The 144,179-nt window shown below is 42.3% G+C and overlaps 5 protein-coding genes across 6 annotated transcripts in view; 1 reads left to right on the plus strand and 4 right to left on the minus strand.

Moving 5' to 3' along the window:
• ccne2 (cyclin E2) overlaps positions 1–2,954 on the minus strand; it is a 10,576-nt gene extending 7,622 nt beyond the window's left edge. The window contains exons 1-2 of the mRNA XM_033640141.2: positions 2,749–2,954; positions 1,180–1,218 (exon numbers count right to left, since the gene is read on the minus strand). Of these exons, the coding sequence (XP_033496032.1) occupies positions 1,180–1,193 (14 nt within the window). The 5' untranslated portion in view covers positions 1,194–1,218; positions 2,749–2,954. The remainder of the gene's footprint in view (positions 1–1,179; positions 1,219–2,748) is intronic.
• A 6,056-nt stretch (positions 2,955–9,010) lies between these two features.
• Positions 9,011–19,147, minus strand: tp53inp1 (tumor protein p53 inducible nuclear protein 1). The gene is made up of 4 exons (XM_033640605.2): positions 18,947–19,147; positions 14,521–14,897; positions 10,037–10,556; positions 9,011–9,874 (listed from the first exon to the last, which is right to left on the minus strand). The coding sequence occupies exons 2-4, from the start codon at positions 14,642–14,644 to the stop codon at positions 9,649–9,651; spliced, it is 870 nt and encodes a 289-aa protein (XP_033496496.2). The 5' UTR covers positions 14,645–14,897; positions 18,947–19,147; the 3' UTR covers positions 9,011–9,648.
• A 19,541-nt stretch (positions 19,148–38,688) lies between these two features.
• Positions 38,689–65,214, minus strand: nagpa (N-acetylglucosamine-1-phosphodiester alpha-N-acetylglucosaminidase). Its single transcript, XM_033639844.2, has 11 exons — positions 65,048–65,214; positions 61,261–61,466; positions 58,302–58,569; positions 52,266–52,405; positions 49,051–49,159; positions 46,686–46,814; positions 46,312–46,517; positions 46,101–46,148; positions 45,744–45,875; positions 42,730–42,811; positions 38,689–40,283 (listed from the first exon to the last, which is right to left on the minus strand). Exons 1-11 carry the CDS (start codon positions 65,128–65,130, stop codon positions 40,028–40,030), a joined length of 1,659 nt encoding a protein of 552 aa, XP_033495735.1. The 5' UTR covers positions 65,131–65,214; the 3' UTR covers positions 38,689–40,027.
• Positions 65,215–68,381: 3,167 nt separating this feature from the next.
• Positions 68,382–92,624, plus strand: ndufaf6 (NADH:ubiquinone oxidoreductase complex assembly factor 6). 2 transcript variants are annotated; one of them, XM_033639739.2, is made up of 9 exons: positions 68,382–68,788; positions 70,908–71,007; positions 71,291–71,413; positions 71,705–71,761; positions 72,142–72,244; positions 72,621–72,754; positions 78,508–78,609; positions 84,447–84,503; positions 91,278–92,624. In XM_033639739.2, exons 1-9 carry the CDS (start codon positions 68,601–68,603, stop codon positions 91,404–91,406), a joined length of 993 nt encoding a protein of 330 aa, XP_033495630.2. In that variant the 5' UTR covers positions 68,382–68,600; the 3' UTR covers positions 91,407–92,624. The 2 variants fall into 2 exon arrangements, with proteins under 2 accessions (XP_033495630.2, XP_033495631.1); XM_033639740.2 differs by having other exon boundaries at positions 68,649–68,788; positions 70,908–71,011.
• Positions 92,625–129,127: 36,503 nt separating this feature from the next.
• On the minus strand, positions 129,128–132,312 carry LOC117266299 (5-hydroxytryptamine receptor 1B). The gene is made up of 2 exons (XM_033641417.2): positions 132,067–132,312; positions 129,128–130,443 (listed from the first exon to the last, which is right to left on the minus strand). The coding sequence occupies exon 2, from the start codon at positions 130,400–130,402 to the stop codon at positions 129,368–129,370; it is 1,035 nt and encodes a 344-aa protein (XP_033497308.1). The 5' UTR covers positions 130,403–130,443; positions 132,067–132,312; the 3' UTR covers positions 129,128–129,367.
• Positions 132,313–144,179: the final 11,867 nt, after the last annotated feature.

Below are 144,179 nucleotides of genomic sequence, written 5' to 3' on the forward strand. Positions count from 1 at the left end.
CCAGTTTTGAGGGAACGAGGCTTCAGTGATATTTCATCGAAGCATCAGAGGAGAAACTGGACGTCAGCTTTCAGTCATTGCACCTTGAATAAAGTCACAACTTGCCACCTTGTTAGCATGCAGGCTGCACATTAGCAGCTAGAAGCTAGAAAATAAAGAATACTTGGTTGTATATTTGTAATATGCCAGTTTTGTTTGGCAGATCTGGCACTCAACATTTTGGGGGTTTTTGAAACCATTTGACATCTTGCTAGCGAATCTGTCAGCCTATCACACGGGGGTTAAACGGTCGGAGTCACAAAGCTAGGTCTGTCACCAAGTTTAAATGTCCTTGCCTCATTTGGGGATGTTAGACCACTGTTTCTCAATTTATGGGGCTATTCTGGGTAAAACGGCACATTTGAGTACTGATTTGAAGATCCATTACCATGGCAATGATCAAAGCATTCAGATCAGTCGTACATATTGGAGACAATGTGATCCTTGAGTTATCATTCTACAAATGTCTACTGTTCTGGATCAAGATCAAGTGAAAACTGACAAAGTCATGTTCTCTGACAGTGCACGCATATGGCATTATCGATATCAGAGGATACAACTATAATTAAGATTTCCTTTGTTTATCACTTTCACTGCGCACTTCACTGGTGGGTCACGGGTCCATTCTGAATGGACCACAAGTGACTCACGAATGTGTCAAGTTTGTAAAAACACTTTATTTTAAAGTACAGTAAATTTCCAGGACAAAGTCATTTTTTGAAGTGCAGTTTCTTGTCTCCTCAAAGGAGACAGCAAACTAGCTCCACAACATAGCAAAATGAAAGTATGACCCTCAATGTATTAAACTGTGTGGACCTTGAACTGATGACTAAGGAGAAATCTGGACCTGTGGCTGGACCAGTTGGAAACCACTGCTCTACAAGACTTAAACAGTGCAAGTCAAAAATAAAATGGCTGCATAACAATAAGTAGATAAAAGTCATAATTCAATAAAGTTATAAGCATCCGTAATTAAAATCTATAAAGTGCATGATACTGTAACGTTGTAATTTCTGCCCCATCACCCAACAGATCAAGTTAAGACTAGGACTATTCCTCTCTCCCCTGAGGCCCCCTGTTGGCCCCCACACCCCAGTCTGAGAACCCCCACCACCACCAGCAGCAGCAGCAGCTGCTTACCTGCGTCTGGACATTGTGTCAACTGTATTTATGGCTCCGCTGTAAAGAAAAAGACAACAGGTGAGATTCTGATGTAAAAACTGCACATGTACAGACACTCAGACACATGGACCACAGATAGGATGAGACTTTAGGAAGCTTATAGATATATAATTAACCCTGGAGCCATTTCATGATCTCTTAGTGGGTCCTGGGGCCAAGCTGTGAAGCCCCTGGGGCCCAGTAATCACCAGTACACACCATGTTAGAGGTCACTGGTGTGTGCTCCCCTGGTGAGGATGTGTAAGCCTCAACAGGCCACAATGTGTTATATCAAGTTAAAGTAGCTCCTGGAAAGTCCTGGAGGAACCACAAAGGCTCTTGGAGGCCCCCAGACCCCCAACATGTAACAGACTCAGTTTGAACCTGATGTAAGTTAGCTTGAGACAACAGACACAGGTTAGCTTGTGACCACCAGTGAGGAGAACCAAAGTAGCTTAAATCACACACACATGCTCCACTAACAGAGCCACAGCTCCACATGTGAAGATGATGATGAGTTTAATTTCATATTAAATGAGTGAAACAGATGAAACTGAGACTACAGAGCCAGACTCGCCATTCAGGCTCTGTGAGCTAGTGTGGTGACTGCAGCTAAAAAGGAGGGGGGCTGCTTGCTCCCTCGATTTCAAACAAAAAAAGCTCAAAAATGCTTCATTTAAACCAAAGTTTATCCTCTCCGGTGATTAAACAAACATCTCCAGGCGACATTAGCGCACTTTGACTGTATGAAAACGGTCAAATATGGACTTTATTTCAGGATTGAAACTCAAAGACGCGCCAATTTCCGCAGCTCAGAAGCGGGAGGATTTGAGCCCTGCCTCCGCTGAACCTCCTCCAGGTCTGGGGGGGAAACTGGGACAAATGGCCGCTAAATATGAACCATACTGACTTTAAACTACCGCCAACTGCTGCAACACACTCCTGAGGACCACAAATCTGAACACACACATTTAGAAAGTGCATTAAAGTTGGATAAACTGAGACCACCGCTAGGCTAAGCTGTGGAGGGGGAGCTACAGTAATTAGCAAACCTAGCCGGGTAACTGCTAACTAGGTCAACAATAACCAGCTCAGACCGATGTGCCCATAAACCGCTGCTCTCCTGCTTTTACACACCAACTGATCAATATGTGCTTGATTCAGGGAAACAGGCAACACAGAGAGGGACGAACAGAAAAAGCACCTTTCTGAGAGTTTTAAAGTTACAAGAGTAGCCTCAGTGTTCGCAGATTAACTCCATTAAAACCACTAATTCTCCTTAAAACACCTCCAGGATAACATGCAGCAGTTAAAACGAGGTACAGCAGCTCACACTAGCAGAGGAAGCTCCTTAAAATAAGGTGGAACATAAGTAAAATCTAAATATGGCTGCAGTGGTTCACTCGCCCAGGCTTGAATCTGGACCAAACTACGTCGGTAAAACAGATATTTAAGATGGAAACATAAGAAACAAACTCCATGAAGATACAAACAGAGATAAAATGACATATATAAGTGTAAATGTGCTCTCCGGCTCGGTGGTCTTACCTCCTCTGTGGTCAATGAATGAATGCATCAGCTGTGGCGCCGGCGCCAATCCTTATATCCGCATAGGCCTGCCGCTGCCTACTGCGCATGCTCGTTCCCGGTTCACAGAAACGCGCTAAATGTTCAAATTTCCACCGAGATTTTGACGAATGGAAAACACCGGCGGCTTTAACGGTGATTTATTTACTCCTCTCTTGCGTATAACGGCTTATTGGAATCATCAGGACGCATTTAACGGGGTTATTCGCCGCGTTTCACCGGAGCTTACATTCATTTCTAACGGACACCCAGTCCCCGCGAGGTTTTTTAAAGCAAACACCGATTTCCGGTTATTCCGGTTGAACTTAAACGACTCGGTACACGCTCACACATCACCCCGCGTCAGAAACGCTCGGTAACTTTAACACATTATGGAGTTTTTAACGTTTATTTCGCGGCATCCAAACTGCTTCCGCGTTTGAGTCCCGCCCGTAGGTGGGTGCTCCGTGACGTCGAGCCAATGGAGAGCGAGCGCGTGCTTCTGCTGCAGAATGTAAACAGAGAGAGCACGTGGAGCTGCTGTCAGAAAGCTGACAGAGAAACAGTGCTTCTCACATCAGCTGTGTTTCACGTTATTAACTGAAACCTGAGATATTTAATGACACAGTGGCACTATATGAATACTACACTATATTAACACGCATAGGAGCCGTTTATAAACACTGTGACGTAATAATAATAATAGTAAACTTTATATATATATATATATATATATATATATATATATATTTATATGCAGCTTTCATACAAGAAATGCAGCAGAAGTGCTTTACAATAAGGGCAGTATAAGTCATAATGGAGATAAAACAGACAAAGCAGTTCAATATTAAAGGACATTTAAAATCAGTTTCAAACATGAATTAACTGATTCATAAAATTACAGCGTTGTAAAACTATAAATCATAAAATCAAGTAAGATTTTAAGAGAGTTGCAGCAGCGTGAAGCATACAAAGAAAGTTTAAGTGTAAAAAAGAACAATAAAATAAGAAAACCAAAAACTCTATTAAAGTATGTCAGAATCAGAAATGTGACTTTATTGTGATTCGTTGCAGTTGCTCTGATGTTACAGAAGTAGAAATAAGAAGGATGATCAATCATTTTTAATCTTAATCTATATTCACTGAAATACAGATGAGCATCTCTTTGGAACAACCTTCCTCCATCTCTACAATCATCATCTACATTATCATTATTCAAAAGACATCTGAAAAGGACTCTGATGTGCAACGACTCTGAACACTTAATTGATTTATTTGTAATTATTTATCTATTTATTTATTTATTTATTGTAAATTGTGCAGCTTTAACAATTTTGTAGTGCCTCTTAGTCTGGAGCTCTTGTTCAACTAAGCAGTTGTCATTTTTATCCTTTGCTTTTTATAAGTGTTGTTAATTTCTTTTTTAAAACATATTTTAAAATATAAAACATGTATAATGTGCTGAGTATGTAAAGTGTGTAATGCCTTGTGCTACATTACAGTGTGTAAAACTAGGATGTAAAGTTATAAATATAAAGTATGTGTATACTGTTACAGTGTGCAGCACAATATGTAAATAATAAGTAAGAATAACACATACAATAGGTGCTGTAGTTAAGATAATTAAGATAGTACGATAACAGTACAGATATTATTGTAACATTACTGTGGATTAAGAAGAGCTACAGTATTAAATACTGTTAATGCAACAGTAATAATCTAACAATGTGTCGTACAAATACACTACTGAACTATTTTTGATATTTTAAGTGCTTCTATATGGAGAACTTTTACTGATAAAAGAGATTTTTTTAATATTGGGACTTTTACCAAAGGATGTTAATACTCAGTCTCCACCACTGGCAACAGCTAACACTAAGTCATAAGGTGAACATGGTGCAACAGTAGAAGACATGATTATGTGCTCTTTGTGTTGGATGTGTATTTTCTTCATTTGAATGTTTTGTATAGATATGATTTTTTTTTTTTTTTTGTTTATGAAATGTTTTGCCCACATCTGGCCAGCAGCTTCAAGGCGTAACATCCTGCCTCAAATGTCAAGTACTACTGAAACTGAAACTCTGCTAAAACTGTCACATGATCAAACCGCTGTTCATTGATGAAGACGGTGAGATGCTGTTTTATGTCATCGTCTATAGAGGGCTGAAGAAACAGAAACAGAGAGCGACAGGAGAGCTGTGTATGAAAACATTTATTATAGGCTAATAAGAGATCACATGTATTAACTATTACAGTTCGAAAACAGATGACCCCACTTTTTAATTAGCATTTGTTTTGACATCAGAACAGAGTGAATTGATCTGTCATACATCCAAAATACAAAGATGGAGACCAGTCGTGTCGATAAATAAAAAGTTAACCCTAAAATTCCTACACCTTTTTTTTCCTTTTTGGCAAAGTGCTGTATTATTCCAGTAAACTACACAAAAACAAAAAACAACAAAAAAAGTCTAACACTTGGTGAAAAATAAAAAATGCCACAAAATATTCGTCACACTTTTTTTCTTAAAATAAACAAGGAGAAAGGAGGTTTTGCTACATCATTCTGTCTGGTTTGTTGAGTCATTATAAAAAGCTGGGCGGGCGGTGGCGAGGGCGAACAAGCGTCCTCCGAGTGGTGCATAGTTGGTTTCTGATGTCCGTTTGTTTGTTTTTATTTATTACGTCCACTCGGTGAGTTCAAGTTCTTCATTGATGCATTGTCATTACAACATTTCAACCTGGAAGGCACGAGATCCACAAATTTCAAGGCATTGAACAAAAACATTACAAATCCCTGTTAGTCTGATGATGGAGAGATGATCTGAGAAGTAAAAAACAAAACAACAAAAGGCTCCTGACAGCAGGAGGACACGAACATCGCCGTCCGTCCCCTCTGATCCCTTCTGTCTTTAAGTTTGCCTTTTTTAAAACACAAAATAACATCGTCCATGATTGCAAAGCTCGATAGCTGAAAGGGAGAAACATTCGAGAAGTAAAAGAAAATCTTAAATACACCAGATTGAACCACTCAACTATCGTATACGATTATTTACAGCAAAACCTTACAGACGCCTAACAAACATTTGTTAGTGCTTTCTTAATAATGCTACCGTTCCATCAACACGACCGCAGAGACAAACTGAAGTCAGACGTGACTGAAGATTCAGGATCAGCACTGCAGAGAGTGATTAGATCTTCACTGAGCTTTAAAATCTAAGTGTGTTTATACTACAAAGACTGCTGTATTTTGTGTCTGTGTATCTTCAAACAGGATTCACTCCCCTTTAAAAGTGAAATCATTTACTGCTGATGTGTTTTATGTCTGATTTGACCGATAAAATCAGCTGACCTGACCTTTACAGCAAAGTGTAAAGGTCTAGTCTTTAACCTGTTTTAACATTATCACCAGATTTTTCATACATCTTCAGAAAAGTTTAAGATTTAAAGGTTCAACATGAGATCCTCTATGGAAGCTCATTTTTGCTAGGAAAAGAAAAATAAGGAAGAAACGTCTGGAATAAAAAATAAAAATACTCACAGTAAATCAAAATCATGAGATACAAAGGCAAGTCAAATAACCTTAAAAAGATTCACTTAATTTTAACTCAAAATTTCATGCAGTAATTAAAATTTTAATTCTAAGTTAATAAATTAAAAATGCAAAATAGTTTGACATAAATCAAAATCATGAGATAGTAAATTAAATTTTTGCTGTTTAAAGTAATAAGCCGCTTTTACACAGCCTCTTCAAGATGGGAATTTCACGCCTCTGGAGCAGAGGTAGTAACAGCGCCGAAATTACCTCTGTATGAACGGGACATTTTCAACATGTAGTTCAACATGTGCACGTTTGGCACACGTAAAGAGTTTCAGTTAGTTGCAATCTGCAACCTCACCACTAGATGCCACTAAGTCCTACACACTGGACCTTTAAAGTAACATTTTTGTCTTTCCATCTCATAACTTCGACTCACCATGCCTGTTTTTATCTTTTTAATCCCAACTTTTCATCTATTATTTTGTTTTCCTGACAGAAATGTGCTTCACCTGATTCAGTCACTCTGTACGATGGATCGTTTGTTGTCTCCTGCAGCGTGGTGACTCAGCCTGGGCTCTACTTTCCCAACAGCAGACGCGTTAAACATCACAGTCCACCATTTCAGAGCACCAAGACCGAGAACTGCCAACAAACAGTTAAAAGTTAAACAACGACGTCGACAACAACAACAAAAAAATCAGTATTACAACAGGTTAAAGGTTAAAGATCATTGCTACTTTTTTGGTTTAAATATTTTAACAGTTTAGCAAAATGTAACTAAGTTAACATGGAAAATAGAATAGTTAAAAAGCATAAAGTACATTTCTAAAACCATGTTAGGTAAAATATAAACATAGCTGAAAAAGACCAACAGCTTCTCTCCATCTTGATGGATTTCCAACAGTCGACTGAGAGCGTCTAAAGTTCATTTTCACAATCCTGGGACCGAGATAAACTAAAACTAAAAGTCGATTAATTCTCACAAGCATTTTCACGAGGGAAAGCTCGCTGGGACAGAACTGGAAAAAGTCCGAGCACGCACAAAGAATCATCAGCCGTCAAGTAAATCTGCATTTTTTTCCTAAAGAGTAAAGGTGATTGGTTGTGACCCTGAGAAGTAGACTGCAGATTCATTTAAGAACAAACAAAATAATAATAATAATAATAGTAAAAAGAAATAAAATCTTTTTCCATTTTCATTTTTTCCACCGTTGTCACACTAACACAACTCTACAACCATGCAACAGATTGCACACTAACATAACCAAACATACCTAAGCAAGAAACCATATACGCATATATACCAACTTCATACTGATATGTAATTTGTTTTTTTCTTTTCAAAAAATATTTTGGAAGTTTTTTTTTTAAATACATTTTTGTTTTTACATTTCTATTCATCTCAAAGCTACCGTTAAAACAAGGCGTTTAGTGATATTTAACCCAGTAATTTTTACCGTCTTTTTTCTTTTTTTTTCTTTCCAAAAAAATATTGTGAAAAGTACTGAATTACAAAGTCAGCGGCAGGTTCAGGCCGGCGGTGCAGGACGAACAGAGAGGCGCCGTCGTATCTAACAACAAAGTGATGCTACAGGACTTCAGATCATTTAATTTACAAACTTCATGGCAGGAAACTTTTTTAAAAATCCTGTTAAGCACTCAAACACTGAGGGGGAAACAGCGAGCCATGATGTGTTTTCATTTCTGTGGATATCTGACCAGATGAACATGAGGTCATGTCATGAGGTCAGTTCCCTCAGAATCAAGGAGTGAAGTAAACAAATATCTAAATCTGCAAGAGCAGAAAATAAACAGCCAAAGCAGCTACAGTACAAGTTTGTGTTTGAGCCAGAAGTGACTCATGAAACTCTCCATTCTGTATCTCAGTTTTCGGTTACTACACCCTCCAGTTTCACAGGGAAAAAAAAAAACTCTGAGTGCAGCATGTTCACACACGTTTCACTCTCCCAAAATGTCACAAAACGTTTGCGTTACATGGACCTGGAGTAAATGTCTTGTTGCAAACTGCTCGTGTTAGTTGCTGCTACAGCAAGAAATAATTTTCCTTTTTAAAAACAAAAAAATATAATGTTTTATATTTAAAAGGAGCACAACAGTGATGCAGGATCACACTTGTGTAAAACTGGAGGACTGACAACACAGAGAGTTAAAAACAACAGCGATATCAAACTATCAGAGGCCGACATGCCCAGACTTTTTAGTCACCTCTGTAGGTTAATCTACTAAAACACTGGATCCTACAGTTCCCATAATGCAACTCAACACCCCCAGCTTGTAACAGAGACTTTCTGATAAAAATAAATGTATTGTCTCCAAGCCCAAGCTGAGAAAACACTCATCATACACCTGTTTCCACAGACAGCGTACACTGACTTCGACAGGTTAACTCAGTGGAACGTCCCTTTAATTGACCTGTTCTCTTGTGACGGTCATCAAAAGGCATCCTGGGAAACGACTGCTGTCTTGAGCCAGACGGACATAACTACAGACTGCAAATTCTAACAGATTATTTGAGGGGATTTTTCCTTTAAAGTTTCGACTCATTGTTTTATAACTTTCCTGCCGAATCCCGACGAGCACAACCGTCACTGCTGGCAACTTTTTTGGGCAACGCTGTGAGGCAACTATCACAACTCTCCTGCACTGATTAAATGGCACCGTTGTGCTGCTGCACTGTTTGTGTTCAAGTGATTTGTGATCTGAAATGTCTTCTGAATGTGTCCTGTCAAGTTGCCCAAAAAGTTGCCAGATGGTGAGGACACTGTGACATCACCATGACATCACCACAACATCATCTGGGCATCCTGCCACGCTGCGAACCTGCCGCTGAGTAAAGTGACCTACAGCATTGATTCTACACATTAAGTTGTCCGTAAAGAACATGAAGAAGAAAAAAAGAGATAGAAAGGAGAAGAGGACGTCACTGTGACGACTCTTCTTCTCTGTGATTGGACAAACTGGTCCAGCGGAGGGGAAACGATGATGGGAGGAGATCGGGGGACACATGCTGACCTTTTCTATTCATAACACTTCTTCTCAGCATCAATACAAAGAAGGGAGCATGGATGGATGGATGGATGGATGAATGGATGGATGAATGGATGGATGAGGAGGAGAGAAACTTTTCTCCCACCGGCCACATGAGCTGATAAAATTAAAAAAGCGTCCAATCAGATTTCAGAACAGACCGGGGTGTGACTGATGGCTGATGACATGTTGCTGGTGTTGATTTCTTGAGGTGGCCACTGTTTGTCTCCCATACTGCTAAAAGGACAGGGTTTGATGATGATGATGGTGATGATGAAGGTGATCAGGACGCCTCAGAAGTTGAGGTGTCTCTGGCTCGGCTGGTGCAGGTGCACGGTGCTGGCCTTCGGGGGGCGCAGCAGATTGAGGCGTCGCAGGGCGTTGCGGGACAGCGGTTGGGTGCGCTGGGCGGTGGTGCTCGCTGTCCGCTGCTGCAGGATGCCGGCGCGGGTGGAGAGCGCCGCAGCGTAGCAGGCTGAGTGGAGGCTGGAGCGACGCTGGACGACCGCCACCTCTGGCCTGTAGGGGGCGACAGAGAGACAGAAAGGTGTTAGATGGAGCTGAACTGAACAAATGTGTTGTGGTGCTCAGTGGTGACACTCCAGCACCATGAACCCCCTGACATCAGTTAATGTTGAACATAAGCTCTAACAGATGTTGCTGCTGCTCTCAGGACTTTACCTGTGACGAGAGCCGTCCAGAGTGTGTCTGCTCTTCTCCTTCCCAGCGGAGGGTGTCAGGGCAGCGGGCACATTTCCAGGCAACAAGCCCAGCTCCAGGTCAAGGGAGCGTGGCAGGGGGTCGAGGCTCAGCCTGGGGGGGCTGTGGTGGGCGTAGACGGACATGCTGGGGTGTTCGATCAGCAGGTTCTCCAGAGGGCTGGTCTCCAGGAGGACGGGCTGGCTGCCGCGGCCAGTGAAGCAGGGCGGCGGGGTAACAAACCAGCTCTCCTCCAGAGAGCAGGCGTCCAGACGGAGGAAGCCGCTCTCCTCCTCTTCGTCGTCTTCGTCCTCCTCCTCAGCCCCGCCATCTGGGTCGGTGTCGGCCGTGGAGTTGAGGGAGGTGCAGGAGGCGTAGCGGATTGGGGGGCTGGCCATGGGGGAGGGGATCATTACCAGGTCCTCCTCCTCGTCCTCCTCTTCCTCAGGACCGACGGTGGATCCAGAGAGGCCGTCACCACACTGACCGGAGCAGGCTTCAGCTGCAGGGAGAGAAACAGCTGGATAAGTGCTTTGATACATCACAAAGGGATTTTTACTTTACACGTGTATGATGCATTTAAAATGTAGTCATGTCTGAGTGACTGATCCCTGATATGCACTCCAAACTGGATGTGGATGGTGGCGCAGACAGCAGACATGCACATGGTTCCCTACATTTGACACTGGTTGTTTGTGCATGCGCTGCACACGCAGTCCATGTAGCCATAAATCTCGGGCAGCACACGTGTGTCCATATGAACAACTGGACGTCAGCAGCTGACTCATTTTACCTCCCCTTTTCTGGATAATAAATGTATGTCTCTTGTCACCAGTTTTCACCGGGACCATTTAGAAAGTAGTTCCTGTGAGTAACATTTAGTGCTCAGTTTTAGCTGATCACAATTATATCAGTATTTGTGTGTTTGATGGCCAAGACAATTTGTGATGAAGGTAAAATGTGTCACACACACTGTTATAAATCACATCATTATTTTTACATTCTTTTCTTAAGTGCAATTTAAATGCAAAAACTACCATTTCCAGTAAAATCACAACTCATATTGCAATCATAACACCTGTCAAATTAATGTTTATGATTTTTTGCAAGTTGTGCAGCCCTAAATTGCAGTCAAAAAATGTTTAAGGTCAGTATCTCAATCTCAGTTAGTTTATTTTTACACTGTAAAATGTCCTGCTCAGAGTATATCTTGGTCACTGTATCCATGCTGTCTTTGGTGAAAGTGCTTTTAATGTTTTGGCTCTGTCAACTTTGTGTCACCTACAAGTCTCCGTAAACTAGATTCTATTATAAGCATGAGAGATTTAAAAATTCTTGATTCTAGTTAAATGTCTTTCAGGCTCTTAATCGGACCAGCTGTTGTTTTGCTGCTGGAGGTGAAACTCCAGTGTAGTATCTTCAGTGTGTCAGCAGGTGGCACTGTGACCCGTCTGTGCTGCAGCAGCTGTGACATGTAAACAATCATTTTCCTGATGCGTAGCAGCCAGAGATCTAAAAAAAAAAAAAAAGAAAGAAAAAAAAAGCAGCCAGAGATCTGCAGGCAGGCGAGCTGACAGCCCAGCATCACATGTCCAACTGAAACCGCAGCCTGCACGCATGTTTCTGTTTGTGCATCTACAGACACGTCTGCAGGCTGCTAAACCCGTCTCACACTATCAGAGCTGCTTAATCTGCTCACCTGATCCTTTCACTGCGTCCGTCCTCTGCATCAAACTGCAGGAACAACCACTGCACATTTGTTCGCATTGAAATCATCATGCACAGTAAATGTGTCGACATCCTGCACGTCTAACAAACAGACGTTAGCGTGCCAAAATCTGGGAGTCAGGCTCTTGTTTTGATCCAAAAATGAGCTTCTAATGATTCACAGAGACGCAGGAAGTTATGAAAGGAAACGTGATCTCAAGCTGGCAGACTGGAAACTAAAAATAACTGTGTTGACGAAGCAGACGTCTCCATCTGATTTCAGTTCTGTTTAAGGATCTGATGTTTTCTCCAGCCTCTGAATTACAACATGCAATTTTAACTCTTAAACCCTGCAGTGTTTCAGTTTTTACCCAAACACACAGCTGGAGGAGTGAAGGTTATGAACTTATCCCCCTTCATCACATGACCTCTGTGCCCTCACTGTTTACAGTATGCATTGAACTTGTTTGTTGCATGAGAGCCAGCGTTTGGAGTTCATTTCCACACGTGACAGGAACAGCAGCCGGTGGCTCTCTCTCCCAGGAGTTCACAGAGGAATCCTTGTTTACCCACAACAGGCCCGAGAGGCTGCAGAGTGCTGACTCAGCGCCTGCCAGCTGATCTGCACACTTTATCCTCTCAGCAGCGGGACAACCCCTCGCCGTCCGAGCCCATCGGCAGCTGATCTCTTCCTCCAGAGGCTGCAGGAAACCGAGGAGGTTCAGGAGTGTGCTAACAGCTCCCGACAGCAGCAGTGGAGCTCTGCTGTTAGCGAGGACCAGTAGTGTTCTGGAGAGTTTGGCAGGCTGTGTGTCGGGTTAATGGGGTCAGTGTGGATTATGAACGAACCGGCTGACCTTCCACATGACTCAGTCTCCTCTAGGAAACACAAAGGCTCAGAGTCTGCAGAGTTTTAGTCCACACAAACATATCATTTCACTTTCAGCCACAAATCAGCTGTTTCACCAAATTTACAACATGCAAGCTGAGATTTCCAACATGACATCATGGATCAAAACCAGCCTCATACATGTGACACATGCATGAACATGTGAGAGCGCTGCAGGACATTTATCTGCGCTTAAAGAGCAACAGTCATCTGTGAAATGTTTTTAATGCCACGCTTTGCTGTTCCCTAAATCTCCTCTGTAAACAGGCCCTCTGGCTCGCAGGCCTTCAGGTCGTGACACAGTCCAAAACACAAACATGCATACAGGTGGACATGGTTACACCTGTGCAGCAGGTGTGTATGGACATATATTTTGGGATGGCCGTGCAAACTTCCATCAAACCATCTCAGAATCATTATCCCTGCAGAGGAGAAGCAGCCTGAGCGCTCATTAGTCTTGTGCAGAGCTCAGCACACTTTATAAACAGTCTGTAACTTTATGATGCACCTGGGAGAAACTCAACACTGCATCCAGGTGTGTGATGGAGTGTGTTAAACTGGGACGCTGCTCTGTGCCCATACATGTCCACCTCCATGGGCCCAGAATGGGAACTCCTGCTCCACCAGGGTCTATTTTTACCTCCTCTGGTTCCTCAGGCGCTTTTGTTTCGCGTGTTTACAGGTTGACTACCATAAACTGCCTGATGCCAGCCTGCATCACCCCCCACCCCCACCCCCAGCCGGCCTCTGTTTGTCCCCCCTCCCACCTGAAATATTCACACGGCTGTGGAATCGGAGACGACAAGTCCAGTTGGGACCGGCAGCGGGTGAACGATGGGCCAAACCACAGCTTCACTTTCAGAGCCTTCTGGAAGTCACTGCAGTGTGTCATGTTCCTGTATACAGTGTGTGTGTGTGTGTGTATGTTTTGACTGGGATCTTTTTTTGATCTCAGACAGCTCAGGAAACTTGGCTCATCTCTGACCTGCCATTAAACCAGTCTAAAGTTATACAGTATCTATGTATCTGTCCTGACTCATGTTGGTTTATTTTCACTCTGTGCAGCTTGTTAGCAGATGTTGAGCTTTAAGATTTCAGGGTTTTCATTTTCTTTATTTCTTCCTGAAATTGGTCTAATTTTTATAGGTGGCACGAGTGTAACATTTTGTGTTGTGTGTGCAACCCACTGCTGGGACATTTAAAACATAGCTGTTAGTGGTTAGCAGCTAACTCAAAGAAGAAGAACAGCAGCCTAAAATGTCCGCCAATTGAGAAAACAATGGGGTCAAGGAGAGATAAAGAGATAAATTCAAACTTGATTTACGGCGTTGAAGCGAGACAGCAGACGTCACGTGACAGCTAAACCTAGTTGAACAAGGATGTTTCTTGATGGCGAGACAGATCTGTCTGAGGTTTGTCTCAAAGTTATCACAAAACAAACATCTGCAGGTCGGCGAGTCGACGGCTGATGTGTTAACTGTGTCATCTATGCTCAAACACGTGAGCTGGATTACAACTGTCAATGTGTGCATTTACTTAATACATTGTGTCAAGCCACCACTGAGTGCGTTCAGTGTTATGGGAGGTGGTAGCAGGTTTTTTGCCTGCATTGAATTCTGCCCAGATAAAAAGAACGAAGTTAAACGAATGCTGACTATTTTCTCAGGTGACGGGAGGGTTAAGACTCTGCAGAGCTTTGTGCTTTGAAGTGATAGAATAATTAATAAAAGTGCTAATCTGATGGATGATGGTGTGATGAAACCACAAAGTGTCAGTGTGATGCAAAGTTCATTATGTGAACCAGCTGGAACAGAATATTTTACTGGTTGTAAATCAGCAGGTGAACACAGGTGAGTGCAGTGCTACATACCCAGGTAGTTGACCAGGATCCAGTCTTCGTCCTCCTCTTCCTCCTTGCCGCCTCCAGGTCTGCTGCATCGACTCAGCTCCTCCACGTCGTCCCCGAACAGAGCGCTGGCGAACCTCTGGAACATCCCTGTACGTCCTGCGGGGGCGTGAGGCTGAGGGAGGGGCTGGGAGAGGCGCGTGGCTCGGGGCGACGGCGGGGAGGCGTGGCGCGCACTTTGGTCATCAGCTGCGGGGTTCACGGCGGGGGGAAGGCTCCGGAAAGGTGCTAAAGTGCATCAATATGGTGTGGTCATGGATCATCTGCGGGCCAGCAGGCACTGGCTGGACATCGCTCAACGTCAGGGTCAATTTGACAAGTGCAAAAGTACAAAATAAGCCCTGAGAGGAGGAAAGAAAAGAGACGTTAAATCAACAGTGTGCTGCTGCGTCTGTGACGGTGTTTACTTCCTCCTGTTTTGATCTGAGGTGACCTGTAACTGACACACACTGTATAATGACATCTTTATTTACAGTGTATGTGCAGCTATAAAATAGAATATGGGTCAGACGCATATAAAGGAAGCAGCGAGTCAGGCCAAGTGATTATTAGGTTGCCTGTAACTTAATTTAGCTGCCCTCACAGTACATACTGTGAACACTTAAAAATGCATCTACTGGCTCTTTGATGCTCAGCTGTACGTTCCTCGTCTTTATGTTTTCCTCCTTCTGTCAGTGAACTTTGGCTCTGTGCCTGTGCTGCCATTTTTATTTAAATAGACATACAGATCTCCAGAGAGCATCCTTCATGATCCTCTTTAAATAAAGGTTTTGTCGTGTTTGATGAGAAAAGATCGGCTTAGACACCAGTCCATGTGTATGGAAGAGTCAAACTGCCACGCCAGAAAAAAAACAGAACACAAGATAACAAGATGTTTTCATGATATAACAAGAAAAGCATCCCGTTATAACATGAAACTTTTCGTGTTATTACCTGATACTGATCAGATGTACACAAACCTGCAACACCACCAGAAAAAAATATTAAATATATTTTTACTCCGTTGTCTATTATTAAATGTGTATTTAAAGGCCTGACGATTGATGTGTGGGTGATAGCAGGTGACAGAAGGTGTAAAGAGGCCGGGTTCATGAGCGGCCGTCAGTGAGGCAGGACTGACTTCCCGTCTGGCCTGACGGAGGCGAGCAGCAGTTGCAGGTTGTGATGGAGGCAAGCAGCAGAGAACAGCCATCCTGTCTGTGTTTTATTCAACAGTAAATAAAGAGATGTGCTGTATTCAGACACAGCTGGCTGGCAGCCCCTTGGCTGGTCTCAGCACAGTCTTTCATGGAAAGTATTAGAATAAGAAGTGATCGGTGTCGGCGTCCCGCTGCAGCTGCTGTATAAAGGGGAAGGGGGGCCTTTGGCACAATATTACTGGATTAAAGCCAAGGGTGCTTTGGGCTTTTTTTGCCCCGTGTTGTGCTTCGCAGGCTACATTTAACCCTCTGGTTGGAGGAGCAGCCAGACAAGAAACTGCAGAAACAAGACACAGCTGAAGAACTACTGTAACACCTCTACATGTTGTTTTGTTGTGTGAAGTGCAACATTAAATCCATGTGTGTGCATTAATGATACCACGGTGGTGTTTTCCTTTAGTTTCCCAAAAATAAACAGGTGAAAGTCTATTATAAACTTGTGCACAGCTTTCTCTGCCCATTTAAGCCCGGCCCTCAGCAACCACCCTCGACCCACTGGCACAGCCACGCCCAAAATAAACAGAATTTGACGATCATAAATAGGTAAAAGGGGGAAAGAGAGACATTTTTTTTACATGGTTTGATTGGCATTTTGATGGTAAGCAAGTTGCGCCATATTGTGTTAGTTGTTGTGTCATTTGCAGTGGAAAGCTAAACATTGCCATATATGGTCACAGACAACAAATGCATTATAATGCAGTATATCAACCAATAATAATGATCATTTTCTCTAACTCAGTGGTTCCCTAACTGGTCCAGCCACAGGCTACAGATTTCTCGAATTAGTTTGTGGTCTCTGTTAATCCATAGCAGGAAGCGGCACTTCAAAATAAAAACTCTGAGCTGGAAATTCAATGTACTTAAAATAAAATGTGTTTTTTACAATCTGATATGTTAGTGAGTCACTTGCGGTCCAATCAGAATGGACACACAACCTACTTTTGGACCGTGACCCACCAGTTGGGAACCACTGATACAACTAATACACACACAGAACCACTCAACTGTTGACATTAACTTTAACTATAATACTATATACTATACTACTACTATATATATAATGATATGTTAACTGTAACTATAACGATGAAAACTCAAAAAACTAGAGTAACAGGTATTGAAACAAGATAAATATATATAATTAAATACACGATCAGTCATTTTCGACATTATAAATCAGTATAAATTGATGGATGACACTAAATGTTTCGTTTCACACCTTTGTTTACAATAAGACTGATGTAAACAAACCTGTAACAATATTAGAAAACATTAAAAAAAAATGTATTCTTAGTCGCTGTCTAATTATTAAAATTGTTCTAACGCATTTCAATCCCGTGTTTTTAATCTTATTAAAGGGCGATGGTTTGGTTTGAACAACACACTGTTCCTTTAATATTTAAAGTAGCTGTTAAAATAATCACCACTAGGAGGCAGACATGAACGGGTTAAAAAAATGAGCAGGCATGAACGCCTCATCAGCGTCACACAACTTAAGGAAAGCCAAATATTGGATTTTTTCACTGGCACCTGAACGCACACCGCCTTCTAAAGGAATGCATCGACTCCAGGCTGTGATGCGTTCACACCCTCACTTGCTAGCTCGTATTTTTTTGTCATATTTGTTACACGCAGGAAAAAATAAACTGAAGCGCTCTTCTTCTTCTTCTTCTTCTGCAAAATCAAAAGCGGAAACTCCTCCGCCCTGTAAACACCGAGCGACAGACAGAAAACAGAAGGAAAAAAAAAGCTCTGAGCGAAGAAGCGTCAACAACAGCAGGCTGATAATCTGCTGCACCTGTTCCTCCTCCATCCTCCTCCACCCTGCCAGGACATCTCAGGGATAAATGCTCTGCATATTTAGATCATGATAATCATCACCGAGCACAAAGCAAAGCTCCTCTGGGTGTGTTTTATGGGAGATTAACGTCGTCAGAGGGTCACTGAGTCAGAGCTGCGGCTTTCTGTTCAACAACACCCAAATTAATGCGTCCATCACATCATTATTTATTCATCCTAGTGTTAAAACAGACGCTTAAAATCATCAAATCAGACGTAAATGCAGGGCTGCAGGATTACACGTGCATGCAGACATGGATTAAAGCCACATTACACACATTTCAGGCTGCAAATAATACACCTGTCTGTTTCAGCAGAGCAGAGATGCTTCAATATAATGTGTAGTGGGGACAGACTGTGGTGTTTGGGGCTGAAAAAGACACGATTATTTCCATTTTATGACTATATTATGATTATTAGATCATTTGGTTAGTCTTTGAAATATTAGAACCGAATATAATATATTATACTGTCTAAAATTAACAATTTAAAAGGACATAAAACAGAAATAAGCAGTACAGTTAAGTTACTGTGTGATGGACATTGTGACAGAAACAAGAGCTGCGACTGTTTGCGCTCTTTTATTTCTTATTTTGTTAATTAATCGATTGTTTTGTGTTATAAAACATTAAAAATAGTAAAATATGACAATCACATCAGGGTGACATCTTCAAATTTTTGTTTTGTCCCAACAACAACCCCCAAATCTCTAAATTCAAAGCAAGGGAAAAACAGCAAAACCTCACTTTAAAAAAGCTGAAAATAACGCATTTTGACATTTTTTACTGGAAAAATCACGAATTACCAAAATGGTTGTCGATTAATTATCACATCGATAGACTAATAGATTAATCGGCTGACTTTTCCAGCGTCGATGTGCTTCACCGACCAGTCTGTGAGACAAAACAGCCAAACTGGTCCAAGAACAAACTGGGGCAGCAGCTTGTGTATTGGACGGTTTGTTGGTTACAAAAGGGAAGGGGAGGAGGCTGTAACTCGACACCAGCTGGGCAGGACCGCAGCCTGCCTGATAAACGTTTATCTCCCCAAATATATCTCGACAAAATTCTCTACAACGTATAAAACACTTGTTTTAGTTTAGTCGAGGAAATACACGAAATTTTGCAGAGCGACAGCTAGCATAAACAGCTAGCTAGGTTAAGCTAACACTGCAGTTAGCCGACTGAAAAAGCATCGTAAACGTCAAATAACGCATCGTAACTTATAAATATTGACGTGTTTCCTACAGTATGAAGTGTCTCTAATGTGATGTGGAGGGAAATGCTCATTAGCGTGGCGATAAGAGGCACCGGAGCCGTTAACGGTCACCGAGAGGAAAACAAAGAACTCACCTGCGGCAGACAGAGGAGATGTAAACAGTCGGTTATAAATCCTTAAAAATGAGGTAGACGCGTTACTTTTCGAAAAATGGAAAAACGTGAGGTTTCTTCGCGGAAGAAATAAAATATAAAAAACGTTAATTTAAGGACTGTACATCGGGAGTCACAGTGCGGTGTCCTTTTTTTTCCTTCAGTCCGTTTCCTCCCGACTGCTCCTTCTTTTGTTGTTGTTATGGAGCTGCAACAGCTGATCGCCGCGACGTCACACAGAGCAGCCTATGGGAGGGCACGGACCAGGAGCGGCTCAGCCAATCACAGGCGGTGTTACATGGTTACATGCCTGCTGCCTGCTGCCCCCCCGCCTTCTCCTGAAAAGGACATGACTGGGCAAAGTGCTCATGTTTGGGAGCAATAACACACCGAGCCCCTGAACACAAACGCTGGTTACATAAGAGGAGGACCCGGGTCCGGCTGCCGGGTTTCCTGTTTTCTGAAAGCGCCCACACACCCGGATCATGTCAACACTTAGGTGGAACACAGTTATAAGGTTTGCTTAAAGGAGTCATAAAGTAGGGCAGAAGAAACAATGTGTGGAGGTTTTCCAAACACCTTTGACCAGAGTCAGGCTGCAGTTCAGTCTCTCAGCCGCAGTTGTGTAATAACAGCCGGTGCATGGTGAAAAACACCAGCAGGAAGTGATCAGGTTCAGGTTCAGGTTACTTCATCTGCACCCTCAGGTCGGTTTGGTTTGAAGGAATCCATCTTGACACATTTTACAAACAACACTGATACTAGTGTTTCCAGATGCCTTAAAACTAGACAAATAATCCAGCCATTAAATCCTATCTCCAGATGCTGAACAACAGCTCCAACCCTACACCTACTGAGGCCTGTAGTATGAAGCAGGATTTGGAGTTTGTGAGATAACTTCAGGGTTAACTCTGGGTTTTCTGCACTATGAAGCTGGTTCTTTTTTTTGTACCGGGATATATCACCGTGGTAACTGATGTGAGGTTACTTGCAGGGTGTCAGGTCGCCGCCTCTGATCAATCAGATCACTGAAGAGAAAATTACTCATGGATGAAAGTCCAGAGTCTCAGGTAAAAAGAGGAGCCTGTATGCTGTTAGAATCATTTCATACTTTCCACTGGTTTAAAACAGAGCTTCTCACACACACACACACACACAGATTGTTTACAAACTAAACACGTGATTTTAACAGGATTTTAACTGATGCAAAGTTTATTTCAGTCGCAGTGACAGTGTTGATATTTCACCCTCTGATTCATCACTGCAGCTCAGAATAACACGAGACACCTGTGTGATGAGAACAAGGATGAAACAGATCATATTTTATTTGTAAAATAATCCACACTCTGATGATGTCACTCATAATTGACACCCCGCCTCTTTCACATGAACGCGCTTGTGACTGAAATGAAAACCCAGAGTTGACTGAACTAGTTGATAACCAGCTTTGTAGTAATGGTTATCCAGACGGCTGATGTGACAAGTTAGTCAAACCAGATAACCAAAATATATCCTGGATAAGTTGATCTGGCTTCCCTGAAGTTACCTCGCTAACTCCAAATCCTGCTTGAAGTGATCAGGTTCAGGTTCAGGTTAAGAATAAAACATAAATCTTCACTGTGCTGAGTCTGTGGAACATTTTACCGCTACATGCATACTTTTACTTTAAATACTCTGACTACATTTCACTGATTACTCTAGTGGAGTATTTTCACAGTACTTTTACTTAAGTAAATAATCTGAATACTGTGAGTATTAGACTGTCTGAATACTTAAGATGACGATGCAACATTCCTCCTGAGTTACAGTTTAACGTCCAGTTGTACCACTTTATGTAACATCTTTTGTCACAAGCAGAGAACAAGAATCTGCAGACAGTGAGACACATCATGAACCTGTCTGTCTGCTTCCTGTGTGTCGTCATGACTGTGTTTAATCACACACATCATAATTAGACATATTCATACCCGTTGACGTGCCAAGTAGAGACGGCTCGTCATGTTTTATATTGTAGATTTTCAGCATAACGCTCTCGTCCAGAGCACCTTCAGTCTGCAGTGATGTAAACATCCGTCTGTCAGGAGGTCAAAGGTTCAAGAACCAAGAACAGGAAGTCTCGGAGTTGTTCTTTAAAAACAGAACAAAACATTTTCACAATTTAGGGTCAATATAAAAAACTGTTAATGGTTAAACAGAGAAGAGAAGAAAAACTTTTACTCAGTTTGAGATGATAAAACATCTTTTCAAGATTCAAGGACTTTACTGTCATTATGTCAGCAGAACAAAATGGTGCATGCTATTATAACCTCACACATATTTACACAAAGAATAAGGCACGAATGTAAGAGATAATAAATAGTCAATACAAAATGGGGCACCCTTTGCTGTGTCACTTCAGCCCCTCCCCCTTTCACACTATAGCTGCCCTATCTATATGTTGTGAAATAATTTTAGTTCTTCGTCTTCTTCAATATTAAGGTTAAAAGTTAAGATCCACCTGAGAGAACATCCTCACAGCTTTAAATAAAGAGCAAAACATTTGTTAAAATTCATATGATTCATTTTTACAGGTTTACATCAATCTACAGCAGTGCGTCCGTCTGTAAGATCATCATGTGTTTGAAGTGTGGCTGTCCTGTGTTTCATGATGTCAGAAAAACAGTCTGTGTTCAGCTGTGTGACGACGACTCTTCCAGCTGATGCAAGAGGGTTTTAAAGAGTTTGGTTAGCTTAAGAACATTCAAACTTTCAACATCAACACATGTGGAGATACGTGGTTTTAAAGTAACCAAAGCTGTCAGACAAATGTGGAGCAGTATAAAGAGTATAATATTTACCTCTAGCACTTTACAGTAAAGTACAAGTACCCTCAATTTGTACTACAGTACAGTAGTTAAGTAAATGTACTTGGATACATCTCAGTCTGACTGCGACTGTCCTGGTTTCAGACTTCCACCAGATTTTGGAAGTCGCCTGCAGAGATTTGATCCAGAGGGTTTCAGGGTCGGTTTTGTTTTTACTCTCAGAGGGAGTCAGTGGACGTTCCACTTGTGTACAGGCCGCCAGTGTGTGTGTGTGTGTGTGTGTGTGTGTGTGTGTGTTGGTTGTGACCCCTCGCGCCACAGAGGTCAGTGTGTTACACGCGGCCCTGCCCACATTCCTCTCTGCATGTTTACGTCCTGAACAATGAGACAAGTCGGGCAACAGCTGACACACACACTCATTATCACGGCCACAGTCAACAGCTGGAGGAGAAACTGAACACACTGTGTGTTTACAACTCAAGAGACTCTGGAGATAAAGTCATGAGGTCTAAAATACAGAGTCAAGCATTTGAGAAAATATACAATTATAATACATAATAAAACTAATTTGAGAGAAAGAGTGAGAGGATTAATTTATGCTCTGGATGCAAAACAAACTGAAAAATGCTGCTGTAACTGAGTACATTTACTCAAGTACTGCACTTAAGTACAATTTTGAAAGAAGAAAAGTTTCCTGTCATAACATGAAAATATCTTGTAAAAACATTTGTTATAACATGAGACTTTTAATGTTTTTTTGTTGTTGTTGTTTGTTTTTTCTTCCATAGTAAATAAATAAATAGGTAAATAACCACAAAGGTAAATAAAAAAGACGCTTATTAGAACAGAAATATCAATTTATGTCATAATTTATTTTATTATTAGTGCTATATTTATTGTCATATTGTATATACATCACTTAATTATATTTCACTTTGGCATCTTCCATGCTCCACAGAACAAAAGTATAAAGTGTCATTAAAAACCAAATACATAAAGTACAAGATAAGACTTCTAATCCCACACAGGGGAAATTTACACAAGTAGCTGATCCTGAGAACAAACACACTCGGCTGAATATACATTACTCAGTAAGTGACAACAACAGGAGGTCGTTGACCCCGCGGTGCCCACAGAGGACAGTATTGTGCAACACTCACAGTAAACATTAGCCACATTATATAAAGATGCAGCAGAAGGAAGGAGGCTGAACACTGTTGTGACGGATGAATGTGATGTGTTACAGTGATCGCCTATTATGCTGGCAGAGAGGACATTTTGTCCAAGACCCTCCCCCTCCCACACACACAGAGTGTACTGGACACCTTGTGTGCTTCATTAGTGCCGCAGTAACAGCTAATGAGAACGATATGACTCATGTTAGACTCACTTTATATCAAACAAGCTGAACATGAGACTCAAACGTCTCTTTATACAGTAAAAATACCTGAATCATGTTTTCATCTGTGCAGAAATCCTTCAAGATAACCTTCCTGAAATAACTGAAAATTATAGTATAGAACTAAAGTCACACTAAATGACAAACTGTCTTGTTGATAAGACACAGCTATAAGGCTCTGTTTATACTGAGCAGCTCAGTTCAGTTCAGCTCAGTTCAGTTCAGTTCAGTTCGGTTCGGTTCAGTTCAGTTCAGTTCAGTTCAGTTCAGTTCGCTTTTTCCCCATTTCCACAGTGAAAGTTGTGGATGGTACCAACAGAAGCGTTCCTTAGCATCCCCATGTTTGGTCCCCCCTCTGTTGGGGTACCTAGCACACAGATCTGATACTAAAAGGTGGAGCTGTGAACGCTGCAGTCTGATTGGTCAGTAGAGGACGGTCACTCTGCTCAGGGCTGAGTTGTGTCTGGTTTTGAGGCTCATGTAACCACTGTTCATACTGTGGAGAGTTTTATTACTAAACTGTAACTATAAAATGAAAGGATGTTTTGCTGCCTCTCACAGCAGCTGGAGTCTGAGAAAAAATAACTTCATTCACTGGGCCGACTGCCGGCAACTTTTAAGGTGGAACGTTAACTTGTAATGTTACTCAATGCATGAGTTGATGACGTGAATCCATCAGCACACCTTAAATGTCACTGTGACAACTTTTAATGAGTGGATCTTCAAGCATTTATACATATCAATTTCAGCCGGATTATGTGAGCTGTATATATTCTAGTCCTCACTAGGAGAAAACAAAAGTGCCACAGAGCTTTGTTCCTGTGGGCTACAGCAACACTAAACCCCTGAGCTTGCCTGAGAAGGACTAAATGCACAAAGCTGCTATTTTTAAATAGACTGACCAAACGTCTTCTTTTGCCCAGACATGTCCACTTTTCAAGTCCTGTCCAGGGCATCCGGGGGGTGTTTATAAATTGATGATAATGTCTGGTTTTCCATATTATTTAGAACATTATTTCATATTATTTATTTATTTATTTGTCGAGTAAGACTTGAAAAGATAGCTATTATTTGACAAGTTGATTTTTCTAATACAGAAGAGACATTATTTCTATCATTATTTCATTCCAGAGATTTTACATGTATATTTATTTTTCTACAATTGAAACTTGTAAAAAGATTATTATTTTAGGCATAATAAAAGCAAGTTGAGTAAGCTCTGAGAAGCCTATCTAAATTTCTGTCTTTGAGAGATTTTGTAATATAACTGAATTTTCTATCCATACATATAAACTTTAAATATATTAAAATTATAAGGCATCTTTGAGTAAACTGCGAGTATCATTTAAGTAGGCTATCTTGTGGCCGGGGCGAGTGTCCTCTTTTTTGGAAATCAAAATATGGTCACCCTATTTTTAAATATCCCATGGAGAGAGACTCTCACTGCAGCCTGTTGTATTTTGTTGTGAAAATGTGGGCGTGCAGCCTCGTTCTGTGGACGATAAACCAGGTGCAGACTTCCATCTGTGTCACCGCTGATGAGGAAATACAGCGAGTGCTGGACGGAGCAGTGAGTGACAACAACCCCGCCCACATTTAAGAGGACTGTCTGAACAGACCGAGGGTCTAGGTACCACGTCTGAAGGGTTACTGCTGGTTCCAAAGGTGCTGGACTGAAAGGGTTTGGTGGAAACAGGGCTTCAGCTCACTGGTTCTTACTACAGATGTATGAAATATAGTTTTTTCAGTAATTTCCTAAAACAGCTGCTCACTGTAGTTTTTATCAAACACGCAGGAGGAAATAGTGACTGTTGGGGACTATTTTCAGTGGCGGATTAATCCATACATGGTGCTCCAGTGAGTATTTGTGTCACCAGGACAGTGTATGTGGGACTGAGCCAAAATAAACTTCAGCGTGTGTGTTCATGATAATGAAGGAACATGCCAGCCAGTGACACAGTGTGGCTCACTGTGTGTTTTTAATAACAATAGAAGAAGAAGAAAAATCAGGCTGTACATACACACATGGAATACACATTAGGAGATATATTCACTGTTGGTTTGGGTCTTGATTTGAAAACAGACTATCACTGATCATCTCAGAGCTGGTAGGGAGAATATCCAACTTGTACCAGTTCTTCTCCTGCTTTAGTTTTCAGAGTGCTAGGCAGCTGTGTAGAGGAGCCCATGGCTGCTGGTTGTTGGGACAAGGTTTCAGGAGTCAGAGTATTTATAAAGCTTTGAAATTTGCATCACCTGGCCTTTCCTAACGATGACTGTGAACAAGAGTCCCTGGGAAAAGTTCTCATGAGAGTTCAAATGTCTTGGGGTGCCCAAACTTTTGGATGATGCTCCTTTTGTTTTTTCACTCTAAACTTGCACAAAAAAAAATAATGCACTGATTTTCAAATGTTGAAAAGCATGTTTCATCTTTAACTTGATGCCTTGCGGAGATCGATTCAGCTTCTACTCACTTAACTATTCACAGTAAACAAAATTTTGACCAGGGGTGCCCAAAGTATGGAGAGACTGCAGCAGGTCAGAGTTCAGCGGGGGAGGTGCAGCAGCTGTGATGTAACACACCATGGGAGCGAAAAAAAAAAAAACAGGAAGGGAGCGGTGAGGGACGTCTTATCAGTGTTGTGATGTCAGATGTGGACAGGTGTGACCTTGTTATGTGGGAATGGAAAAATCTAGAGTAACATGTTGCCCCAGTGTCCTGCTTTTGTGTGTGTTTTTCACACATGGGATTTTTCCTGTGTTTGTAGCTGGAATGATTCACATGTTGAACAGTTGGGTAAGAACGAGCAGCTCTGTACGCACACTGAGAACGGGGACACAGTCAAGGTTAGAGATTCAATTCACCCTGCAACTCTGGAGGTGGAGATATAAAAAGTATCCAGGACATCTTCCTCACACTTTTTGGACAGTGCACACTGAAACTTAAAATTCCCTCCCTTTCCTTTGTGATATGTAGAGATCTAGGAAGTGGTGGGATTAAATATAATATAATAAGTATGTTTTCTTTAGTGTGTAATCACCTGGAAATAAGAATCATTGTGTTTTTGTTACCTTAGAATGAGCTGTTTATATCTACATAGGGAGCAGGTCCTCGTCTACAGGGCTCACCATGTTGCACCTCCATGTTTCTACAGTAGCCCAGAATGGATGAACCAAACACTGGCTCTAGATAGGGACATTAATGTTTTTGCATTTTTACGTTTGCCACTGTAGTAAGAAGCCTTTAAATCACCTGGTCTATTTGTTTTGGAGAGGAAGAGACCTCTGAGGATAATTTGGCTCCCGCTAAAAACCTCCTGAACACCCCCTAAAATCAGGGGCTGTCAAACATACAACCCAGAGACCACAAATAGCCCATCAAAGGGTCCAGTCTGGCCCACTGGTTGACATTGCACACCTGATATTGATGCACCTGTGAAGGCTAAGGGCCGTTTCATAGTCGACGCAAAGGAACGCAGACACGAATGCATTGGGATACATCGAGACGCACTGGCCGCCATGATGTGTGCTTGTGTCTCAAAATGTGTTGTCCATTTTTTTGATACGCGACGCAGCGGCGCGTGTAATACCATGCATTGCCAGCGGGGGTGATAATGCAAGTGACGTACTTGAAGTTAACCACTTTTTGTTATTCACAGAAGATGCAGGTATGAAATATGGCGGGCGAGGAGGAAAAACTTTGCAGACTCATATGGGCACACCCCCATTTATATGACAGTTCTAGTGCCCTGCACCCTAATAAAAGAGCAGTGCTAGCTAGCCGGAACGTACCAGTGACTCTGCTACCCCCTATTGCACGAGCTATGTATTGCATTTCAAGTGTTGCCTGCGTCGCTAGCGTTGAATGTGTTGACTATGAAAGGATGTGCGTTGCTCGTGTCACTTGCATCGCTTGCTCGCATTGCGTGCGTCGACTATGAAACGGCTCTAAGGGAGCGATCACACCAAGATGAAACGCTAGAAACGCGACGCCAGTAAAACCATTGTTTTCCTACGATACGGTGCGTCTGACAAGCGTCTTTTTAGACGGGCGTTTTTGTAGATGCTTCTTTTTAGATGCGCGTAGACGCTGAAAAGTTAAAATATTTTCAACTTTTTTGAGCGTCAGTAGCTAGCACGCATTGAATAAGCGCTTCCAGCGTTTCAAGCATCTTTGAAGCGTCTGCGTCTCTTGCATCTCATTTCTGTGTGATCGCCCCTTAAGAGGTGAAAGATTTAAACACTGAGGAGGTACTTCACATAACATGCTGCCTCAGAGGCTTTTCACTCTGACCAGAATACAGCTCTCAGAAATAACAATGAAAACTTTCTGTGTGTCATATTTTAAGATATTGAAACTTGTGCAACATTTTGTCAACCAGCAGCTTCAGTACCAAACAATCTGTATCAGACTTCTGTCTTATAACAGTATGGGTGGAAACCTGCTGCTGAGGCACTGACAAAACCTCAGATTGTAAATGGTTTGTAAGGCAGGGATGACTTAACCTGCTTCTTTATCAGCTTCCACTTCAGTGGAAAATGATAAAAAAAAGTCACATGTGAAAGTGAGAAGTCGACTGACTGAATGTGGAAAAACTGAGACATACTGTTTGCACATTTTCTTCTGATATCGGGCTGTTCAACATTTGTTCAGTAAATGAACGTTTTCAGAATATTCTTTATACTAAAAAAGGAAAACTCTGAAAGGGTTGTTATTTATAGGTTATTATGCAGTGGTTTTACTGGTCCGGCCCACTTGAGATCAAACTGGGCTGTATGTGAAATGTTTTAATTCATAATGATGAACGGGAAAAGAAAAATGTGCATGTTAAATTCTTTCAAAGTATGAAATAAATTGTGCAGTAAATATGCTTACACCAGCCTAAATCAGTGATAAGATGTCCCTGTCATCCAAATGTTACAGGTGTGTCACGCCTTGCTGGGATAATGGTCTCTCCTCTTCAAATGGATAGACAACATGTTCACTATTACAGAAATGTATCATTTGTTTGGCTATTTTTTTTATTTATGGCAAGAAAGCTTACAGCAGGAGGAAGTTCAAAAACTGTCCCAATCACACAACTTTTACTTAAGCAAATAATGTGAATACTTCTTCCACCACTGTGAGTATTAGACTGTCTGAATACTTCAGAGGACGATGCAACATTCCTCCTGAGTTACAGTTTAACGTTCACTCGTCACTCTTGATGCAACATCTGTCGTCAACAAGCGGAGAAGAAGAATCTGCAGATGGTGAGACGCTTCATGAACCTGTATGTCTGCTTCCTGTGTGCCGTCATGACTGCGTTTAATTACACACATCATCGTCATTGACGTATTCATACCTGCCAAGATGGAGAACACTGCCAGGGAACATTTACTGCACCATATGTAGTACTTTAAGTACGTGATTATGGTTTTGAATGCAGGACTTTCACCTGTAGTGGAGTATTATCACAGAGTGGTGTTACTACTTTTATTTCAGTAAAGGATCTACCTGCTGAAATGCTCAGATGTCTACAAACTTTTGGCAGCTTGCTGATCATATGTACAGAGTTTTTGTTAAACGTGTTTCACTTTGTTGTAACTGACTGAATTCAAACTTTTAACACAATCACACTAACACATTAACACCAAAATGCAAACGCACCCAGGTGAGAAATACAGTGTGGGAGTCTGATGAGCTGATATCGGCCGTGAGGTGACTGTGTTCATGTTGTTTCTGAAGTCTGAGAAGTGACATCCTCCTGCTGAGTTGCATCAGCTGAGGTGGGAGGCGGGACAGACCGCAGAGAGCTAGCAGGTCATGGCTCTCACTGTCTGTCAGTCAAACTCTGTGAACTACTTCTCAGCTGGCTGCCCTCCAGCCCTCAGCTCATAAAGTCAGTTAATAATAGCGGTGAAGTCATAAAACGCAGCCTGTTTGCTTTCTCCATCAAAATAACATGAGGAAGAAAGTGAGTCAGCGACTGGAAAAAAACACAGTCTGTTTGCATGTGAGATGATCCACCAACTATAATCATTATGTATAATGATTAATGGGAAGCCAATGTCCACATACACTCACCGGCCACTTTATTAGAAACACCTTGCTAGTACAGGTTGGACCTCATTTTTAATTCTTGGTGTCACAGATTCAACAAGGTGCTGCAAACATTCCTCAGAGATGTTGGTCCATATTGACATGATGACATCACACAGTTGCTGCAGATTTGTCGGCTGCACATCCATGATGAGAATCTCCCGTTCCACCACATCCCAAAGGTGCTCTATTGGACTGAGATCTGGTGACTGTGGAGGCTATTGGAGTACAGTGAACTCATTGTCATGTTTGAGATGATGTGAGCTTTGTGACATGGTGCGTTATCCTGCTGGAAGTAGCCATCAGAAGATGGGTACACTGTGGTCATAAAGGGATGGACACGCTCAGCAACAATACTCAGGTAGGCTGTGGTGTTTAAACCATGCTCAGTTGGTACTAAGAAAATCTCCCCCACACCATTACACCACCAGCAGCAGCCTGAAGCGTTGATACAAGGCAGGATGGATCCATGCTTCCATCTGAATGTGGTTTTTCCAATCTTCTATTGTCCAGTTTTGGTGAGAAAACCCGTGTGAATTGTAGCCTCAGTTTCCTGTTGTTAGCTGACAGGAGTGGCACCTGGTGTGGTCTTCTGCTGCTGTAGCCCATCTGCTTCAAGGTTGGACAAGGTGTTGTTGCTTCAGAGATGCTCTTCTGCACACCTTGGTTGGAACCAGTGCTTATTTGACTTCCTGTTGCCTTTCTATCATCTTGAGCCAGTCTGGCCATTCTCCTCTGACCTCTGGCATCAACAAGGCATTTTGGCTCACTGGATATTTTCTCTTTTTGAGACCATCCTCTGTAAACCCTAGAGATGGTTGTGCTGAAAATCCCAGTAAATACTCAGACCAGCCCGTCTGGCACCAACAACCATGCCACGTTCAAAGTCACTTCAGTCACCTTTCTTCATCATTCTGATGCTCCGTTTGAACTTCAGCAGCTCATCTTCAACATGTCTAGATGCACTGACGAAGCATGGAAGGAAATAGAGGCGGAGCTACAGCTGCTAGGTGAGACACCTAGCAACTAGCAAACACACACACAGACACACGACAGTATATAATGCTCACATAACGTTAGGTTATTTTCGGACATTTTAATAATATTTTTCTGACATTTTTATCAACATATTTTCAGACATTCTATAACCATTTTTTCCTGGACCTTTTGTTTTTGGACCTTTCAATAACATTTTTTTGAAAATTTAAACAATATTTTTCTGACATTTTATCAACATTTTTTCAGACATTTTAATAGTATTTTGCAGACATTTTATCAGCATTTTTTTCAGACATTTCAAAAACATTCTTTAGTAAATGTTAATGATATTTTTCAGACATTTTTATGAACATATTTTTGGACACTTTATCAACATTTTTTCTGACATTTTATTTCCATTTTTTTCTGGACCTTTCAATAACATTTGTTTTGAAAATTTTAACAATATTTTTCTGACATTTTATCAACACTTTTACGGACATTTCAATACATTTATTTCAAAAATCTTAATCATATTTTTCTGACATTTTATTACTATTTTTGGGGGCATTTTAGCAACATTATTTTGAACATTTCAATAACATTAAAAAAAAAATTGATTTTTTTTTGCGCATTTTATCAACTTCTTTTGTGCATGATCTTAATTTTTTAATAAATCTGTATGATGCAAAAAGCAGCTGCCCAAACTTATTTTCACATTATCTAATCTGGCTTCCAGTCAGAAAACTTAATCTAAAACATGTCAGTACAAACAATCTCATGCACGGATGAGTAGCGTGCCTGAGCATGCTTTTTTATTGTAATGTTTTGTGAAGATGCATGTGTTTATGAAGTGCTGAGCTTACAACTGGATAAATGAGAGTTGGAGTCTACTGCACGAGTTGTGTGAGAGTTTGTAAATTAATGTTTTGATGCAGTTTTGCTGTTGTTGAACGTGGACCCTGTTAACTTCAGTTCATGAACAATGTTCTGTTTTGGATTCTCTGCTCACCGTGGAGGCATGACAGAATATTTTACTCACACAGTCAACACAACACTTGATATACAAACATTTTCCAGGTGAAGTATTCCTTAAATAAATTAAGAAACTTATTTTAATGTTTTAGAAAATGGCAGAGGTCCCACCTGTTGAATTGTGGCTGGAGGAAATAAACTTTCTCACCTGAAGAAACAGTTCTCTGTTAAATAAACAACCAGGACCAACCATTTCTCCTGTTTAACTATATTTTTGGTTTGCTGCTGTATCTTTGATTCTAAAGCGAGGACTGATTGGTTATACTGAATGTTTTCACCACAGCTTCCTCAATAAAATAATATTCAAACCCACACCTCCTCGTGAATGTAAATCTGCTAAAAAAAAAGACAGAAAAGAGGATTACTAACATTACACACAAACTGGAATCACTTTCATTTTGACATTTCTGCTGAAAACAACCCCAGAAGCAGACAGAGAGATAAGTTAAAAAAATACCTAAACAGATCAATTGTGAGACTTTGGTTTACAAAGCCTGGTTGTGTCACACAGAAACACTGGTGGATGTTTGTTGAGAAAAACAAACTGTGGAGAAAGAAAATGAAGCAAAGACTCACGTTGCATCATGAAGACCTCCATGTTTCCCTCCACAGACGGTCGATGCAAACAGGATTATTGAGCATGCTGCAGCTCTGTCGATAGAAGTGCTTAATAACAACCATCACTCATTCAGTCCCACTTCCACTCAGACTCGACACAAGAGAGAAGAGCAGAGATGGAGAGGAGACTGTGTTTGTGAATCAACCTCAATAGAAAATAACATCAATGACTGTTTGTTTATAAGAAATGGAAACAGTCTGAGTGAAGGAGGCTGCTTGGTTCAATAAATGCTTGAACAACATTAACACAGAAAATCCATGTGGAGGGCCAAGTAGCCGAAACATTTCACCCGGCCCCTCAGCCCCAACAAGAATCTGGAAACCCAACCCCTGGATGTGAAAACACAAAGCTGAGAGGTGAGGCCTGAGTGGACGCTATATTGAGAATATTTTATCTTTCCAACAGTGAACTGAAACAGTTGTCTATGCTCACTTTGAAGCCACCTGACTCCATCGAGAAAACCAGTAATTTTAGCTTTGCAAACACAGGAGCTGCTGGTTGTCTACTGCTGCTTCGATCACTTAGGAACTGCCTACACACACACTGTCCTGCACCAGAAGGAACCCAGGGCCTGCTGCATCAAGAGGAACCCAGGGCCCGCTGCATCAAGAGGAACCCAGGGCCCTCTGCACCAGGAGGAACCCAGGGCCCACTGCACCAGGAGGAACCCAGGACCCGCTGCAGCAGGAGGAACCCAGGGCCCACTGCACCAGGAGGAACCCAGGACCCGCTGCAGCAGGAGGAACCCAAGGCCCTCTGCACCAGGAGGAACCCAGGGCCCTCTGCACCAGCGTAAGGTCTGACAGTCACTCTGAGGATTTCATCCTGGTACCTAACAGCAGTCAGGGTACTGTTGGCTATGACATGGAGGTCTGTGTGACCCTCCAAGGATCAGCCTCCCCAGACCATCACTGACCTACCACCAAACCGGTCATGCTGGATGATGTCACAGGCAGCATAACGTTCACCACGGCATCTCCAGACTCTTTGACGCCTGTCACATGTGCTCAGTGTGAACCTGCTCTCATCTGTGAAGAGAACGGGGCACCGATGGTGGACCTGCCAGTCCTGGTGTTCTCTGGTGAATGATGGAGCTGCACGGCAGGCTACTGGTGTGCATGTTTCTGACAGTGTGGTCAGAAACATGCACACCAGTAGCCTGCTGGAGGTCATGCTGTAGGGCTCTAGCAGTGCTCCTCCTGTTCCTCCTCACACAAAGGAGCAGATAGCGGTCCTGCTGCTGGGTTGATGCCCTTCTACGGCCCTGTCCAGCTCTCCTGGTGTAACGGCTGGTCTCCTGGTGTCTCCTCCATGCTCTTGAGACTGTGCTGGGAGACACAGCAAACCTTCTTGTGCCATCCTGGAGGAGCTGGACTACCTGTGCAACCTGATTGGGCTGCAGGTACGGCCTCATGCTACCAGTAGTGCCAAGGACACTAGCAGAAGACCAAACTAGAGAATAATCAGTCAGGAAGGATCAGGAGAGAGCAGCTGTCTGTGGACACCACATGTAAAACCATTCCCTTTTTGGGGGTTGTCTTGCTTTTGCCTCTCCATTGCACCTGTTGTCACTTTGATTTGCACCAAAGCAGCTGAAACTGATTCACAATTACTTGTGCTTCCTGAATGGACGGATTGGTTAATCTAAACATAGTGTACACTTAAACTGATGTTGATTTTTTTTTTGGTGGCTAAAACAGGTGTTTCTGCTGCCCGCATCCACAGCAGTACATTGATTAGCTTCTGCGGCAGTGCTCCTGTCTGCTTCTCCAAACGGGGTGTGTCGACTGACATCTGTAAACAATACACTGACTATGGTTAACAATCTCATACAACCCCACAACAAAAAATCAAAACTATCCCTTTAAGGTTTAAGAGTTATTAGTTCTTGTTTAGGAGGATCTTTTGCAGCAAGTTTGCATTAACCAACAAATATTTGCCTCCAGGCTTCAAAACGTTTGCCACAGATAACACATGTTTCTCCTCTGGCATGACTGACATGTAAACATCCACAGGGAAGTATTCAGCAGACTGGCTTGCCCTGCAGCTCAAGTATGTGAGCTGAAGAATCAGGTCAGCTGATCTTCTTTGAGACGGCAACATCTGTACGACACCAAACCTGTCAGGACACATTCTCTGCTGCAGGCTGGTAAAGTCACTTTCAGCTGATCTGAACAAAAGCAGTCGGTGTGTCACCTAACCTGCTGCACAGACGACTGTTTGACTGAATCCACTGACTGTGAGCTGATGTTTGCAATACGACATCACTTCCTCCTGCTGACGGTGACATGTTTTACGGATAAAATGCAACTGCACGATGATGAAACACTCTGAAATCCATCTGTATCCTGAACATTTTCCTCTTCAAATACTGACGTCTCCTCCACCCACAAACTTCCCTTAAAGTTTCAATACATTTTAAATATTTGTCCATGTCTGATTCATTCAACTATTAAATGTTTTGTCTACAGATTTCTGCCCACCTCAGCTTTAACTCACCAAACATCCACAAAGTTGAAGACAGAAAATTAAAGCGTAAAACCCCCAAAGTGAAACCAGAACAAAGTTTGGTTTTCACATTCAGCTGTCGGAGTGAGAGAGTGCAGCCTGTGGTGAAGCTCAAAGGTCAAATGAACGCTCCAGTGAACAGATAATCAACAGAGATTTCTCTAAAGGTGCAGTGACCTGCGGGTGAGACCTCGGCTGACATGTCAAAACAGACTAGATGACTCTGCACATAAACAGCTATGAAACAAGAGGCTGCTGACACAAAGCAGCACTCAGTGAGGAGGAGAAGAAAACAAGAGCAATGGAGTGTTTCTAAAATCAAACACACAATACAGAAATTCAAACTTTCTATCCACATATAAAAAGATCAAACCAGGTATGTGTTTTGTGAACTGAGCCAAGACGCAGTGCTTGTTTTGTGTGACATGTCTGATGATCCATGGCGGAAAACTGGTTATAAATCTGTGTCAGTGAGCGACTGAGCTGTGAGACTCAAAGCTTCAGTGCGACCCTGAACGAACTGCTGATGTCGCCTTGTTTTGGGGCGACACTCATAGCTTGGCAGCGTTCGTCTGTTGACAACTGTCAGATGGTTTCACATATTTGGTTTAGGCGTTCCTATTCCCCAAAGGATGAATCCTAATGACTCTTTTTCCACAAGGTTGCGACAGGATGCCTCTAAACTAACGACCAAAATCTGTCAGCATGGAGTTATTTTCTGTCTTTTAAATGTTTCAAAGGTTGAGCATGTTTTGCTAACAGTATCACTGGAGTGTAGACCTCATTGGATTGAAGTGTTTTGCTCGCTGTTTTTGCGTTGCTACGTGCCTCGCATTTCTGCGCTCTAGGTGCCGGGCGTTTTTGCCGGAGCACTCTGAACTCCTCGAGTTGAAAAAGCTTCAACTCAGAGCAGAAAAGTACCCCACGTCATCTGCGCTTTTTCCCATTGTCCAGTGAGATGATTTGAGAGGCGGGCCTTCTGTGGTGGTCATGACAACAAGTTTACAGTTGGTAAACAATGGAGGAGAAACTGGTGGTAGTGGTTGCTGGATACCCAGAGCTATACGGCCTGATGATAGACAGCAGGTTGTCAAACTGCCCCTGAGTCATCCTAAAATATGCCTGTAAACGTCCATCATGGAGGAGAAGCTCCTGGACCAACTGGTGGTACTCCCCATGATCCAGCCTCTTTTTTAGGGTCTCATGTACCCACACAGATCTCTGTTTATCTGCTGACAGCCTCTCACCCTCAACCAGAGCTACAGACAGCACCCTCTGCCTCAACATGTCAGCAACTACACTCTGATTACTGGGGGATAAATTTAAGGCCCATCTCAATACCCCCCCTTAGCCCTACCCCTACATTTGCGCGTTCCCGCGAGGGGTAGTGGTGTCCCAATTCCTTTTTGCGTGTAGGGGTAGGGGGCATAACGAGGGGTAGTGGGTATGAAACTAGCCCTTCTGAGCGAGAGATTTCAGATGCTGACTTGCCAGTGAGGGGTAGACGTCGCCATGGCTACCACTGAGCAAGAGACCGGGAAAAAAGTTCACACATAGCTAATGTTACCGTCGTCAGGTTGCTTGTTAGCTAGCTAGCTAGCTTGCACTATCTGGCGTCTGTCACCTGTCCTGTTCTGCAAAATTGTCGTATTTTTCACATTACGATAACACGCCAGCTAGTATAACTATGCTGCCTCGTAATGTTAGCTGGTTAGCTAGCTAGGACAAGTCATCTGTCGTCTGTCGTTCAACAAATGAAGCATGATGAATACAGCAAACGCAATCGGTTGGGTGAACTCAGCTGGAGACTCCATTGTAGATACCGGTTGGAAATGTAGATGGCTCGCAGCTTCCTTTTTAAAATAGTTACGTATGCGTGAACATAACCGACACGGTGACGTAGTGAGTGGTGTCCCAATTCCTAGGGAAAGATTTCTACCCCTACTCCTCGTTGCTTCATTTCAAGGGCCAAGGGATAGTGGACAATGGCTAGGGGTAGTGGACAAGGGGGGGTATTGGGATTTGGCCATATTTAAATAAATAAACAGTAGATTGATTACACGGGAGGGTTAGAGCAGTGGTTTTCAACTGGTCCAGTCACAGGGTCCAGATTTTTCCTTAGTCATTAGTTCAAGGTCCACATTGTTTAATTTACTCAGTGTCATATTTGTGTTTGGCCATGTCATCGAGCTGGTTTGCGGTCTCAGTCAAATAGCCGTCTGTTAGTCACTCACTCTACAGCAGGAAACAGCACTTCAAAATAAAATCTTTGTGCCGGAAATTCACTATAATTAATAAAATAAAATTTGATCTTTACAAACTTGACACGTTTGAGTCACTTGCAGTCATGGGCCCCCGGTCCACTTTTGGACCGTGACCCACCAGTTAGGAACCACTGGGTTAGGGAAAGGAGGTGACGACATGGTTGCCTGGCAACAACAAAAAGGGTCAGCAAGCGGGTTTTTTTTACTAGTGGCATTCAATTTAAAAAAGAAAAAAGGTGTGTGGTGCACCTCGTGCTTTACAACCTGCAAAACACTCTGTGTGATCAGAGCTTTACCATGGCTGTGACTTCTGCTAGCATGCGACATTCGTATGCTGCCATGCTAAATGCTAATATGTTAACATGGTGTCTACAGATGTGCTGACATGCTGAGTTAGCAACTTCCCCCCAAAAGTGCCAAATACCAAAGGGGAAGAAAACAATAAAAGAAAAGAGTTTTCGCATTTTAAACTCTCCTCTCAGTGCCAGTGCAGTTTATCAAACTGGAATCTCTCTTGCTGATAAAGATCATTGTGATCATAAGTTTGTGCATGTTGTAATAAGTTGATTCTTTTTCATTCATATATTTATTTATTTAATTTGTTGGCGTGTCCGGCAGGTTCACCAGGCCCAGCCTCAGCCTCTCAGTGACTTTTAGTTTGTTTCCTGCAGTCGCTGCACTTTAGATCTGTATTTAAATCAGCGAGCTCAGACACCTGTGAAGGCAAAAACAAATCAGAGATAGATTTATCTAGTTTTCAAAACTGAATCCTGATATTCACATTTATTAACATGTTTAAAACAAGGAAAAAGAACCTGTCCATACCAGGAGATTTGGTGACATTTACAAATGACATTATAAAGAATGTTTTTTCGGTCAGCGGTAAGAAATCTTGACAAGATACAAAGCTCTACAGAGAAGTTTAAACCGAGCACATATTCGTGGCACCTTGAAGAAAATTGTGCTTCTTGAATTTTTACATCAGATATGAAATGTGCACATTAACCTCTTTTTACATTCAGAGCTCAGTGCAGTCTGACGAAACATCTTAAAATCCTCGTGTTGATAAGAAACTGTCTGATAAAAAAACCCTCAGTAACTGTTTGTTTTGAACGTCATGGTTCGAGTTCAAAGTTCATCTGTTTACGTGGCAACGAGCTCAAAACACCATCTTTCCAGGAGCCTGTATGACGAAGCAAGTTCAACTTACAAGTCTGTGTCGTGACGCACATCCAACTAAGTCTGGCACTATTTGGGTTACCTGGCTGTACGGAGCTTAACACAGGTGATCCTGGATCAGTGGTATCATGAAGCTGGTTTCTGATCCAGATATAACACGAGAAAAACCCTGATACCTGCAGCAGCAACAAGTGACTATTAGTGAGGTCAATCAGCAAGGAAAGGAAAAATATCCAAATACAGTCTGAGTATGATTACATAGACTTATTTAAGTACATCATCAACTTGTAGTTTGAAGTGAGTTTTAAGACATTTTGATCCTTTTAATGGAGCCCCTAAATTTTAAAACATGTTTCACTACAGATTACTGACTGCATGCCCTGTACTGCAATTTGTAATGTATTCCATTAGATTACTGAATGCTTTGGATTACTTTTTGAATACCTCAAAATTATCTTGCTCAGCTCATTTGTCTGGGTCTTATATCGTGTGGCAGCTGCACTGCACATTTTTTTTAATGTGTTCATGGGAAATGTCTCACGTGAATTTAACACTGTGTCCTAAAGAGTCGCTCTGTGCCCACACTGAATCTGTTAAATATGCATTACTGTTATGTCATGTAAAAAAAAAAAACAAGTAGGCTACCTATCAGCTGTGCATTTGACTGGAGATGTAACCACGTAAAGACGAGTGAGTGCTCGCCATCTTTCTGCGTTCGTACATTTTAAGCAGAAACACGTTTTATATTTTGATATTTACCGGAAATGACGTACAATATAGCCAACGACAAGTAGGCTGTTGTTAGGGATGGTCATTTTTACATTCATTCATTTTCAGTAACCACTTATCCTGTTGGGGGGCTGGAGCCTATCCCAGCTGACACTGGGTGAGAGGCAGGGTTCACCCTGGACAGGTCACCAGACTATCACAGGGCTGACACATAGAGACAGACAACCATTCACACTCACATTCACACCTACAGACAATTTAGAGTCACCAATTAACCTGCATGTCTTTGGACTGTGGGAGGAAGCTGGAGCACCTGGAGGAAACCCACACTGACACAGGGAGAACATGCAAACTCCACACAGAAGGGCTCCACCCCTGTTTTTATAGTTAAATGAGGAATTATTGTGGAGATAATTCCTCATTTTGACTTCATGAATCAGCCGTTCCTCATCGCGAGTGAGAAGCATTAATACAAACACGGCACCCGACAAAAATTTAGCTCAACACAGCAGCGCTGTGTCGCTCACAGCCGGTTGGAACATTTCAATACAACAAACTGTAGCTCGCTAAGTTGAGTTCAGTTAGGACACAGTGTTAGAGCAAATTAAAGAAAGTAATCCCTTCAAGTAATCTATTTTAAAGACAGTAACTATATTCAGAATACCAAAAAAGGTATTTTTTTTTATCTTGTGCATGAGATTAGGGGCTCCACGGATCTTTATTACATGTTATACCGACTAAATAATATCTATAAAATAAACTAAGGCCTAATATGCAGCTATAATTGCCATTACATTAACTGTCGTGGTAAAACTATAAGCTGTCTGTTTGTTAGAGGTTTTAATGTGGTTGTGTAAAAAAAAAAAAGGACAACTATATATTAAAAATGTCTCTTATATTACTCACTACTTTTGTCCCTGCAAGGATCCTGTAGAAATGATCGGTCAGTTGTCAAGCTGCTGTTGAAGTTGGAGCGGGTCAGCTGTTCAGCATAGGTTACCACGGTGATCAATCGAAGTTACCATGGTGATAAACTCTGGTGAAAAGTGAACCAGCTTCCTGATACTGGAAACACCTGAGTTAAGCTCAAAGAAATCTGGATAACTTTGTGACACAGGCCGCCGGTCGGACCTCATAGTTCACCGGTTTCCATGGCAACTAATTATAAAGCTCGTCCTACCTGAAGCTGAGGCATCCAGGTCCCTGACAAAATAAAGTTTTGACCCCTGGCTGTCCTTTCATCAGCAGATTAAAAGGCCTCAGCTGTAAACGAAGACATGTGAGCAATCATCATCATCATCATCATCATCATCATCATCATCAGTGGATGTCAGCAGACACATTTAGCTTCCTTTTCATTTCAGCAGGATTGTCGGCGGAAATTAAATTAAGCAGAGGAACACTGAGCTTCAGTCGTTTCTCTTTGTGCAAAAACAGAGCGCCCTCGCTCTTCGTCCTCCTGACAGCTACAACCTCCCTGAGCCTGATGGCGACCAGATTTCGTCCTGAGAGTCCGAGTCGTCCAAAACCAAACCGGATTTCTTGGCACTTGCTCGGGAACATGCAGCGGCTCCGTTGATGTCGGTCAGCGGGACTAAGGAGTAGTCTCGTCGCTCGGAGAAGTGAACGACCGCTGAGCCGCGACATGCCTGCATGAGGTGAACCAGCAGGCTGATGGACAGCAGACTGGACAGGCTGAAGGTGATTATCAGCCAGGTACGCCTGAGGAGAGAGAGGGACGATGTTAGGTGCGTCACAACTGAGACATGTTGAGGGACAAATATTAAAAGTATGTCATTAACTAACGAGGTTAATGTAAATTTAGTGTGTTGTGGTGCACTGAAACTGGCAATATTCACTCCTGTTGGGAGGGAGAGTGTTACACCTTTTGTTGAATTATTAATTTAGCCATTTCACTGGTAAAAGCTAATTTAGGATCACCTTCTTTGCTTTTAAAGAAAGTATTTTTTTGTTAACATTTTGAAGAAGCTTGGCCGGTGTCTCGCTATCCACCATGCCGTCCACCTCCGGATGACAAAGTCAGCCCATATACTACATCACTAGAAACGTTGATGACACGTATGAAGCACGTAAATATAAAATATTTGTGGTTTGCAGAAACGCAAACACTGGGCGCCTTGCTGGCACCGGACGTCAAAATGATGTCAGAAAGGCATTGGACTCTTACATCGGACAGACAACAGTTGGGTTGACGATGTTTTAAAGGTCTAATGACTTTAGAATTTGACGTAGTGCGGAGGTTAACAGTATGACGTTTTGCAGATGTTGGATTTTATTCTCCATACCTCACAACTAAGTGCCGTTATTCTATGTCAGGATGACGATGGCACGAGATGGTTGGAAGTCGTTGGATTTTGGTTACTTCACAACACAACTTAAAATCAACAAAATATCACCGCCATCTGTCGTCAGTAATCTACATCACTTGATGTTGGCTTAATATGATGTTCTGATGTTGAATTATGGTCACCTGATGTCACAATCTGAATTAAACCAAATATCAACATCGAAAGGTACTGGTGGCCAGTTGGTTTGATATTCTACGAATTAGTGCCCCATGAATGACGTCGTGTACTTAACGTAAAGTTAAATAATTATTCTTAAATTTCGGAGGTTAGTTTTCGGCTTGTATAGTTACTACACGGCGATGGGTGACGATGTATCTTAAAATGACTCACCCAAAGTCCCTTAACTTTTGTTCATGCACCCACCTCTTCTTACTTTTCATTGTTACTTCCCTCATCCCCTGAGCCTGATCGGGGAACGAAACAGGAATGCTACATCTGATCAGTGCAATAAAGACTCAGGAAGGCAGCACATATTGATATTCATATCAACATCCACAGTCGATAACAATTGCAGCAGTTATTACACCAAAAAAATGTCAATTATTGCTCTAGTATGAACTTAATATTGCACTAGAGTACATTTAATTATTGCACAGGATCCAAAGGGTTCATACTTTATTTATTTTGTTACATTCATATTAATTTTAAATGCTGTACAGCTATTTTCATTTTAAAGACAGATTTTTTTTATTGTAAATTTCTGTTTTATATTTATGATTCTTGACTTGTGTAATTCAGTCTTTTATGTTGTCTTAATTTGTTTATTGTGGCTGTTAGGAACCAAACTACCAAGGCGAAAACCTTGTACCTACTTGGCAAGATACAGATTGATTCTGAAAAAGAAAAGTCAATAAGAGCTGTAACACAACCACAAAGTAAAGCAGACAGATCCAGAATATATCTTTAACTCTCGTATTGTTTCACCACGACTGCCAGCGACTGCTTTAAATTCAAATGTTTCCCATTTCTGGTCAAAAAAGGGTTAAAACAGATGACGTTAAGAAAAACAGCCCTTTCCTCCATCTGTGACCAGAGTACCCGCTCACAAAGCGCTTTCCAGGAACCATGGCAACAGCTAACAATCCCTAACTTGCATGTGAAAGGTAAGGAGGCTAATGAATGCGTCCCATGCTCAGAGTGTCAGCCTCGTTGACATGTAGAGGAGAGACAAGGAGACAGATGCAGGTCTGGACCGCCTCGCTGTGTGTGCTTTATTTTAATTTGTTTCACTGGACTCCATTAATCAGCGCAGAGGACGGAGCTGTTGTGTTGATGCATGATTATTCCCTGTTCAATATCTCACCTCAAACTGTGAAATTTCTTTACGTTGTGCAAAAACCTCCTCTGAAGATTAACCTGGAAGCTTTTGACACATTTTTCTGTTTATTAATGGTGTAACTCAGAGCCACACTGACAGAAAACAGACTAACAGTGTGTTTAAGGGGCTGGAAGAGATGCTGAGCTGACCAATGTTTGGCTGGCAGATGGGACGATTTCACACCTCAGCTCACATTTTCTACGTCTGAGGGAGAATCTTTGTGTCTGCCAACTGTCCATCACACAGAGAACAAACTGAAACCACAATAAATAAACCATTACACTCCCTCTTGTCAGTTCTGCTTTCCTTATCTTGCTCTGTAGTACACACTCAGGAATATGTGTAATGCGGTGAAGTCTACGGCTTCACTGTAAAACTGTGACCTATTTTCTGAAGGAAACGGTTTATTGAACAGACGTGAAAAATGGACAGCAGAGGTGAAAAGTTCAGAGGTTCACCCCACTCGACCTTTGACACTTACTCTGTGAGATGAGGCTGCTCCCTGTGAGCGTCTTCATCCTGTCTCCAAGATGTAAACATCTTCTTGGCTAGACACTGTCCAGCTGTAGAGAGGAGAAGAAAAAGAGGAAGAAGAGCAGGGTAAATATGTCACTTCATTATCAAGAGCTACATCTTAAACCCAAAACACACTGGCGGTGAATGCCACGTGTCATAAAATACCACCCTATTATTTTCAATGTGCAATCCCACACCTGCTGCAGCACACCGATACTCCTGGACACGTCGCCCTGCAGCACTTTACGCCACCGTCCTATTTCAAGCCTCGCTGGCTCCATAATAAAACGCGCTTTTCCCCTACTGGCTCTCTGCTTGTTCATACCAGCTCCCATAGCAGCTCTTTTTCTCTGCTCCTATAGCAGCTCGACTCCTCTCCTCACCATGAAGAGAGCTCTGTAGCTGTTGCTGTGTCTCGTGTGTGATAAAGAATAGATGAGGAGAGACTTATTGAAGTCAAGAAATATCCCGAGCTGAACGACCCACAATCACGTCATTATAAAGACAATGGCCAAAAAGATATCACCTGGCGAGTCGTAGCTCTGGAGATCAGCTCTTCAGGTGAGAAATCAAGTTTAATTAGTGGCTGTCCACACCTGATTTTAAGCTAATGCAGAGGTGGAGGAGGTACAGGTCTGTCAGTAACCGTAGTAATAACTTTGCGTGGTCATCTGTTGAAGAGCCGCAGCGTGACGCATCCAGTGTGTGCTAGGGGCGGCACTTGACGCGTGTCACATGGCGCGCCGCTTAAGTCTTAGTTTTGCTTTTAGATTTAATGGCCCATTACTTAAGAATAAACTATGCTGTTGTGAGCATTTATACTTGTGGTATACAGTGGTGTGTCTGAGTCACTCTTGTTACACCTCCAAAACACTAGTTGGCAGCAGAGTTTCTGTGAAGTGCTGGAAAGTTGATTCAAAACACACATTAAACACACATTAAACATGGCTTAATAGAGACAGTTTCAAACACAAGTACACAAATTGGTTTCGCTATAACTCGCAAATATAACAATATAACATGCTAACATTATTAGCACAAGCCTATGGCATTTTACATTGTATACATTAGCCTAGCGACGAGCAGAGATTTCTTCTGCTCATATGAAGCCAGGATAAATCACACACAACTTAAAATGCTATTTTTGTGGAGGCTTTATTGTCTTTACTTTTTGTTGTTTCCTATCTGTGAAGTAAAGTAAATAAAAGCTTTGTTTCCACTGAGGGAAATGATTTTGTGTAGTCACATTTCTGGGGAGGTGCACGTCAGGCGATGGCATAGGGTACGGCGAAGGCTCTATGTTGGCGCAGAGCCTTCGCCGTGGGTACAGTGTCAATACGATGCAGAAGTATGAATTCTGCATAAGAGGGAATTAGTGACATCTAGCGGTGAGGACTGCAGATTGAAATCAGTGTTTCTCCTACACTGCTCATCACTGAGAGTCTTCTAACTACAGTGGCCAATGTGAAAACATGAATGCCCCTCTCTAGAGCCAGTGTTTGGTTTGTCCATTCTGGGCTATTGTAGAAACATGGTGGAGCAAAATGGTGATCTCCGTAAATAAGGACCCACTCCCTATGTAGATATAAACAGTTCATTCTAAGGTAATGAGAACACACCAATTCTTATTTTCAGGTGATTACACACTAAAAAAAACATATTCATTATATCAAAATAAGTAAACCTACACACTGGACTTTTATATATCGGCCCCTCAACAGACTCTGTACAGAGGAGGTTCTGTGAGAGGGTTACTGAAACCTTTGGTTGGGTTGGTTTTGTTATTTTGCACTGTTCTAATGGACTCCACTGTCTCTCTGTCTCTTTGTGAAATATTAAACAGAATGGGAGTTATAGAGTTCTGGAGCTAATGTGCACATGAGTAATATTTCCAGTCCTCCCATTTGAGTCGATACAGTGGTGCTCTGTTGAGACAGAAAGCAACAAAGACTGAGCTGTTTTTACTTCTGCTCTGTGCAAACATTTGCTAAACCTCAACACACACACACACACACACGCACGCACACACACACTGAGGCTGATAAACACTGAGTTTCAAACATTCAGTGAGTATCTCTTTGTGTGATTTCCACCCGTCTCCTCACATGGATCAGACCCAGCATACAATAATCTGATATTCCGACATGTAAACTACATATAGTGAGCAATCTGACTTCCTTCTCATCTTTGTTGTGTTACACATGTGCAGTGCAAATCAGGTATAAAAACGCAGCCAGTCATATATATTCACTGGCCACTTTATTAGGTACACTTGTTCAACTGCTTGTTAACACAAATAGTTAATCATCTAATCACATGGCAGCAATTCAATACATTTAGTCATGTAGACATGGTGAAGACGAGCTGCTGAAGTTCAAACAGAGCATCAGAATGATGAGAAGAAAGGTGATTGAAGTGACTTTGAACGTGACATGGTTGTTGGTGCAAGATGGGCTGGTCTGAGTATTCACTGGGATTTTCAGCACAACCATCTCTAGGGTTTACAGAGGATGGTCCCAAAAAGAGAAAATATCCAGTGAGCCAAAATGCCTTGTTGATGCCAGAGGTCAGAGGAGAATGGCCAGACTGGTTCAAGATGATAGAAAGGCAACAGGAAGTCAAATAAGCACTGGTTACAAAGAAGATTGGAAAAACCACATTCAGATGGAAGCATGGATCCATCCTGCCTTGTATCAACGCTTCAGGCTGCTGCTGGTGGTGTAACGGTGTGGGGGAGATTTTCTTAGTACCAACTGAGCATGGTTTAAACACCACAGCCTACCTGAGTATTGTTGCTGAGCGTGTCCATCCCTTTATGACCACAGTGTACCCATCTTCTGATGGCTACTTCCAGCAGGATAACGCACCATGTCACAAAGCTCACATCATCTCAAACATGACAATGAGTTCACTGTACTCCAATGCACAGGCTCAGCTTCGACAGTATCAACCACCGTGTCTCCATGTTTGTGTGTGTACCTCTGTGTAAGGTGTAGTTGGTCTCTCCTCGCAGTGTGGCGTTACAGCTTCCTGTTTGCGGGTCACACGGACACTGGTTGTCACAGTGACACTCCTGAGCACAGGATGGGCCGAAGAAACCCAGCGGACACACTGACACAGAGGGACACAGGAAATAAAGTGACTTGTTGTTATAACTGAAACAAAATCTTTACACTTCAGAAGACGTTCAGCGTGACTGGTCGTGTTATCGTACGTCAGGTTTCAGCGATTCCAATGAAAGTAATTGATTTTGCAGAAATATTTGCCAACGTATGACCCTTCTGGTTGATGTTAAGGTCAGCTTTTGTGTGTGTGTGTGTGTGTGTGAGTGATTACCTTGGCTGCAGTTCTTTCCTCTCCATCCAGCATCGCAGACACAACCATCTGCAGCACAGACAACAAGACATGAAACAGTGCTGACAAAGTCACGAGTCATTAACCAGCAGGTGGAGGAAGTACTCTGAACTTTTACTAAAGTAAAATAAAAACTAATCCTGCACCTCCTAATCCTCCACCTGCTACTGCTGAGCGCCACCTCCTCACTTACTGGCAGTGCAGACGCCATGAGCGCCACAGGCCGGCGGCTGACACACCAGAGAGTCACAGGCGACACCCTGCCAGCCCTCCTGACACCGACAACGTCCGTCCACACAGTCTCCGTGTCCGCTGCAGTTTGCTGGCTGGCAGCGCCGCTGGTGAACACACAAGATGGTGGAGATGGGCCGAGCACAACGCCACCTGCCGTCTGATTCGCTGAGAGGAGAGAAAGAGAGGTGAAGATCATGAGAAGACAGATCCAGAACAATGAAGCTCAAAACATCGATTAGGGCGATCACTCAAACCACATTTGTCAGTGTTGTGTTTTATGGTGGAGCATAAAAAGACCTTTTATCCTCATAGATGAAATGTTAATCTGCTCACCAGTGATCAGAGGGATAGCTGGCCAATTTGCCACCAGTCACATATGTGGAAGATCCGCCTCCATCCAGATTGATGGCATTGATGACCCCGTAGCTCTTCAGAGTCTCAGCCAACTCCCAAAGATTCATACTGTACAGATACAAAAAACAGGAAATTAAATACAACGTCTGGTGGCATCCTGGCATGTTGAACTGTAGCTCTGTGGTGTGGTTAAGTCAAGCACAGAGTCCCTTTAAGGACTGTATGGGCTGTAGGACAGAGGACAGAGTTGACCGCGACACATTTTAACAGGATTAGCGGTTAGCATCGGATGGCTAACGTTACCCTTAATAACGTAACGGTTATTGATGGGGTTCACGACAGACTTGATCACTTTTGCTGCTGTTTGTTGGGACTGTTTAACAGCTCAATGTCAGATGTTAAACGTTGCTGTGTCAGCTCATGCTAACCGGGCAAACATTGAAGTAGCTGTCTTGTTTTTTGGGGGCCAGAAGTGACCATATTTGGGCGAGAAGGTGGAGTTGTGGTGCAGCGAGGGGTGGATCTGACCGAGAAGCCGAGGACACAGCTGACAGCCTGTCACTCAAAGCAGCCGTGCCTTAATTATGCAGAACTTTAAGCTTTAATAAAATGTAAACAGCCATACAGTTGTCATGAATGTTGACATTAGCTACAGAGGCTGTAAACATGTTTATTTCTGCTGTTAAGTTGGACATTTTAACATGGAGGTCTGTGGAACTGACTCGCTTTTCGAGCCAGCCTCAGGTGACCATTACAGGAACTGCTCTGTGTTGAGCTTCATTTTTCAACTTCAGAGGCTGCTGCTTGGTCGGGGCAACATTACTAATGGTAATCACAGAATGAGTGGCGCCGCTGGCTAGCTCTCACCAGACCCGGTTGGTGTGCAGTGCAGTAAAGTGAAGAGGAGCAAACCATAGACTGATACGCCTAACTGGTCAAAAATATTCTCAACTGTTAACTTACTAACAGCTTACATCCAAAGTACTGGGTTATTTTGATTGATACCCAGGAACATCAAGTCCTAATTAGGGCTGGCTAACTAATATTTTCAGAGAGCTTTGATAAACCTGACTTCTACATATGATATGGATAACAGATGGATTCTTGACATCAGTCATTAAAGGTAATTAAATGCACGTTCTTTAGATATAAACCTATATTGTCACTGCATAGCATTTTCAAATTCTCACAAAACCATCTCTGCAGTCACACAACTATCTTGAGTTGAATTGTGAAAAGTGAATATTGTTCTCACATGGAACATATTCCAAAATTTAGTTTGAACTTCAGCATTAACTTATCTGAAACACAAAAGCAAAGGAAGACTGCTTTATTTCTGGGACTCTTACAATGAATCTGATGCGTGTCCTGTGCAGGAGGATCAATTCAGACTCAACGCCATATTTTTTATCCTGTGGTAACCTCCTGTTTTAATCTTTCAAAGCACATGAAGATGCCCTTGAAAGATGAACTGGAAGCTCTTATCAAACACAGTACCATATGGGAGGGCTGAACGGCAACTGCTGAGCGAACATCCCACATGGCCCGGCCAAAGTCAGAGTGCAGGCTGCTGACATGGGGTCACCCTGAGAGGTCATTGTTTGGTCCGAGCTGACTTTTATTGAGCAGGCGGAGGCCTGATATTGAGCGGAGATACACATAGGGCAGCCGACATATAAAGACATGTCAGCTTGTTGTGCTTTTCAAGGCCACATCATTGACAGCAACACACTAATCTCTAGGGTTGCTCTGAGGGTGGAGGGGGAGTCGGATCAATACATTCGATTGGTGGAGAGATCTTAGTGGGTTGCGGTGACATGTCGGTTCATCTCACAAATGAAAGCTGTCAGAGGTTAAAAAGCCTTTTACTGAACCTCCATTTATCACCTTTAACATTAGGTTGTTTTATTTTCCGCCAGCTATCTTTAGCTTTTCTCCTTCACCTCCACCAGCATCAGTTCATCATGCAGGAAATTAAACGAATTGTGGCCACATTTCACTGATCCCACAGCCTGTTTTATTATTGCTGCAGTGATAAAGACAATCCAAAGTGCACAGAGCTTGTTTTCTGTCTGTCTGTTTGACTCAGGCATGCCAAATCAAACCCTGTATATTCAATTCCCACTACAGGGCACTCTGTATTGACTCAAAGGCCTGTGAGTCACTTTAATGTTGATGGAATAAATTATCATGTTTTCTCTCGTCCACATCTGCATCTGCTCTCTCTTTTTCCTCCCCAGAGGGAGACTGACTCTTTCATCAACTCACTGGGTGGTAAATAAAGAATATTACTTCCATTTCTTTCATCTAGCTGAGTAGATGTTTGGAGAGCAACATTTCTTACCCCCTCACTCCAGTCTGTCCATCGATCTGAAACAGGATGAGTCTGCCCTCGGCATCGTGGCCCACCGCCGTCCTCGCTGACACCACATCCACAAAAGTGCGGAATTGCCCTATGAAAGTACAAGAGACATGTTTTTGTGTAAATGTTATGCACAAAAAAAGATCCATACAAGACTTCTTAAATCAAAAATATATGGGTTTGAAAAGGATTTTGTATTCTGTGTTTCTTCTCATGGAAGGTTTTCACCAACCATGACATTTTTTACGAATCAATTTAATTTAGTATGAAGGGTTTGTTTTGTACATTGAGAAAAAAACAGACTAACAATGTAAAGAGACAAAGATCCCTTTGAGCAACAGCTGAATAAAAACAGAACGAATCAGCTGTCGTTGGTAAAAGAAGCTGGAAGCCCAGCATCAAAAGGTGTGCAGATTTAAAGAGGAACAGGTTCCTGTTCCACTGTCAAGTGCACAATAATGTCTGTAACAAGCTAAAATTCACTTCAGCAAAGCTCTTCACAACAGACACAGAAGGTTAGTCTCAGGTTGGCACTGTTGGAATATCAGCTGAACATACAATGGACTGAAAGATGACAGTTTAAAGCTCTTCAATAAAACCACTGAGAACCACTTCAGAGCCCAGTTTCACCGCTGTGGTTCAATAAAGATGGGGGGTCACTGACGTTTTTCTGGACTAGAAAACAAATTCAGCATCCAAGTTCTAACCGTATTCTCCCCTGTTATGAAACACTGTGTAGACATTGACTAGTTGGAGGTCTGAATCATCCATCCATCCATTTTCATCCACTTATCCGGGGTCGCGGGGGCAGCAGGCCAAGCAATGCACCCCAGATGTCCCTCTCCCCAGCAACACTTTCCAGCTCCTCCTGGGGGACCCTGCGGTGTTCCCAGGCCAGGTGAGATATGCAATTCCTCCAGTGTGTTCTGGGTCTGCCCCGGGGCCTCCTACCAGTGGGACGTGCCCGAGGTGCACCAAGACAGGGGCAGCGCCTGCATCGCTGCAGAAGTCGCACCAAACTGCCGATCCACCTCACGCTCCATTCTACCCTCACTCGTGAACAAAACCCCGAGATACTTGAACTCCTTTGCTTGAGGCAGTAACTCTCTCCAAACCCGGAGGGTTCTTCTGATAATACATTTGGTCAGAATATTTTGTGTCTAAATTATACTCTTTTTCACTGCAATTAGATTATTGAAGGAAAGGAGAAAAATAATAGCTGATTCATAATTATTGAATGGTAACTGGTAAATCAAACTAGATTAGAAATCTATTCACTATCAAGTAATGTTACATGTTGACTTGCTTCCTGCAGTCTAACATCTTGTCCTTCCTTGTAGCATTCGTGGATCAAGCTGATGAGTTGAACTGACACGCGGCTGTCTGCGCCAGAAACGTCAAGGCTGTTTTTCAAGAAGGAAGACAAAAACAAACCACAAAGAACTGATGACTAAGTTTCTCCTCAAACTGCTCTGTTTAGGACAGAGGGCAGAAGGAGCTGATACTTTTCAAGTCCGTCGTAAAACCAAGCGGCAACCTCCAGGGGTGAAGAATAAAGCCAACACAGAGGTGCCAAAAACTGCAGTTCCTCTAATGGCCACTTGGGGCTGGCTCCAGAAGTGAGTCACTCCCCACAGACCCCCATGTTAAAATGTCCAAATTTGCAGCAATATGCTAATTTCTGGCTCCCATTATGTGATCTCCACCAAAGAGTCGGCCATCGAGTTGTATTGTGGGTATTGTTGGCATCCGGTTTCGACAAGGAAAAAGAATGTGTAGAAAAAAAGACACACTGATTCTGATCCTAATTTTTTACTGCTGATCAATGTTACAGGAGTACAAAGCTAAATTCATGGAGTACAGGTTTTGAAATGAAGAGAAAATAATGTTGAGATAAACATCTTCATTTAGACCTGGATATAAGGTTGGCTGTTTGCTGACTGTCTGAAGTGGGCGATGTCTCTACAGAGTTTTATATGATGGCAATGAGTTCATAATCAGCTGAGGTCAGCAACATGTAAACAATGATAGGAAAACTCATCCTCATTCGCTTTACAGTGTGTGTAACAATAAAGGTGTGTGCAGCTAGGAAACTTGATGTGAACTCTGGTTTCACTCTTGTCATTGTTAATCTAACATGCCAGTGTTATGTTTTGTTGGCAGTGGAGTCACGGCAGGTCACAGCCAAGTTTCTGTGTTATCCAAACACGGCACGGCAGCGCTCTGAGGTATAGTTACACTTAATTACAGCTGAAGTGAAGCAGATCCAGTCGCTGGGCGGAGGTCACGTGAAATGATCCTGGAAAGAAGGACTTGTGTGTTGTTGTAACTCCGTCTGAAGTTCAGGGGAAATCTTGATTATCTCTGGAAAGGTGTTGATGTAGAAACCAGGTTTACTGACAGTCTGTGTCACTATAGCTTCTTCTACACTGCCTCTTCAAGGCGGGAATTTTGCACTATTATGCCGCCTCGCCATAAAGGGTAGAATCACGGAATAGGGGGACAGAGTGTTTCACCTTTAAGCCGGCATCACAGGCACTGACAGCGCCCAAAGGGTCTCTGTGTAACCGGGACAACCGTCAGGACGGAATCATGGATGAGACGGGTGTGACGTTTTGACATGCTATGTGCACAACCCACCGCAGGAGTTTTAAAAAGTAGCTGATGGCAGTTAGCAGCTAACTCAAAGAAGAAGAAAAGCAGCAGAAAATTTCCACTAATTCCATGACTTTTCCAGATTTTTCATGGCCATGGGAATTTTCTAAATGATTGTTATCGCCATGTTATGCCATTGTCATTGTTTATAAAGCACTGCCAACACTGTTATGTAACATGTCATGCCTGTCGTGCCTGTTTTGATTCTGTGATGGCGGCATGCCATGTAAAATCACACACTGTCCAGAGTGATGCTGCCATTGTTTGATTATGTGTAAAAATGCACAGGTGGCATAAAGAAGGGACTTCATAGCGGCCTTATAGCACAATCTCAGTGTAAAATGGGCTTATGGCAACTGAAACAAACCTGTTAAACTGAAGTTTAACTTGATCTTAACCCCAGTTTTCATTTTTCCAATTAATTCTTCCCTGTCTTGTTGAAGATGAGATGAATCCAGACTAAACGCCCAGCAGGCTGAAAGGAAGCTGTTTTATTGTTTGCCCTGTGAATGTAAATGTGAATATAAATGCACAGTACGTACCCGTCTCCTGTGACTTGTCACACTCAGCTATCAGACTCTGGTTGATGTAAACCTCGCCGCCCCTTAACAGCCACACCACACCACTGACCAGCTGGACGAACGGGTTGGACTGGTCCAAAACATCGTCCTGTGATAGATAGCTATGTTAAAGGAGGGGAGAAAAAAGATAGGATGTCACTATTTCTGACTGTTTATCACCATTATATATTTCTATAACTATGAATGGTGCAGCTCAGTAATATACTGCACTGTGGCTGGAAATGTTAATCCACCACTTCAGTTTTGACTGAAATATCTCAACTAGATATGGCAGACGGTGCAACTCTGATGTTATACTTAAAGCACAACCTGCATGCTGACTGTGTCATCCTGCTGTCAGAAGATTCAGAGATAAAATCATTTATAATTTTTATAGCTGTGCACTGTCCTGTACAAATACTTGCTATAAATGAAATCTGAAGTGTTTTACTCATCCTGCTCATCAAGCATCTAGGCCTGCATTGTTGTATAAATATGAGCTGTAAACTGAGCATGAGTGTTTGCACTAACAGACAGAAGAGAGATGAACTCTGCAGGTGACTCATCAGCAGCTCAATTAATGTTCTATGAGCTGTGAGAAATAACTGCGAGGAGAAAGGGGATAAAGAGTAAGATAAGGGATGAGTGTGATGTGACCATGAGGAGACGGTGTCCTTAGAGAAAAGAAAAACAAACACAGTGTCCATACTGCATGACTGATCAGCAATATCATCCTGTGGAGGACAACTAGAATTACTGACCCGCGGCTGTACGCCTTCTTGCACCAGTCAAGTTGCAGTTACAGTTTACATCCATGTCAGTGAAAACATGGACGCTTCACACACAGAAGTTCTCTACAATCAGCACAGTTTCAAGATTAGAGTCACCAATTCAGCATCTGACCAAATGTCTCCCCTTCTGTTCCTGAGATATGACACTGAATAAAGGACAGAAAAGTGTTTTGAGCAGAACATGATGATGTCACAAAGATGTTGACCTTTGACTTTCTGGTTATAAAATGTCATCACTTCATTGTTTCATCCTGTGAGACATTTGGGTTGAATATTTGTCATAATTAGTGCAAGAAATTCTTGAGTTATGGCAAGAAACATGTTTTGTGAGGTCACAGTGACCCTGACCCTTGACCAAAATCTAATCAGTTCATCACTGAGTCCAAATGAACGTTTGTGTCAAATTTGAAGAAATTTCCTTAACGTGGTCTTGAGATATCCCGCTCATAAGAATGGGATGGACGCAAGGTCACAATGAACTCGACCTTTGACCACCAAAATCTTATCAGTTCAGTTTTGAGTCCAAGTGGACGTGCTGTGCCAAATTTGAGGAAAATCGCTCAGGTGTTCTTGAGATTTCTTGCTCACGAGAATGAGACCGATGCAAAAATCTGACAACCAAAAACTAACCACTTCAACGTTGAGCCCAAGAGGACGTTTGTGCCAAATTTGAAGTCATTCTTTTAAAGGCATTCTTGAGATATCACCCTCATAATTTAATGCGAGTACTAGAATACTGAACTTACTTTAAAAGTCTATCTCTTGTAATAAACTGTAATCCTTCAGTCAGTTCATACTGCAGCTTCCTGTCTCTTATTCTGACGGCTTTAACCCAGATCCAGTTGTTGATACTGATGTGTTGGTAGCTGGCGAGATGCCACAGGTGCACTTACACAGCTCTGACTGCTGTGACCTCTCTGGTTATTTTTACTCCTGTAACGTTACCTCAACTCAAGGTGAGGAGTCCCCTTACCTTATATCACCTCACCTTAAATTACCAGCCAGATCAAGCAGCCAAAAGCGGGTTTGTTTTTTTATCACTACAGTGTACGGTAAGTCCGCTGAAATGGTGAAACCAGCTGGTAAACTGGTTTTAATGGTATTTTGGGTACTTTAATATGTTTGATCAACTAAGTGTTTACAACTGCAGTGTCCTGGCCTGACATTTAGACCTCTGCACGAGAACTTCAGGTCATTCCAGCACGTTCAGTTTTTATCTCTGCATCACTCACCTTAACTGACACTAAACTTAAGGTGACCAGCTTTTAAACAGCAGGCAGAGCACAGATGGAGCTAATAACATAATCGCTCACTTTGTTCCATTGTGGTGTCCCCGTAAGTCCTGTCAGTGAGTCAGTATGAAGAGTTTCAAGGTCCTAACATGGACACACTTAAATGGAGTACAGCTAGGAAGGAATCATGTTTTAACATTATGATATTGTAATGTCATTTTTTTACACTTGTGTTTTTATTAACCTAATTAACAACATTTTAGCATCAATGTGATGACATACATTACATTGACAGTTATTAAAATTCACTGGATCAGAGAGCACAGACATCAGTGGTGAAAAATAACCAAGTATTGTTCTTAAGCAGAATTTTTAGGGTACCTTTTCTGAGTATTTACATTTTATGCTACTTCTTCTCAACTACAAGAAGCAAACCACCGGCCCAAATATGGAGCGTGGACTGGCAGCTGGAGAGGTGCCATGCTGCGGCGCTGGATTGCACGTGTGCTGTGGTCATTTCATTCATCTCACAGACTGATTTAGCGTAGCACGCGTAACATATAGACTGATGTCACACTGTAGACTAATAAACAGACAGATTAAACAGAGAAGCAGCTGGAGAACTTGTGAGTGAGCGGGGCCAGCTTTAAGATGTAGATATCATTATTTAGAATTTCAGCTAGTCAAGATTATATAACTAATATGTCAACTTGGAATTTAAATGTCAAAACTGAATTATAGAAATCTGTTATTATGACTGAATAGAAGTCAATGGCAAAAGTTGACTGGCTGTAATCAGGTTCCAGATATCTGATGAACATTTCCACTAGTATGAAATTAATTGTTGATATCAAGAGTCAACATTTTGATGAGTAATAGATATGTTTATTTAGAACTACTACAAGACAAAATCATATTATGTTGGCTTGGAATTCAAACCAAGTCAAAAGCGCTGATAGCTACAATTGCTACTGTCGCTACTGATTAAATGGCTTGCCATAAGGACATTAACAAAAACATACTGTTTCTACAAAGAGACACTGCTGATCCGAGCTGAGGGTTTAGATAAAGATAACAACTGGCAGAAATCTGGGGCCGTATTCACAAAGCGTCCTCGTACAAAGAGTCGCTTTTCTTCTTAGAATTTTCTATTAACGTTAAGACTAGGTCCTTGTAAAAATAAAAGTTATCTTGGACCTTAAAAGAGCTCCTAAGGTGAAAAACTGTCAGGAACAGCAAGAAGGACTTTTGAGAGGCTTAAGAGTTTCTTTATCAGAGGAGAAAATGGTGGAAACACAAAGAGGTCAGAGAAATATTCTAACGCTGGATGACAGTGATTAAATGAAATGCTACAGATGAAATCGTGCCGGGATATAATATATTATAATATTTGTGGTCGATCTCATTAGGGATACACACACATTTCCCACCTCACCTGACAAACTGGAAAAATCCAACAGTGCAGCAGTGATGACTAGAGTCTGTCTCAACCTTCCATCCACAGACTGATCACACTAACAATGGCCCTTTTTAAACAGGAATTGTGCAAATTTGCAGCAAAGCCCAATCAGTCTTTTTTCAGCATTGGCGGTATAAAAGCAAAATCGGGGAGTGCAGCAAAATGCTGCCTACCTACTTTTGTTTACAGAATGCGCCTTTTTCGGGGCAATGGGGGGCGTGAGCAAGTAACAAAACGTGTAGCTCAGCGTGTGACGTAAACAGTGACGTGGGAGGGAAGCCGCGGCTGTTCAGTCCTTCGGCGATTCTCTCGTAAATCAGCCCGTCCTTCACCGTCCCCGTCATCTGACGGTTAATGGCCTCTACGTTTGCGAGGACAAGGAAGGCGCGCAATTCCTTGTCTCCCCAGTTGCTCATCTTTACAGTGTCTATCAGGTTTGTGTTTCCCTCTTGCTACTAGCTGCTCGCTAATTCCTGCTATCAGCTGTTTCCTGTTTATCCACCACCAGTGGGTCGCACGTGCGGCGTCATCAACAGCTCCTCCCACAAGTCTTCAACAGCCCCTTCCATTGCAGTAGGCCGCCTCGGTCTGTGTAAACCAAAAAGGTTCCGCCAATATGTCTACCCTACGAGGCGGAAAATTGGGCACCTCGGATCAACTCGCCAATCCGGCTCTGTGTGTCTAAACGCTCGCAGCTTGCCGGCAAAACGGCCCAACATTCGTTCTACATTCGTCAGCCAAAAAATCTGGCAGTGTAAAAGCGGCTAATAAGAACACTGTCACAGTCAGCTGTTCATCTCATTTCCACTGGGTGTCCACACCTCACAGGCTCACCAAAAGGACTTGTCTGTGACAACCAATCACACCTGCTAAAAGAAGGCATCACACCTAGCAACAGGGTCAACCACACCTCCTCACTAAGGTAAGGGTTTCTGTCTCTTGCTCAGAGTTGCTCTGAGAACTTTCCTAAATCACTCCTAAGCTCGGACTCTTTATTAAAAGATTTTAAGCTCCCTGAGAGTGTTCTCAGAATGTTTGTGAATACGGCCACTAATTTCTAACACACTGTTGCATCACACAGGGACAAAAGTTGCCATTTTGTGGATGAAGCAATATTTTCTATTTTAACTCATTTAAAATAGAAAATATTGCTTCATCCACAAAATGGCAACTTTTTTTTTTTAAATAACCTGACTGACATGTTTCACACAGACGGACCAAAGCAGGACAAAGACTGGTTGTATCATGTTTTTGGTTTGCTGTGTGTGTGTGTGTGTGTGTGTGTGTGTGTGTGGTATACTAATGTTTATTTTGTTCGAGCTTCTCTTCCTCTGGGCGTTTGACCCTCCACACCCACAGATGGTTGCATCATGTAGGAAACTTTAGAGATTACTGACCTCAGGTATCAAACCAACAGGTTAAATTTACCTGTTCATAGTTTAGGCTATAGATGAAATGTGTGAGCATGTGTGTTTGTCTGTGTGGTGGGTAACTGTTGACTTTACAGTGGCATTGTAAATATACAGTTGTATCACTGGGGAGGATTCAAGGACACAGAATTATTTCTCAGCATCAGCATATTTTAAAATGTTGGGTGAAGCAGTATTTAAAATAACTCATAATTTCATTTGTTTCATCAGTCAAATTGAAACCAGGTAAATGTCTCTGGATAACAGTGAGTCATGCTGCAATGAACCCATCATCTGTGGATTGTTTTTCAGTGGTTTATTAAACGGAACCAGATGTTATAAGTTACTGGCCCATGAAACAGGAAGTCACTAAACTGCCTGAGAGGAGGAACAGCAGCTCAGTTTAACGTGACGAGAGACGATATCTCAGAAACGTGACGTCAGGTGCAGAAAGGCAGAGAGACGGGGGCTGAAAGTCAGACACGCTCCAGCACTGATGATAACTCTCATGAGGAATGGTGGCCCGTGCCTTATCAAAATAAAAGCTGTTACTGTGCTGACTGTTGTAATCTTGCAGCTTCTACAGTTAGTAAAAAACCTGCTGTATTTCGTGGAATTTCTTTGTGCCTAATAGGTGTGTATTAGGTTGTAAATAAAGCCTTTTTTTAACAAAGTGTCCATAGTCACCATGAAAACCACTGAGTATCACTGATCTAATTAATTAAGGTTGCATATAAATGACGTGGAACTGCCCACAAAGTATGTCACTGCTGGAAAGATGGTCTTTTCATTACACTAGTCTGTCTATGCAGCAGACACAAATACTTTTGTAATTGGTGCTACATGACCAGAGAAAACAGAGAAAAAGGGGCTGCAGCCCAAGAGGTAGACAACCTACAACTACCAGAATGCACTGCGCCACACCAGACCAGTAAATGTCCTGCTGGTGGCTGATGTAACTAACCCTCATACTGGAGAGGCTGTGATAAGGGTGTATTGTATGTAGTGCAGATCACACGCCACCAGAGGTTAGTCTGGTGCAACAGGCAGCTGAGCTGACTGCTAGTAGTGAGGATAATGTCACAGGTCTGTAAACAGAGGTCTCTCGAACTGATTGGAATTCTTACCCAAACACCAGAGTGCCGTCTCTCCTGATTCCAAACTGTGCGTTCTGCAGCCCACCACTGTCCTGGACCCTACTGCCGTCACTCACCACATTGCCCAGACACTGGCCTGTTTTTGTGTTGAAGAAGCCGGCGTTCTGGGCGTACAGACACCCGGCAGCCTCAGCTGTTTCCTCCACTGTAGCTCTCTGATTCATCCCGCAGCCGCCCGGCCCACCTGGCTCTAATACCGACACCGCCCTCAGCGGGTCGTGGACCACCGTCATGTGACCTGGAAACAATGACACAATGAGATGCTTCAGGAACACAAAGTCAAAACAGACAAATCAGAATTAGAATAGAAAGTGACATCACTATTAAATCAGCGTCCTCTGACCTACTGTCACATGGTATAAATACAGATGTTCCCATACCATTTTTTCCTTCATGATACCAATGTCAGTACCTGAACTTGTGTTTCAACCAACAACGGGTATTCTTAACTCAATCAAAGTGCTGTACAAAAGGAATAAAATGCTAAACACACACATGAGAGGCAACATAACTGTCAGGTACACAGCTCACACACTTAGAGACACAACACACACAGGCACGTGTCAGGGAAAACCATATCAGTGGGACACAAACACTAATGAATAAAAGTAAGTTTTGAGCCTGGACTTAAATGAGTCAGTGGAGTTGGCAGATCTGATTGAGAGGGGGATGCTGTTCCACAGTTTGGCGGCAGACACAGCAAAGGCATGATCACCCCTGAGCTTGAATCTGGAGCGCAGGACAGCCGGGAGCCCCAGGGAGGTCTCTGATGTAGGATGCGGCCAGACCATTAAGGGCTTTGTAAACAAACAGGAGAACCTTAAATCAACTCTGAACTTTACAGGCAGCCAGTGGAGAGAGGCTACAACAGATGTGATGTGGTCTCTTCTCTGGGTACCTGTGAGGAGTTTGGCAGCAGCATTCTGAACCAGCTGGAGGCGGGACAGAGAGGACTGACTAATACTAGTGTACAGAGAGTTACAGTAGACTAAACGTGAGGAGATGACAGCGTGGGTGACTGTCTCAAGGTCTGGAAATGGCTTGATTTTGGAAATGGTGTGGAGCTGTAAAAAGCTGGCTTTTACGACTGCATTGTTTGTTTGTCAAACTTAAAGGCAGCATCAAATATCATGCCAAGATTTCTGACACGAGGTATTGATCCAATACCAGTGCTTTAAAATAAATCATGTATACTATTAACCCTGTATGGATGTGAAATGACTGCTATCATGGTTGTGTGGCACAGCTCAGGTTAAACCCATTCTAAGACATGATCAAATACAAAATGACTGCTGCTGAACTTTCTATAAACCATAGAAAAATGTTGCCAAATTGTTGCCATGTTGCTAACAGCTAACATTCCACTATTTACAGGAAATCAATTCTTCTTCACTGCTCTAAACAGTGGTTGTTGCTGTGCAGGTTCCTGTTTTAGAGCAGCGAAGAAGAACTGATTTCCAGGAAAACTGTTATTTTATTTTGGTGTGAAACTTCTTTGAACTTTATCAATAAATTAGGTGGTATCGGATTGATAGCATAGACTGTCATACGGGTCGATCCAGCATGTTAAGCAGAATCTGAGGCACTTCCAACACTGGTATCAGTATGGGAACAACTCTGGTATTTAATCAGTGGTATTGTCTTTGCAGACCACAGATGACACGACTTCTTGCCACCAGTTTTTATGTCAGTTTGAATAAATGGATCAGAGGTCAGGCAGCAAATAAATAAACAGATGGATCAATAAATCAGAGGTTCACCAAACAAGGATCAGATCCACGTTCAACACAGAGACCAGGGGCCGTATTCACAAACATTCTGAGAACAAAATCAGAGAGCTCCTACCTTAACATTTTTAGTGAGGAGTCTTTGCTAAGGAGTGACTTAGGAAAGTTCTCAGTGCAACTCTGAGCAAGAGACTGAAACCTCTACCTTAGTGAGCGGGTGTGGTTGACCCTGTTGCTAGGTGTGACACATTTTTTTAACAGGTGTGATTGGTTGTCACAGACACGCCCTTTGTGAGCCTGTAAGGTGTGGACACCCAGTGGAAATGAAATGAACTGCAGGCTGTGACAGTGTTCTCATTGTTAGTGTGATCTCTCCGCCGATGGAGGGTTGAAGCCGACCCAACTCATCGCTGCTCCTTTCTTACTTTTTGATTATTTTATTTCTGGTATTATAACGTTATTGCTTTAGGTGGGAAATGCATGCATACCCCTCATGAGATCGACCACAAATATTATTCCTGCCCGATCTAATCCGTGGCATTTCATTTACTCACTGTCATTCAGTGTTTGGAGAATATTTCTCCGACCTCTTTGTGTTCCCACCATTTTCTCCTCTGATTAAGAAACTCTTGAACTTCTTAAAAGTCCTCCTCCCTGCTCCTAACAGTTTTCACCTTAGGAGCTCTTTTAAGGGCAAAGATAACTTTATCTTTACCAGGACCTAGTCTTAACTTCCAAGAAATTTCTTAGAATTTCATCAGCAGGAGCAACTCTTTGTACTAGGACGTTTGTCAATACAGCCCCAGATCAGTTTAAACCGTTTGCACTCAGTTATTTATTACACGGCTTTGTGGAATCCTAATTTTGATTGGTCAATAATGATAGCAGACCGTTGCTATGACTAATAGACTGTTGCTTTGAACACAGTTTTGATCAGAGATGCTGAGCAGAGGCAACAGTCAGAAGTCATTTCTAAAGTTTGTGTCAAAATATTGATATCATTAGCAAGTAGCCGTGTAATAAGAAGGATAATGTACAATGAGCAGGTCCAGAGTGCCCTCAGGGTGATTCTATCAGGCCCCCTCTGCTTCCTGTCGGGTCCTACATCACCCTGTCAGGGTTCATTTTACAATAATGACCGGCTCCCTGTACATTATACTACACTCAGTGTTCCTGTAACTTGTGACTCAATGATTACGGACCGTAAACCCATCTGGTGTTTTCCGCCACAGCCGAGACGAACTTTGTGGACTCGGCCACCGGCAGCCCACTGTGGTCACTGGAGGGCCAGCTCTCGTGGGTGACGTTGCCGTGAACAAGTGGCTGACAGTCTCTGACATGGCGGTGAGAGTGGGAGGGACCGTGGCCGTGGCTGTAAGGCAGCAGGATGTCATCGTCCATAGAGACTCTGCGAGGAGAGAAAACAAAGTAATACTGTTTTAAAATGTTTTTAAAAACGAGGTTAAGAGAGAAACAATTTAAAATAACAACTGTGGTGTGTGTGATTCTACATATGTTTGATATGCATCAGTTCTGAGCTGCACCAGGTGTTTTGACACCTGCCAAAGTCCACTTCATTTCTTACCACCTCTTTTGTTGATTGACATAAGTTAGAGAGTCTGACCAAAGACGAGTCGGTCTGCAACTAAGACTAATCAGTCTTGTTTTTGTTTTGTTTTTTATAGATTTTTGAAATAAAGATGATACAAGCAGATTTTTTAAAAGAAGCACATCCATTTTGACCTTTTTTGTTGCAACAATAAGATCCTGTTCACAACAGTTTACATTAAGATAGGTCGTTTCACAGCAAGCACAGCTCATAAAATAACAAAAAAATTAAATTAAATAAGTAAGCACAACCCCACGGCTCAATAGTAACAGTTCCCAGGTTGCCATTTACAACAATTTTTAGAAATTGGCAACCAATACTAAGCTTCTTTTAATATATAAAAATAGGGACAGCAAACATTTGTTGCATTAGTCTAAATACTGCTGTTACAGGCAGAACATAACCAGACAACACTGCAGGCGCGTCTACTGTGTATTTTTTATTTTGTATTTTTGTCCTATGCTGTCTGTCTGCAACTTATGTTGCTGCCTGTCTTGGCCAGGAATACCCGAATTACCCGAATTTTAAATCCAAAATATACACCAATAAAATCTCAATTCACTGCTAATTTTGTTTTTGAAAAGTAAAAATCTGCTGACTCAGCGGCAGAAAGAAAAACATTCCCACCACTCTAAAAGAGCTCAAACATGACGGCGGTCAGATCCTCAGGGGGAAGCTGTCGGAGTAAAAACATGTTTTCAGTGTTGATAAATAAATCCTGCGTTGGGTCAGTCTTCATGTTGACTCATTTCTTGGAGTAGATTTCATCACACAGCCTCAGTTGGTAAAATCAGGTTTCATCACATGAGGGAATGTGTTTTTTAAAAGGACTGAGCTGTGGTTTCCTCCTGCCTCGTGAGTAAACACAATCCGTGCTCTATCTAGTTTGTCTAAACGTCAATACCCTTCCTCATTATTTTAGTGTTTAACTTTTACTGCAGACCTTTTCATTTTGTTAAAGATAACGATTTAACCTCTTGAGACCTTTGTCTTGAGTTTTTGTTTAGTATGCATTTCTTATTTGTCCGAGCTATTTGGGATCAGTATAAATAAAAATTATTATTAAACATATAATAAAGTTCTTTCTATTCTATTCTATTAATCATAAATAAACAAGTTTCATTCATAAAATGTGATCAGGTTTTGGACTTTGTGTCGGGAGAGATGGCTGCCATTTTGTTTTTACATGGATTAGTGTATTGTGCTCTCACTACCACTAGATGGAACAAAAAAGTGTCCACAAACAAGGACATCAGGTCTGAGTTAAGTAAACCCAAAATGTGATGTGTGATGAAACTTTTTTGACAAGTAATTTTGCAGAGAAAGATATTGTCCAAACATCACTGAAAAACGCCTGCTTCTAACTTCTTGTTTTTTGCATATTATTGTTATTTTATTGTTTATATTTTGTTTTATTTGCACTAAATATGTTTGCATTCTTTCCTACTGTGTGCAACAAGCATTTCCCTCAGGATGACTAAAGTTACCTATTTAATAAAAACATTCTGAGGTATGTTTATGATCTGTGTATAATATCAGCCCTGTTTTAGCCTCTCTTCACTGGTCATCAGTTTCAGAATTAATTTTAAGATTTTGCTGATCACGTTTAAGGCACTTTATCGTTCATCCTCCAGCTAAATTGCTGAGATGCTGCTGCCCTATGAGCCAGGACGCAGCCTCAGATCCTCAGGCAGGGCTCTGTTGGCTGTTCCTCAGTCCCGGCTCAAAACTAAAGGGGAGCAAGGCCCCTCAGCCCTGGAGCTCCTGGCCTCCCGGATCTGAGGCTGCTGACTCAGTGACATCTTTTAAATCGCTTCTTAAAACGTCTGTTCAAAAAAGCCTTTTATTAATTTCAGCACACTGTTAATTTTATACATGTCTCACTTGATTATTTTTATTGTTTTTATCTTGTGTTGTCATCAGTTATTGTATTCCTTTATTTCATATTACTCTAATAGTTTGATTTGCTGTACCTCAGTGCAACCTACAGGGCAATTAGTTGCCAACTTTGCTGATCTGCTTCAGTGACAGTATTTTATCCTGTTAGGGGTCGCGGGGTGCTGGAGCCTATCCCAGCTGACACTGGGTGAGAGGCAGGGTTCACCCTGGACAGGTCACCAGACTATCACAGGGCTGACACATAGAGACAGACAACCATTCACACTCACATTCACACCTACGGACAATTTAGAGTCACCAATTAACCTGCATGTCTTTGGACTGTGGGAGGAAGCTGGAGCACCTGGAGGAAACCCACACTGACACAGGGAGAACATGCATTTATCGTATTTTTTGTTCTTTGTATTTTCTTAAAATTGCCTAATTTTATTTGCTTGAATTCTGCATTGTTTTAAATCCAGGATCATTTTGCAACTTTGTTTTAAAAAGTGCCTTTTAAATAAACTTTAATATTATTATTATTATTATTATTGTTATTATTATATTGTAGATGATCACACAAATAGATGTTTGGTATTTATGCCTTCCCACTACATGTGGGATATGTGACTGATCGCAAACTCACTCCTACTTGTGAGGGCTTCTCTTTGTGACAAAACTGTTTGCCTGATGAAGGTCTGCTTACCGAAACATTGCAGCATTAAAATCAGTATTTTTGCAAGTTGTGTGCAACCTCATACTGTCAGGTGACACAGGTGAAAGAGGTGAGACAGGTAAGGTGTGTGCATTTCTGGCATTGTGTGGTTTTAGCATCTTACTGATTGTTTATTGTTTTATTTGCACTTTGCACTGCACTTCCCTCTCAGGACAAATAAAGCTTAATTATAGCATTCAGGCTTTATGACAGTAGCTGTGATCCAACAGCGCCATCTTGTGTCAATGCAGCGAAATTTTCACTGCAACTGTCAGTTTCCTTGAAGAATGAAGCCGAAACATGATGACAGACTCATGATGTGACTGTTGGCGTTAAATTAAACACGGTACATAAAAATAATAAATGTACTAAATGCTATCAGTGTGACAGATAAAATCCAACAGCCATCATTTTAATATGTTTATGTTTACAAAAATTGAAGTTACTCATTTACATGTTAAATGAAATAAGAGGCGTAAAGCCGTTTCGTGTCTGAGGTCAGTTTGTCTCATCTGTGAACTTTGTACCTCCAGATAAGAGTTTTAGCTAAAGACCAGATACTGTTGCTCAACAGCTGCACGTGAGGTTAGCGTGTGTAACGTTACTTGGTGTGTCAGCAGGATTATAGGTTCAATATATTTTACCACAAACTCCCCTTTTCATCCAGCTAACGGTCACGAGGAAATGAAACAAGTTTGGACTGACTTCTCTCAGTCTTCACACAAGCTAACAGTTAGCATGCTAACATTAGCGGCTAGCTCACAAACACAACAACCGGCGGTCTTACCGGGTGTTTTGGGTCTCGGACAGCCGGACGCTGAGCCACAGCAGCGGCCACACAAACGGACATTTCACCAACACTGCTGCCATATGAGGAGGAAGACTAGCCTGCCACGCTCCTCTCCTTCTGCTGGACCACACATCATCCAGCTAGCACACAGCATCAAAGTAAACAAACGGAAAATACACAACTTCCGGTTACTGTACAAAACAAAAGTCCGCCGTATCAGCAAATGTATTCATTTATTTTTAAGCATTTTAATGAAAGCTCATTTCCGCCAGGTAATGACAGGGGGTTTGCTAGTAATTATGAAAATGTAAATGCTTCTAGTAAGTAAAACGTATGAGATACATACAACGTCTGATTTTACTAAGGGACTGTTCGTTATCTAAGGGGGGCGAGGAGGTGCAAAGGCATGTCAAATATTTTTTAAGCACCGGGGAGGGACTTATGTTTTCTAATTTTGGCTTTGGGGAGTGATATACACCTTTGTTTTAAATATTATGTTTTAGGACAGCTCGAGGATTACAGCAAAGGGGGCAGAGAGAAGTGGGATGACATGCAACAAATGGGCCGCAGGTTGCGATCGAGCCCAGGCCACTGCAAGAATTCAAGGGGGGTTTATACTTGTACGACAGAACCTACACCGTAGCCTACGCACATGACCTACACTGTTGTGAGCATTTATATTTGTGCGGTGGTGTGTCTGTGTCACTCTGCAGTTATACCTCCAAAGCACTAGTCAGAGGCGGGATTTCTGTGGAGTGCTGTAAAGTTTAGTAAATTCAAAACCTGCCCAAAACACACTTTGAACACATATTAAACACACATTAAACACACATTAAACATGGCTTAACAGTGACAATTTCAAACACAAATACACAAATCTCTTTCATTATAACTCGCAGCATTCACAGACAAACACTTGTCTTTATCTGGACACATTTTCCCCACAAATACAACATGCTAACGTTATTAGCACAAGCCTATGGCATTTTACATTGTATAAATTAGCCTAGCGACTAGTGGAGATTTCCTTTAGTGGAGGCTTTATTGTCTTCACAATTTATTGTTGTCTTATCTGTGAAATTAAAGTAAATACAAGCTTTGTTTCCACTGAGGGAAATGGTTTCAGCTTACAGAAACAGGCAGGAGGTCTGCGTCACTGAGACGTGTAGTTACATTTCTAAGGAGGTGCGCCGTAGGCATGGTGTCGATTCGACCTAGAAGTATAAATCCTGCATCAGCCTACATGGTGCACACACCAGTTGAGCAGGAGGTTGTCCCAGGGTGTGCAACTTTAAAGTGCTGTATTTTTTTTTTTTTTCTTACTGCGGGAAACATGTTTTCTATACAATTCAAAAGAAAACATGCAAAAACAGTTTTTGTGCTAAAGATAATATTGATGTGGAAAAACATACATAAGTATTTCTTAAAGCAATATGACGAGTAAAAGGGGCCTGTATGTATGGATAACATAAAATCGTGAAATGAAAACCAAAAATCAGAGAAGAAAGATTTCTAAAAGCAAATAAATCCATAAATAAATAAAATAAAATAAAATAAACTTCTGTGTTCTTCTCCCATTATTTTTCTGAATTTCATAATTGTGTTGTATTTGTTAAATCATAGCACATTCGTTTGTTTTATTTTGAAAGGAATATCAACATGCTTCCGGTATTTTGACGTAATGTAGTAACTTGACGCAGTGTCGTCACATGACCGTCATCTACTCCTGACTGTTGTCTCCGCGTGGTTCACAGCCACACGTCATCTGTCCTGTGGAACCATGAACTACTCTGTTAAGCGCTGCGTTTCAAATCTTAAAGTAAAAAAAGTCTCCTGTGACTGTGACACTCCTTCATATGATCTCATGAGACGGTCATAACTAATTAATTTAAAATCTGCATTAATGTAAAAGCAGGATTTTACAGTTGTAGTTTGTTGAGGTAGAGCTCATTTTGAACTATTATTGTCATTATGAATTAATCTGCTGGATATTTTCTTCATTAATTGAGTGTTTGGTTTGTAAAAGTAGTGAATCCAAATGCTTTACAATTATTATAATTTAATTTTCTGTCAATATTCTGTCATTGATTAATGGACTGATTGTTTCAGTTGTGCTTTTATGAACTGTTGGGTAATTTAATTCATAACGAAACATGATATTTCACAAATTATTTATAAATTTCAATGAAAAAAAAACAAGTAAAGTAACTAGTAACATTTGTATGCTCCTAATCCCAGACAGAGTATTATGCATTGCATTTACTGAAGAAAAAAAGGACCCTGTATCTCATGAATACAACATAAGATCTCGTAATTATGAGATCCTGATGTCACAATTAGGACACGACCTTCGCGGTCAGCGTCGGCCACGTCCTATGAAGACTGCATCAGCCAAACTGAACGGTCTCCGAAATGGGACAGTGTGGTCTGTGGAGGATTTCCTGGTTGCATCATCAGCTGTTTTTGCCCGACCCATTGGCGTTACTGTTACCTAGCGACCAGCTGTGCTTGACTAAAGAAGGAGTAAGCTAGTAGGTTAGTTAGCCCTAAATCTTGAACCCAGAAATTGTTATGATATATTTGTGGAGATGATTCACCACCGGAAACACCGCAGTTTGATATATTTCAGGCTGATGGAATGTTTTCAGGTAAACTTATTAAATTAGGATTGTTTAAGCTGTGTGCTTTTAGCTATTTGTAATGTTAACAACAGTTTACCATTAGCTAGTTAACAGTTAACCTAACTTAATTTGTGATTGTCACCGACGTGCAATGCGTCTTGGGATATGCTGGGCTACGAACGTTTCATCCGTTGCATCCTCTGAATCCTGGGAAAGAAGGCTGCATTTGAAGGAGCCTTCAAAATGGGACAGTCTTGGTCGTGACGTAATCAGTCCTCAAATGCACAGCTCATGATTTGGTGGACCCTCTGCAGTAACTTTAAGGACTCCCTAGGGGTCGCGGACCCGCTGTTGAAAACCAAAGTTATATATGATTTTAATTATTATTTTATTTTTTCAAACTTTATTGAATATATTCAATATATTACAGATTTTAATTACAAAAGTTGTCGAAAAAATTTAGAATCTAATTTCAAATGAAAAACACCGTGGCTTCTTCCGGTAGTTCTTCAAAATAAAAAGACAAAAGCTCGATATTAAGTTACAGCGAAAACTAGTCTGTGTGATTCTCTCTTACAAGACACGTAAAAGACATGAAATACAAGTAATGTGGTTTTTATTTCTTTTTTCACGAGTACAGATCCGTGTGACCTGTCAGTGAAATATTTGCTGCTCTTATTTTGGCGGCAGCATCGTCGGGTTTCCGGTATTGCTATTCAAACGGTCATGTTATGTCACTGATATATTTGTGTGATTCTGACACGATATCTAACACATTTACTGTTTCATATTTTATCTGTAAGGTGTATTAATGTTAATAGATGAATAGAGACTCTTTTTAATCAAATGAAGCGTATTTTAAAGTGAAGTCTGGTCGGAATGTTTTTAACGTGACACAAGCTACATAAGGGTGAAAGTTGAAGGGGAACATGGCAGCAGGCATCAGTGCTAAACATGGATTACTGAGCAGTAAAACGTCACTGTATCACGCTCTTCACAGACAGATTTTACCCAGCATCTGTGTCCAGAGAGCGGCTGAGATCCAGAGTGTGAGAGCGGCAACCAGCGCGACAACAGACTCCCAGTTCAATGAGAAGTACTGTCTGGAGCTGGTCAGGTGGGTCTGACTGCACCTAGCTTACTGCTAACAACACCGGCCGGCTAAAGTGAAGTTAAGTTACATTCACAGAGCAGGTGACCGCTTTATTTAACGGCTCGATATGTCCTGATACCGTCTGTCCCTAGTTTAAAGAGATTCAGCTCTCATGTAAAAGGATAACTCACATGTGGAAGTAAAACTTGGAAGTTTGAGACAGCTTCATGCCAGACTTCGTTAAAAAATCCGGTGTAAATAAAGACACCGCAAGAATTCTTGACATTCAGAATATATTATTAAAAACTAAGTGTACTTTCTAGATATTTTGTAGTTATTGTTCAGTTCGGCTCCATCCATCTGACTGAGAAACATGTAGTTACAAGTAAATGTCCTGCATTTAAATTGAGTCAGAATTAGGGATGCACGATATTGAATTTTTTGCCGATATCCAGTATACCGATATGTAACAACTCATTTGGCCGATAAGTGATATCAATATATCCACTTTTTTCCCACCTAATTTTAATGATCATCAAGTCTCTTCTGTAGTGGAAATAACATCACATTATTCATACATACTCTTATCATGATGACCCACCAGCAGATGGAGACATGAAATACAATACTTTTCAGTATATGTAATATTCATTCATTGTGCAAAATAAGAAAAAGCATGATGGCTGATTCTGAAAATTCATTTTAAAGTCGATATTTGGTGATACAGATGACATGTTGATATTATCAATGCATCCCTGTAAAAATACAAAACAATTAGCATCAAAATGAACTTAAAGTAGAAGAGGATCCATGATACGATATTATCACGATACTTAAGTCATGAGACACTATTATTGCATTTTAAATATGTTGCGATATGCTGAGTATTGTGATAAAATATATTACAACTTATTACCTTTTCTCAATTATAAATTGATAAATTGATTATAAATTGTCAACATCTGTTTTATCTCATAAGATAAAGTTTTCAGTCTGTTCATCTCACTTCAGCCTTTTTTTTATATCTAGTGGACTGAAAACGCAGTTCATTATATTATATCAGTAGGCTACCTAAAGTTTAATTTGTATTTGTAATATTGATCATTTATATGATAAAAAATTGATACTTGGCACTGTGTTATGATATGATATTGCTGTATTGATTTTTTCCCCCTTTAAGTACCAAAAGTAAAAGTCTGCGTTATGCAGAATTTCCCATCTTATAATACGCTATTATTGGGTGATACATCATGTGTAAGCATCACTTTAATGTTGCAGCTTGTGAAAGTGGGGCTGATTTCAATTGATTACTTGATTATTAAGTAAATGAAGTTGTCAAATAAAGGTAGTGGAGTAAAAAGTACAGAATCTGCCTCGGAAATTTTGTAGAGTCAAAGTATAAAGTAACTGAAAATGGAGATACTCCAGTTAAGTTCAAGTACCTCAAAATTGTAGTTAAGTACAGTACTTAAGTAACAGTATATAGTTACATTCTGCCTCTGTTTAAATGTAGTTTCAACTGTTCAAACTATGAAATCGTGTTCATGTACCTCCCTTTTATTTCAGTCAGGTTGCTGACTCAGGCTGTATGATCATATTCAGTCAGAATTAACACAAACTTTCACATCGCTTCACAAGTTGGTGAAGTCATTGAATATTTTCATGATGAAATTTCTTTTTCAGCAATTGAAATGTGTTTTAGGAAAAAAAACGACACAGTTTATTGTGTATATTTAAAAGATGGACTTTGGGAATGTGTTAAAAATGAAAGCAGCTGTTCAGCACAGACTGCTGAATGTCTCAAACAAATCTCAATTTTATTTTAAAAGCTTTTGTTGTAAGCGGCTGTGGTGGAGGCTGATCATATTTCTGATGATATCAAAAGTTTTCATCTCTTGGTTTCCAAAGAAAAAGCTGTATTGAAAATTTTTGTATTGGCTGACTCACTTTTGTGCAGTTGAACTCGGACAAAATGAAAACGATCATCGAAAAATGTTTTTAAGCTTATGTGAGAAGTTGTGGAAAAGTTTTGAAAATAAAGAATGAAATAGAAACTCTAACTATGGACAAATTAAATCAACTGCATCTCATCAGTCTGTCCTCCTCCCTCTCTCCTCCTCCATCTCTTCCCCCTCTTTCTCAGGTCCAGAGACTATGACGGCTTCGTGTCCTCCCTCCTTCTCCCAGAGGAGGCACGGCGCTCCTCTTTGGCTCTGAGAGCTTTTAATGTGGAGCTGGCACAGGCAGGTAGTCCTACAGCCAGGCAGGATGAGTAATGATAACTGATATTACTGCTGTTATTACTGAACTACTATTACTGTTACACTGTTGGCACCACTTCTTAGGTTACTGCGTCTGCTTCTGTTGAAATAAAATAAAAAATAAAACAATAATAATAATGATGGTAATGTCAAGTATAAGCCTGATAATAATAAAAAAAAAGTTTACTTTGTCTATTTTCTGATCCCAGTCCTTTTCAAACTACCTTGTCGAACAATTACCTTCCTGTATTTGTTTCTCCATAAGGTGAAGGACTCCGTTTCCCAGAAGACCATTGGCTTGATGCGAATGCAGTTCTGGAAGACGGCCATAGAAGAAATCTACAGAGACGAGCCTCCGAACCAGCCGGTCAGCGCCGAGCTGTGGAGGGTAAATATGGACCTATAGAGAGCAGAGCAGTCACGTTAAATATTTGGTTTCAAAATCAGCCGAGTAGTCAGTGACGGAAACCGACTGACGCAAGCTGAGGTTGTTAGTGTCATTACTTTCAGTTGTTTTTATTGTCATGTCAATAGCAACTCTTTCGCATGTCCAGCTTGAGTATAAATGTACCACACAGTGTGTTTCTGTTTGGTCACTGTGTTCACGTTTAGCTGAGGGACATCAAACTGGCTAACTGGAGCACTTCAGCTGTTTAACAGTGTGGATGATGTGTTGCAGGCGGTGAGGAAACATTGCCTGACCAAGAGATGGCTGCTGAGGATCATAACAGAGAGAGTAAGACACAACTCCTCATTTACATGATCTGTTCCTTCTTTATAGTCACCCGCTGCCTTCTCCTGCTGAATGTCAGAATCTTTGTAAAAACTGCGTAAGTGTTTTGAGAGGAAATGTCTTCTTAAGAATGGTCGATGAACAGGGTTGGAAATTATCTTTCTGTCTACCTGCCAACACATAACCATTGTTTTTTTGTCCGGTGAGTAAAGCAGCTACTTGTAAATGTCACCAACATTTGGCCGGTGGCTGGTGCTAATTTCCAGCACTGTTTGTGAATGAAGCCCGATGTCCTGTTTCAAACCACTGCTTTCTATAAACACTTTGTAAACTAACATGTAACTATGTCATCTATCAGTCATTGTAACTGTGTGTGTTACCAGGAGAAGGATCTGGATGACAGAGCCTACAGAAACCTGCAGGAGCTGGAGAAGTATTCAGAGAACACACAGTCCTCTTTAATATACCTGCTGCTGGAGTGTTTAGGTAAGGGCAGGTGCTGCTAGTGGCGCCAAGCATTAAAGGGGTAGTGTGGTATTTCACAACCTGGACTCATGTTTTTGTGTCTTAAGCCCCGTTCACACAGGACAAGTATTACCAGGGAACCCCGTGTGATTTATAAAGTGTTACAGAGTTTTCCTTTAAGCACAGGTGATGATACATGTCCTCTGTGGTTAGGTTTACTGCACTACTGCTCCCTTGTTACTGGCAGTAAGGTGGTTGAAGATGAGGACGAAGGTCAGGATTTGGTCTTCAGTATGAAAACTGATGAGAAGTTGTGATTATTTTCCAAGCCAGGCTCCAACAGCAGACTTCAGCCAGTTAAAGTAAGTGTGTGTCTGTCCTTTGCTCTTTTTTTTAGGGTTGAAAAACGTCCATGCAGACCACGCAGCGAGTCACATCGGTAAAGCTCAGGGAATCGTGACGTGTCTGAGAGCGACTCCTTATCACAGCAGCCGACGGAAAGTCTATCTGCCCATGGACATCTGCATGCTGGTGAGTCGACACTTCACTGCTACGTGTATTGACCTGTAAAAAGATATAAAGCACAAAAATTCAGTTCAAAGCACGGAGATGATTGTTATCTACACTGAGTGCGACAGTATCTTCTCTTGGTCTGAGTGTCATGTGACAAAATAATCAAAGTCAGAGGCAGTTTGATGTCCAAACCTTGGTACAGATAGCAGAACAGTGTCTTTTTCTGAGATATATAAACATGTTTCAACCCTTAAACATTGTAGAAAATAGTCAAAGTGCTCGATGCATCACTGTTAAATACAGAACGTTTCCCAAAATACAATAAAGTCTAAAGTTAGGACAAATTTCTCGCATGTTACTCACTGTGTGAGCTGATGACGTGATTTCAATATGAAAACTCTGATCATTCCATTTGTGTTTATTGTCTCTCTTGGATGACATGCTTCAGTAATGATTGGAGCTTCAATAGTTTAAAAAATATTTAGCAATTTTTAACTGGCTTATGTGAACTGCGAAATCTGGAAAAAAAAAAAAACGTGGCAGAGTGTCATTCCTGTACGCTCCGGCAGCACGACACTGCTGCTCTTGCCTGACAACGACTCAGACTCTCAAGGCAGATTTGAACTTGTGTGTTGGCTCTGTGTGGAGCCTTTGTCATAGCCTACGCACGTGGCCTACGCTGTTGTGAGCATTTATACTTGTGCGGTGGTGTGTTTGTGTCACTCTGCAGTTACACCTCCAAAACACTAGTCGGTGGTGGAGTTTCTGTGAAGTGCTGTGACGTTTAGTTGATTCAAAAGAACACATTAAACACACATTAAACATGGCTTAATAGAGACAGTTTCAAACACAAGTACACAAATCAGCTTCACAATAACTCGCAGCATTCACAGACAAACACTTGTCTTTACCTGGACACATTTTCCCCACAAATACAACATGCTAACGTTATTAGCACAAGCCTATGGCATTTTACATTGTATAAATTAGCCTAGCGACAAGCTGAGATTTCCTGTTCATATGAAGCCAGGGACAACAGCAACATTTAACAAAGGTAACGTCACATTATTCGGCTCCATTACAGCTCACAAGGTTCACTGACAAAACAACTGTCTTATACTAAACACGTTTTCCAAGCAAATGCAACATGCTAACATTATTAGCACAAGGCATTGTGCATTGTTTAAATTAGCCTAAACTTGTGGAGGCTTTATTGTGTTCACAATTTATTGCTTCTTATCTGTGAAATTAAAGTAAATCAAAGCTTTGTTTCCACTGAGGGAAATGGTTTCAGCTTACAGAAACAGACAGGAGGTCTGCGTCACTGTGATATGTAGTTACATTTCTGGGGAGGGGCATGACAGGCGTCGACAGAGAACCTAAGCCGTTATTACAGCAGCAATTCAACGCAGAAGTATAGATCTCGCTTCACTCTAGCCTGTTCTTTTTTGTTCTGAAAATCTTGCCATGCAGCCTCGTTGTGTGGATTGTGAACAAGGTGCAGACGTTCCTCTGCATCACCAGTGGAGAGGAAACACGGTGAAAGCTGAATGGAGCAGTGAGTGACGACAACCCCACCCACGATTTAGGATCTAGGTACCTTTGGTTCCAAAGGATCTATACTAAAAGCTATTGATGGAAGTGGGGCCGTATATGATAAAGAAAAGCAGCAAATGTCCACGTTTGAGAAGCAGGAACCTCTGAACTTGTAGCTTTTTTGCTTGAAAAATGAGAAAAGCAATGAATCCATTACCAGAATAGTTGATCTAGTCATTTCTTTATAAAAACATCAAAACAACCTCTGCTATTTAAGAGGACGGTTTTCAAGAGTCTTTCTCTCCTCAGTGGACACAGACACATCATTAACTGTAACTTAAACCTGGACCTCACTTGGACAGCAGTGAAGACACACACTAGTTGAACTCTCAGCTGGTTTAAAATCTGATGTTTTTTTCCTCCAAAGATGACATAAGGCAGTCCCACACACACATGCCTCTCCACGTTGTGCTGACTCATGGCTCGGCTCTGACATGATGTCAGATGATATTCCTGTGGAAGCAGTAATGAAATCGTCGTCCTGCACAAACGGAGGGATCATTACACAACAACCATATGGTGAAACACAGAGAGCCTCTAATCTAAACCCTCGTCCCTGAGATACATCCATGATGCAGATAAACAAATAATGCCGCAAACAATTTGCAACCTTTGTGTGGGCCATCTGTCCCACATAGAGAACAACAAACTGCTGCTGCTGCTGCAGGGGGTGGAGGAGGGAGGAGGGGTGTATTTACCGTGCAGATGTATTTGGGTCGCTGCGTGAAGCATGCAAGCTCTGCCCTTAAAATCTTCAGCTGGAGGATGATGCTTTTGACCTGAGGCCTGCTGAGCTCGCTCACCTCACACCACCTTCACTCTGCCGCCTGAAGAGGGCACTGCTGATATACATGAACCGTTTAGCTCATGCTCCCTGTGCAGGGTGACTCACTCATCACTGAAGATGTAAAGCTAGATTGAATTTAATTAATTAATAAGCAGGAGTCAACAGATGGAAGTGTTTTCCTGTGACACTCGACTGAATGCGCATGATGGATGTAAACACACTCGAGCTGAGGAAGAGGAAGAGTACAAAAACAGATCAACAATCAAACACAGTCACAACTGATTCATATAGGATTCATTATTGTGAGCCTTGATTTTTCTTAGGGCTGAGCAATATGGAAAAAAAATGCATATCTCAGTGTTTACAGGCTGAACGGCGATACACGATATATCTCTTGGTATTTTCTATGAAGTGGGACACATGTTCAGCTGCAGGTCAGAGCCACATTTGAGATGTCACAGGCACTTTCTTTTTTTTAAAGATTTTTTTTCAGGGCTTTTAGCCTTTATGGACAGAGACAGGGTGAAATCGGGGGAGAGAGAGAGAGTGGACATGCAGAAAGGGTCGCAAGCCAGAGTTGAACCTGCGACCACTGCAGCAGCGATGAATCGCCTTTGCATATGGGGCACCGGCACTATCCACTACGTACCGAAGCCTTGTCACAGGCACTTTTATAAAAACAGACTGAGATCAAAATAAAATGCAAAGACAGGGATTTTTTCCCTGTTTGAAAATAAACAGCTGCACAACGTGGAAATGAAAAATTATGTAAAATAATAAACAGCAGGGCTGTACGTTAACTTTTTGCACACAGCACTGGAGCTACAGAGGTTCAAAGGTTTGTAGCTCAGGACACTGAACTATAACATGACCATAAAAGGATCAAGTAGGTTTGAAACAATTAAAAATCTTTGTGGGCGGAGTTAAAAAGTCATTTTCCATCTGTTGGCCTTTCAAATGAATCTAGTGCTGGAAAGTGATTTACATATTTTATTTTATCTAGGCCATTAATTTTACATATGCACAGCGCATCAACAGAGAGGCCAATACTTTGTCCTTGTCATATACGTCTTGTGTATGAAACGTCTGTGTTGTCGCTGCATTTTTAAAACACATCTGTCGCCTGCATCCAGGCTCTGTCTCAGTGTCACACATTAGACTACGACTACCAAGTAGGGTTGGGTCGGTATGAGGGGAAAAAAAAAAAAAACGGTCCGTTTTTTTTTTTAAAAACCGCATCAAGTCGGTAATACCGGATTTTCGCTACTTGGGGGCGCAATTGACTCATTTAAAATAAAAAACAACCATAGGACACCAGAGTGCCAGTAACACGTTGTTTCTTTTATTCCTCACAAATAAATTTTGCAGCTTACTCAATCAGTGCAAACAAGGGTTGCCTCCTTCGTCTGGCTCAAAGTCAAAGTGTTGCCATAGTGGCGCATTCTTTGACTTCTTCGAGACTAAATTGTCCGCCATTATCGACTCCCTGTCACTGTTAAACAAAGGCCTTGGTGCATGCGCACTCGCACCCCCTAGCTCAGTCCCCGCCCCAACCCCCTCTCTCTCCTGCTCGCTGTGCGCTTGGCGAAGAGGCAGACACAGGTGCTCACAGACTCGGGCGTACTATAAGCGGAGTGGACTACGTGAGGAATGTCCACAGTCATTCGGGCTTCCATAGTTGAGCGCACTTCCGCGTTGTAGTTTCCTGTAAAAATGTCCGTGAAAAATCCCAGCGGTGTGAAAAATACATGCTGAGCAGTCTTTTGTGTGACACTGGTGCGCGGAGCGGAGTCCGCGCGGTCGTAAAATCTGAACTTTGTGCGCACAGGGCTTGCGGACGTCCGCTTTTAGTCCGGGCGGACTTCCGCGGACTCAGCTCCACATACGTTCCGCCGTAAAATGACGTATGCGGTCCGGTCGGTCTCAAAAAAAAAAAAAAAAAAAAACACGGTCCAAGACGGAGTACCGAACGGAACTGGTATTACCGAGAACCGACCCAACCCTACTACCAAGAAGAATGGCAACACACTACGATCCACCTCACACACAAACTAGCAGCGCAGCGTTGTACTGCACGTGTGCTACTGCCATCATTTCATTCACCTCACAGAATGATTTAGCGTAGCACGTGCAACATACAGACCGATGTCTCACTGTAGACTAATGAACAGACAGATTAAACAGAGGAGCAGCTCTGTGTCTCTGAGTGCTGATGGAGAAACTGTGAGTGAGTGGCATGGGGAGTGTGAGAGAGGAGATATGAACACTGGTATGTGTTATGTAACGCAACTTGACCCTATATCGATATAAGCAGTGTTGTCTTAATTTACATCTTGCTTGAAAATATATCGATAGTTGTTAAATGGCCCAGCCCTAGTCACAGTCAGCCATAATTTTTTTGCAGAGTAGATTATATGAGGTACGTTAAGTGCCGATTGCTGACAGCTGTTTGACACCCAGTTAGCGTGAGCTAACACAGCACAACAGGATCTCATTACTACTAAAAATCTATAAGATACTTTAATTTGTTAAAAGTGTGTGCTCCAGAAAGTTACAATTATGTTGAATTATCTCCCCTGTAGGTCAGCAGATTTCTGTCACCTCTCTTCTTCTCTCTTAAAAGTAATTTCTGCTCTCCAGCTTTTCTTCCGCTATTACCTGCCTCATCTTTCGCGTCATTCAGTCGACCCTCAGGCAATTTTTCCAGTTGAAATCGTTCTTGGAAGGAAATTGTCCTGTTATTTTGGTCTCATATTAGGTAACATCTGAGGTTAGATCAGTTTGGTTGAGAGCCTTAATTTAGTCATCACAGTCTGCAGGTCTGAGGTGATGAGGAGAGGATATACAAGTGGAGAAATGTAATCACGTCTGTTGAGAGGTTTTAGATTGACAAAGAAAATGTCTGTTATTCACTCTGCTCGTCATTCTTCAAAGGATCTGCGCATGAATAATGTTTCATCAAGACTAAGAGAGAAACTACAGGAAACTATATTAAGAAGAGGAAACCACTGAAAGGAAAACACTAAGTAAAACTTTATTCATCTCAAATGAACAGAGCAGTAGAAACAATACAAAGTAAATATATGAGGTGTAAGTCAGTTGAAGGTGCACCTCATGAATCAAAGTGGAGACGACGATGAAGGATCAGAGTCCAGATCTGAAAGTTTTCCCCGCAGTCTCTTGCAGTGTGTTCTGGTCGTGTGTGAGAGCAGGGGTGGTGTTCCCTGCAGCATCATGTCAGACTCCGCTGCTGCTGCATCAGAAGTTTCTTCTTTCAACAGATGAAAGCGACGCCTCAGCTCTGGTGTGAAGTGGAGCTAAACTGGATGCGGCTGCACTGGAGAGATAGACGGTGTTGTAAAGTATGTTTGTTTCTGTGTCTGTGCAGCACGGAGCTTCTCAGGAGGACTTCATCCGCGGCAGCCGGGAGCAGAACGTCCGGGATGTGGTGTACGACATCGCCAGTCAGGCTCACGTACATCTACAACACGTACGTACCACACTCACATGACATAACGAAACATGAGTGGCTGCTGAAGCTCCAGATTTCCAGCAGATGTTGAACCTGGCTGCAGAGGTTATTTTAGACTCTGCCTGATATCAGACAGAAGTTTCAACTCGTTAAAATCCTTTTCCATCTTCGCTCTGACGCTGAGTCCACTCTCACTGATTTCTGTGGGAGAGCGGGGTTTGAATTTCCCACAATCAGTCACTAGAGACGAACATAACCAGCTGAATCTAACGGCATTGTAAGTCCACACTGATGAGCAAGAGTGAAGTGAAGCTACCATGATGTTGGGCGATGATGAGAAGACGTGTTGATTTAGAACGGCCTTTATCTGGTTCATCTTGTTGACAGCAGCCACCATTGTTGTAAAGATTGTCCTTTAAGTCCTAGTTTAGGTTGCACAAAACACCCTTAAGTCTTCTCCTTAAGGTTTTCCTTAAAATGTTCACTTGAGTATTTATGGATTTCTCCTTGTCTTGGTCTTACACTCAAGGAATCTCTGGACCGTTGCACAAAAGACTTTAGCAACTAAAGCAAGGTACCAAAAAAAAAAACAACTTAAGGTACCTCTGACACACCCAACACACCAAGATTTTTGTGCGACCACCTCTGACTAGTATGATTTTCTTCTCTTCTATTCGTCTGCCTTTTTTCACTATCTAACTATAAGCCAGCTTTCTGAGTCCAAGCAAACAAACCATCTCCATGGAAACTTTTACCGCTGTAAAATCTCTTTCAACGCGGTAAACAAGTAAACGTTTTCCCTTATCTAACGAAACATTTTAAGGGATTCTGTGTAAGGGGCCGTACACATGTTTTTTGCGCCCTAAAATTCTTTGTTTTCAGTGTAGACACGTGGCAGGCGTGCTCAAACGCCAGAGTGACGCAGACTTTCCCAAGCGCCCATTTTTCGGGGTGCGATGGCTGCGCTCTGAGATAATCTGAGTTCAACTTTTGGAACGCAGCAGCGCGCACCGCATGTCATGTGACGAGGAACAACCAATCACAGCCGACAGATATCTTTCCCTTCTTCTGTAAATATTCAGTCTGATAAACACGGAAAAGTTGATCATGTTAGTGCAGGGCTACCCAGAGCTTTACATATGTCCCATGGACGACAGGCCTACACACTTCTAAACAGCTCCTAGAAGAAGATCAGCTCTGCACTCAGGATTTCAGCTTGAAATCCGTCTTGAAAGCTGGCACAACAAAGAGTAGCACCCAGCGCCCGACCTTGTGTTATCTAGGTGGTTAAAGAGGTAGCATGTGCACAGGCCCTAAGTCCCTCAGCTAAGGAGAAATTAAGCCTTAAATGTCATACTTAAGGAGAAAACTTGAGGTGTTATGTGCAGCTGGTTCCCAGCTTTTACGTGATGTACAACACTTCTATGTGACATCTACTGTTGACCTGCTGTCCCCCCCTAAAGATCCCCTGTCCCCCTAAATAAGACAAGTATAGGTCTGTGGTTGGAGGTGTGGAGGAGAATGGGTTATAACATTCTCCATCAAATAGAAAGTCCTGGGAAATGGTAAAACAACCTGGAAAACAAACCATTTCTCCTGGAAACAATTTTATTGCACAACCTGTAATCATGTTGCATAAGCTCACAATTTTTATATTTTTGTTCAGTGCAGCAGCTGTTGACTCAAATTAGGGCTGCGTTCAGAGAAGAGTGAAGTGAAATACCTGCAGCAGTTCTGTTTTGTAACACACTTCAAGCCACTTAGTGACAGAGCTCGAGCAGTGGGAATAAAACGCTGTGCCATTTTGTAAAGTCAGTGTCGGATGATGGGTTTTCAGTTTGTGCCCACAGTGTCTTGTGAGTGATTAAAAATGTCCTGGATCCTTCTTTTAGCTTTAGTGTTAACTTACTAATGAAGCTCTGATGAGTTTGGAGCTGATTGGTTTGTAGATTCATTAACCTCCGCTCACATGCCTCATTGATTTTTGTGTTTTGGGTGATTTTCTCATAAAGCAGCTGCCAAAACATTCATCAGCGTTCTGTTTTATTTGAAGCTTGTTTATACCAATTAAGAATGTCCCCAGCTGTTACAGCATGTGATCATATTCAGTGTAAATAAATACATAATAAAAATGAGGATTTGCTTCCTCCTGCATGCTTTAATTGTGTTTACTGTCTGTTGTGATGTCCTCTCCCTCTCACTGTGAGTCAATTAGAAAAGTCGTCGTCGTCGTCGTTGTTGTTGTCGTCGTCGTCGTCCTCCGCTTATCCGGGTCCGGGTCGCGGGGGCAGCAGCCTCAGCAAAGAAGCCCAGACAGTCCTCTCTCCTGCCACTTCTGTCAGCTCTTCCGCGGGAACCCCGAGGCATTCCCAGGCCAGCCGAGTGATGTAGTCCCTCCAGCGTGTTCTGGGGCGGCCCCGAGGTCTCCTCCCAGTTGGACATGCCCGAAACACCTCCCAAGGGAGGCGTCCGGAAGGCATCCTTACCAGATGCCCGAACCACCTCAACTGGCTCCTCTCGATGTGGAGGAGCAGCGGCTCTACTCCGAGTCCCTCCCGGATGTCTGAGCTCCTCACCCTATCCCTAAGGCTGAGCCCAGCCACCCTGCGGAGGAAACTCATTTCGGCCGCTTGTACTCGCGATCTCATTCTTTCGGTCACTACCCAGAGCTCGTGACCATAGGTGAGGGTTGGAACGTAGATTGACCGGTAAATTGAGAGCTTCGCTTTCTGGCTAAGTTCCCTCTTCACCACAACGGACCGGTTAAGCGCCTGCATCACTGCTGACGCCGCCCCAATCCGCCTGTCAATCTCCCGCTCCATCCTACCCTCACTCGTGAACAAGATCCCGAGATACTTAAACTCCTCCACCTGAGGAAGGACCTCCCCCCTGACCTGGAGTGGGCAATCCACCCTTTTCCGGCCAAGGACCATGGCCTCAGACTTGGAGGTGCTGATTCTCATCCCAGCCGCTTCACACTCGGCTGCGAACCGCCCCAGCGAGAGCTGGAGGTCACTGTTCGATGGAGCTAGGAGGACCACGTCATCCGCAAAAAGCAGGAATGAGATCCTCCCGTCACCGAACCTGACACCCTCCACCACTCGGCTGCGCCTAGAAATTCTGTCCATAAAAGTTATGAACAGAACCAGTGACAAAGGGCAGCCCTGGCGGAGTCCAACCCTCACCGGGAACAGGTCCGACTTACTGCCAGCCACGCGAACCAGACTCATGCTCCTTCGGTACAGGGACTGGATGGCCCTTAGCAAGGGGCCACCAACCCCATACTCCCGGAGCACCCCCCACAGGATGCCCCTGGGGACACGGTCGTAAGCCTTCTCCAAATCCACAAAACACATGTGGACTGGTTGGGCAAACTCCCATGCCCCCTCCAGCACCCTGGCGAGGGTAAAGAGCTGGTCCACGGTTCCACGTCCGGGACGAAAACCACATTGTTCCTCCTCAATCTGAGGTTCAACTATCGACCAGACCCTCTTCTCCAGCACCCTGGAGTAGACCTTACCGGGTAGGCTGAGGAGTGTGATCCCCCTGTAGTTGGAACACACCCTCTGGTCCCCTTTCTTGAAAATGGGGACCACCTCCCCGGTCTGCCACTCCAGAGGCACTGCCCCCGATGTCCACGCAATGTTGCAGAGGCGTGTCAGCCAGGACAGCCCTACAACATCCAGAGCCTTGAGATATCCAGGCCAAATCTCATCCACCCCCAGGGCTCCGCCGCCTCGGAGTTGTTTCACTACCTCAGCAACTTCTGCCCCAGAAATTGGACGACAGGCCCCCGGGACCCCCGTCTCTGCTTCCTCACTGGAATACGTGTTGGTGGGATTGAGGAGCTCCTCAAAGTATTCCTTCCACCACCCGACAATGTCCCCAGTTGACGTCAGCAGCTCCCCGCCCCCACTGTAAACAGTGTGAGCAAGTTGCCGCCTTCCCCCCCGAGGCGCCGGACGGTTTGCCAGAACCTCTTTGGAGCCGATCGATAATCTTCCTCCATGGCCTCACCGAACTCCTCCCACGCCCGAGTTTTTGCCTCAACGACTGCCGCCGCTGCGCTCCGCTTGGCCCGCCGGTACCCGTCAGCTGCTTCCGGAGACCCACAGACCAACCATGCCCTGTAGGCCTCCTTCTTCAGCCTGACGGCTCCCCTCACCTCTGGTGTCCACCAGCAGGTTTGGGGATTACCGCCGCGACTGGCCCCAGCGGCCTTGCGGCCACAGCTCGCAACTGCCGCCTCGACAATGGCAGAGTGGAACAAGGCCCATTCGGACTCAATGTCCCCCTCTGCCCTCGGGACGCATTCGAAGCTCTCCCAGAGGTGGGAGTTGAAGATCATCTGGACAGGTTCTTCCGCCAGGCGTTCCCAGCAGACCCTCACTGTTCGTTTGGGCCTGCCAGGTCTGCGCGGCGTCTTCCCCCACCATCTGATCCAACTCACCACCAGGTGGTGATCAGTTGACAGCTCTGCTCCTCTCTTCACCCGAGTGTCCAGAACATATGGCTGCAGGTCAAATGATACGACTACAAAGTCAATCATTGACCTGCGACCTAGGCTGCCCTGGTGCCACGTGCACCGATGGACATCCTTATGTTTGAACATGGTGTTAGTTATGGCCAAACTGCGACCCGCACAGAAGTCCAATAACTGAACACCACTCGGGTTCAGATCAGGCAGGCCGTTCCTCCCAATCACGCCCCTCCAGGTCCCGCTGTCATTGCCCACGTGAGCGTTGAAGTCCCCCAGCAGAACAATGGAGTCCCCGGTCGGGGCACTGTCCAGCACCCGTCCCAGGGACTCCAAAAAGGGTGGGTACTCTGAACTGTTGTTCGGTGCATGAGCACAGACAACAGTCAGGACCCGTTCCCCGACCCGAAGGCGCAGGGAAGCAACCCTTTCGTCTACCGGGGTAAACCCCAACGTACAGGCAGAAAGTCTGGGGGCTATCAGAAAGCCCACCCCGGCCCTCCGCCTCTCACCCGGAGCGACTCCAGCAAAGGAGAGAGTCCAACCCCTCTCAAGGACTAGGGTTCCAGAGCCGGAACTATGTGTCGAGGTGAGGCCAACTATATCTAGCCGGTAGCGCTCAACCTCCTCCACAAGTTCCGGCTCCTTCCCCGCCAGAGAGGTGACATTCCATGTCCCATGGGGTTCGGTGCAATGTGGATTGGGCAGCAGACCAAGGCAGGGGCCTTGGCGGTCCAATCCTCGGTTACAATTAGAAAAGTGCTACGCTAATTAATTTAATAAGAACAACAGAGGAGGTTTCTGCAGAAATGATGCCGGTCATTAGAACATCTACCGGCTCCTGTGCTTGAAAAATAATCATAATAATAAGACATACAGCAGGAAAAAACACAACTGGAAAATTAAATCCGTAAGACAAAATTAGGGCGCATAGTTACAGGGCATAATGATTGAAGTAAAAAATGAAGCCTCTCAGTGATCTGTAGCCACGTCTGTTTTTAGTTTGATCTTTCTTTTAATGGTGGAAATGCTTCCAAAAGCTCACGTATAGGTATAGACACACGCAGATAGATGAAACGATTGATCTTTTAGGAAAATCATTTAATGAACAGCACCTCTAGATGTGTGTGACTGCAGCCAGGATGTCAGAATCTGGGGAAATGAATGAAGAAGAGAATCAGCTGTTTTCCATTTGCTCCGGTGTTTCTGTGTGGTTGACAAATCTCTAGACAAACCAAATGTCTGTCATTTTCAGGCATGGATGGTGTTTAGAAATGTGGCAGGCTCAGTGTGGATGCAGTCTGAGGAGCGGACAGGTTTAACCTACTTTGTTTTTTCCTGTGAGTTTGATTTCTGTTTGTCGTCCTCTCTCTTTCAGGCGCGATCTTTTAGCAGTGATGTCCCAGCACCTGCCAGCCTGGCCTTCCTTCAGACGGTGAGTCTTTAAACATCAAATACTGCGGGACAAACCGAGGGGGGCAGTGATCAGTAGTAAATATTGGGGAAAAAACTGATGATTTAAAAAATAATTTGTCTTACAATAACTCCAAACTCTAAATAAGCATTCATGAAAAACATTACATATATGACAGCAACATTAACCCGTTAAAGCCTGAGCAAATGGCCTGATTCCTTTCTAGAACACGACAAAGGCAGTGAGCACCTTTACAAGATATGACCCAAAAATTAGCAAGAAAATACCAAAAGTTACAGGAAAGTTTTCCGACAAATAGTAATAAACAAACAAACAAGGAAATGACCTGAAAAATATAATTTAAAAATACAGTTATAATAATTATAAATACATTTTTCTCTGCGTTTTTTTTTTCTTCTAGTTTTTTGATAATTTTTTAATAATTTCCCCCTCTCTTTAATTTCTTTTTCAGGTTATTTTTCTTGTCATATTTCTTGTCACATTTTTTGCCAAGTTGCTCGTTGCCTTTTAAGCATGTTTTTAAAAGAAACCAAACCAATTCACTCAGGCTTTAAAGGTTGAAATGCTTGTGAAAGGCATCTGAATGCAGCATAAGAAAACTCCAGGTTTCAAAGGGTTGAAAGACATTTATTCACGTAAAGGTCCTGTCTGTTTGTAAGTAGCACTCACACACACACACACACACACACATTAGTGTTAGTTAAACTGATTTATTAAACATCTCTTAATGAAAATTAAAGCCCCGTCTCCACCAAACCCTTTCAGTCCAGTACCTTTGGAACCAGCAGTAACCCTTCAGACATGGTACCTAGACCCTCGGTCTGTTCAGACAGTCCTCTTAAATGTGGGCGGGGTTGTTGTCACTCACTGCTCCGTCCAGCATTCGCTGTATTTCCTCATCAGCGGTGACACAGATGGAAGTCTGCACCTGGTTTATCGTCCACAGAACGAGGCTGCACGCCCACATTTTCACAACGAAATAGAACAGGCTGCAGTGAGAGTCTCTCTCCATGGGATATTTAAAAACACTTGAAGATCCACTCATTACTAAGAATGTATGTCACATAGAAACTAAAGTGATGGTCAAAGTTGTCACAGTGAAATTTAAGGTGTGCTGATGGATTCACGTCATCAACTCATGCATTGAGTAACATTACAAGTTAACGTTCCACCTTAAAAGTTGCCGGCAGTCGGCCCAGTGAATGAAGTTATTTTTTCTCAGACTCCAGCTGCTGTGAGAGGCAGCAAAACATCCTTTCATTTTATAGTTACAGTTTAGTAATAAAACTCTCCACAGTATGAACAGTGGTTACATGAGCCTCAAAACCAGACACAACTCAGCCCTGAGCAGAGTGACCGTCCTCTACTGACCAATCAGACTGCAGTGTTCACAGCTCCACCTTTTAGTACCAGATCTGTGTGCTAGGTACCCCAACAGAGGGGGGACCAAACATGGGGACGGTACAGAACGCTTCTGTTGGTACCATCCACAACTTTCACTGTGGAGACAGAAAAAAACATACTGAACTGAACTGAACCGTACTGTTCGGTGGAAACGTAGCTGAAGGCTCTTCCTGTTAGATTTATATTTGTGGCTGAAAAAGCAGAATAAACATGAACAGCATCAAACTGTTGCTCTTTAGCCTGAGGCCAATCTGTTCTCTGTGTTTCACTGAAATCTGCACATGTATATTCATTATATGTTCTCGAGGTGTCTTGGTGATATTCAGTTAAACAGAATAAAACATAATTCCCCTGGTGTGCTTGAGTCATTGATTTTTCTCTCTTTAGATGTCAGAAGGTCTCGTCCAGAGTTTTAAACGTGTTTGTAGTCCTAACATTAATGCACGTCAGGTTTGTTTGAGAGCGGCAGAAGTTTGGTGCTTCTGGCAGTGAAAATACGCAGGCGATCATTAAAACCAGAAACAGGAGAAAACATTTAGTATCAGTGCACGTGAGTTTGTGTTTCCCCTCAGGATCAGTTCATCCATCTGTCACGTGAAATATCTCAGAAAGCATTCTGGCAAAAAAAAAAGATCCTTTCGCTGTGTTCTGGGACTTTCACATAAGAAGCTCCTCGGGGAACTGGCTCATAACTGGCAAACAAATTTACAAAAACAAAAAAACACACAGACTTGTTCACAGTTAACAGGCTCCAGATTCTCATTCAGTCAGTGACTCACCAGAGTCCAGTGACAGAAACAGATCATTTCCCTCACAGCTCACTGAAGTCGCTGATCTACCTGCTGCCTCCATCGTTAAGTGCTTTCAGATTTTTGTGTGAGCTTTGGAATTGAGTTAACATGCAGAATCCACACTACACAACAGCAATACACAACACTGGAAAAAGTACAGCTCTGGTACAAACGAGTTACCCAAACGCTGTCTAACCAGGTGTGTGTTTAGCTGGCTTTTAAAAGCAACCAGAGTCAGCAGACCGTACGGGAGCAAGCAGAGCGTTCCAACATTGAGGTGCTACGGCCGCAAAGGCTCGATCACCACGTGTTTTAAGGCGAGTGCGAGGGACAGACAACAAATGTAGCGTATGTGTTTGAGGAGCGCGAGCTGAAGAATACAGGTGAAGTAGTTAAGCTACATCAGAGGGAGCCTGACGGTGTAACGCTCCGTAAATAAGAATGAGAATTTTGAACTGGATCCTGAACTCAACAGGGAGCCAATGAAGGGATTAAGTGTTGGGCAAGTTACTCTCAAAATGTAATAAATTACATATTAGTCATTACCCTCATTTGAAAGTAATAAGTTACCATATTACTCTCTGTGTAGAGTAATACGTTCTTGCAGCTCAGGAGAACTGATGTTGATTTTAAATAGATGAGGGCCACGTTCAGGTCTGACCCATTCATGTGTTCACATACAGTGGTTACCACTTTATATTAAAGTCTCCTGCTTATATTAATAATAGCATGGTGATATAGAACAATTAAACAGCCTGGGCCTTTTAAACTAAATGAATCTCCTTGGACACAGGGAGAGTCAGGCAGACTGACAAAATCTGATAATTATGACATATGGATAAATATTTGCGGGCCTATGGTATAAAAGACAATAAACAAACATTTAGGTTAGCACAACAAACAGAATGGCGTGTGATTCAGTCACTATGACGAGTGTTGTAGGAGATGTGAATGGAACAATGAGACAACAACCTTTGGGGGTGTTTTTTCGGTGGTGGAAGTGGAGCAGTGTGGATAAATGAAAACAATAAACAGTTTATTTCAGGTGGTTACGTGTTATGTGACACTGTAAATATAACAGCATTACCTGAAATTCTGTTGTTAAGGTGTTTTATGACTTCATTACAGCTAAAACATAATAAATTACTGTTATTACCAACACTGTATATAATAGCAACCTACGTCCAGTCATGTGAGGAAATTTTTGTAAGGGCTTTTGGAGGAAAAAAGCATTTTGACCCTAACACACACACACTGTCACCAAAACGAGAATACTGGTTTCTGAATACCTAAGGAACACGAGTGGGAAGCTACAGAATGATAGCAACCCTCAAGTGCCAAAAACCGCAGTTCCGCTAATGTCCACTAGAGGCTGGCTCCAAAAGCGAGTCCATCCCCACAGCTTCTGCGTGAACCTGCTTTGTACTTTTATGATTCTGTCGCACTTTAAATGGAGGAGCACACACATGTTTTGCCCCGTAAGAGGGAAACCACGCCACCAAACAAAAGAAAAAGATCAGATAAGCGAGGATGGGACAAAACGCGAGTGAATATCGGCGTTGCTTATTCCAGGTGGAAAGAACTCCTGTGGAAGAACACTCTGGAGACGCATATATTATAATCGTATCAACCTATATTTGCCGCACTGTGCTGTGACTATAACATAAACGTGTTATTTTAGCATTACTGTGCTAATGTTTGCTCGTGTTACCAAAACAATTAGAGATAGGCCACTGTCACTTACCCGACGGGAGGGGTGAGCGAGTGAGCAAGAGTGAGCCCTGCAATCTAGAATGTGACCGCTGATGTCACTGTTACTCACCATTTTTACACACTGAGGCTTTAAGGCTTAAAGTTATGCGCAATTAAGGGCGAGGCTTCTTTGAGTGACAGGCTGTCTGTTGATAGTGTCCTTGGCTTCTCAGTCAGATTCACCTCTCGCTCCTCCACTCCTCTGCCCTCCCATTGAAATATAATAGAATAATTTATCATTTATTTTAAGACTTTATTGATTACTTCCAAAGCCCAGAGAGGCCTTGCTCCAAGTTGTATAACAGATCTTTTATTGCCCTATGTTCCTTCTCGCACCCTGAGATCCTCAGATGAATCTTTTCTTCTTGTTCTGAAGTCTAGATTATTTCACAAAGGTGACAGTCTTTGCAGTCAGAGCTCCACGACTACAGAAAGACCTGCCTGAGAAGATCAGGGCTGCAAACTCAGACTCATGATAACCTACTTGATTTTAACTGCTTTATTATTGTGTGTTTTACTCTGTTATGTGTGTTCTGTATTTTATTGCTTTTATCTTGTTTTATTGATTTGTCTTTTATTGGGTTTAGTAAAGCACTTTGTAACTGTGTTTTGAAAGATGCCATATAAATAAAGTTTAGTATTATTATTCACATGGTCCCTTCTGGCTCCAAAAAAACAAGATGGCAATGGCTGAAATGCCAAACTCAAGGCTTCAGAACAGGAGTCCATAAACCAGTGAGTGATGTTACGATGGCAACAAAGAGACAGAATCCACAGTCCTTGTTCCTGCAAAAAACCCATTCCAGAGTTTCTTTGTAATTGTAAAACGTAGTAGAAGACCATAAGAGTTCAAACTGACTGCAAACTGCACACTCTCAGAAGCTGTTTTCTTCTTCATTAAAACGCTGATTACAAACTGCAGGTTGATGAGAACAGCTCAGTAAACATTTCAGCCATAAATCTATAAACGTGACGCCGTGCTGACCTGCTGTAAACACAGAACACTGAGAGAAACACTGCAGGCCTTCTGCACACGGTAAAAACCACTCTGCCCTCCTGCATGTACAATCATGATTGTCACGCTGCACTGAAAGCTGTGGGCACATGTGAGTGTGTTCGAGTGTGTGTGTGTGTGTGTGTGTGTGTGTGTGTGTGTGTGTGATGCTCTTCCAGCTCAGTGTGTTTGTCCACGTGAAAAAGCCAACACAGCCGCTCGTGCTTTCTCACCTCGCTGAAAATTTAATTCTGATGAATCGCAGGTTGGGATGAGTGTTGCATGAAACAGCAGGAAACAGAGCAGAGCGCATTAAACACACCGACTGACCTCTGTAGGTCTTTACTCAAACCTCACTGGGACATTAGAGCACAGGGACAGGGTGAGTTCAATCTAATTTAAAGGTCCAGATGTATCGACAGACAAGAAATGTAACAAGGATGTTTTTTGTAGTGTATAATCACCTGAAAGTAAGAATTGGTTGTGTTTTCGTTTCCTTAGAATGAGACATCGACATAGGGAGCAGATTGTCACCCACGGAGACCGCCATGTTTCTACTGTAGCCACGAACAGACAAACCAAACACTGGCTCTAGATCGGGACATTTGTGTCTTTGCATCGGCCAACATTATAAGCAGCCCTGACTGATTTGTAATGAACGACCAGTTCAGACCAAAGATTCGCGACGAGACAAAACTGTTTTAGAACGTTGCAGAGAAAAGTGTCAGCGGTGTGAACTGGCTGGTCTGAGCTCGACTCAAGCCAGCTGATGGTGTCACCTGACACTCAGCTGGTCAAATGGCCAGCGGCTGGTTTCAAAGCACGTCACCTGTTTCAACAGCCAATCAGCTTGTAGTGAAGTCTGCTGTTCAAGTTAGTCTGGGGCTGTTTAGTGTCTGTTTTGGTAAGCAACTGGAACCAGGGCAAGAGAGACAGGATCCAGAATTCGATGGATGCGCCTTTCCGTCAATTAAATTCGTCAGGCAAAACTTCTGTAGCGGCTTTAAAGAGGTTATTTTATGTACCCGACAAGTTTCTTGAAGAACCTCTTCTAAAACAGACTGTTGTACGTCCATGTTTAAATTATTAAAATGTATCGATCGTGGCGACAGTCTTCACTCTTCTTTCTTTTCCGATTCAACTTTCCAACGTGTGTGTTTCTCTCCAAGGTGGGGAAAAGGAAAATGGCCAACTCAGACAGATGGTTCCTTTTTCCTACCATTTTGCCAAACTATTTTCTTCCTCTTGATAGACCAGGCAAACAAACTCCTGTTACATTTTTTAAACAAATTTGAAATGTAGTGGGGCACTTCTTTGTCATTTTTCATTGGCATTTTTGCTGGTAAATTTAAAGTTCAAGTCATCACCCATTCCTGCCATTAGTAAAGGATTTCTCCAGTCCATCTGATGCTGGTTTTGTTTCTGTTTTTTGCCGTTTCATCACTATCAAATTATATTCAGGCACAAAATAAGTCTGAAAAGCTGCAAATCAGAACGGAAGCACAGAGAGTTGCTGACTAGAGATGATACGCCGTCTCATGGTGGTCACTTCCTGTCAACGTTACAGATCAGAAGCACAGAGAGTTGTTGACTAGAGATGATACACTGTCTCATCTAGTTGCATTGGTGTGAGCTGGCAGGTTTTTAGAACGTTGCAGAACGGCCCATTGCAAGTAGCTGCTTGTTTCAACTCATCTCTTTGCAAATCTTTGGTCTGAACTGGGCATTAAACTGGTTTATTCAGTGTTTTTACTGGTTTAAATCACTGAGTCCATCTATTTTGTCTTGGTTATTCTGAAACAAACTTTTCTTCTGTGGTATTGTGTGCTGCAGGTGGTGTTGGAGGACTACCTGCAGCGAGTGAGGAGGGCAGACTTTGATGTTTTCCACCCCAGCCTGAAAAACAGAAACCCCCTGCTCCCCCTCCAGCTGTACTTCCGCTCCTGGAAGAAGACCTACTGAAATCAATCCTCCTCCTCCTCCTCCTAATCTTTCTCCCCCTGCAGTGATCCCAGCTGATTCACTGCCTCTGACTAGAGATGATACGCCGCTGCAGGACTGAAGCCCAGAGGACGTCACCTTTCCGGGGGATTGTACTTGAAGCACACATTGCCTCAGGTCCACACAGAATCCCGGACTTGTTTAAACCACTGAAATTTGTCTCCTTAATAAAAACCACAGATCACAGCAGAGACACTGACCGCTGATTCTCAACCTCTGGCTCACACACCAGCTCTGATCCTTAAAATATTCAGGCTCAGTGTTTGAGCCCAGAGAGTTCCCTGGAGATGAGTGTCACCACCAGAATTAAAGCATTTAGTATTTTATTCCTGAACGTAGAGGTGGTGACCACATGTTTTATGTGAGCTTAAAGGGTAATTCCAGTTTGTTATAACTTGTTTTTGTAGTTTGAGCCAATCATTTTCATTAATAACAAAAGCGCTGACGTCTTCTGGTTCGCTGGTCGACTGGTCGGACAGAAGACGTTCAACGTTGGATTTATGATCACAGATTTATTTTACAAAGTCCCCAAAAAGTTGGATCACAAAGCTTCTGAAAGGAATGTGAGCTTCTGGGAGAAACACTGTAAGTCTCCTACATGCGTTCCAGAGATAGTTAACATTAGTAAAGTTATGATGACACTGTCGACCTCAGAGTTAACGTCTATAGGCTGCAGTATGTCAGATTTTTCTCATCAGAAAAGGTGAGACAGACTCACATGTAGCTCTGCTTCAGTGATACAGTACACAGTTTATTATAAAGCCCTTAAAGATTCGCGTTGAGACAAAACCGCTTTACATCGTTGCAGAGAATCGATTGGTAAGAGAGTAGGTAGAATTTCAGTTGACCAAGATTTTCTTTATTTGACTGCAGCCCTAAACAATAATAATATCATCTAAGTTAATGACTGAGATCTGGAAACATGGTGACATCAGCACGAAGAAGTCTAAGGTCGAGGAACAGGAGCAGTCAGATGATCAGACGGGTTTTAAACAAACCAAGAAAAATGTCAGACGAAGGTGAACAGGATGATGACGACTGTCCGACTGAAAACATCCATCACAGTTTACAGCCCAAGTACACGAGGAAGAGACGTCTGTCTTTGTCACGTTATATCACAAGCTTGTGGTTTGACCAAACTTTAATACTTCTATTTTAAAGATCGTTTTTACAGAGTGATTTCCTGTTGTTTTTTCACAGCAAAGGCCTCCCACTGAAAACACAATGAAACACATGCAGGAAGTTTGGGCTGCACTGGGGTTGCAAATTGCACTTTGCTTAATCGATACCAAACAATACCATTTTGTGTCCTCAATCAAAGCTCACAGCAACATATTGCACATTATCTGTAGAGCTCTCAACGGGCTGAAAAATTACAGCCCATACTGAACCAACCCGACCCACGTGAGCTCACTCCACTGCTCTGTGAAACTATCAGGGAGCTCAGTGTTGTCCTGTTACAGTGAGGGGTTCAAAAACATTTAAGGTGTTCAACTCTCAGTTTGACCTCCAAATAAAGTGGTTTAAACCCTTATTGATCCCCACAGTGTGAGCTCAGGTGTTTGAACAGCACAAAGACAGAAATAAGTACAGACCGAGGAGAAGTGAAAATAAATAAGATAAATAATAAGAGGTATATACAACTAGAATAGGAGTATGTTATGCCCCACCCTTGGGCAAACCTGTGGGGTGAACAAAACTCCGCCACTGACCCAAAATAACAACATAAGACACCTTTTAAAATGATCAAATCCATGGGATGTATTAACAAAAGTCATGCAAACAAGACACTTAAATCCCAGGCTGAGGCAGCAGGACCAGTAGTCCACACACCACAGGCTGCTGACACAGGAGCTCTTAAGCACCTCTCTCCCCAGCCAGGTGCAGTCCATCCCACAAAAATGGGAAGAGCCATTAAAAAGAAAGTTCGGAAGTAAAGCAAAAATAAAATCATACTACTTAAAGAAAGAAACAAAAGGCGCTGGAGAGCCCAGCCCAGAGAAACAAAAGATAGGGAAGTCACTTGGAGCTCATCACCTGAAACTGAAACTAAACAACATCAGAGAACTGGGCCCTATTTCAGAGAGCAGGCTCAACAAAAACTGAGCCCAATCCCAATCTCAGAGTTGACTGAGACTGAGCTGGGAAACTGTTTCCAGAACAGCTCATCAGAATCAGCTCAGTCAACTCTAAGTGAGCACCAAAACACATCATCAGTAGAGTGCAGACAACATTATTTTTAATGGCAGCAAGCAGAGTTAAAAGCAGAGCCACTTATTTCATTCAACTGAAATGGAGATTTTAATGACCGTGTACGTGGACTTCAAACATGATGAGTCAATGCCTGTCTAATCTACAGAAAATATAGAAACATTTTCTATCTTGACCATGTTCATATAGTTAAATATAATTTGCTGTATCCTCTTATTCAACTGCCCAAACACACTTTGCAACAGCTCAAAATCAAACACAAAGATATTGTACAGACTGGTGAGAAATTTTACTTACACTGACGTCACTCTGTTAATATTAGGCTGAGGTTAACTGAATTCCTGAATTGCTGTAAAATGACTTCACATAATCTCCTTTATTCTCAGACGGAGCTATGATGGGATGTGAGTCCCAGAAATGCAGTCAATTACACTGTGGAATCTTTAAATATATGAAAAGTATTCATGAATAAGTGCATCATGTATCCACGTAGATTCATTTCTTACTAACACCGACAAACCTGCAGTTCTGTTGAATTCCTCCCTACCCTGGAAATCCAGAGTTCTTGCGAGAGCACAATTTGAATTTGCTCAGCGAGTCACTCTGGCAATCAGTAATGATGTTCATTACCCATGCCGTTGGAGCCGAGCTGCACTAATCACATCGGTGTATCTGATAAAGGCGGGCCAGAGGCGAGCTAAACAGATGACGACAGCGCTGCGACGACGAAGTCCGGAATCAGTCAGTAAACACTGCAAGATGGCTACGGATGAACACCAGTTGTTTGAAATGGCTTTGGCCGCTACAATGAACGAGTTAGACTTGGCTTTTTCTCTAAAAGAGGAACAGAAGACGGCGCTCAAATCTTTCCTTTGCAAGAAGGACGTTTTTGCTGTTTTGCCGACCGGATACGGCAAGAGTCTAATCTACCAGTTAGCTCCGCTGGTAGCGCTCTGGATACGTCACCCCGTGTATTGTTCTGATTGGTCGTAGTGTTATCCAATTGCGTGCAGTGATATTTTCAAATGCATGCTTGGTGCCGCCCCTCGAGTTGGGCCATTTGCAATACTCACAGCCAGACCCTAAATCTTTCTAGATTTGGGAAAACCACAAAAACGGACAAAAGTATTTCCAGAGCCAGAGACACTTTCCTTACGGCTCGACAAACAGTTGCCTCGCTGATCAGTGTCTCTGATGTTGGAAAGAAAAGAATCAAAGGGCAGTGCATAAAATTTGCTCCAGTGATAATGTAAATCCAACATGTGTAATATTTGATGTATCTGGGTGGAACAGGTTGTTAAGATAAATGATAGAGTGTGAGGTGAAACTGTGTCTTTCATAAAGACACTGCTCCGGGGAGGATAAGACATCCAAACGGGGTCTAATCACCTTCTCCTGACACAACAGCCTCTGAATAAACTGTCCCTCACGTCCACGACTTCATTCACAAAAGGACACGCCATGTCTCTCCTTCCTGCTACACGCTCAGCAGGCGATCAGCCTCAGGCTGGGATGAAGCAGTTAGTTTTCACTAAGCCCACTTTCTGAAATAGGGCCCTGAATTACCATCAATTTCCAATCCGAACTTAAATAACAAACCCAACACACTAAATCATTCTGGGAAACAAGGCAGGAAGAAAAACCACAACTACTGCTGTTCTGCTGCAGGCGTGTGTCTCTAACACACACTCTGCCACTCAGCTTCCTTTATTCTCTCCTTCCCAAGTACTCTCAAGTGCCACCCTGCAGAACGAGACAGAGGTAGAGAGGAGCGAAAGAGACATAAAACAAAGACACACACTAGAGTGTGCAATATAATGTATGCAGGGCCACATGTAACACTGTGCAAGAGTTACCCTTTAAAGGAGTGAGAAGAAGAAGAAGAAGACAGACAGGGAGCGACAAAGAGTCAGTCTGACACCAACGTGGCAAATCCTGGTGGAAAAGCTGCTGTATGGCTGTCAGGGTTACTATGGTAACAGAGAATATTTAGTCATCCGTAACAGTATTTTCAGGCCACCAGTAACTAAGTTTGGTTTTTATTTCAGTGTTAACAAAAACAGATGTAACAGTAATCGTCCTCTGACAGTCGGGCTCAGTGAGGCTGAATTTTTTGTTTGCTTGTTGGGATCTTTTGTTTGGTCCTCTTCTGTCTCATCGAGGCTTCAGGGGAAAATATTACAGAGAGCTTTGATCTCACTTGGTTCACATCATATTCAGTAGTATGATGGAGCCACTCGGTGCAGAGAGTGACTCTCAGAGGGAGAGCCAATCAATACCAAGAACAAAAGACAATGACGGGGATGTTGTTCAGCAGGCAGGGAGCATCCAGCAAGGAACATTTTTATCTTTGAAACAACCCGCTACTTCCTGCACAGATACACCAATTTGTGTGTGTCACTGTCAGTGTGTGGTTCTCCTGGGTTCAAATTTATCATCTGCAGCTGTTATCCAAGCACACTGACCTGCTCCATGACAGGTCTGTTTCACACTGAAGCTCATCGCAGAGGTCGAGGAGCGATGGGAGGACCAATCACAGACTGAGACACTCCGACTGTACTGAACTAACCTGAAGTTACACACAGCTGCACAGCGTGCCTGTCAATAAAATAACACCAGTGTGGTATTTATGTTTTGTGTGTGATACGTCTACCTTTTCATCAACAGTTTGGAGGTATTTGCACTTTGAGTATTTCCATTTCATTCTACTTTATACTTCTACTCAGCTACATTTCAGAGGCAAATGTTGAACTTTTTATTTCACTACATTTATCTGACAGCAGAGTTACCCCTCGTTTCCACTTACGAATGTGACGGGTGTCTGTAGATCCGTAAATATAGTGATGATGGATGGATTACGGATGGATAGAAACCTGATGAAAGTACCTGTATCCATGGGGGAGGGGCTAATTTTGTCTATTTTTCACCATCTAGTAGTTTGGAAATTTGCTAAGAACATAACCAGGACAAAAAATGATCGTAAAATATTTAATTCAGATTCACAATGTGTTAAAACTAGATAAACAAGTTATTTTAAATCATACAAACTCATTAGACGATCAACAAAGGCAACTGAATTCAAAGAAATAGAGCTAGTTAGCGGCCTGTTAGCTAAGCTAGCACAGTGTCATACAGTCTCTCTAAAATCCATCACAAAAGCCTGTGGAAACTCCTCCCCTCCGTAATATTTCGGTCCAACCCCAGATTTACTCTCGTTTGGCGTTTCTCCTTGCTACATTTGCATTTTTTCTTGGATGCCAGCTGCTTACGGTTTGGCACCTGGTCGAAAGTCTCGGCCTCACCTGAGCGCTGTGGGTGTACACGCCCATAAACATCCCAAACACAGAAATAGAAATCCAGGCGGAGTCTCTGCAGATAAATACACCACCACACACACACAGTATGTTTCCAGTCACAGTGAAGTGGAGCTACAGTTCCAGCTGGACGAGGACATCTAACTGGCCTACTGTCCTTGTCCCAGTATATAAGCACAGGAGGGGAATCCATTTATTGAGCCAAGTATGTGCGACTCCTCTACGATAGGTGGAGATATGCCCCTTTCAGCTTGTTAGTATTGGACCTTTTTCCTGTTGACCTATTACGTCACAGACCAAACAATGGACAAACAAGTTAGCTACGGTTAGCTAGCAGCTAACTGGTACCATGGTGGACAACTTTACAGCTCTGTACATTTGGTCCGTCCAAAAAGTCACGGCTCTGGATGTAGATTTCTCCATGTTGTTACCGGCTTCTTCTTCTCTTACACATTTAATGCTATTGGACTTCCGGGTCAAAGCCCGGGGCGGAAACTGTGGAGCATGCTCAGAGCGCCTCGGCCAGTTTGGGTCTGATTGACTGTATACATGCAGGAGTCACATGATCTGGGTGTGTTAGTCCCACTTTGGGAGATTTGATTTAGGACGGTTTCAGTCAGATGAACATGTTTATGTGTATTTTAAAAGTCCGGTTTTAGTCAGACTGACACAATAAATCAGTTTTCTCTAATGTCATGTAAATGTCCTGACAGACAGTGGGTCAGACGTGATGATTGAGGAGCCTATCCCAGCTGACACTGGGTGAGAGGCAGGGTTCACCCTGGACAGGTCACCAGACTATCACAGGGCTGACACATAGAGACAGACAACCATTCACACTCACATTCACACCTACGGGACAATTTAGAGTCACCAATTAACCTGCATGTCTTTGGACTGTGGGAGGAAGCTGGAGCACCTGGAGGAAACCCACGCTGACACAGGGAGAACATGCAGACTCTGCACAGAAGGGCTCCCCCACCCTGGGGTTCAAACCCCACACCTGAACCAGGAACACTCTTTGAGGCCGTTTACACGTGGCCGGCTATTTTCATAAACGGACATTTCACCGTCTCCGTTTTCAAAAAGATCTTCGTTTACACTTACCCGTGTATATATACACAAGAGCATGCCAAACTTGTAGGTGGCAGTGTAACGAGAAGCTCAAGCCTTCCATGTATCCATTGTCACCATAGCAACATAGGTCGCACTTTTGACACAGGCGCAAGTTCCGGCGCATACTGTGACGTCGGCTGCCTATAACTCCGTTTATCTCTGTTTATCTCAGTTTACATGCAAACAGAGTTTTCCAAAATCTCCACTCTGGCCGGAGTTTTTAGAAAGATTCGTTTTCAGAGGAGAAATCTCCATTTGCGTGTAAACGAAGGGCACAAACGAAGGAAGATGCCTCCGTTTATCAAAATTACCGTGTACATGTAAACGGCCTCTTGCTGTGAAGCAATCACTGCACCGCCATGCTGCCAGGACTGGAGACCAGCTACTTTAAATCCAGTTGATTGGACCTGATTTGGAAAGACACACACGTCTGCTCACAGCTGATGATGCAAACCACTGCAATGAGGCTTTCTTTTGAGCTTTTATACGCAGCTTATCTTTTGTAGATGTCAATGTCGTGTGGACAGAGAGAAGAGTAATGAAGGGAGGGAAGACTTTTTATTTTGGCTTCTTTTTTATATTGCTTTTTATGTGCTGCTAAAAATGATATGATGGAAAAGTCAGTCATGAGGCAGATTTGTTTGAAAAACTGATGATAAAGAGATGATTTATTTATGATTACTTACCTATTTTTCCAAACAGATTACGTGATAATATTCATATTTGCTTCAGGTGTTAAAGAGGAAATGATGGGTTGATGTTTTGGAACAAATCAGATGAATTATATTTAGCCACAGGAACAGGTTTAATGATCTCCCTGAACAGGAAACACTTTGTTTTGGCATTCAGAGGAGAGTTATTGTTCTCTTACATCAATGTTTTGCATCTTCCTGTTGTCTGCATCATTTGTATTTGTGCATGCTGATTTTGTCGCTTTTGTTGTCATGTTGGCGTCCTGCTGCTCGATGTTTTTTTTGTTTCTTTATCTGTCACTTCAGTGTTTTTTTGGAAACGTCCTGCCAGACGACTGCAGATGAAAATAACCTGCTGGCTAACGCAGGGGCATTTACAGGAATACTGATTAATATATGTCATCCTTATGAATAAACACAGTGAAGAAGACTGAGGATGAAGTCTGTTTCATGTTTCTCCTGTTGAGTTGTTTGTGGAAGGACACCTGTTTTGTGGCATTTTATTTGTAGAACTAACAGTGACAAAGTTCTTTGTTTGCAGAGTTAAAAATTCTGTTCACGTCTGACAAACGTTTCACCACTGCAACATATTTTCTGGTGTTTTAAAGGTCCAGTGTGAAGGACTTAGGGAAATATATTGTCGGGAATTAGTGTTTTATTACCTGAAAATAAGAACTGTTGTGTTTTTGTTACCTTACAATGTGCTATTTTCGTCTACATAGAGAGTGGGTCCTCGTCTGCGGAGATTGCGCTGGCTCTAGATAGGGACATTCGCATCTTTGCATCGGCCACCATGATTAGCAGCCCTTCCACAATGAGCAGCGATAAAATAAACCCTTTCAGTCCAGCACCTTTGGAACCAGCAGTAACCCTTCAGACATGGTACCTAGACCCTCGGTCTGTTCAGACAGTCCTCTTAAATGTGGGCGGGGTTGTTGTCACTCACTGCTCCGTCCAGCACTCGCTGTATTTCCTCATCAGCAGTGACACAGATGGAAGTCTGCACCTGGTTTATCGTCCACAGGACGAGGCTGCACGCCCACATTTTCACAACAAAATACAACAGGCTGCAGTGAGAGTCTCTCTCCATGGGATATTTAAAAATAGCAGCTTTGTGCATTTAGTCCTTCTCAGGCAAGCTCAGGGGTTTAGTGTTGCTGTAGCCCACAGGAACGACGCTCCGCAATGCTGTTTTTTCTCTGAATGAGGATTAGAATATATGAAACATAATCCGGCCAAAATTAATATATAAACGCTTGAAGATCCACTCATTACTAAAAGTGAAGAATGGTCAAAGTTGTCACAGTGAAATTTAAGGTGTGCTGATGGATTCACGTCATCAACTCATGCATTGAGTAACATTACAAGTTAACGTTCCACCTTAAAAGTCACCGGCAGTCGGCCCAGTGAATGAAGTTATTTTTTCTCAGGCTCAAGCTGCTGTGAGAGGCAGCAAAACATCCTTTCATTTTATAGTTACAGTTTACTAATATATGTAAAACTCACCAAGGTATGAACAGAGGTTACATGAACTTCAAAACCAGACACAATTCTGGACTCTAAATTTCTGGGAAAGTGTTTGGGGTGGCAGCAAGTCCAGACAGAGAGCCAAACAGAATGTTGAGCTCACGTCATCAGGATGGTCTTACCAGTATTGATATGCAAATGTATGTTTAAGAGCGTTTCTACATGCATTTATGGTGGACTGAGGCTCATGCACATGCACCCAGCACCACTATGCTCAAGATTTATAAAACAGAATCAGGCACATGCACAGCTTTTTGAATTACAATAACATTACATATTTCTACCTTTGTGCGTACACACAGATGTAGTCATGAATGTATCTGGCCTTTGGTCTTGTTTTGGAGAGGAAGAGACCTCTGTGGATGATTCAGGTCCTGGCAAAAACTTCCTGAAAGTCTCATATCAGATGTGAGTTTTCAGACAGTCGGTGGTCAGCGTGGGGTCACTCACCCCGGCTGTCCACTGTGACCTGACAGGCACCTTGTTAGGCCGTAATTAAGCCTCATCCCTTCTGCCTTGAGCTGCCACAATCAGCACAGAGACCTGTCACTACCACCTCTGACCCAGAGAGCCTCGCTGTGTACACCAGCACACACACCAGCTTCATACTGTGGTGAGAACCGAGAGCATTAATGAGTCCATGTCTGACCCGTCAGGAGTCATTACAGCCAGTAAAGAGACTCTGATTCAGTCACTGAGAGTAACTTTAAAGCTGCTTTCATCAGCCTTGGTTGGTGCACACTCCTGTGATCTCCATTGTTTGGTTTAATGTAGTTTGAAGTCAGTCTTTTTCTCATCTTGATGTTCAGATAAAATCAAATGTGTTTAATATCATTGTCAGTTTTTAATCTTGGCTCCTGCAAATACTGAAGTTCAATGACGTGAACTTGGCCAACAACAACAACCAACAGCTGCACCCTCTCAACACCTTCTCATCCCAACTCGTCAAATTCTGCTGCTTTGTCAGTGGACATACACGTCTAAATATAACATGCTAGATATCCTCCTTTCTGCGTTTTGGACACTCAGGGATGGTGTGTCAAGTTACACTTGTTACATCCAGTGTGTTTTTTTCAAAATACACTTCAGTTTTCACAGGAAATGTACAATTTCTGCTCGATATATGCAGACAACATATTTCAACATAAACCTACAAAGCTGGTGAAACACTTGTTTTTAAGTTGTTTCCTTAGATTTCTTAGATTTAGGCAACAAAAGCACATGGTAAGGTTTAGAAAAACAAATCATGGTTATGCTTAAAATTCACGCGGGAAACAAACAACGGATACCCGGTGAAAGTCCGGAGTTTGTTTGACCTAACCGCCACCTCTCCCACACTTCCTGTATGGACTTGCTTGCTCTTTATACTACGGTAGTTGCCAAAGGCAGAACAAACTGTCACCGCCTCTATGTGTCCGAGTCTGTCTTTGTGTGTCTTCAGCCTGTTGTCTTTACAAACTGCTGCTTTTTCAGTAGTCTGGTCGTTAGATACAGACGTACAAAATCAAGACACCTTTCACAGCAGTATGATATGCACTGGCAGCGGCAGATGTTGACACAGTAGCCACCAACTGAAGTGGATGAGTCAAGTAAACCCTGGACTTTTACCTGCACTGTCACCCAGGAGCCCACTTTTCACTTCCTGTGTGAATGTTGAGCTTTTTGTCTAAATCTAACCATGTGCTTTTGTTGCACAAGGAAATAAACGTAAATACGAAGTGTTTTACAGACGGAGTTTATTTTGAAAATGACTATATGCATCTAACAAGCAGAGACTGCACAAAACCTGTGAGAACTCAAGTGTATTTTGAAAAGACACAATGCTTGTTGCAGGCATAATTAGACACGCCGATCGCCAGTGTCAACAACAGATGAAGGAAGATACCAAGCGTGTCATATGTACAGTAGACGTGAAAGTCCACTGACAAAGCAGCAACATTTGACAAGTTGGGATGAGAGTGTGTTGAGGTCTTAGTGAGAATGTCACAGCTCAAGTTTCTTAGGTTGTTTTTTTATTTAATTAATTCATGTTGTTTCCTGTTTTACTTTGAAACTCACATCTCCTCTCATTTCAGATCACTTCACTTCCTGTCCCTGTGTGTTTTCCCTCCCTTTTGATGACTTCACCTGTGTCTGATTGCCTGTCCCGCCCTGATTAGCCTCACCTGTGTCTCGTTATCACTCACCAGAGTATTCAGAGGCCGTTTACACGTGGCCGGCTATTTTCATAAACGGACATTTCACCGTCTCCATTTTCAAAAAATTCTTCGTTTACACTTACCCGTGTATATATACACAAGGGCATGCCAAACCTGTAGGTGGCAGTGTAACAAGAAGCTCAAGCCTTCCATGTATCCATTGTCACCATAGCAACATAGGTCGCACTCATGGGTCGCACTTTTGACACAGGCGCAAGTTCCGGCGCATACTGTGACGTCGGCTGCCTATAACTCCGTCTATCTCCGTTTATCTCAGTTTACATGCAAATGCGCAACCGGAGTTTTCCAAAATCTCCACTCTGGCCGGAGTTTTTAGAAAGACTTGTTTTCAGAGGAAAAATCTCCGTTTGCGTGTAAACGAAGGGCACAAACGAAGGAAGATGTCTCCGTTTATCAAAATCACCGTGTACGTGTAAACGGCCTCTCAGTGTGTCTTGTTTTCTCTCAGTGCCAATTTGTATGGCGCTCCAGCCTTTGTTTCCCTGTGTCCTTTTCTTGATTTGTTTTTTGGGATGTAGCCTGTTGAGTAACTGATGAGTCTGCCTCATCCTTTTTAGATTTGTTTGCCTCGGCTGATTGTCTGTCTGTGTACCGTACCTACATTTTGACCAGAAAAGACTGTGTTATTTCACCTGCACTGTCTCCAGAGTCGTGTGTTTGAGTCCACTCTCACCTGGGTCACCACTTGTTCGCCTCTCATTCCCTCTGTGTTGATGGTGGCGAGTTGAGGCCACCAGATCCAAAATGTTCGTACATATATACACTTGATCTTTATAATTTACACTAATGCAGAAGTGACAGCCAGCCTGAGTGAATCACTGAATTTTAACTCAACCTGTGATATCATGTCTACATCGAAAGTATTGTTTGTGAGACTAATTGTCCAATCCGCAGACACAGGAGGGAAGCTGCTGTTCACATTTATCCGCTTTTACGTGCAGGTCTTTGTAATATCCCCACCGCTGCGTCGAGAAAACATTTGTTCTTCTCGTCAGTTCAGCTGAAACAAAAACACTTTGATGCATCACAGAAAGATTCAAACCTAGAAGATTAAAAAGACAACAGACGTGTTGAACTGGATTCTTTTCAGACTGAAAACAAAAAGTTGCAAACAACAATGAAAGTGACTGTCAGCAGTGACTGGATGATGGACGGTGGGGATTCATAACTCAGAGCAAGTTAATTTATGCAGTCTCGACCTGACCATGTGATGAAACACAATAAAAGAAGAGATTAAAGATATAAGAAAGAAAATGTGAACTGGACTCTTTCATCCTGGAACAAACTGAAAAAACTGGAATGACGATACAGGTAGAAACAGTTTAATTTGAGTAACCTCTGACTTCTACTTTCAGACATTTAGCCGAGGCTTTTACTTCGGCTGATGTGGCAGAGAGCGTGATAAAATCAGAGACAATGGATGGAACACTAACATGAGTAATAGATGTGATGACACTAAAAATATAAGAGCTGAGGAGCCAAACTGAACTCTCTCTCGCTATCACAATAACAAGACATTTAGACCTATTTTAGTTCTGTTGCGTCACACTGAAGAAATAGAGACACGTTGGATGACACATGCACATTCAAGTCTGTGTTTTCAAGACAGCAAAGACTCCTGCAGAAAAGATACGATATTATATTATTATAAATGTGTAAATCAAATATTTGGAGTCTATAAATCTGCCTCAGGGCACACTAGGAATTAAAGAGAAGCTTTCTTTTGCAAATCTTATCATATTGTGCTCATTTTAAAACATCTACAGGTGCTATAAATTATAAGCGTTACTGATTTTATCTGAACTGTAGCTGATAAAAGTTAGGCAGAAAGAGACTGATCATAGGTTAGCACTGGTAACACCTCATCCTGTCATACACTGAGCGTAATCTGTCAGATGGAGCGAGAAAAAGTGTCCAGATTTATTGCGACTGACAGCAACACTCAGGGAGTCTGTTGAGCCGTGAGTGAGTGTAAGGAACTGCTACTCTGAAAATAGGTTGGAGGTGCATGATGGGTCAGTGTACGGAGCAGGTTAGCACGTCTTCACCGGGAAAAACTCTCAATCTGATGTTCGCTTCGCATCACGTCCAGGTAGAAAGAGGTGTCATTGTGTAAATACTGAACACAAATCGAGTGATTACTTACAAAGATGTGAATGAGGAGAGCATATCTGTGCTCACTAGCCTTGTAAGACCATCCTGACGACGTGAGCTCGCATTCTGTTTGGCTCTCTGTATCAGTCTGGTGGGCGGGAGGACTCGCCTTGATCAGTCACTTGGCACTTGTAGTTGCAGTGTTTGAGAATCAGAATTAGAAACTGTTTATTGCCAGGTGGGTTTGCACAAACAAGGAGTGTGACCTGGTGATTTGGATCAAAACAAGAAAAATGACGCAAAAGTATAAAGATTATTAAAAATTACAATAAGAAAATTTACTAGAGAATATTTAAAAATTATATAAGAGTACATAAAAATATATATAATACATAAGCGCTCATTGTGCGTCAACGTGGTCAATAAACAACCAACACAAAGGGCTGAGAGTGTGAACTGTGAACACCTCGTGTACACAAGGTCCCTCTTTTACCTTCATCCCACCGATGAGTCATTTGCCGCCCTCAGCCTTGTACATTACGCCTCTGCAGGAACCCTGTGATGTTGCTGATGACAGTGACAGTGTGCATTAGGAACATTAAAGGCACGATGGGAGACAGACTGGAGCTTTAATGGACCCGACCAGGGGTTGGCAGCCTGCGGCCTCGGAGCCACGTGTGGCTCTCCAGCTCCTCTCCAGTGGCTCCCTGTGGTTTGACAAAAAATTGGAAATGAATAATGGTTATTTTTTCACATTTTAATGTTCATATATCAGTGTTGTAGGCCTAAACAAATTCTTACATTCTCAGATTGTAAAAACGTAAAGCCTCTATACTAAATAAAGAATATTTTAACATTTCAACATCTAAAATGTGCGAAATACCTCTGCTGCCTGGCACCTTGTCTAACTTCTCATTCTGAAGTCGTCAACATGAGGCACTTTGGCAGTGACTTCTCACGTCAGACACCAACGAGAAACGCCTTCCTTTAACATCAGCATGATACGCAGCGGGTTCCCATTAATGTTTAACGGAAACGCAGCGGGACAGCAACAAGAGTTAAGGCAGCAGAAGAGGCGGTGGATGGGTCCAACAACCACCCACTTTCACCTGGGAGACAGTTGTTCACTTCCTGTAAGATTATAAAGCCAAACCCTGTTCTTTCTCTCTAAACACAACAACATGTGTTTGGAGATTTGGTGGCCGTCACTCCTCTACACTCAGAGCTGATGGAGCACAACAGGATCATTATGTAACTGAGGTTTTGGAGTCTTAAGCTCCTTCGAGGCAGGTCGACTCTCATTTTTAATCTTGTGGTGCTTCTGTCTATTTAGAGCTTATTCAATATTAAGCAGACGTCGAAACACCAGCAGCTCAGGGATACACACTGAGCTGAAAAAGTTTGGAGATGTTTCTCCCCATCTTACCTCCTCTTAAAACTTATTATCCATCATTGTGACCAATTAAATCCTCTGTCAGGCTTTGTTCTTTCAGGTCTGTCACGTCATGATAAGAAGCTTACGAAGGAGGAGATTTTAATAAGACCCACTCAAACACTCACCTGATAGTTGAGCGAGGACTTTTAGCTGCAGTACACATCAAACGAAATTGGTTAGATAAGGTTTCTGCTCTCTGCTTTGATTCTGCAGCTTCTCTGACGCTCACAATTATTCTCACTCTTTGTATTTATGCAAAACAAATCCACATAGTAACTTCAGCTTTTCCTCCCCCTTTAGTGGCTCAGTGTCTAAACAATAAAGTGACATGTCTGTTTTTTACAGATTAATGAGAACTCCATTTCTCATCCTTCTGGTTGTATCAGGTGATAAAACAATAATATGAAAACACTCAACAAATTAGGGATGAAACCACCGTGGTTTTATATTGACTCTGAAGGAGCTGTTGTTGACTCTAAATCAGGGCAAAGCCTCAACAGTTTTTTGTCATATATCTATACAATGTCAGATTTTTGTGTTAAACGTGGCCAAAGTTTTAAATAATGCAGTAAATATATGTAACAGTAATAATACGTAAGCCCAGTTGCCAGAAGAAAATGTTGGCAAAATGTACATTTCTGCAAACCATGATTGTTAGTATCACACCAACATTTCTGAAGTGACGTAGTATATGAGCTGACACTGTCATCAGGAGGTGGATGGTGTGTCACCTAGGTGAGCCACCCGCCAGGCTACAGACCAACATACAACAAAGCTGGTGTTTTTGGCGAGCCTTTGTAGCATTTTGCAGAGTTTGTTGCCATGGCGAGGGATGTCTGAGACTAAAACAGAGAAACATGTCAGAATCACTGAAACTGTGTTGTGTAAAAATTTGCACAAATTAAAACAACCTTATAGTAGCAACGTGAGAAGAGCTATTTCTTGTGTCTGTGGATCTGGAAGTAAAACTCCTGTTCAGTTTGTGCACAGATGACAGACACTCCACCCTCAATACTCTAAGAGCAAAACACACCAGCAGCGTCTCGATCCTTTGCAGTGGAAATTAGTCGCATGCTGCAGAATTGACTGAAATCAACATAATTCGTAGGGAAACTGAGCTCCACAACACATTCAACAGTTTCTCAGTTTTCACATTCACACATGTAATTTTCAGGAGCTCTGATTCAAGCCTCCACTTGGCTTCTTCTCCATCAACCTGGTCTCACTTCAAAGTCATCGAAATCTGACACTGGGTCAGTGACTTCTGGCGTCAGACACCGACGAAAAAGCTGTCCTTAGACGTCGGGATGATACGCAGCCAGTCGCCGTTATTGTTTAAAGGTATAATATGTAGTTTTGCCACATAAAAATGTCTAAAAACAACTAAACCAATATTATATATTTTGTTTAGTTGTGTACTTTGATTATCAGAAATGTTTCCAACAATTTTTCAAACCCAGATAAATATGAAATATTAATAAAAGTTACAGACCGTGTCATTAGGTCGCAATGGCGACATAACTCCAGTTACCATAGCCATTAAATGAAGGAGAAGAAGAAGAAGCAGACCGGATGAGACGTCAGAGAATGAACGTTACTGTTGCTAGACTAAGCTAACTCGTCATGGATCATGATTATACATTGGCGGTTGCTGCACCTTCTGACACCGAAGCTGTCCCTGTAAACAAGCCAGTAAAACGGAAACGTACAGGTCAACCAATCGATCCCAGAAGAATGTGGGATAAGAAGAGAGCTAAATCAAGGATAAATATTGGTGTGGCCTTTCCGAGATGGAGAGAGCTTCGTGAAAATCTAGGACTACAATTTGACGCCGACCTCACGTGTGTTCTACTAGACAGGTAAGCAAACATCTGGCTGATGTTATCGAAATATTAATCATTTCCACCAGTGTAATGCAAGCACTGCTGCTCCGCTCTGGCCAGCGGCCTCCACTGCGGAGCGGTGTGGAGCGAAGGCTGGCTAACCACAACATCTAACCATAGGTTTCTATAATGCTGAGCTGATGCTGGTAAATGAACTGCATTTATAAAAGAGACAGAGGAATAGCTAAACATAAGACGCACTGAGCAAGAGAGAGCAGCAGAGAGGGAGAAGCCATCGCTAACTGTAAAGCTAAGTAAGATCTGTATCTGTTATATGACTACAACTCCCATGATCCCACGCTACTTCGTGATGTCATCCAACTCCGTCTTCTGTTATTGTTTTGGTTTGAGACCCCTAGCGGCAGAAAATTACATATTGCACATTTAAGGGCGTCTGTCGGCGTCAGGAGGAAACGCACAAGACAGTTACGGAAGTTAAGGAGGTGGAAGTCAGAGTAGGGTGGGTGGGTCCAGCAACCACTGACATCACACGGGAGGCCGGTGTTCGCTTCCTGTATAATTGTAAAGCCAAACCGTGTTATTGTTTTCCTAAACTTAACCACGTGTGTTTGTTGTCGCAGGGAAAAAAAAAACCCATAAATTTACGGTGTTGTATTGACGTGGTGCTTTTATTTTGAAAGACAGTATGTAAACTACATTTCCTGTGACTTTATATACTTGCTAAGTAACTTCTGTTAGATCCTCAACACTATCCTCTATATGAGACTGTAACAAACCATTTCGTCATGCTGCACTTGAGCAATCAGCTCTTTCTGTAAAAGCTATGAATCAGTGGAACACTCTGCCTGATGATGTAAAGAGCTGCAGCTCCTTCAGTACTTTCAAAACCAACATGAAAAGCTGGTTAAAAGCTGCTCAGCTCTGCACTCACTGACCTTGAAATGTGGACTTTATGATTTGTTTTTAATGTGATGACGTAGCTTTATATTGTTGTGTTGGGCTGTGTCTTTGTCCTGACCTGCCGAGGGACTGCAGATGTGAATTAGCTCTAAGCTATAATATGGCACAGTCCATACACGGCCCCTTTTAACTAAAACAACTGCAAGAAAATACGAAATGAAACACAGGGTGTGTTTAAAAATCACACCACATCCAGAAACTGATTGCAGCAGAGGAAATTAAGCCACAGAAACAAACACACACCAACAGGAAACACTAAATCCGATGAGACGATGAAAACCACTCCGCTAATAAATTGGGTCTGATCTGTTGCCACGGAGTCCCACTTCTCCTTTCATCTTGCCACCGCAGACCTCAACCCATTTATCTTCATTTATTCAGCTGGTGAATCAGAAAGCCTCCTGAGAGAGGTCCTAGATGAGGAATCCAAATAACACCTGAAGCTGCTGCTGAGTTCAAATCAAACAACACTTTAAAGCAATGCCACCATCACAGTCCCTGAATGCCTCATGTGTCCATGTCCTGTAGATTTCTAAGTGATTGTGACTGAGGAAACTGAATGAGAAGAGCTGCTGTTAATGATAACTGAGTGAGTCCACAACATCGAACAGTATGTTGACGTAACAGAGGCATCAGATATCTCCTCTTTCAGTCCAACACAGTCACCAGAATAAATGTTGGTGCTGCACGTTTCTGAAAACCACATATTTGTTACATTTGCATGTCATTATCTTGCAGATACGTTGAAACTTTCCATTACTTTTTCTTTGCTGAAAACACAGCAATGTCTCAGTAAAAAAACAAACACTCTTTGTGACAGTGTCCCTGCTGAGAAAACAGTGATGGTTCCCTAAAAAAACCCACGTTTTGTACCTGGAAAAAAATCAGCTGGAAGCACAGAATAACCACTTTTGTTGTTTGTTGGACCTGAACAGTGGTCTGCAGCCTGGCAGGCGTCTCACCAGTGTGTCAATCCATCCACCATCTCCGCCACCTCCTGATGAGTCTATGCCAACACATTCTCCCTCCGACCTCGTCACATATCGACATTTGGTCATGGACTTTCCACGTCCACATAGGACGTCCAAGGTACCCTGGGTGTGTTGGTTGTTGATGCTCTGGGACGCCATGTCAACTTCAGCCTGTTACATGCATTGTCTGTTTTCAAAATACACTTCTGTTTTCACAGGAAATATACAGTTTGCATACAGTCTCTTTCAAAATAAAAGCACTACGTCGGTACAACACCGTGAATTGATATTTTTTTTTACTTCAATGGCTTCACAATCTTGCAGGAGGCGAACACCAGCCTGTAAGTCGGTGTTTGTTGGGTCCATCCACTCAACCTCCCACCTGCCCTATTTGGACTTCCGCTGCCTTAAAGGGAAATTTCGGTTTATTTCAACCTGTCTCCTATCGTCCTAAATTTGTTTCAAGTGACTAGTGTCATAAAAATAATAGTTAGCATGTTAGCCGTTAGCCTAGATACAGCTGGGGCGCATAGTAGCGTCAGACCTGTTGAAACGTAAGTGAACGGGCAACCTTCAAGTGCAAAGTTAGTCCACTAAACAAGCTTTTTTTACACAAAGACCGCCTCATATCGTTAGGATAAATGTCAGAGAACATATAGAAAACGACACGTAAACGTGTTGTCTTACCTTACCGGTGTGCTGCCATGTTTGTTTACCACCTAGCTCTGCTCACGAGAACAAGCAGCGATCTCATACCGTGCCTGAAATCTCGCGAGAACAAGCAGCAACAGCCAGGGCTGGACTGGGACAAAAAATCGGCCCGGGCATTTTGAGCCTAGTCCGGCCCACCAGGTATTGATGGAAAGACAATGAAGCCTATGAATGAAAACAAACTTTCTTGTGACACCGCTTGTACACTGTCTTGTTGGTGTATATGTACTTGTCTAATAAATTTAAACCTACACCATCCTCCCAGTCCCATTATTCTATACAGTACTTACTTAGAGGAACCCAAAAGGCTGCTTGGTCTAGTGAACCTCCTGAGCAATGAACGTATGATGGGATCCTGAAAATTGGACAGTGAGGAACAGAGGTGAGACATGATCACTGATGAATATTAAAATGAATAAATGACAGATTTAGTAATATTTTCATAAACTATGTACTCACCACATCAATAAACATCACAGCAACACATAATACTTCCTCAAACATGGCAACCTTTAAAAAGTGAAGGGATATTTTAAATTGAATGGAAACATGCCCACAATAAAAACAAAATACAGGTAATTATTGTCCACAACAGTTTGCTGTTACATGTCAGTAAAAAAACAATAAGATAAAAACCCAACTTATCTAGAATAAAGAGGATATTTATGTATAAAAGACAAATACATTTAAGTAGTTACTTTTAACTCCAAGCCACTTTTATGTTAATGAGCAGCATCACATCTCCTGGCAAATCCTAATTTGATTCAATCTAAAGTATATCTGCAAGTGCAGAGGGTTTATGATGAATACTAGCCTCATCATTTGGTTTTACATGAACATTTTTGCTCTGTTGAGCTTTAGCTGTTTCAGAGTGAAGAATTACTGCATAGTGCACTTATATCAATTAATAGACATTGAAATATTTTACTACCTAACTAATAAAGACTATATTTAACTAACTAAATGAATAAAATAAAGTTACTGAAGCACTAAGATCACCATCACTAGTATAACATCACAGAAACAGACCAGCAGTAGAAAAACCCCGTCATGCTGCTCAACAGCCAGCCTACTGGCCTACTCATAACTATGCTGTGTTAAGAGTTAGCAAGCACAACGAAAATAAACTATCAACCAAACTTGATTCATATCTGACCCAGGTAGACTGCTGTTCATCACTTCTTACCTGAAGTTCAAATTCCCCTCCAGTCGCACCGACTGTGCCGTCGTCATATAATGCGGCGGCCGCGGGTCTCCTCCTCCTGCCTCCCCTTCACCTCATTACCTGCTGCGGCTGCTTTGGATGCCAGTGCGGGTGCGGTCACTGATGCTGCCGCTGAAGAAGCTCCACCATAGCAGCAAACATCTGTGTTATTTTAACACATTTGGCAGCATCTTCCTAAAGGCCTTGTCTCTTTTTCTCTCTTATTTTTTCCGCACCTCCTTTGAGTTTCTTCTCAATTTTGTCAATCTCCTCTCTCTCTCTGTATGATTGATTGACTGGCAGGCAGCTGAGGCCCAAGTGGGAGGGGGCATCGGCCCTCGGCTGTAATTGGTCCAGCCCAGAATCAATCATGACTAATGGGCCGATCTACCAGTTTTGTGTACCAATAGGTATCATGACATGACTAAAAAAAAAAAAATAAACTAAAAAAAAAAATTAAAAAAAAAAAAGGCCCGGCCCAAAATTACCATCATCCCACCGGGCGGTATGCCCGATGGCCAGTCCAGCACTGGCAACAGCTGGAAGGCAGAACCGGACAGTAGCCTGAAAAGTTCATTCATTTATTTTATGAAAGATTTATAGAATAATGGCTGACTTTTTGCCAGACTTCGACTTTGTGGAGGAGGAATTTGATTTTGCAGAGTTTGATGGCCGCCCTTATTTATTTGAGCCAGAACACACTGACGAAGAGCTTCGTGAAATTGAAGAACGGAAGAGGAGAGAGAGAGAGAGAGAGGCGCAACAGGTAGAGGACGAGAGAGGAGGAATGTCTGCTGCAAGGCTGCGTAGCTCTGGAGATTGGTGGTGTACCTGTGAATGCTGTGCCCCAGTGCCCACAGAAGAGGAATGCCTCTGTTGCAAGGAATGGGACCGGTTGCAGCCTTATTTTCAAGGTCTGGATGTGACCGAGGACGAGACACCTCCACCTGGAGTAGCATCCAGCTGGGCTTTATCTAGAGCTCGCCAGATATATTTTGGCCACGCTTTGGAAAGCAGAGCTAAATGGTAAACAAACATGGCAGCACACCGGTAAGGTAAGACAACACGTTTACATGTCGTTCTCTATATGTTCTCTGACATTTATCCTAACGATATGAGGCGGTCTTTGTGGGGAAAGAAGCTTGTTTAGTGGACTAACTTTGCACTTGAAGGTTGCCCGTTCACTTACGTTTCAACAGGTCTGACGCTACTATGCGCCCCGGCTGTATCTAGGCTAACGGCTAACATGCTAACTATTTTTTTTTATGTCACTAGTCACTTGAAACAAATTTAAGATGATAGGAGACAGGTTGAAATAAAATGAAATTTCCCTTTAACTTTTGTTGTTGTCCTGTCATGTGACACAGCCGGGTGCTGTCAAACAATAACGGTGACTGGCTGCGTATCATGCTGACACGAGGGGGCAGCTGTTTTTCGTTGGTGTCTGACGACAGAAGTCACTGTCCAAGTGGCGGTTTTCAACAACTTCGGAATGAGACCAGGAAAACAGTGCACACCAGTTTGAGATTGAATGTGCCCCAAATCAGCAGCCAGAGCCTTCAGCTATCAGGCTCCTCTCCTGTGGAATCATCTTCCTGTTACGGTCCGGGAGGCAGACACCGCCTCCACATTTAAGACTAGACTTAAGACTTTCCTCTTTGATAAAGCTTATAGTTAGGGCTGGCTCAGGCTTGCCTTGTACCAGCCCCTAGTCTGCCGGAGGACCCCCCTATAATACACCGGGCACCTTCTCGCCTTCTCTCTCTCTCTCTCTCTCTCTCTCATGTCCTGTTACTGCATCTTGCTAACTCGGCCATACTGCATGTCACTAACTCGGCTTCTTCTCCAGAGCCTTTGTGCTCCACTGTCTCTCAGGTTAACCTATAAACAGGGATGGGCAGTATTTCTGTTACTTGTATTTAAAATACGTATTTCAATTACATTTGAGTATTTTGTCATTTGTATTTGATAAGGCCGATAAAAAGCAAATGTAATTTGTAACAAAATACTTTTGAGTGGAGTAATTTTGTATTTAAAATACTCAAAATACTCTCTCCATGAATCAAAAAACAAAAATAATAGGCTACACAATATTTTATAACAATATTTTTTACTTATTTTCTTTTTAAATATTTTTATCTATATGTTTTTTTAAACATGGGCCATTCAATGTGCCATTCAATGACCTAGTGGTCTGTTTTACTGGACTGTGCATAACATAGGAATTTGTATGTTGTTGTGGTTGATGCTTGGATGAGTATGCTACAAATTAATTGTCTCACGTGGGATCAATAAAGTTGTCTGAATCCAAATCTGAATCAATAAATAATATTTTAGTGTAGCCTACACCAAATTGTGAGAAAAAAAGCGCAAATTTGCTATAGCTGCAGCCAAATTTGCTACTATCACACCATTAATGGATGAATCATGGCCATTCTTTCTGGTATAGTTACTCATGGTCTCTAGTTTTAGTATGCAAATTTTGAGCATTTTTGGTCAAGGACTTTTTGAAAACGAAAAGCTTTGTGGACCGACCGACATAGTGACCCATAGAGCTGTGGGTCGCTGCTAAAAAGAAAAAGAAAATAAGTATTTTCTGTATTCGAAAATACAAAATACATGTATTTTATTTTGATGCATTTTCTGGCACCAGTGTTTTGTATTTTATTTTGATACATTTATTTCTTCATTTATAACGCTACAACCATTTCATTGTATATTGTATATATTTCAGATTGTCTACTTTACTATTTTATTATTTATTTTATTTTATTGTCTACTTTAATATTTAATTTTATTTTATTTTAATGTCTACTTTAATATTTTATTTTATTTTATTTTAATGTCTACTTTAATATTTTATTTTATTTTATTTTAATGTCTACTTTAATATTTTATTTTATTTATTTCATTGTCTGTTTTAGTATCTTATTTATATCTTCATCTTTATCTCTTGTTTCCATTCATGCTGTATTTCTATTTCTACTTTGCATGGAGCATTGGAACAAAAACAATTTCCCCCCGGGGATTAATAAAGTATTCTGAATCTGAATCTGAATCTGAATTTGAGGGGTATTTTGTATTTTGTATCAAAATACATTTTGATGTATTTTTGCCCATCTCTGCTTATATCGCAGTGGTGCCTGGACAGCGTGACGTGTGTGGTTGTGCTGCTGCCGTGGTCCTGCCAGATGCCTCCTGCTGCTGCTGCCATCATTAGTCATTAGTCATACTTCTACTGTTATTATACACATATGACTATTGTCACACATGTATACTGCCAGATATTAATATATACTTTCAACATAATGTACCACAGTAGCCAGAATTATAATTATAATATTATTACAAAAATGAAATGTTGTATGCTATTATCATTACCATCTGTCCTGTCTCTCTCTCTGTCTCATTGTGTCATACGGATTACTATTAATTTATTATGCTGATCTGTTATGTGCGACATCTATTGCACGTCTGTCCGTCCTGGAAGAGGGATCCCTCCTCAGTTGCTCTTCCTGAGGTTTCTACCATTTTTTCCCTGTTAAAGGGGTTTTTTGGGGAGTTTTTCCTTATCCGCTGTGAGGGTCATAAGGACAGAGGGATGTCGTATGCTGTAAAGCCCTGTGAGGCAAATTGTGATTTGTGATATTGGGCTTTATAAATAAAATTGATTGATTGATTGATTGATTGATGTTGCCAGCTGTCCGTGGTTTTTTTGTGCAGTGGGAAAGGAGCTTGAGACTTGAATTATACTGCACAAGCTGTGTGTGAGTTTGTAACCGGATGTTTAAATATAGTTTTGCTTTTAAGCTCAGACCCTGTTTACACAAAGTCACGAAGAACATTTGCCATGTTTGGATTCTTCGATCAGAGTGGAGGCATTTGAGAAAAATAAAGTTTTCTTCATGATTCATAAATGCTTTTTAATTGTCTCGTAACTGTGAGTCACTTTGTAACTTGAAAAGTATTTGAATAATAAATGTTAAAAACAACTATTTAGTTAAAAAGTTACACTGAAGAAAATCAGTTATTCACCAGTTTAAGTGATAAACTAAACAGATGGTCAGAAATGAGATTTGCCACTTCATCTGAATACTGAATAGAAGATGCAGAGCAGAAACGTGACCCTGTTTTATATTCACAGTCACTTTTAGTGTGAATTTAAAACTAGTCAGGAGGAAAAAGTACAAACACTGTTAAATATAACAATATTTTGTCCTGACTGATCAACATCTGCATATTTTGCTCCTGTTATGACCCACTTTCATAATTTATGAAGCCATGTGGAAAATACTGGAGCAACAACAATAACTCTCATGTTATCTAACTTCATTAAAACGATCTGTGTGGCTGATGTGAATGTCGGTCATGCAGCAGGAAGGGGAAACATGGCTCCAGCAGAGTGACCTTCTCTGAAAGTGCACCTGTTCCTTTTGGCATTGACTTTGTATTTACATATTCTGCAGACTGTTTCATGGAGAGAATAAAGGTAATGAATAATTACAGGTTAATTAATTCATCAGTGAAGTGCAGCAGGGCAGTCTGGATGAGCTGCTGGAATCAAAACTGCAGGAAAAACTGTTTGCTGAACATCATTAAGTTTGAATCTTTCCTGATACACGTGGCTCTGAACTGATGCTGATTCACCACTTAGTCTCTTTAAGAGGCTGCGGCACTCACTCACCGGTCAATACTGTCTCTCAGATAAAGATCGCTTCATTTTGGGAGAAATGTGAAATAATTTCTTTTCATTTCTGAGTGATTCTAACTTTACTAAACTAAAGCCTGTGGACTCTGAGTGCCTGTGGAGACAGAAACATGCAACCTCATACTGGAAAAAAAGGAGTTTGTTGATTTCATGATTTATAAATGCAAGAAATGGCTCGAAGCCAAATGCTTTCATTATTGAAATGTACATTTAACTTTCAAATTAGATTAACGTTATTCAGCTTCGGGCTCTGTCCTTAAGTCCCGACTAAAAGGTAGTCACCCTCACACTGTTGAACCTAATTTAATTTATTTAAATATATGTGGCCCTAAATTGCTCGTGGCAGCAAAGTTAATCAACGTGGAGCATTAGCATTAAATTTAACTGGTTAGCAGATGAGTAGCAAACTTCTGCCTGTCAGAGAACAAACTAGAGGCAAAACAGTTCAGGCTGCAACATGACGTTACCCAGAGTGTGAAGCAGTCAGGATGAGAGTCAGCACCTCCAGGTCTGAGGTCATGGTGCTGAGTCAAAAAATGATGGATTGCCCCCTCTGGGTTGGGAGAGAGTTACTGCCTCAAGCTAAGGAGTTCAAGTATCTCGGAATCTTATTCACAAGTGAGGGTAGATTAGAGCGTGAGATGGATTGGCGGTTTGGTGCAGTGATGCCGTCATGTTGAAGAGGGAGCTGAGCTGGAACTCAAAGCTTTTGATTTACTGGTCCATCTACGTCCCAACCCTCACCTATGGTCATGAGCTCTGGGTAGTGACTGAAAGAATGAGGTCGCAGATACAAGTGGCCGAAATGAGTTTCCTCTGTGGGGTGTCTGGGCTCAGCCTTAGAGACAGGGGGAGGAGCTCGGAGTAGAGCCGCTGCTCCTTTGTGTCAAAAAGGGGTCAGTTGAGGTGGTTCGGGCATCTGATCAGGATCCTCCTGGTCTTCACCCGAGGTGTTTCGGGCACGTTCCACTGGTAGGAGGCCCCGGGGCAGACCCAGAACACACTGGAGGGATTGCATATCTCATCTGGCCTGGGAACACCTCGAGGTCCTCCAGGAGGAGCTGGAAAGTGTTGCTGGGGAGAGAGACGTCTGGAGCACTTTGCTCAGCCTGCTGCCCCTGAGACCTGGCCCCGGATAAAAACAGAGGGATGCATTGTTTAGTTTATTTTTACCTTGCTGGACTCCATTCTTAAAACCTCAGCAAAATCAGTATGTTGGCTACGCATCAGTGTGGAATTAAAATTATGTTAGTTTCGGGCAGATACGCTGCCCCCACGGAGGGAGGGAGGGATCAGACTGGATGCAATTTCAGACTTAAGTTGGCAACAGAATGAAACAAGCTGAAAATTCTGCCTGATGTCAGGCAAAGTACTTTTGACACTTTAGCATTTAAGTTTTCACAGAGTCAAACATTTAGGAGAGGGATTCGGCAGTGTTCTTGCATCAGGCCCAATCTGTTGATTTAAAATGAATCTCATACACACATCGGCGTCAGTGCATTTCTTTGCTGAATGATTTGACATCAGGTTTGTCCCACTGACCATAATTAGGTCTTTTCAAGAAACAGCTTACGGAGATTTAGAGTAATTACCTCCACCAGCAGCTCAGCTTTGCATTTACCACATGACTGACTTAAAGAATCAGACAGACATTTCCGTGACATTTCCAAAACAACAGAGGATGTGTGGGTTCATGTCCTCAAGCCAGAGAGGGAGAGCTGTTAGCCAAAGCTCGAGAGCAGGAAGTGTGTGTGTTAAAGTGTGTCAGAGTCGAGCTGCAGCAGTTAAATGTGACTGTTAGCTGTGAGCAGAGAGAGAGGCGTCTGCAGCTTCAATAAATCTCTATCGACATGAGCTTCTAAAGCTCCTCGACAAAGCTCCCCGCTGCACTGATTATTCTGCTGCTGGGAGTATGGGGAACACACACACACACACACACACTCAGTGTAGGTAACAGACAAAAACTTTGTGTCAAATCTTTTTTACCGATCAATAAACCTTTAAACTGCCCCAAACTTAGCACAAATTTTAATCTAAAAAAAATCTACTAAATCTGAACTGTAACCAAACTTATTTCGGAGAGAAAATGAAGAAGAAAATATTTTTTTACCTAATCCATCAGTCGTAAACACCTGATATATTTTACAGACTTCCTGCTTCAGCTTTGACCAGCTGTACTGTTGTTGTGTGCGCACGGCTTTCCTGTGCAATTACAGAACAATAACCAACATTTCAGCTCCAAATAAAACAGTTTAGTAGATAGCTGCAGTGATTACAACCTTTACACTAACTGCTCATGTTCCTGCCCTGTTGAATGAATTTGATACGAGTAATGGAAACACCATATTCCATTTGGAATCTCTACATTAGTCCTTACTTCAAATGTAGAAAGAGAAAAACAAAAGAAAAATGCTTGCTGCACCTTTTTATTGTTGCCAGACAGCCACACCATCATCTCCTTATTCTAACCTTCCCATTTGTTTTTACACCACAGTAATCAGTGTGTAGTTGCTGCCATGTCGAGGCAGAGGGTGCTGTCTGTAGCTCTGGTTGAGGGTGAGAGGCTGTCAGCAGATAAACAGAGATCTGTGTGGGTACATGAGACCCTAAAAAAGAGGCTGGATCATGGGGAGTACCACCAGTTGGTCCAGGAGCTTCTCCTCCATCATGGACGTTTACAGGCAGATTTTAGGATGACTCAGGAGCAGTTTGACAACCTGCTGTCTATCATCAGGCCGTATAGCTCTGGGTATCCAGCAACCACTACCACCAGTTTCTCCTCCATTGTTTTCCAACTGTAAACTTTTTTGTCGTGACCACCACAGAAGCCTCGCCTCTCAAATCATCCCATTGGACAATGGGAAAAAAGCGGAGATGACGTGGGGCGCCTTGAAGTTTTTTCAACTCGAGGAGTTCAGAGCGCTTGGAAAAATGCCAGGTGCCTAGAGAAGAGAAACACAAGACACGTTGCATCAACCCTGAGCAAAAAGGTTCATTCTCATCTCATTGGGTCCAGCAACTACCAAGGTTCACCTGGGAGGCCAGTGTTCACTTCCTGTATGAATGTAAAGCCAAACCCTGTTGCTTTTCCTAAACCCAACCACGTGTGTTTGTTGTTGAAGAAAAAGAAAGTCAATTCACGAGGTTGTACCAATGTCATGCTTTTATTTTGAAAGAGACTGTATGCAAACTGTCCATTTCCTGTGAATGCCGAAGTGTATTTTGAAAACAGACAATGCATGTAACAGGCTGAAGTTGACACAGCGTCCCAGGATGTCGTGGTTATATTCTACTGGCTCTCAGTCAGTAAAACAACTGACGCAATGTTGGAAAATAAAACAAAATTCAATGTTCAAAAAGAGCCAGTGTTTGTTTTGTCTGTTCTGGGCCACTGTAGAAACATGGCGGACTCCAAGGACCTGCTCTACATGTAGATATAAACGGCTCCTTCTAAGGTAACGAAAACACAAAGCCACTCAGTGTGTAGTGGCTCCTCGGTGTGTAGTGACTCGGTGTGTGTCAGCTCGGTCTGTAGCAACTTCTCAGTGTATAGCAGCTCCTCAGCGTGTAGTGGCTCGGTATGTAACGGCTCCTCTGTGTTTATAGTGGGTGTGTAGCGGCTCCTCGGTGTGCTCTCAGTGTATAGCACTCAGTGTGTAGCTCTCAGTGTGTAGCACTCAGTGTGTAGCACTCCTGTCCTGTATTTCCGTTCAGAGTGTCACAGATTCGATCTGTGATGCTGTGAAAACGACATCAGAAACCTTCCCGCTCTTGTCTTATCTCTGCAGATGTTCACAGCAGCAGTGAACTGACATGACTTCAAAGTCTCTGTGGACAAAACAGAAAAGTTCACACAAGGTTGCCGTCTGGATTAAATACTTTCTTAAAATCGTTACTGATACGCCTCCTTTTAATTCTTTGACTCTCTCAGTTGAGAAATCATTTGAAGATGAAAGTGACCTGATTAAAACGTCCCAGCTGCTGCTGGTTTGAGAGGCTCGTACAGCCTAATGAAACCGACTGATTGATTGATTGATTGATTGATTGATTGATTGATTGTCTGATTAGATTATTAAACAGCCACATTTTCTCCCTTCAGATGATTACAAATCTCCACAGAGGCAGAGAGCAGATGGAAATACTGACTGCAGCTCAGTTTATCACTCATCATCAGTGCTGTGTGGAGGCTAACTAAACATTAACGCCACACACGACTTTTCAAACTTCTTATCTACTTTTTAAAGTTATCACAAGTTTTTGATATCAATCATCAACTCAGGGAGTCAGTCTGAAAATTAATTGACGACCTTCACTGTCGAGCTCCAACCAGACCAATATTTTTATTTAGAGATGAACATCTCTTAAAATTACATGAAATTGCCCAGGGGGATAAACACATTTAAATATTCAAACTAAATAAATAGAAAGTAAAAACGTGTGAATAAGATTAAATAAATTAAATTCCCCAGACTGCTCAAAGGCAAGATTTAAAAGTAAATGGGTAAAATATTTCATCAGAGGAACACTGATGTAGACAAGAATCAAAAAAAATATTGCGTAGCCACAAATTAATAAGTGGACAGAAGATTATTGAGGTTCCAGATGTGGTGGGATGGTTGTCAGTTTTGGAGTGATGCCGTTTATTATGCTATATAATATAGTTAATTATACTTGCTGGAACATTTTAAACAGAGTTCAGGTCACATCGTTACAGACGGATCAAATCCTACAAAACGCAAACATATGAACGAAGGTTTTATTGTAAATTCATTCAATGTCTTGACGTGTGGGTCGCTGCTTGTGTGTGCAGGTTTCAGGGATGTGATTTTTCAGACTCTTTGCAACTGTTGGTGCAGATTTCATCAGTTTTTACTTGATGTTAAGGATCTATATATGTCGGATATAATCAGTTCCTAGACCAGGGATTTTTTGTCCAAAAAAATAATTAAATCAAAAGAGACAAAATCTATCTGGATCCACAAACATATTTGAGCCTTATAACAAAGGTAACGCAGCATATTATATCTAAATTAGCCTATCAACATAATAGTCTAAATGAGCATTCATTATAATGTTTTACTACAGGGTGGCTACTCTGTGGAGGGCTATTTATTTGGTATTTTAACTTTGCAGTGCTGGCAATGAAGGCCAACAGATCTGTCCACGCATGATTAAATTCTGTTGAGATTCAGCTAAATGTAGAGCAGAAGGCGTCAGGCACCAGGCCATACGCATATGACGCACATTTTAGTTAACAAAATATTAAAACTTCTTCCAGTTTTTACAATTAGAGAATGTAAGATCACTTGAGAAGTTCAATAATAATAAATACAAAATTAAAATGATAAAAAATAATCATTATTCATTTTCATATAATGTTTGTTTAAAAAAAAAAAAAAAAAGAAAAAGAAATCACAGGGAGCCACTGAAAAGGGGCCACATATGGCTCTGGAGCTGCAGGTTGCCAACCCCTGTCCTAGACCAAAATGCTGCCTAGTCACAGAAGGATGGCTGAGTTAGAGTCCAGATCTGCAAAAATCAAACCAACATCTTTTGTTGCATTAATGCCATTTTCAAGAGCTGTTTCTCAGGTTATGTTTTTTATTTCATTCATTCCTGTTTTACTTTGAAACTCACATCTCCTCTGGTTTCACTTCACTTCCTGCCCCTGTGTGTTTTCCCTCCTTTTTGATGACATCACCTGTGTCTGATTGTCTGTCTGTCCCGCCCTGATCAGCCTCACCTGTGTCTCGTTATCCTTCCCCTCACCACAGTATGTATTGTGTGTCTTGTTTTCTCTCAATAACTGGGTTTCCATCCAAATGTATCGCAAATTTTAAGTGAATTTTGTGAAAATGCGCAAAAGAAAATGCGAATTTATGCACGTTTCCATTCATTATTGTTTTGCGAATATTGGGAGTCAACAGGTCGAGCAGAAGGTGGCACTTCTCATGAAAAATAAAAATGCAAAAGAACACCCGTAGAAGAAGAGGGCGCCGTGAGATGATGTCATTGAGAGCATCTCATGTCCGCAACTGATGTAAACAATTACCGGCACATCCACGACTACGACGAGATGGAGAGATTCCTTGGGAACTTCTTGGCTATTGCGAGAGCTCTCATCACACTCATATCAGCGTTGTCAGCGTAGCCTACATAATGCCGTGATGTCTGTGTTGGTACACCAGGCAGCGCACATGATGCAGCGGTATTCAACACATCCAGTCTATTCAGGTAAGTTGTGAAATAGCCTACACTCACCTGACACTGGAGTAATTACCTCTCTCTAAGTTCACACAGGTGTGTGTTTAGTAGAAGTAGGATTCGGTAGCCTATGTCATTGTTTATTCACTAAATCTGTTTCCATTGCCAAAAGTCGCATTTTCCTAATATTGATACACTGACTTTTCCACCCCCTCCAAGTGTAAAAACTTTTTTTGCGATATTTTGGCCTTTCTTTGAATTTCTAGCATTTCCATTCAAGTTTTTTTTCGCAATTGTTGAAAAATAGGTGGATGGAAACCCGACTAGTGTCAGTTCGTATAGCATTCCAGCCTTTTGTTTCCCTGTGTCCTTTTCTTGATTTTTGGATTAGGCCTGCTGAGTGACTCTGCCTCTGCTTCATCCCAACTGGAATTGATTGCCTCCACTGATTGTCCCTCTGTGTACTGAACCTTTTGACCAGTAACGACTGTTATTTTACCTGAACTGTCTCCAGAGTCGTGTGTTTGAGTCCACTCTCACCTGGCTCACCAGTTGTCACAAATACTTCCAGTTGGTGTGAGATTAAATCTTTAACATAGCTGGGTAACAACAGAGAGAGCATCCACACAGTTTAATCCTCTTAATCCTTATGTGCCAAGTTGCCACTGTCACAGTCTTTGTCTAACGTCACATCAAATCCAGTTGTATATGCTATTAAAATTTTTTATTACGAGCCCAATGTTTACTCTGTCTACAACAGATGCAGCATTTGACACATGGTCATTACGTGATCTCTGCATTTATGGCACTTACTGATGCTCTTTTAACAAGCTGGTGAAAAAAAAGACATTTCTTAAGTACACGTTTACAGATATTTACTGCTCTGTGGCTTCTCATTTTGGGTGCTTCCCTTCCTGCCCTTGCCCATCCCGTCTTTGATTCTGTTCCTGAATGTAACATGGATTAAAAAAAGATCTCAATGTTCATGATTTTGCAGCTTTGGACTCTATTTGTCTGAGACACATTGTTGTTCAATTTAAGATTTTATTCCAACTCTAAAGCTAGGTTAGCTAAGATTAGCAGTGATATTGATCCTACGTGTGACAGGCATGAACAGTCTCCGACCACTTTTCCATCTTAAACCATAAAACATCAAACACATTTTAAAACATTATAATAATACAGTTTTATCTTGAGGTGTTGAGAACATGTGTTGGTCCCAGGAGAACAGGCTCTCCCCCTCCTCATGCTCCTCCACAGTAAAAACCATGTGTGCACAAACGTGACAGACACCGTGGGTCGTTCCACCCACCTGCCTGCTCCTCCTCCACCTCTGAGGGCAGTGAAAAAACACAAACATCTTAATAAATGTGCCCTCAGTGAAGTGTGGGGTTCTGCATGAGAGAAACTATCATGTAATAGAAATGTCAATAAAGGTCTGAGTCACACAGATGGTCTGTGAGGACCACGCAGACAACAAGGCAGAGCTCAATCAAAATAGCAGTATTCAGTGAAGTCATGCAGGCTGTAATGTAACAACAGGAAGTGCTGGACATAAAGCAGCACATGTTCAATCTGTTAAGAGACATCTTTTCTTCTGAGAGTGTCAGTGAACAACACACCTGCTCAACACCTGAGAGGACAGAAGAGGGAAAGGTAACCCAGAGCAGAGGGACGCTCTGACGTCTGTCAGGGAAGACAGAAAAATAAGCTCTTTGTTTTTATCTGTCTCTATTCTCTTACCCCTTTGATATATTTGATATGTATTTTGAACACGTAAAAAAAAAAGACATGAACATGCAGACAAGTAGACAAACAGAAAGTAAACAAAATTTTCACCAGGCATGCCCAGACTTTTGTATGCCACTGTAATTCTGTGGGCACCACTGCATGCTCATAATAATACGCTCAAATTATGTGTCAGCAACACAACTATTTTTGCCCCTGCAATTTCATGGCAAAGAAATGCCTACAAACATGGCAACATGCATCACAAGCTACTGTGATATCAGATATTTCAGACTGCCACAATTCAACAGCCCATGAAATCCTCAAGGGACTGTGCTGCAGAGATTCCCTGGCCCATAAATCATATTGCAGACATAAGGGAACATGCTTGTGTGATACAGACCCCAGCAAATATCATTTTTATTTTTGTCTCAGTGAAAATGAAATGCAAAAATTAAAACAAAACTCATATAGCATTATTATCTATTAAATAATGATGAATGATGAATATGATTACACTCATCAGCCACTTTATTAGGTACACCAGTTCAACTGCTCATTAATGCAAATAGTTGCAAATCACGTGGCAGCAGCTCAAAGCATTTAGTCATGTAGACATGGTGAAGACGAGCTGCTGAAGTTCAAACTGAGCATCAGAATGATGAAGAAAGGTGTTTTAAGTGACTTTGAACGTGGCATGGTTGTTGGTGCCAGACGGGCTGGTCTGAGTATTTACTGGGATTTTCAGCACAACCATCTCTAGGGTTTACAGAGGATGGTCCCAAAAAGAGAAAATATCCAGTGAGCCAAAATGCCTTGTTGATGCCAGAGGTCAGAGGAGAATGGCCAGACTGGTTCAAGATGATAGAAAGGCAACAGGAAGTCAAATAAGCACTGGTTCCAACCAAGGTGTGCAGAAGAGCATCTCTGAAGCAACAACACCTTGTCCAACCTTGAAGCAGATGGGCTACAGCAGCAGAAGACCACACCAGGTGCCACTCCTGTCAGCTGACAACAGGAATGTCAATATGGACCAAAATCTCTGAGGAATGTTTCCAGCAGTTTTTCATGTGTCATGGGAGAATGTCCCGCTGTATTTTAGATGCTTGATATACAGACAGCATGTTCTTGTTCTACGTGGAATGACACCAGGCGACACAGCGCAAAGTCACCCAGAACAAAAGGGAAACGGGGAGTTTCTGCAACTTTTACAATAAAACAAAAAGTTCCTCCTGCTTCATTAACAAAAAGATGACCCTTTTATTGTGACACTGGTGCAAAGCTGGACTGGTGTTTGAAGGCAGACTGAGACGACAAATATCACATGAGATTATCTCACAGCAGGATAGGAGGAAGAGGACCAAGAAGGTTTTGCTGTGACATTTACATCTTCTGATGTGGATGTTCTGTGTCATATCACGCAGAGCTGCAGACTGAGGATTTAAAGATCTGAGCCTGCAGGTGGGTGATGGGAAATGCTGCAGAAAGAACAGGTAATCTCAGGAGGAACAGCTCTAATACTCAGGGAGGAAGTTTGTTGCCAAGTAGAATATCTGCACTCAGCCTTTGTTGTTTGTCTCTTTATGTCTGAAAAACCGTTTGGTCTCAGCCATTATTTATACTCGCTCTTTATTGATTCGAAAGTCAAGGACAGTGACACCAACGATTTCTCGTTTCTTTCAACTTTCCCTCATTGATTATGTCCTTGTTCCTTTTCATTCCTTCACTCTGTGACTCACCCGTGTCAATGTGCACGGCAGGAAGTGACATCATTCACAGAAACTGAACGAATGGAACACGTTTTCTGTCTTTATACCCCTGCAGCTTCTGTGCGATTAGAGCCGACCAGGGACAAATATTTCAATACGTCTCAGAGATATAAAGGCAGTCAAACACCGGGGATAACTGTTTATTTTTTGTGCTTCTCGATGTGATTTCAAAGTATTTGATCTACAGTTGAAGAGCATGTGACGCTGCATGTGAAGCGAGAAGAATGCAGTTTCAGCACTGATTGTTAGCGAGATAGTTTTTAAAAATGCAGCTTTGCTATGCTGTTTTTTAACAAACATGTTGTATTTGGGGGAAGTTTATTTGTAGCTTTGTTTGCTTTGGATGCTGAGACCAGTCTGTCAAACATGTCAATATCTTTACATCTCCTTTCCAGTTTTCAGAGGGGGAACTCTGTTGACTTCATTCACTGAAAGAGGAACTATCTAACTGTTTCTATGTTTGGACCCTATTTTCTCATGTTTTTTGTCTAAGGCTGCTTTCACACCTGCCCTGTTTTGTTAAGTTCAATCAAACTCAAGTCCGTTTGCCCCCTCAGTGCGGTTCCTTTGGGCAGGTGTGAACACAGCAATCACACTCAGGTGTGCACCAAAACAACCGGACTGAGACCTTCTTGAAGAGGTGGTCTCAGTCCGGTTCCAAAGGAACTCTGGTGCGGTTGGTTTGTGGTGAGAAGGTGTTCCGACCTGGATGTGAAGCAACTGCAGTCACATGACACATTGTTTGGGTTAAACATGAGCATGTTACAGTCCTGGAGGATTATTAATGTGCACCTCCTCCTGTACTGCCTTAATATGCACATTCAGCACATCCAATGCATCAAAACATTGTTTTCTAGTTGGAGCCGCGCCTCGTTTTCAAACTGTATGGTTTGACTAAAATGAACAATGACAGCAATATAGTCCACGATGAGCAGCGCTAAAATCAACCTGCGTAGTTGTCCCTCCATTGTGACATTAGAAAGTGTCACATTTATCTTGCAAGTGTACTCTTCTTCAACGTTTGCTTTACTTCCTGGATTTTTCCCACATGGAAATTCTGACCAATCAAGAGCAGCTTTCTCACACAAGGCATTTGATCTGGTCCTCTTGTAAATGCTGCTGTGAGAACACGAACCAACTCTAGGCAATTATACAACTTTGGAACAACATGAGTCCCTGATTCAGACCAAAGGAGACGACTCTAGGGCTGACAGCAGCCTAAGTGACTGATGAAGACAACAAAGCTGGTCCAGTATTAAGAGAGACCGCAGCAGCTGCAGCAGAGAAACAGGCTGCAACAGAGTCCCTATGGGCATCTGTACACCGTCACTTTACATCCACTAAAAGTGTTTATTTTTGCCACTTAAAGGCTCAAATTATTATTATCAGTGTCTGACAACATTATTCAAAGGATCCCTCCAAAGAGGTGAAATATTTTTACTTAACTTCACTTGGTCTGTCTGTTATTGTAACCAAGTCTTGCTAAAGGAGAAATCTCATCCTGAAAACCTGAGAGGTCATCGCGTTCTCATCCCAACTCGTCAAATATCACCGCTTGGTCAGTGGACTTTGACGTCTACGTGACGCTCCAGGTGCGAAATTGCGGGAAACCTGGTCTCACCCCAAAGTCGTCGAAATCCGGCACTTGTTCAGTGACTTCTGGCGTCAGACATCGACGAAAAAGCTGTGCTCCTTTCACGTCAGCATAATACGCAGCCGGTCGCTGTTATTAATGGCACATGACCAAATGTCAAAGTGTGACAAGGTCGGATTGAGGACATGTTGCCGGACACCATGTCAACTGACATTTGTCACTTACATTGTGTCTCTTCAAAACACACTTCTGTTCTCACTGGACCTGCACAGTCTCAGTCTCGTGTATTTCCTTGTGCAACAAAGGAACGTTGTGAGGTTTAGGCGACAAAAGCACGAGGTTAGGTTGAGAGAAAACATCATGGTTTGACTTAACATTCATACGGTAAGTAAACGGTGGGCTCCAGGGGGAAAGTCCAGGGTTTGTTGGACTCACCTGCCCTATAGGGACTCTCCAGCTCCTTCTTTTATGTTGTTACTGGCAGAGAGACACAAACTGCCGCAAGAAGGTGCGTTTCATAACCCCGCAAAATGTGCCTTTGCGTGTCTGCATCTTTGGCAGACATCCACTGACATAGCGCTGATTTTTGACGACTTCGGTTGGTGTCTGCTGCGTCACCAACTGCTGCCACCTGGTGCATATCATACTGCTGGGAAAGGTGCCTTTGTGCATTGGTATCTAACGCCCAGATCGCTGACAGTGCAGCAGTATTTGACGTGTTCAGAATGAGAACAGGCTGGAGAGGTGACCTGTTGCAGGAAAAGCCACGTGGAAACATTAGTGAGAGTTGGAGAGAGGAGTACCGGGAAGAGTTTGATGTGTTTGAATAAAGAAAGCGCAGCTCAGTGTTATATGAAAGATTCTCAGTGTTGCGGCTGAATATTAGGCTGATTTTGACAATGCGTAAAAGTCTGCAAGATTCTAGAATGAGGCTTCTCCATGAGCGAGACTTGGTTACACACACTGCGGATCAGCTGAAGGTACAAAAAAATGTTTCATTTCTCTGCAGGATTTCTGTCATACTATTGTCAGACTCTTATAATAAAGTTTCAAGCTTATTTTGAAAGAGACTGTATGAAACCACCAGAAACTGTTCATTTCCTGTGAAACTCATGTGACAAGCGACAGTTGACACTCCGTCCCTGAACGTCCAAAATTGACACAGGAGGGTACCTAGCACGTCATATTTTGACCTGTGGGTCTACTGTTAGGCAGTCTTTAATGAGTCTGGATGAGAACATGCTGACAGTACTCTTATAATGTAATGTGTTTTGACTAATGGCATAAAAAATGATATATTTCTCCCTAACTGATATTTTTGGTGCCTGGAACAAACATTTAAAGAAATCCAAACACACACAGTGCAGTCAGAGGACACATGTTGTTTGTATCATGTTTTAATTGATCACACTCAGATAAAATAACCGCTCCTAAGAGGGACATTTAACACTCGACATTTGTGATCTCAAAATGTTTCATGCATAACAATGTAAGAAAAATCTGTTATTTCACAACAGCAATCCACAAAACATGCAGACGCGTCTCCTAACGAGACTCACAGTGTGCGCTGAACAAGAGTTTGTGTGACAAACATCTAAATGACGATGGTCCCTGAACCTCTTTAGCTTTTGGTTGTGTTCTTTCTATGGAAAGGCATGAGGAGCTTGTGTGCACAAAGTCTGAACTTCTGATCTCTCACACTGTAAATTATGACATTCCAGCAACTGTTGGTGGCCAAAATCCAGAAGGCGAAAAAGGAAAAGTTGCACCATTTATTCCCCAAAACGTTCCCGACCACGAAGACGGCGATGGGGGTGAACGAGGCAGTGAACGCCACAGTCAGTGTCCCTATTGTTTTGGCCGCTTTGATGTCAGAGAAAGTAGGTTTGGTGGTGTTTTGGCACTCGCTCTCGGCCAGATGTTTCCTGCGCCTGGAGTGCTGCCTGATGCTGGACAGAGAGATGATGTTAATGACCACTGTTCCTCCGAGGAGGGTGAAGTCAAACGCGGGGAAGAGGAGGAGGATGTTCCACGCCTGGCTGGGGAACTCGCCTATGGTTCCCAGCGCGTAATTACACATCCGGCTGCAGGAGTTGTACTCCAGAGCAATTTCACTGCTGAAAACCATCGGAGAGACCGCCAAGAAGAAGCTCCCCACCCAGGAGAGAATGATAAGGATCGTGGTCCTTTTACGTGTGATCACAGAGTCCTTGTGCAGCGGCCGCAACACAGCGATGCTCCTCTCAATCGTCAGCAGGAAAATGGTTGTGATGGAGACCAATGTGCATCCGGCAAAGATGGGACCGATGACGTTGCACGGGTGGAAACTCACCGATTGCGAGTTGTATGAAGTCCACTCTGGTGCTGAGTCAGTCACCATGAGGTAGACCTCGGCGTAGACGGACAGCGGCACCACGAATATCCCCACCGCCAGATCAGCCACGGCGAGGGATGCCTTCAGGTATCCCTGCGGCGTGTGAAAGTGTTTAGTCCCAAGAACCACAGCCAGAGTCACCAAGTTCCCGAACAAGATGGCGAAGATCAACAGCACCATGAAGAGCACCAGGAGGATTTTGTTGGCCAGCGTACAGCAGCACACGGTGCAGTGTGCCGGCTCAGTTTGGTCCAACATGGTCGAAGTGCTGGTCTCAATCATTGGATAAACCGCCGCTGCAACGTTCACTTCATGACCTGAAACTAAAACAGAGAAACATGTCAGAATCACTCAAACTGTTGTGTAACAGCAACATCATATCTTGACATGGAAAGTTCATGAACAAATGTCGATATGTGACTGTTATACAACAACAGCGACAGACAGCGTGTTATGCCAACGTGAAAGGATAGATTTTTAATCAGTGTCTGACGCCAGAAGTCACTGACCAAGTGCCAGGTCTCGATCACTTTGGATTGAGACTGGGTTGAATGGGTCACAAAACACAGGACTTTCACCCAGTGACCAAAGACCAGTTTCGGAACCATGTAATGAATCATTTTAAGGTACATCATCATCACGTTTCTTTTCCTAAACCTCACCCCTGTAACTTTACGTTAAGTACGTAACGACATTTGTGGGGCGCTAATTCGAAGGATATCCTACAAATTATAACTAACTCATCTATTTCTTATGATTATTTGTGTTTTGAGAGGGGCGGGTAAAATAAAATTGTTTTCTTCTACCTGCCCTTTTTTTGTGACTTTGACCTCTGCGTATGGACATGAGCGGAACAAATAAAAAATGAAATGAAAATGTTTTAATAAACAAAATCTCAGCAAAGCAGACATTTTTATCCCTTTACATTCCCGCACTGTCTATCACATTACGTCAGGTCAGGGAGGCGATGACGTCATGATGCAAGCGGCATCAGTGGTCAACTGGACCGGTGTGATGTCTGCGCTCACGTGATGGATGGACAGCTCTTACTCCAGCGAGAGGGAGGGGGTGATGTCATAATCTGGACAACAACAGCTGTAGTAGTAAACACAACCCAGCTGGCGCTCGTGGCATCTTTAATCCGCTGGCACACAAATCTGCACGCGCATGTTCCTGGACATCTTCAGTGAGTTAAATTGGGAGTGTACTTTAATGTGAATATAAATATATGTTTAACTTTGAGGATGCTTATTAAGGGTTAATATACTGAGGGAAATTTATATTTTAATCCTGTCAGTTTTCAATTTTTTTTTTTTTTTTTTTAGAAACATGAAAACACTCATCACAAGCTGCACAACTGATCCACACATTCATCATGAGAGCCTGCAGCACACTTTAATGTGGAAATGTTCCTTAAAACTAAACTAAATGAATCCGAAATAAAATTCAAATGTATTCACTTTTTAGAAGCTTCACGTTGAGAAATAAACCAAAGTCGCAGCTGCGGGCTCTCCTGTCACCACTTGTTTTGCTTTTCACTCTCAGATGTCTTATCCTCCAGCTTTTGTTTTCACTGTATATCCATCTGCAGCGCGCAGTCATGCAGAAACCTCGCGCACATCCAAATCCAGTAAGAAAACCACTCTCCAGTGCGCGCGGGTCCACGCTGTCCAACAGGACTCTGCGCGTCTTCCAGGACGCGCACTCTAAACATGTATGAAGCATGAGATTATTGTCTCAGTCTGTTTGTTTCACAGTTTCTTAAAGGAATAAACTTAAATTGTGTGTGGAAACAGATCGTGTGTGTTTTAGGACACTTCTACATCCCTGGAGAGTCTCTCTTTAACAGCAGTGTGATTATAGGACATTAACTCATGCACCGACTCAAACATTCATGATCAGACAATATGAAATATTAAATGATATAAATGTTACACACAACTCACTTTAAATTCCCTTTAAGACGCAGACTCCAGCCGCATCTCCGCATCTCCCTGCTGGATATCCACTGCAGCTTAAAACATCCCGCAGCTCTCAGGATGAAGATGAAGAGATCATCATCAGCAGCAGAAACTCTCCGGTGTTCAGATGTTGGTGCATGAACGGGAGGATGGGTCCGCGCCACCGGGCGCTGCGCTCTGCTCCGCTCCGCGCCGGAGAGACGGTTAAAGTGTCTTTTCCGCTGGTGTCTCCATTGGCTAAGGATGATGACAGAGGAGCCCCCCCCCCCCAACTCCTCCTCCTCCTCCTCCTCCTCCATCCCGCCTATAGTATGAAGCCTGCACACCAGGACTGAGGATGAGGATGGAAGTGTATCCGGTCACCCTGTGGCTCATGTATCTCCTGCAGGACAATCTCTCATCATTAACACTCTCCTCTTCTAAAAGCCTAATTTGCTTCTGTCCTCTGTCTCACTCATTAAGACTGAGTCAGCTGACCTCACAGCTGCCCTTTTAACAAAGGTCCCACTTACATTTGTCCTCCTGAGACCCAAACGTTTGTTTGGTATGCATTTTAATTCTCCTGGATAGGATCTGATATAGTATACAACCTAAACGTTGTCCATAATTAAGTCCCAATGTCCTCAAACGAGACAACAATAAAGTCCCAATGTCCTCAAACGAGACAACAATAAAGTCCCAATGTCCTCAAACAAGATGATAATGATAAAGTCCCAATGTCCTCACGAGACAATAATAAAGTCCCAATGTCCTCAAACGAGATGACAATTAAGTCCCAATGTCCTCAAACGAGACAATAATGATAAAGTCCCAATGTCCTCAAACAAGACAACAATAAAGTCACAATGTCCTCAAATGAGATAATTAAGTCCCAATGTCCTCAAATGAGACAATAATGATAAAGTCCCAATGTCCTCAAATGAGACAACAATAAAGTCCCAATGTCCTCAAACAAGACGATAATAAAGTCCCAATGTCCTCAAATGAGACAACAATAAAGTCTCAATGTCCTCAAACGAGACAATAATTAAGTCTCAATGTCCTCAAATGAGACAACAATAAAGTCCCAATGTCCTCAAACGAGACAACAATAAAGTCCCAATGTCCTCAAACAAGATGATAATGATAAAGTCCCAATGTCCTCACGAGACAATAATAAAGTCCCAATGTCCTCAAACGAGATGACAATTAAGTCCCAATGTCCTCAAACGAGACAATAATGATAAAGTCCCAATGTCCTCAAACAAGACAACAATAAAGTCACAATGTCCTCAAATGTGATAATTAAGTCCCAATGTCCTCAAATGAGACAATAATGATAAAGTCCCAATGTCCTCAAATGAGACAACAATAAAGTCCCAATGTCCTCAAACAAGACGATAATAAAGTCCCAATGTCCTCAAATGAGACAACAATAAAGTCTCAATGTCCTCAAACGAGACAATAATTAAGTCTCAATGTCCTCAAATGAGACAACAACAAAGTCCCAATGTCCTCAAACAAGACAATAATTAAGTCCCAATGTCCTCAAACAAGACAATAATTAAGTCCCAATGTCCTCAAACGAGACCACAGTAAAGTCCCAATGTCCCCATGAGACAATAATAAAGTCCCAATGTCCTCATACAAGACGATAATAAAGTCCCAATGTCCTCAAATGAGACAACAATAAAGTCCCAATGTCCTCAAACGAGACGACAATTAAGTCCCAATGTCCTCAAACGAGACCACAGTAAAGTCCCAATGTCCTCAAACAAGACAACAATAAAGTCCCAATGTCCTCATACAAGATGATAATAAAGTCCCAATGTCCTCAAATGAGACAACAATAAAGTCCCAATGTCCTCAAACGAGACAATAATTAAGTCTCAATGTCCTCAAACGAGACAATAATTAAGTCTCAGTGTCCTCAAATGAGACAACAACAAAGTCCCAATGTCCTCAAACAAGACAATAATTAAGTCCCAATGTCCTCAAATGAGACAACAACAAAGTCCCAATGTCCTCAAACAAGACAACAATAAAGTCCCAATGTCCTCAGATGAGACAATAATGATAAAGTCCCAACGTCCTCAAACAGGACAACAATAAAGTCCCAATGTCCTCAAATGAGACAACAATAAAGTCCCAATGTCCTCAAACGAGACAATAATTAAGTCCCAATGTCCTCAAATGAGACAACAAAGTCCCAATGTCCTCAAACGAGACAGTAATTAAGTCCCAATGTCCTCAAATGAGACAACAACAAAGTCCCAGTGTCCTCAAACAAGACAACAATAAAGTCCCAATGTCCTCAAATGAGACAATAATGATAAAGTCCCAATGTCCTCAAACAAGACAACAGTAAAGTCCCAGTGTCCTCAAACAAGACAACAACAAAGTCCCAATGTCCTCAAACAAGACAACAATAAAGTCCCAATGTCCTCAAATGAGACAATAATGATAAAGTCCCAATGTCCTCAAACAAGACAACAATAAAGTCCCAGTGTCCTCAAACAAGACAACAACAAAGTCCCAATGTCCTCAAATGAGACAACAATAAAGTCCCAATGTCCTCAAACAAGACAACAATTAAGTCCCAATGTCCTCAAATGAGACAACAACAAAGTCCCAGTGTCCTCAAACAAGACAACAATAAAGTCCCAATGTCCTCAAATGAGACAACAATGATAAAGTCCCAATGTCCTCAAACAAGACAACAATTAAGTCCCAGTGTCCTCAAATGAGACAACAACAAAGTCCCAATGTCCTCAAACAAGACAACAATAAAGTCCCAATGTCCTCAAATGAGACAATAATGATAAAGTCCCAATGTCCTCAAACAAGACACCAATAAAGTCCCATTGTCCTCAAATGAGACAACAATAAAGTCCCAGTGTCCTCAAACAAGACAACAATAAAGTCCCAATGTCCTCAAATGAGACAACAACAAAGTCCCAATGTCCTCAAACAAGACAACAATTAAGTCCCAATGTCCTCAAATGAGACAACAATAAAGTCCCAATGTCCTCAAATGAGACAACAACAAAGTCCCAATGTCCTCAAACGAGACAGTAATTAAGTCCCAATGTCCTCAAATGAGACAACAACAAAATCCCAATGTCCTCAAACAAGACAACAACAAAGTCCCAGTGTCCTCAAATGAGACAATAATGATAAAGTCCCAATGTCCTCAAACAAGACAACAATAAAGTCCCAATGTCCTCAAATGAGACAACAATAAAGTCCCAGTGTCCTCAAACAAGACAACAATAAAGTCCCAATGTCCTCAAACAAGACAACAATAAAGTCCCAATGTCCTCAAATGAGACAACAACAAAGTCCCAATGTCCTCAAACAAGACAGTAATTAAGTCCCAATGTCCTCAAATGAGACAACAATAAAGTCCCAATGTCCTCAAACAAGACAACAATAAAGTCCCAATGTCCTCAAATGAGATAATTAAGTCCCAATGTCCTCAAACGAGACCACAGTAAAGTCCCAGTGTCCTCACGAAACGATAATAAAGTCCCAATGTCCTCAAACGAGACAATAATTAAGTCCCAATGTCTTCAAATGAGACAACAATAAAGTCCCAATGTCCTCAAACAAGACAACAATAAAGTCCCAATGTCCTCAGATGAGACAACAATAAAGTCCCAATGTCCTCAAACGAGACAATAATTAAGTCTCAATGTCCTCAAACAAGACAATAATGATAAAGTCCCAATGTCCTCAAACGAGACAATAATAAAGTCTCAATGTCCTCAAATGAGACAACAATAAAGTCCCAATGTCCTCAAATGAGACAATAATTAAGTCTCAATGTCCTCAAACAAGACAATAATGATAAAGTCCCATTGTCCTCAAACGAGACAATAATAAAGTCCCAATGTCCTCAAATGAGATAATTAAGTCCCATTGTCCTCAAACGAGACCACAGTAAAGTCCCAATGTCCTCACGAGACGATAATAAAGTCCCAATGTCCTCAAACGAGACAATAATTAAGTCCCAATGTCCTCAAATGAGACAACAATAAAGTCCCAATGTCCTCAAACAAGACAACAATAAAGTCCCAATGTCCTCAGATGAGACAACAATAAAGTCCCAATGTCCTCAAACGAGACAATAATAAAGTCCCAATGTCCTCAAACAAGACCACAATCAAGTCCCAATGTCCTCAAACAAGACCACAATCAAGTCCCAATGTCCTCAAACGAGACAATAATGATAAAGTCCCAATGTCCTCAAACGAGACAATAATTAAGTCCCAATGTCCTCAAACGAGACAATAATAAAGTCCCAATGTTCTCAAACGAGACAATAATAAAGTCCCAATGTCCTCAAATGAGACAACAATAAAGTCCCAATGTCCTCAAACGAGACAATAATACAGTCCCAATGTCCTCAAATGAGATAATTAAGTCCCAGTGTCCTCAAACGAGACCACAGTAAAGTCCCAATGTCCTCACGAGATGATAATAAAGTCCCAATGTCCTCAAATGAGACAACAATAAAGTCCCAATGTCCTCAAACGAGACCACAGTAAAGTCCCAATGTCCTCAAACAAGACAACAATAAAGTCCCAATGTCCTCATACAAGACGATAATAAAGTCCCAATGTCTTCAAATGAGACAACAATAAAGTCCCAATGTCCTCAAACGAGACAATAATTAAGTCTCAATGTCCTCAAATGAGACAACAACAAAGTCCCAATGTCCTCAAACAAGACAACAATAAAGTCCCAATGTCCTCAGATGAGACAACAATAAAGTCCCAATGTCCTCAAACGAGACAATAATAAAGTCCCAATGTCCTCAAACAAGACCACAATCAAGTCCCAATGTCCTCAAACAAGACCACAATCAAGTCCCAATGTCCTCAAACGAGACAATAATGATAAAGTCCCAATGTCCTCAAACGAGACAATAATTAAGTCCCAATGTCCTCAAACGAGACAATAATAAAGTCCCAATGTTCTCAAACGAGACAATAATAAAGTCCCAATGTCCTCAAATGAGACAACAATAAAGTCCCAATGTCCTCAAACGAGACAATAATACAGTCCCAATGTCCTCAAATGAGATAATTAAGTCCCAGTGTCCTCAAACGAGACCACAGTAAAGTCCCAATGTCCTCACGAGATGATAATAAAGTCCCAATGTCCTCAAATGAGACAACAATAAAGTCCCAATGTCCTCAAACGAGACCACAGTAAAGTCCCAATGTCCTCAAACAAGACAACAATAAAGTCCCAATGTCCTCATACAAGACGATAATAAAGTCCCAATGTCTTCAAATGAGACAACAATAAAGTCCCAATGTCCTCAAACGAGACAATAATTAAGTCTCAATGTCCTCAAATGAGACAACAACAAAGTCCCAATGTCCTCAAACAAGACAATAATAAAGTCCCAATGTCCTCAAACAAGACAATAATTAAGTCCCAATGTCCTCAAACAAGACAACAACAAATTCCCAATGTCCTCAAACAAGACAATAATAAAGTCCCAATGTCCTCAAACGAGACAATAATTAAGTCTCAATGTCCTCAAATGAGACAACAACAAAGTCCCAATGTCCTCAAACAAGACAATAATAAAGTCCCAATGTCCTCAAACGAGACAATAATAAAGTCCCAATGTCCTCAAACAAGGCAATAATTAAGTCCCAATGTCCATCCACAGAGTAGGAGTAAGTATTAAATGATAGAGGTTCTGCTGTAGCAACTGATGCTGTTGCCTTGGCCTGAGGAGGTTCCCTGTGTCACATCTTCTGCTTACACGTTGTATATTCCTTCATTTTAATGTGTTTGAATCAAATCACCACACTGCAGCTGTGGGGAACAGTATGAACTCCAGCACAGAGAGAGAAATCAGAACAAATAATCAGACCTGGAGGATTCATTTTCTGTCCTCTTGAAGAATTTAATTACTGTGAACAGTAACTATTTAAGTGCTTTCATATAGCGCTCTTTATTCAAAGTGCTTCACACAAGGGCGTCGTAGGGGGGGGGGTAAAGTGAAACTGATTACCCAGAGCGCAAAATTGTAGGGTGCCTTCAAAGCGTGGAATTAAAAGTTTGGGTTTTTTTTTTAATTTTATTTCCAAGTAATTACTGTCACAGTGGGCATGTCAACCTGCCATACATGCCACTCTCTCAGTTAAGCCAGTAAATTTCCACATCTCCCACTCCTGCCAGTCCCCGCCCATCTCATCAAGCCAGCTGCTCTCACCTGTGCCTCATTACTTCCTGCCAGTCTAAAGTGCCCACTCCTGCGCTGTCATGATTAGTGCTTCTGTCTTTCAGTGCAGGGATTTCTTGATGTCAGCCACTTCTTCAATCTGTCGCTGGTACATGTTGTGCAGGGGCTCGTCCCTCCATGATGATTAATCCTCCTCCTCTGCACATTGTTTTTCTGCTAATAGCTGTCAATCAATCTGCCAATTATTTTCTCGATTGAAGGGTCCAAAGACTTTCGGTGAAGTGTCACAGAGGACAAAGAAAAGTGGAAGATCTTACTTAGCAGTCAGGAGGCTGTTTGGCATTTTGGCTGGAGAGACAACTGAAGTGATTGATCAATTTTTCAAACGACTGATGATTCATTTTTCCTCCGCCAGACTGATGGATTAATCATCTCATAATTTCAGCTCTACTACACACCTAATTGTTTGTATTTATGTCTTGCGCTACAATCTTGTGACTCACTTCACTCATCTATTGTGCATAGAAATTAACCTTCCGTGTTGTCTCCGTTTTTTAGTTTAGCTTTTGCAGGATCTCTGTTTTGTGCATGTTTTTTCTGTGTGTGTGTGTGTGTGTGTGTAGAGTTTCTTTCTGAAGCTCATGTTCATCCTCTGTCTTTAAATTCAATGCAAAACGAAACAGATAAAACAGATTCACGATAAAAAACAAATGAACTCTGGGTGTAATGTGGAAGTGTTGCTTGTATCCGTGTATAACACCCAGCTCTCTGTACATCTAATCCTGCGCGCGTTGTATTTTTCCTTGCACTCTTCACACTTCGACACACTCTTTTATATCCAGCCATTCCTGAAGCTGCAGCAGTCTGAGTGTACAGTCATAACTGCTGCCTGTGTGGTGTAATAGCATCATTTATCTGCAGCTTTGGCTCCAGTCCTGCGCTGGCAGAAGTGGACACAACAAAACAAAAGCATAATCCCGTGCTTCTCTGTGTGTGGTGAGTAATCCGTAATCCAGAGGTCACAGCGGGCAGCTGACGTCCGATGCTTTAGATTACACAGTTTTCAGTTTGTTTCTGGAGCTTAAATCAGATGACTCAGAAGCTTCACCAAATACATAAAATATGAACTACTGTTCCTCCATAGCATAAAGATTAAAGGGGAATTTCACCTGTTTTAAAAATCCACCGGGGGCTTCAGCAAATGATCTGATTGTTCATCCTTCTTATGAACCACTGAAGTTCATGTCGATGTCACAAACAAATAAAACCTCTCTGCTCCATAAACAGCACCCTAATCCTCCCCTTTAAGACGCCTTAAAGCAAATATAACTGTCTCCGTCACACTCTCCCTCAAACTTGCCTCTGTCACCCCCTATCTTAGAAAACCTGGACTCAATCCTGAACAACTACAGACCCATCTCCAACCTCCCTTTCTCTCTAAATGCTGTTGCTTCACCTCTCTGCCAATAACCTCTATGAATCATTCCAGTCTGATTTCCATTCCCACCACAGCACTGAAACTGCCCTCCTCAAAGTCACAAATGACTTTCTTCTCTCCTCTGACGCCACCAAACTCAACATCCTCATCCGACTTGACCTGAGCACAGCCTCTGACACCATCAACCACTCCATCCTTCTCTCCCACCTCGAAACAGCACTTAACATCACCGGCACTGCTCTCTCCTCCTACCTCTCCGACCGACCGCATAAACAACTGCAAATCCCCCACCGCTCCTCTCTCCCAAGGTGTTCCCCAAGGTTCAGTTCTTGGTCCCCTCCTCTTCATCCTGTACATTGTGCTCCTTGATTAAATAATCCGCCATCATGGACCTCAGTTTCACTGCGGTCACTCCTGTTGCTCACTCTACCCTCACCAGCTGCGTCACTGAAATAAAACCCTGGCTTCAGACCAACTCCCTCAAAATTAACTGTGACAAATCAGAAATCATCGTTATCATCGGCCCCAAATCTCCTCTCAAATCCACCCATAACTTCTCCCTCTCCATCAATGTCTCCGCTGTGCTCACCACCACTAGTGGTCACTTTTCATCCGCCATACATGCCATCTCCTCAGCCCATTCAGTAATTTTCCACTCACCCTGCCTCGCCACCACACCTACTTGCCAGCCTATCGCCTGTCCACACATTTCCCGCTCCTGCCAGTCCACCACGCCCACCTCATCAGGCTAACACCACTCACTTGTGGATCAATGCCTCCTGTCACTATAAAGACGCCTGCTTCACAGACTCTCCTTGCCAGATTGTTCTTCGCCTCCATGCAAGACTTTCCAGCGTTTGTTTTTGGTCTGCCCCTGACTCTCCTGCTTTGTCTTCTCCCTGGTAAACCACTCTGTTCTTGACCACGAGCTCTGTCTCTGCCTTCCTGGTTCCTGTTTGCTTTTTTCCCTGCGGCTGTCTGGAGAGGCCGTCACCCAGCTTTCCAAAGTGACTTTATCGGTTCACACCTGCAATACTCTGACCTATGGATTGCTTCGCTATGTGGCTGCACACTCCACCTTTATGTGTGCGCCGTGGATTCCACGTTTCATCGCTGCTGACAAGCTCTCTTCGTCTGAGGCCAGCTTTGCATCAGAAAGACTGTTTCCTCAGTGAGTACTCCTGAGTTTGGAACCGCATCCCTCTCTGCCAGCCTCCTCGTTACCACTGCACACAATTGAACTGTCTGCCGTGTGTGTGCGCCCAGTGGACGCCAGCTCCTAACCCGTGTGCCGCTTCAGTGTTCCACGCGGAGAGCTGCAGACTGATTCACTTCTCCCTGGGGACTCTGAACCTGAACATCAACTCTCTCTGTTGCTTTACCAGTCTGCTCTCCCTGTATTTGTTGAGGTGGTGTATTAAAGCTCAGAATAAACTGCTCAGCCTGTCCCTGGTGTTGTTTTTGGGTTCAAAATCAAACTGTTACGCTTGGTGTCATCTTCAATCAAACCCTCTCCTTTGACCAACATATCAAACACATCACAAAACAGCCTTCGTCCATCTCAGAAACATCACCCACCTCCCTGCATCCCTTTGCTTCCAGACTGGACCACTGCAACCGTTTGTCATCCAAACTCTTAAGAAACTACAATTCAGCTGCTCTGTTCAAGTTCTGCCTCATACATGTTGTTACTTCCACACAATAAACTTATTTCTGATCTCACCACGTGGCTCCAAACTCTTGGCTGCCTGTTTAGTATCTGTGGATCAGCAACCAACTTTACATCCTCATGGAAATTCACAATTCAATCAAACCAGCTGAAGTGCAGCAATCAGAAACAACACTGAAACCTGGAGACTCATTATTCCTATTGAAAGATGAGAAAAGCACAGTTTGACAAAGGAGCCAGGTGTGTTTTCCTCTCAGTGTTTCAGCCTGTGATGTTTATTCTTCACAGAAAATGCAAATAAAATCCCCCGCTGTCTCATCAGAGCGAGAGGCGTCACTCTGTCAGGAAATTAGCCGTTTAATTTAAAAGTAAAGTAGACACACAGGAATAAAAACAGCCTCCATAATCCTGATGATGTACTCACATGTCTGTCTGAATTACATTCACTGTGGTTTCTAAATGAAGAGCTTGTTCCAGCATCAGTGAGCCTTTCTGCTGGTTTTTGTTTGACAAGACAGAAGCTGTGGGAGGAAAACTCAGTCACAAACTCATTTAAAACAAGAAAATGAAATGATTCAAATACTGAATGACACATTGTTATACAAAGGAAGACATTCTTCATATTCTTTTATGCAGTGAATATCCCTTGTTAGAGTTTCCAAATGAAAAATGAAGTGATGAAACTGCCAATTGTAGCGTCCCTGCCAGTGGTGTGGCTTTGGGGATAAAAGAAATATAAGCCGGTGAGTTCACAACTTTGTTCCAGACAAAAAGCCTTAATTAGGGGGCGTAGGTGGCTTAGTGGTAGAGCAGGCGCCCCATGTACAAGGCTGTTGCCACAGCGGCCCGGGTTCGAATCCAGCCTGTGGCCCCCTGCTGCATGCCATCCCTCCAAGGTACCCTGGGTGTGTTGGTTGTTGACGTTCTGGGACGCCGTGTCAACTTCAGCCTGTTACATGCATTGTCTGTTTTCAAAATACACTTGTGTTTTCACAGGAAATGTACAGTTTGCATACAGTCTCTTTCAAAATAAAAGCACTACATCTTTACAATGCCACGAATTGACGTTTTTTCCCTTCAACAACAAACACACATGGTTGGGTGATGAAAACAAGAACAGGGTTTGGCTTTACAATCTTACAGGAAGTGAACACTGGCCTCTCAGGTGAAGTTGGTGGTTGTTCATATGATATCCTACGAATTAGCGCCCCACGAATGACGTTACATCCATAACATACAGTTGCATCGACCCGGTCTCACTCTGAAGTCTGACACTTGATCAGTGACTTCCAGCATCAGACACTGACAAAAAAAGCTGTCCTTTCACGTTGGCGGCATCAGGGGGAAACGCGGCAGGACAACAACAAAACTTAAAGGAGCTATATGTAAGAAATCTAAAGCAAATAGTCGTAAAATCCTCCTAATATGTCACAGAGACTAAGGAATAATGTTCATATAACATACTGATCTCACCGACAACAATAGTACAGCCAGAATATTTGCATTTAAAAAACATTTTTGCAGTCTGCAAATCATGTTTATGTTTTGAATTTGTGTTTTGGCCTGTTGCGCCACCCACCGCCGTCTACCAGTCACACAGTCAGTAGAGTCTCAGCATCAGTTACAGTTACGACTGAGCTACAGCAGCACAGCAAGCAGCATTAGCAGTGTCCCAGTACATAGCATTAGCAGCCGGCTCCTCCTCAGCTGTATCCCGGCAGCAGCGTTAGCAGCAGAGAAGCTGGACTTGCTCAAACGGTCCGCTGGAAAACCGAAGATCAACGACGGCGACGCAGCCCTGCCACAGCAGCTGCCCGTGGGCAAACAAATCAGTCTCCAGCGTGCCGCTGTCCAGCAACCTCGAATCTGTAGGGGAGGGGGGGCGGACACGACTCGCGGCAGTATTTTGAATTTGAGTGCAGTAACCGTTTTGGCCACATTCTCACATACAGCGCCTTTAAGGCAGCAGAAGTTTGAGTAGGGCAGGTGGGATGTGTCCAACAACCACCAACTGTCACCTGGGAGGCCAGTGTTCGCTTCTTGTAAGATTGTAAAGCCAAACCATGTTCTTTTTTCCTCAGGCAGTGAGTGTGTTGGCTAAACGTAACCACTTGCGTTGATGAGGGAAAAAAAACGTCAAAAGTTTGCGATGTTGTGGCAACGTAGTGCTTTTATTTTGAAAGAGACTATAAGCAAATTGTACATTTCCTGTGAAAAAAGAACAGAGAAAGAACATTTTCTACATTAATGACATGCAACCCATTTCACTGAGAGTTTTAGGAAGTCGGACACTCTCAGCCATCATCATCAAAACACAGTGCTGTGAAGTATGCAGACTATTTACTAAGAGGTTCAGTGTGTAGGATTTAGGGGATAATATTGGCAAAAATGGAATAAAATATAATAATACTATAACAGAAGTGTGTTTTGAAAACAGACAATGCATATAACAGGCAGAAGTTGACACGGCGTCCCAGAACGTCAACAACCAACACACCCAGGGTACCTTGGACGTCATATGTGGACGTGGAAAGTCCATGACCAAATGTCAATATGTGACGAGATCAGAATGAGAGTGTGTCGACCACACACACACACACACACACACACACACACACACACACACAGAGTGGGTCATAAGGGATATTTGAGGGGGATTACTGCTGTAGAAAAGTCCTGCAGTGTGTCTTTAAGTACAGGACTTACATACAGCGTTTCACACTTCAGAGATCCCAGACAGAAAAAAACCCACTAATTTTAAAAAACACCAAATGGTTTTTGCAGAGAAATCAGCGTTCATGTAT

Source organism: Epinephelus lanceolatus, chromosome 10 (assembly GCF_041903045.1).
Source record: "Epinephelus lanceolatus isolate andai-2023 chromosome 10, ASM4190304v1, whole genome shotgun sequence".
Lineage (NCBI taxonomy): Eukaryota > Metazoa > Chordata > Actinopteri > Perciformes > Serranidae > Epinephelus > Epinephelus lanceolatus.

Excerpts from the sequence above, each read along its gene's own strand:
- tp53inp1 (XM_033640605.2), bottom strand. The coding sequence starts at position 14,644 with ATGTTCCAGAGGTTCGCCAGCGCTCTGTTCGGGGACGACGTGGAGGAG. Across the intron at positions 10,557-14,520 it reads GATCCTGGTCAACTACCTGG|CTGAAGCCTGCTCCGGTCAG; the intron begins GTATGTAGCACT and ends CTCTCCCTGCAG. Across the intron at positions 9,875-10,036 it reads CTGGACGGCTCTCGTCACAG|GCCAGAGGTGGCGGTCGTCC; the intron begins GTAAAGTCCTGA and ends CGCCCCCTACAG.
- nagpa (XM_033639844.2), bottom strand. The coding sequence starts at position 65,130 with ATGGCAGCAGTGTTGGTGAAATGTCCGTTTGTGTGGCCGCTGCTGTGG. Across the intron at positions 49,160-52,265 it reads TGACAAGTCACAGGAGACGG|GGCAATTCCGCACTTTTGTG; the intron begins GTACGTACTGTG and ends GTACTTTCATAG. Across the intron at positions 45,876-46,100 it reads AGGAAAGAACTGCAGCCAAG|TGTGTCCGCTGGGTTTCTTC; the intron begins GTAATCACTCAC and ends CCTCTGTGTCAG.
- ndufaf6 (XM_033639739.2), top strand. The coding sequence starts at position 68,601 with ATGGCAGCAGGCATCAGTGCTAAACATGGATTACTGAGCAGTAAAACG. Across the intron at positions 72,245-72,620 it reads CCTGCTGCTGGAGTGTTTAG|GGTTGAAAAACGTCCATGCA; the intron begins GTAAGGGCAGGT and ends TCTTTTTTTTAG. Across the intron at positions 72,755-78,507 it reads CCATGGACATCTGCATGCTG|CACGGAGCTTCTCAGGAGGA; the intron begins GTGAGTCGACAC and ends GTGTCTGTGCAG.
- LOC117266299 (XM_033641417.2), bottom strand. The coding sequence starts at position 130,402 with ATGATTGAGACCAGCACTTCGACCATGTTGGACCAAACTGAGCCGGCA.